The sequence below is a fragment of the Lathyrus oleraceus genome, chromosome 6, assembly GCF_024323335.1.
Source record: "Lathyrus oleraceus cultivar Zhongwan6 chromosome 6, CAAS_Psat_ZW6_1.0, whole genome shotgun sequence".
Lineage (NCBI taxonomy): Eukaryota > Viridiplantae > Streptophyta > Magnoliopsida > Fabales > Fabaceae > Lathyrus > Lathyrus oleraceus.
The window spans coordinates 171,392,499-171,533,262 of record NC_066584.1 but is presented as its reverse complement, the minus strand read 5'-3'; the positions used below and the strand labels follow the sequence as shown (position 1 = coordinate 171,533,262).

Here is a 140,764-nt window from a genome sequence, read left to right as displayed (position 1 = left end):
TTTTTTTGTCATGATCATTATTTTAAAACAACATATTATGATATGAATAATTATATTTAGAATTTTAGATTATAAAAATTCAAATATCAATACATTACAATTTAAGTCAATAAAATTAATCATAAAATACACATATTCTCTTGTTTTAGTGTTTTTAAACATAATTTAATTTTTCAAAATGGTCTAAATAAGTAATTCAATCTACCAATGATGTTGGTGTAATAAACCTAATCACCTTGAGAAGGCTACTATGTTAAACAAATACATTAGGTAGCTAAGTAATATGGAAATGAATATGTCATTTTGAATCAATGACATGCATTTGGAGTGTTTTAACCATCCTGTAATGTTCAAAGCAAACTTAGCTCTTTTTCCCTGTATCCATCTAATAGGTTTCACGTTTAAATAAAAGTAGTTCTACGTTATTTTCACTTTTTTTTTTGTTTCATAACTTTAACCCATCTTTGTCTTTATAAACTTTCATTTTCTTTATTTTTGTTCATGATCATTATTTTAAAACAACATATTATGATAGAATATATTATATTTTAGAATTATAAAAAATTCAAATATCAATACATTACAATTTAAGTCAATAAAATTAATCACAAAAATACACATATTCTCTTGTTTTAGTGTTTAAAACATAATTTCATTTTTAAAAGGTCTAAAAATAGTAATTCAATCTACCAATGATGATTTGGTGTAATAAACCTAGTCACCTTGAGAAGGCTACTATGTTAAACAAATACATTAGGTAGCTAAGTAATATGGAAATGAATATGTCATTTGAATCAATGACATGCATTTGGAGTGTTTTAAACCATCCTGTAATGTTCAAAGCAAACTTAGCTCTTTTCCGACGTATCCGTCTAATAGGTTTCACGTTTAAATAAAAAGTAGTTCTACGTTATTTTCACATTTTTTGTTTCATAATTTAACCCATCTATGTCTTTATAAACTTTCATTTTCTTTATTTTTTGTTCATGATCATTATTTTAAAACAACATATTATGATATGAATATATTATATTTTAGAATTTTAGATTTATAAAAAATTCAAATATCAATACATTACAATTTAAGTCAATAAAATTAATCATAAAAATACACATATTCTCTTGTTTTAGTGTTTAAAACATAAGTCATTTTTAAAAATGGTCTAAAATAAGTAATTCAATCTACAATGATGATTTGGTGTAATAAACCTAGTCACCTTGAGAAGGCTATATGTTAAACAAATACATTAGGTAGCTAAGTAATATGGAAATGAATATGTCATTTGAATCAATGACATGCATTGGGGTGTTTTAACCCATCCTGTAATGTTCAAAGCAAACTTAGCTCTTTTCCCATGTATCATCTATAGGTTTCACGTTTCAAATAAAAGTAGTTCTACGTTATTTTCACATTTTTTGTTTTATAACTTTAACCCATCTTTGTCTTTATAAACTTCATTTTCTTTTATTTTAGTCATGATCATATTTAAAAAAACAATTATGATATGAATATATTATATTTTAGAATTTTAGATTTATAAAAACTCAAATATCAATACATTACAATTTAAGTCAATAAAATTAATCTAAAAAAAATACACATATTCTCTTGTTTAGTGTTTAAAACATAAGTTCATTTTTAAAAATGGTCTAAAATAAGTAATTCAATCTACCAATGATGATTGGTGTAATAAACCTAGTCACCTTGAGAAGGCTACTATGTTAAACAAATACATTAGGTAGCTAAGTAATATGGAAATGAATATGTCATTTTGAATCAATGACATGCATTTGGAGTGTTTTAACCCATCCTGTAATGTTCAAAGCAAACTTAGCTCTTTTCCCATGTATCCATCTAATAGGTTTCACGTTTCAAATAAAAGTAGTTCTACGTTATTTCACTTTTTTTTGTTTTCAACTTTAACCCATCTTTGTCTTTATAAATTTCATTTTCTTTATTTTTTGTTCATGATCATTATTTTAAAACAAATATTATGATATGAATATATTATATTTTAGAATTTTAGATATAAAAATTCAAATATCAATACATTACAATATAGTCAATAAAATAATCATAAAAATACACATATTCTCTTGTTTTAGTGTTTAAAACATAAGTTCATTTTAAAAATGGTCTAAAATAAGTAATTCAATCTACCAATGATGATTTGGTGTAATAAACCTAGTCACCTTGAGAAGGCTACTATGTTAAACAAATACATTAGGTAGCTAAGTAATATGGAAATGAATATGTCATTTTGAATCAATGACATGCATTTGGAGTGTTTAACCCATCCTGTAATGTTCAAAGCAAACTTAGCTCTTTTCCCATGTATCCATCTAATAGGTTTCACGTTTCAAATAAAAGTAGTTCTACGTTATTTTCACTTTTTTTTTGTTTTCATAACTTTAACCCATCTTTGTTTATAAAATTTCATTTTCTTTATTTTTTTGTTCATGATCATTATTTTAAAACAACATTATGATATGAATATATTATTATTTAGAATTTTAGATTTATAAAATTCAAATATCATACATTACAATTTAAGTCAATAAAATTAATCATAAAAATACACATATTCTCTTGTTTTAGTGTTTAAAAATATATTTAATTTTTCAAAAATGGTCTAAAATAAGTATTCAATCTACCAATGATGATTTGGTGTAATAACCTAGTCACCTTGAGAAGGCTACTATGTTAAACAAATACATTAGGTAGCTAAGTAATATGGAAATGAATATGTCATTTTGAATCAATGACATGCATTGGAGTGTTTAAACCCATCCTGTAATGTTCAAAGCAAACTTAGCTCTTTTCCCATGTATCATCTAATAGGTTTCACGTTCAAATAAAAGTAGTTCTACGTTATTTTCACTTTTTTTTGTTTTCATAACTTTAACCCATCTTTGTTTATAAACTTTCATTTTCTTTATTTTTTAGTTCATGATCATTATTTAAAACACATATTATGATATGAATATATTATATTTTAGAATTATAAAAATTCAAATATCAATACATTACAATTTAAGTCAATAAATTAATCATAAAAATACACATATTCTCTTGTTTTAGTGTTTAAAACATAATTTCATTTTCAAAAAGGTCTAAAATAAGTAATTCAATCTACCAATGATGATTTGGTGTAATAAACCTAGTCACCTTGAGAAGGCTACTATGTTAAACAAATACATTAGGTAGCTAAGTAATATGGAAATGAATATGTCATTTTGAATCAATGACATGCATTTGGAGTGTTTTAACCCATCCTGTAATGTTCAAAGCAAACTTAGCTCTTTTCCCATGTATCCATCTAATAGGTTTCACGTTTAAATAAAAGTAGTTCTACGTTATTTTCACATTTTTTTTGTTTTCATAACTTTAACCCATCTTTGTCTTATAAACTTTCATTTTCTTTATTTTTTTGTTCATGATCATTATTTTAAAACAACTATTATGATATGAATATATTATATTTTAGAATTTTAGATTTATAAAAATTCAATATCAATACATTACAATTTAAGTCAATAAAATTAATCATAAAAATACACATATTCTCTTGTTTAGTGTTTAAAAATAAGTTCTTTTTAAAAATGGTCTAAAATAAGTAATTCAATCTACCAATGATGATTTGGTGTAATAAACCTAGTCACCTTGAGAAGGCTACTATGTTAAACAAATACATTAGGTAGCTAAGTAATATGGAAATGAATATGTCATTTTGAATCAATGACATGCATTTGGGTGTTTAACCCATCCTGTAATGTTCAAAGCAAACTTAGCTCTTTTCCCATGTATCCATCTAATAGGTTTCAGTTTCAAATAAAAGTAGTTCTACGTTATTTTCACATTTTTTTTGTTTTCATAACTTTAACCCATCTTTGTCTTTATAAACTTTCATTTTCTTTATTTTTTAGTTCATGATCATTATTTTAAAACAACATATTATGATATGAATATATTATATTTTAGAATTTTAGATTTATAAAAACTCAAATATCAATACATTACAATATAAGTCAATAAATTAATCATAAAAATACACATATTCTCTTGTTTTAGTGTTTAAAACATAAGTTCATTTTTAAAAATGGTCTAAAATAAGTAATTCAATCTACCAATGATGATTTGGTGTAATAAACCTAGTCACCTTGAGAAGGCTACTATGTTAAACAAATACATTAGGTAGCTAAGTAATATGGAAATGAATATGTCATTTTGAATCAATGACATGCATTTGGAGTGTTTTAACCCATCCTGTAATGTTCAAAGCAAACTTAGCTCTTTTCCCATGTATCCATCTAATAGGTTTCACGTTTCAAATAAAAGTAGTTCTACGTTATTTCACTTTTTTTTTTGTTTTCATAACTTTAACCCATCTTTGTCTTTATAAATTTCATTTTCTTTATTTTTTGTTCATGATCATTATTTTAAAACAACATATTATGATATGAATATATTATATTTTAGAATTTTAGATTTATAAAAATTCAAATATCAATACATTACAATTTAAGTCAATAAAATTATCATAAAAATACACATATCTCTTGTTTTAGTGTTTAAAACATATAGTTCATTTTTAAAAATGGTCTAAAATAAGTAATTCAATCTACCAATGATGATTTGGTGTAATAACCTAGTCACCTTGAGAAGGCTACTATGTTAAACAAATACATTAGGTAGCTAAGTAATATGGAAATGAATATGTCATTTTGAATCAATGACATGCATTTGGAGTGTTTTAACCCATCCTGTAATGTTCAAAGCAAACTTAGCTCTTTCCCATGTATCCATCTAATAGGTTTCACGTTTCAAATAAAAGTAGTTCTACGTTATTTCACTTTTTTTTTTGTTTTCATAACTTTAACCCATCTTTGTCTTTATAAACTTTCATTTTCTTTATTTTTAGTTCATGATCATTATTTTAAAACAACATATTATGATATGAATATATTATATTTTAGAATTATAAAAATTCAAATATCAATACATTACAATTAAGTCAATAAAATTAATCATAAAAATACACATATTCTCTTGTTTAATGTTTAAAACATATATTTATTTTTCAAAATGGTCTAAAATAAGTAATTCAATCTACCAATGATGATTTGGTGTAATAAACCTAGTCACCTTGAGAAGGCTACTATGTTAAACAAATACATTAGGTAGCTAAGTAATATGGAAATGAATATGTCATTTTGAATCAATGACATGCATTTGGAGTGTTTTAACCCATCCTGTAATGTTCAAAGCAAACTTAGCTCTTTTCCGATGTATCCACTAATAGGTTTCACGTTTAAATAAAAGTAGTCTACGTTATTTTCACATTTTTTTGTTTTCATAACTTTAACCCATCTTTGTCTTTATAAACTTTCATTTTCTTTATTTTTTGTTCATGATCATTATTTTAAAACAACATATTATGATATGAATATATTATATTTTAGAATTTTAGATTTATAAAATTCAAATATCAATACATTACAATTTAAGTCAATAAAATTAATCATAAAAATACACATATTCTCTTGTTTTAGTGTTTAAAACATAAGTTCATTTTTAAAAATGGTCTAAAATAAGTAATTCAATCTACCAATGATGATTTGGTGTAATAAACCTAGTCACCTTGAGAAGGCTACTATGTTAAACAAATACATTAGGTAGCTAAGTAATATGGAAATGAATATGTCATTTTGAATCAATGACATGCATTTGGAGTGTTTTAACCCATCCTGTAATGTTCAAAGCAAACTTAGCTCTTTTCCCATGTATCCATCTAATAGGTTTCACGTTTCAAATAAAAGTAGTTCTACGTTATTTTCACATTTTTTTGTTTTCATAACTTTAACCCATCTTTGTCTTTATAAACTTTCATTTTCTTTATTTTTTGTTCATGATCATTATTTTAAAACAACATATTATGATATGAATATATTATATTTTAGAATTTTAGATTTATAAAAACCAATATAATCAATACAACATAAGTCAATAAAATTAATCATAAAAATACACATATTCTCTTGTTTTAGTGTTTAAAACATAAGTTCATTTTTAAAAATGGTCTAAAATAAGTAATTCAATCTACCAATGATGATTTGGTGTAATAAACCTAGTCACCTTGAGAAGGCTACTATGTTAAACAAATACATTAGGTAGCTAAGTAATATGGAAATGAATATGTCATTTTGAATCAATGACATGCATTTGGAGTGTTTTAACCCATCCTGTAATGTTCAAAGCAAACTTAGCTCTTTTCCCATGTATCCATCTAATAGGTTTCACGTTTCAAATAAAAGTAGTTCTACGTTATTTTCACATTTTTTTTTTTCATAACTTTAACCCATCTTTGTCTTTATAAACTTTCATTTTCTTTATTTTTTAGTTCATGATCATTATTTTAAAACAACATATTATGATATGAATATATTATATTTTAGAATTTTAGATTTATAAAAACTCAAATATCAATACATTACAATATAAGTCAATAAAATTAATCATAAAAATACACATATTCTCTTGTTTTAGTGTTTAAAACATAAGTTCATTTTTAAAAATGGTCTAAAATAAGTAATTCAATCTACCAATGATGATTTGGTGTAATAAACCTAGTCACCTTGAGAAGGCTACTATGTTAAACAAATACATTAGGTAGCTAAGTAATATGGAAATGAATATGTCATTTTGAATCAATGACATGCATTTGGAGTGTTTTAACCCATCCTGTAATGTTCAAAGCAAACTTAGCTCTTTTCCCATGTATCCATCTAATAGATTTCACGTTTCAAATAAAAGTAGTTCTACGTTATTTTCACATTTTTTTTTTGTTTTCATAACTTTAACCCATCTTTTTCTTTATAAACTTTCATTTTCTTTATTTTTTTGTTCATGATCATTATTTTAAAACAACATATTATGATATGAATATATTATATTTAGAATTTTAGATTTATAAAAACTCAAATATCAATATTACAATTTAAGTCAATAAAATTAATCATAAAAATACACATATTCTCTTGTTTTAGTGTTTAAAACATATATTTAATTTTTAAAATGGTCTAAAATAAGTAATTCAATCTACCAATGATGATTTGGTGCAATAACCTAATCACCTTGAGAAGGCTACTATGTTAAACAAATACATTAGGTAGCTAAGTAATATGGAAATGAATATGTCATTTTGAATCAATGACATGCATTTGGAGTGTTTTAACCCATCCTGTAATGTTCAAAGCAAACTTAGCTCTTTTCCGATGTATCCATCTAATAGGTTTCACGTTTAAATAAAAGTAGTTCTACGTTATTTTCACATTTTTTTTTGTTTTCATAACTTTAACCCATCTTTGTCTTTATAAACTTTCATTTTCTTTATTTTTTAGTTCATGATCATTATTTTAAAACAACATATTATGATATGAATATATTATATTTTAGAATTATAAAAATTCAAATATCAATACATTACAATTAAGTCAATAAAATTAATCATAAAAATACACATATTCTCTTGTTTTAGTGTTTAAAACATATATTTAATTCTTCAAAATGGTCTAAAATAAGTCATTCAATCTACCAATGATGATTTGGTGTAATAAACCTAGTCACCTTGAGAAGGCTACTATGTTAAACAAATACATTAGGTAGCTAAGTAATATGGAAATGAATATGTCATTTTGAATCAATGACATGCATTTGGAGTGTTTTAACCCATCCTGTAATGTTCAAAGCAAACTTAGCTCTTTTCCCATGTATCCATCTAATAGGTTTCACGTTTCAAATAAAAGTAGTTCTACGTTATTTTCACATTTTTTTTTGTTTTCATAACTTTAACCCATCTTTGTCTTATAAACTTTCATTTTCTTTATTTTTTTGTTCATGATCATTATTTTAAAACAACATATTATGATATGAATATATTATATTTTAGAATTTTAGATTTATAAAAATTCAAATATCAATACATTACAATTTAAGTCAATAAAATTAATCATAAAAATACACATATTCTCTTGTTTTAGTGTTTAAAACATAAGTTCATTTTTAAAAATGGTCTAAAATAAGTAATTCAATCTACCAATGATGATTTGGTGTAATAAACCTAGTCACCTTGAGAAGGCTACTATGTTAAACAAATACATTAGGTAGCTAAGTAATATGGAAATGAATATGTCATTTGAATCAATGACATGCATTTGGAGTGTTTTAACCCATCCTGTAATGTTCAAAGCAAACTTAGCTCTTTTCCCATGTATCCATCTAATAGGTTTCACGTTTCAAATAAAAGTAGTTCTACGTTATTTTCACATTTTTTTTGTTTTCATAACTTTAACCCATCTTTGTCTTTATAAACTTTCATTTTCTTTATTTTTTAGTTCATGATCATTATTTTAAAACAACATATTATGATATGAATATATTATATTTTAGAATTTTAGATTTATAAAATTCAAATATCAATACATTACAATTTAAGTCAATAAAATTAATCATAAAAATACACATATTCTCTTGTTTTAGTGTTTAAAACATAAGTTCATTTTTAAAATGGTCTAAAATAAGTAATTCAATCTACCAATGATGATTTGGTGTAATAAACCTAGTCACCTTGAGAAGGCTACTATGTTAAACAAATACATTAGGTAGCTAAGTAATATGGAAATGAATATGTCATTTTGAATCAATGACATGCATTTGGAGTGTTTTAACCCATCCTGTAATGTTCAAAGCAAACTTAGCTCTTTTCCCATGTATCCATCTAATAGGTTTCACGTTTCAAATAAAAGTAGTTCTACGTTATTTTCACATTTTTTTTGTTTTCATAACTTTAACCCATCTTTGTCTTTATAAACTTTCATTTTCTTTATTTTTTTGTTCATGATCATTATTTTAAAACAACATTTGATATAAATATTTATATTTTAGAATTTTAGATTTATAAAAACTCAAATATCAATACATTACAATATAAGTCAATAAAATTAATCATAAAAATACACATATTCTCTTGTTTTAGTGTTTAAAACATATATTCATTTTTAAAAATGGTCTAAAATAAGTAATTCAATCTACCAATGATGATTTGGTGTAATAAACCTAGTCACCTTGAGAAGGCTACTATGTTAAACAAATACATTAGGTAGCTAAGTAATATGGAAATGAATATGTCATTTGAATCAATGACATGCATTTGGAGTGTTTTAACCCATCCTGTAATGTTCAAAGCAAACTTAGCTCTTTTCCCATGTATCCATCTAATAGGTTTCACGTTTCAAATAAAAGTAGTTCTACGTTATTTTCACATTTTTTTTTGTTTTCATAACTTTAACCCATCTTTGTCTTTATAAACTTTCATTTTCTTTATTTTTTAGTTCATGATCATTATTTTAAACAACATATTATGATATGAATATATTATATTTTAGAATTTTAGATTTATAAAAACTCAAATATCAATACATTACAATATAAGTCAATAAAATTAATCATAAAAATACACATATTCTCTTGTTTTAATGTTTAAAACATATATTTAATTTTTCAAAATGGTCTAAAATAAGTACTTCAATCTACCAATGATGATTTGGTGCAATAAACCTAATCACCTTGAGAAGGCTACTACGTTAAACAAATACATTAGGTAGCTAAGTAATATGGAAATGAATATGTCATTTTAAATCAATGACATGCATTTGGGGTGTTTTAACCCATCCTGTAATGTTCAAAGCAAACTTAGCTCTTTTCCCATGTATCCATCTAATAGGTTTCACGTTTCAAATAAAAGTACTTCTACGCTATTTTCACATTTTTTTTTGTTTTCATAACTTTAACCCATCTTTGTCTTTATAAACTTTCATTTTCTTTATTTTTTAGTTCATGATCATTATTTTAAAACAACATATTATGATATGAATATATTATATTTTAGAATTTTAGATTTATAAAAATTCAAATATCAATACATTACAATTTAAGTCAATAAAATTAATCATAAAAATAAACATATTCTTTTGTTTTAGTGTTTAAAACGTAAGTTCATTTTTAAAAACGGTCTAAAATAAGTAATTCAATCTACCAATGATGATTTGGTGTAATAAACTTAGTCACCTTGAGAAGGCTACTATGTTAAACAAATACATTAGGTAGCTAAGTAATATGGAAATGAATATGTCATTTTGAATCAATGACATGCATTTGGAGTGTTTTAACCCATTCTGTAATGTTCAAAGCAAACTTAGCTCTTTTCCGACGTATCCGTCTAATAGGTTTCACGTTTATAATAAAAGTAGTTCTACATTATTTTCACTTTTTTTTTTGTTTTCATAACTTTAACCCATCTTTGTCTTTATAAACTTTCATTTTCTTTATTTTTTGTTCATGATCATTATTTTAAAACAACATATTATGATATGAATATATTATATTTTAGAATTTTAGATTTATAAAAATTCAAATATCAATACATTACAATTTAAGTCAATAAAATTAATCATAAAAATAAACATATTCTTTTGTTTTAGTGTTTAAAACGTAAGTTCATTTTTAAAAACGGTCTAAAATAAGTAATTCAATCTACCAATGATGATTTGGTGTAATAAACCTAGTCACCTTGAGAAGGCTACTATGTTAAACAAATACATTAGGTAGCTAAGTAATATGGAAATGAATATGTCATTTTAAATCAATGACATGCATTTGGGGTGTTTTAACCCATCCTGTAATGTTCAAAGCAAACTTAGCTCTTTTCCCATGTATCACTCTAATAGGTTTCACGTTTCAAATAAAAGTAGTTCTACGTTATTTTCACATTTTTTTTGTTTTCATAACTTTAACCCATCTTTGTCTTTATAAACTTTCATTTTCTTTATTTTTTAGTTCATGATCATTATTTTAAAACAACATATTATGATATGAATATATTATATTTTAGAATTTTAGATTTATAAAAACTCAAATATCAATACATTACAATATAAGTCAATAAAATTAATCATAAAAATACACATATTCTCTTGTTTTAGTGTTTAAAACATAAGTTCATTTTTAAAAATGGTCTAAAATAAGTAATTCAATCTACCAATGATGATTTGGTGTAATAAACCTAGTCACCTTGAGAAGGCTACTATGTTAAACAAATACATTAGGTAGCTAAGTAATATGGAAATGAATATGTCATTTTGAATAAATGACATGCATTTGGAGTGTTTTAACCCATCCTGTAATGTTCAAAGCAAACTTAGCTCTTTTCCCATGTATCCATCTAATAGGTTTCACGTTTCAAATAAAAGTAGTTCTACGTTATTTTCACATTTTTTTTGTTTTCATAACTTTAACCCATCTTTGTCTTTATAAACTTTCATTTTCTTTATTTTTTAGTTCATGATCATTATTTTAAAACAACATATTATGATATGAATATATTATATTTTAGAATTTTAGATTTATAAAAACTCAAATATCAATACATTACAATATAAGTCAATAAAATTAATCATAAAAATACACATATTCTCTTGTTTTAGTGTTTAAAACATAAGTTCATTTTTAAAAATGGTCTAAAATAAGTAATTCAATCTACCAATGATGATTTGGTGTAATAAACCTAGTCACCTTGAGAAGGCTACTATGTTAAACAAATACATTAGGTAGCTAAGTAATATGGAAATGAATATGTCATTTTGAATAAATGACATGCATTTGGAGTGTTTTAACCCATCCTGTAATGTTCAAAGCAAACTTAGCTCTTTTCCCATGTATCCATCTAATAGGTTTCACGTTTCAAATAAAAGTAGTTCTACGTTATTTTCACTTTTTTTTGTTTTCATAACTTTAACCCATCTTTGTCTTTATAAACTTTCATTTTCTTTATTTTTTAGTTCATGATCATTATTTTAAAACAACATATTATGATATGAATATATTATATTTTAGAATTTTAGATTTATAAAAACTCAAATATCAATACATTACAATATAAGTCAATAAAATTAATCATAAAAATACACATATTCTCTTGTTTTAATGTTTAAAACATATATTTAATTTTTCAAAATGGTCTAAAATAAGTAATTCAATCTACCAATGATGATTTGGTGCAATAAACCTAATCACCTTGAGAAGGCTACTATGTTAAACAAATACATTAGGTAGCTAAGTAATATGGAAATGAATATGTCATTTTGAATCAATGACATGCATTTGGAGTGTTTTAACCCATCCTGTAATGTTCAAAGCAAACTTAGCTCTTTTCCGACGTATCCGTCTAATAGGTTTCACGTTTATAATAAAAGTAGTTCTACATTTATTTCACATTTTTTTTTGTTTTCATAACTTTAACCCATCTTTGTCTTTATAAACTTTCATTTTCTTTATTTTTTAGTTCATGATCATTATTTTAAAACAACATATTATGATATGAATATATTATATTTTAGAATTATAAAAATTCAAATATCAATACCTTACAATTTAAGTCAATAAAATTAATCACAAAAATACACATATTCTCTTGTTTTAATGTTTAAAACATATATTTAATTTTTCAAAAAGGTCTAAAATAAGTACTTCAATCTACCAATGATGATTTGGTGCAATAAACCTAGTCACCTTGAGAAGGCTACTATGTTAAACAAATACATTAGGTAGCTAAGTAATATGGAAATGAATATGTCATTTTGAATCAATGACATGCATTTGGAGTGTTTTAACCCATCCTGTAATGTTCAAAGCAAACTTAGCTCTTTTCCCATGTATCCATCTAATAGGTTTCACGTTTCAAATAAAAGTACTTCTACGCTATTTTCACATTTTTTTTTGTTTTCATAACTTTAACCCATCTTTGTCTTTATAAACTTTCATTTTCTTTATTTTTTAGTTCATGATCATTATTTTAAAACAACATATTATGATATGAATATATTATATTTTAGAATTTTAGATTTATAAAAACTCAAATATCAATACATTACAATTTAAGTCAATAAAATTAATCATAACAATACACATATTCTCTTGTTTTAGTGTTTAAAAAATAATTCATTTTTAAAAATGGTCTAAAATAAGTAATTCAATCTACCAATGATGATTTGGTGTAATAAACCTAGTCACCTTGAGAAGGCTACTATGTTAAACAAATACATTAGGTAGCTAAGTAATATGGAAATGAATATGTCATTTTAAATCAATGACATGCATTTGGAGTGTTTTAACCCATCCTGTAATGTTCAAAGCAAACTTATCTCTTTTCCATGTATCCATCTAATAGGTTTCACGTTTCAAATAAAAGTAGTTCTACGTTATTTTCACTTTTTATTTGTTTTCATAACTTTAACCCATCTTTGTCTTTATAAACTTTCATTTTCTTTATTTTTTAGTTCATGATCATTATTTTAAAACAAAATATTATATTATGAATATATTATATTTTAGAATTTTAGATTTATAAAAACTCAAATATCAATACATTACAATATAAGTCAATAAATTAATCATAAAAATACACATATTCTCTTGTTTTAGTGTTTAAAACATAAGTTCATTTTTAAAAATGGTCTAAAATAAGTAATTCAATCTACCAATGATGATTTGGTGTAATAAACCTAGTCACCTTGAGAAGGCTACTATGTTAAACAAATACATTAGGTAGCTAAGTAATATGGAAATGAATATGTCATTTTGAATAAATGACATGCATTTGGAGTGTTTTAACCCATCCTGTAATGTTCAAAGCAAACTTAGCTCTTTTCCCATGTATCCATCTAATAGGTTTCACGTTTCAAATAAAAGTAGTTCTACGTTATTTTCACATTTTTTTTGTTTTCATAACTTTAACCCATCTTTGTCTTTATAAACTTTCATTTTCTTTATTTTTTAGTTCATGATCATTATTTTAAAACAACATATTATGATATGAATATATTATATTTTAGAATTTTAGATTTATAAAAACTCAAATATCAATACATTACAATATAAGTCAATAAAATTAATCATAAAAATACACATATTCTCTTGTTTTAGTGTTTAAAACATAAGTTCATTTTTCAAAATGGTCTAAAATAAGTAATTCAATCTACCAATGATAATTTGGTGTAATAAACCTAGTCACCTTGAGAAGGCTACTATGTTAAACAAATACATTAGGTAGCTAAGTAATATGGAAATGAATATGTCATTTTGAATCAATGACATGCATTTGGAGTGTTTTAACCCATCCTGTAATGTTCAAAGCAAACTTAGCTCTTTTCCCATGTATCCATCTAATAGGTTTCACGTTTCAAATAAAAGTAGTTCTACGTTATTTTCACTTTTTTTTTGTTTTCATAACTTTAACCCATCTTTGTCTTTATAAAATTTCATTTTCTTTATTTTTTAGTTCATGATCATTATTTTAAAACAACATATTATGATATGAATATATTATATTTTAGAATTTTAGATTTATAAAAACTCAAATATCAATACATTACAATATAAGTCAATAAAATTAATCATAAAAATACACATATTCTCTTGTTTTAATGTTTAAAACATATATTTAATTTTTCAAAATGGTCTAAAATAAGTAATTCAATCTACCAATGATGATTTGGTGTAATAAACCTAGTCACCTTGAGAAGGCTACTATGTTAAACAAATACATTAGGTAGCTAAGTAATATGGAAATGAATATGTCATTTTGAATCAATGACATGCATTTGGAGTGTTTTAACCCATCCTGTAATGTTCAAAGCAAACTTAGCTCTTTTCCGACGTATCCGTCTAATAGGTTTCACGTTTATAATAAAAGTAGTTCTACAGTTATTTCACATTTTTTTTTGTTTTCATAACTTTAACCCATCTTTGTCTTTATAAACTTTCATTTTCTTTATTTTTTAGTTCATGATCATTATTTTAAAACAACATATTATGATATGAATATATTATATTTTAGAATTATAAAAATTCAAATATCAATACATTACAATTTAAGTCAATAAAATTAATCATAAAAATACACATATTCTCTTGCTTTAGTGTTTAAAACATATATTTAATTCTTCAAAATGGTCTAAAATAAGTCATTCAATCTACCAATGATGATTTGGTGTAATAAACCTAGTCACCTTGAGAAGGCTACTATGTTAAACAAATACATTAGGTAGCTAAGTAATATGGAAATGAATATGTCATTTTGAATCAATGACATGCATTTGGAGTGTTTTAACCCATCCTGTAATGTTCAAAGCAAACTTATCTCTTTTCCATGTATCCATCTAATAGGTTTCACGTTTCAAATAAAAGTAGTTCTACGTTATTTTCACTTTTTATTTGTTTTCATAACTTTAACCCATCTTTGTCTTTATAAACTTTCATTTTCTTTATTTTTTAGTTCATGATCATTATTTTAAAACAAATATTATGATATGAATATATTATATTTTAGAATTTTAGATTTATAAAAACTCAAATATCAATACATTACAATTAAGTCAATAAATATAATCATAAAAATACATATTCTCTTGTTTTAGTGTTTAAAACATAAGTTCATTTTTAAAAATGGTCTAAAATAAGTAATTCAATCTACCAATGATGATTTGGTGTAATAAACCTAGTCACCTTGAGAAGGCTACTATGTTAAACAAATACATTAGGTAGCTAAGTAATATGGAAATGAATATGTCATTTTGAATAAATGACATGCATTTGGAGTGTTTTAACCCATCCTGTAATGTTCAAAGCAAACTTAGCTCTTTTCCCATGTATCCATCTAATAGGTTTCACGTTTCAAATAAAAGTAGTTCTACGTTATTTTCACATTTTTTTGTTTTCATAACTTTAACCCATCTTTGTCTTTATAAACTTTCATTTTCTTTATTTTTTAGTTCATGATCATTATTTTAAAACAACATATTATGATATGAATATATTATATTTTAGAATTTTAGATTTATAAAAACTCAAATATCAATACATTACAATATAAGTCAATAAATTAATCATAAAAATACACATATTCTCTTGTTTTAGTGTTTAAAACATAAGTTCATTTTTCAAAATGGTCTAAAATAAGTAATTCAATCTACCAATGATGATTTGGTGTAATAAACCTAGTCACCTTGAGAAGGCTACTATGTTAAACAAATACATTAGGTAGCTAAGTAATATGGAAATGAATATGTCATTTTGAATAAATGACATGCATTTGGAGTGTTTTAACCCATCCTGTAATGTTCAAAGCAAACTTAGCTCTTTTCCCATGTATCCATCTAATAGGTTTCACGTTTCAAATAAAAGTAGTTCTACGTTATTTTCACTTTTTTTTGTTTTCATAACTTTAACCCATCTTTGTCTTTATAAATTTCATTTTCTTTATTTTTTAGTTCATGATCATTATTTTAAAACAACATATTATGATATGAATATATTATATTTTAGAATTTTAGATTTATAAAAACTCAAATATCAATACATTACAATATAAGTCAATAAAATTAATCATAAAAATACACATATTCTCTTGTTTTAATGTTTAAAACATATATTTAATTTTTCAAAATGGTCTAAAATAAGTAATTCAATCTACCAATGATGATTTGGTGCAATAAACCTAATCACCTTGAGAAGGCTACTATGTTAAACAAATACATTAGGTAGCTAAGTAATATGGAAATGAATATGTCATTTTGAATCAATGACATGCATTTGGAGTGTTTTAACCCATCCTGTAATGTTCAAAGCAAACTTAGCTCTTTTCCCATGTATCCATCTAATAGGTTTCACGTTTAAATAAAAGTAGTTCTACAGTTATTTCACATTTTTTTTTGTTTTCATAACTTTAACCCATCTTTGTCTTTATAAACTTTCATTTTCTTTATTTTTTAGTTCATGATCATTATTTTAAAACAACATATTATGATATGAATATATTATATTTTAGAATTATAAAAATTCAAATATCAATACCTTACAATTTAAGTCAATAAAATTAATCACAAAAATACACATATTCTCTTGTTTTAATGTTTAAAACATATATTTAATTTTTCAAAAAGGTCTAAAATAAGTACTTCAATCTACCAATGATGATTTGGTGCAATAAACCTAGTCACCTTGAGAAGGCTACTATGTTAAACAAATACATTAGGTAGCTAAGTAATATGGAAATGAATATGTCATTTTGAATCAATGACATGCATTTGGAGTGTTTTAACCCATCCTGTAATGTTCAAAGCAAACTTAGCTCTTTTCCCATGTATCCATCTAATAGGTTTCACGTTTCAAATAAAAGTACTTCTACGCTATTTTCACATTTTTTTTTGTTTTCATAACTTTAACCCGTCTTTGTCTTTATAAACTTTCATTTTCTTTATTTTTTAGTTCATGATCATTATTTTAAAACAACGTATTATGATATAAATATATTATATTTTAGAATTTTAGATTTATAAAAACTCAAATATCAATACATTACAATTTAAGTCAATAAAATTAATCATAAAATACACATATTCTCTTGTTTTAGTGTTTAAAAATAATTTAATTTTTCAAAATGGTCTAAAATAAGTAATTCAATCTACCAATGATAATTTGGTGTAATAAACCTAGTCACCTTGAGAAGGCTACTATGTTAAACAAATACATTAGGTAGCTAAGTAATATGGAAATGAATATGTCATTTTAAATCAATGACATGCATTTGGAGTGTTTTAACCCATCCTGTAATGTTCAAAGCAAACTTATCTCTTTTCCATGTATCCATCTAATAGGTTTCACGTTTCAAATAAAAGTAGTTCTACGTTATTTTCACTTTTTATTTGTTTTCATAACTTTAACCCATCTTTGTCTTTATAAACTTTCATTTTCTTTATTTTTTAGTTCATGATCATTATTTTAAAACAACATATTATGATATGAATATATTATATTTTAGAATTTTAGATTTATAAAAACTCAAATATCAATACATTACAATAAGTCAATAAAATTAATCATAAAAATACACATATTCTCTTGTTTTAGTGTTTAAAACATAAGTTCATTTTTAAAAATGGTCTAAAATAAGTAATTCAATCTACCAATGATGATTTGGTGTAATAAACCTAGTCACCTTGAGAAGGCTACTATGTTAAACAAATACATTAGGTAGCTAAGTAATATGGAAATGAATATGTCATTTTGAATAAATGACATGCATTTGGAGTGTTTTAACCCATCCTGTAATGTTCAAAGCAAACTTAGCTCTTTTCCCATGTATCCATCTAATAGGTTTCACGTTTCAAATAAAAGTAGTTCTACGTTATTTTCACATTTTTTTTGTTTTCATAACTTTAACCCATCTTTGTCTTTATAAACTTTCATTTTCTTTATTTTTTAGTTCATGATCATTATTTTAAAACAACATATTATGATATGAATATATTATATTTTAGAATTTTAGATTTATAAAAACTCAAATATCAATACATTACAATATAAGTCAATAAAATTAATCATAAAAATACACATATTCTCTTGTTTTAGTGTTTAAAACATAAGTTCATTTTTAAAATGGTCTAAAATAAGTAATTCAATCTACCAATGATGATTTGGTGTAATAAACCTAGTCACCTTGAGAAGGCTACTATGTTAAACAAATACATTAGGTAGCTAAGTAATATGGAAATGAATATGTCATTTTGAATAAATGACATGCATTTGGAGTGTTTTAACCCATCCTGTAATGTTCAAAGCAAACTTAGCTCTTTTCCCATGTATCCATCTAATAGGTTTCACGTTTCAAATAAAAGTAGTTCTACGTTATTTTCACTTTTTTTTTGTTTTCATAACTTTAACCCATCTTTGTCTTTATAAACTTTCATTTTCTTTATTTTTTAGTTCATGATCATTATTTTAAAACAACATATTATGATATGAATATATTATATTTTAGAATTTTAGATTTATAAAAACTCAAATATCAATACATTACAATATAAGTCAATAAAATTAATCATAAAAATACACATATTCTCTTGTTTTAGTGTTTAAAACATATATTTAATTTTTCAAAATGGTCTAAAATAAGTAATTCAATCTACCAATGATGATTTGGTGTAATAAACCTAGTCACCTTGAGAAGGCTACTATGTTAAACAAATACATTAGGTAGCTAAGTAATATGGAAATGAATATGTCATTTTGAATCAATGACATGCATTTGGAGTGTTTTAACCCATCCTGTAATGTTCAAAGCAAACTTAGCTCTTTTCCCATGTATCCATCTAATAGGTTTCACGTTTAAATAAAAGTAGTTCTACGTTTTTCACATTTTTTTTTGTTTTCATAACTTTAACCCATCTTTGTCTTTATAAACTTTCATTTTCTTTATTTTTTAGTTCATGATCATTATTTTAAAACAACATATTATGATATGAATATATTATATTTTAGAATTATAAAAATTCAAATATCAATACATTACAATTTAAGTCAATAAAATTAATCACAAAAATACACATATTCTCTTGTTTTAATGTTTAAAACATATATTAATTTTTCAAAAAGGTCTAAAATAAGTACTTCAATCTACCAATGATGATTTGGTGTAATAAACCTAGTCACCTTGAGAAGGCTACTATGTTAAACAAATACATTAGGTAGCTAAGTAATATGGAAATGAATATGTCATTTTGAATCAATGACATGCATTTGGAGTGTTTTAACCCATCCTGTAATGTTCAAAGCAAACTTAGCTCTTTTCCCATGTATCCATCTAATAGGTTTCACGTTTCAAATAAAAGTACTTCTACGCTATTTTCACATTTTTTTTTGTTTTCATAACTTTAACCCATCTTTGTCTTTATAAACTTTCATTTTCTTTATTTTTTAGTTCATGATCATTATTTTAAAACAACATATTATGATATAAATATATTATATTTTAGAATTTTAGATTTATAAAAACTCAAATATCAATACATTACAATTTAAGTCAATAAAATTAATCATAACAATACACATATTCTCTTGTTTTAGTGTTTAAAAAATATATTTAATTTTTCAAAATGGTCTAAAATAAGTAATTCAATCTACCAATGATAATTTGGTGTAATAAACCTAGTCACCTTGAGAAGGCTACTATGTTAAACAAATACATTAGGTAGCTAAGTAATATGGAAATGAATATGTCATTTTGAATCAATGACATGCATTTGGAGTGTTTTAACCCATCCTGTAATGTTCAAAGCAAACTTATCTCTTTTCCATGTATCCATCTAATAGGTTTCACGTTTCAAATAAAAGTAGTTCTACGTTATTTTCACTTTTTATTTGTTTTCATAACTTTAACCCATCTTTGTCTTTATAAACTTTCATTTTCTTTATTTTTTAGTTCATGATCATTATTTTAAAACAAAATATTATATTATGAATATATTATATTTTAGAATTTTAGATTTATAAAAACTCAAATATCAATACATTACAATATAAGTCAATAAATATAATCATAAAAATACACATATTCTCTTGTTTTAGTGTTTAAAACATAAGTTCATTTTTAAAAATGGTCTAAAATAAGTAATTCAATCTACCAATGATGATTTGGTGTAATAAACCTAGTCACCTTGAGAAGGCTACTATGTTAAACAAATACATTAGGTAGCTAAGTAATATGGAAATGAATATGTCATTTTGAATAAATGACATGCATTTGGAGTGTTTTAACCCATCCTGTAATGTTCAAAGCAAACTTAGCTCTTTTCCCATGTATCCATCTAATAGGTTTCACGTTTCAAATAAAAGTAGTTCTACGTTATTTTCACATTTTTTTTGTTTTCATAACTTTAACCCATCTTTGTCTTTATAAACTTTCATTTTCTTTATTTTTTAGTTCATGATCATTATTTTAAAACAACATATTATGATATGAATATATTATATTTTAGAATTTTAGATTTATAAAAACTCAAATATCAATACATTACAATATAAGTCAATAAAATTAATCATAAAAATACACATATTCTCTTGTTTTAGTGTTTAAAACATAAGTTCATTTTTCAAAATGGTCTAAAATAAGTAATTCAATCTACCAATGATGATTTGGTGTAATAAACCTAGTCACCTTGAGAAGGCTACTATGTTAAACAAATACATTAGGTAGCTAAGTAATATGGAAATGAATATGTCATTTTGAATCAATGACATGCATTTGGAGTGTTTTAACCCATCCTGTAATGTTCAAAGCAAACTTAGCTCTTTTCCCATGTATCCATCTAATAGGTTTCACGTTTCAAATAAAAGTAGTTCTACGTTATTTTCACATTTTTTTTTGTTTTCATAACTTTAACCCATCTTTGTCTTTATAAACTTTCATTTTCTTTATTTTTTAGTTCATGATCATTATTTTAAAACAACATATTATGATATGAATATATTATATTTTAGAATTATAAAAATTCAAATATCAATACCTTACAATTTAAGTCAATAAAATTAATCATAAAATACACATATTCTCTTGTTTTAATGTTTAAAACATATATTTAATTTTTCAAAATGGTCTAAAATAAGTAATTCAATCTACCAATGATGATTTGGTGCAATAAACCTAATCACCTTGAGAAGGCTACTATGTTAAACAAATACATTAGGTAGCTAAGTAATATGGAAATGAATATGTCATTTTGAATCAATGACATGCATTTGGAGTGTTTTAACCCATCCTGTAATGTTCAAAGCAAACTTAGCTCTTTTCCGACGTATCCGTCTAATAGGTTTCACGTTTATAATAAAAGTAGTTCTACGTTATTTTCACATTTTTTTTGTTTTCATAACTTTAACCCATCTTTGTCTTTATAAACTTTCATTTTCTTTATTTTTTGTTCATGATCATTATTTTAAAACAACATATTATGATATGAATATATTATATTTTAGAATTTTAGATTTATAAAAATTCAAATATCAATACATTACAATTTAAGTCAATAAAATTAATCATAAAAATACACATATTCTCTTGTTTTAGTGTTTAAAACATAAGTTCATTTTTAAAAATGGTCTAAAATAAGTAATTCAATCTACCAATGATGATTTGGTGTAATAAACCTAGTCACCTTGAGAAGGCTACTATGTTAAACAAATACATTAGGTAGCTAAGTAATATGGAAATGAATATGTCATTTTGAATCAATGACATGCATTTGGGGTGTTTTAACCCATCCTGTAATGTTCAAAGCAAACTTAGCTCTTTTCCCATGTATCATCTAATAGGTTTCACGTTTCAAATAAAAGTAGTTCTACGTTATTTTCACATTTTTTTGTTTTCATAACTTTAACCCATCTTTGTCTTTATAAACTTTCATTTTCTTTATTTTTTAGTTCATGATCATTATTTTAAAACAACATATTATGATATGAATATATTATATTTTAGAATTTTAGATTTATAAAAACTCAAATATCAATACATTACAATACAAGTCAATAAAATTAATCATAAAAATACACATATTCTCTTGTTTTAGTGTTTAAAACATAAGTTCATTTTTAAAATGGTCTAAAATAAGTAATTCAATCTACCAATGATGATTTGGTGTAATAAACCTAGTCACCTTGAGAAGGCTACTATGTTAAACAAATACATTAGGTAGCTAAGTAATATGGAAATGAATATGTCATTTTGAATCAATGACATGCATTTGGAGTGTTTTAACCCATCCTGTAATGTTCAAAGCAAACTTATCTCTTTTCCATGTATCCATCTAATAGGTTTCACGTTTCAAATAAAAGTAGTTCTACGTTATTTTCACTTTTTATTTGTTTTCATAACTTTAACCCATCTTTGTCTTTATAAACTTTCATTTTCTTTATTTTTTAGTTCATGATCATTATTTTAAAACAACATATTATATTATGAATATATTATATTTTAGAATTTTAGATTTATAAAAACTCAAATATCAATACATTACAATATAAGTCAATAAATTAATCATAAAAATACACATATTCTCTTGTTTTAGTGTTTAAAACATAAGTTCATTTTTAAAAATGGTCTAAAATAAGTAATTCAATCTACCAATGATGATTTGGTGTAATAAACCTAGTCACCTTGAGAAGGCTACTATGTTAAACAAATACATTAGGTAGCTAAGTAATATGGAAATGAATATGTCATTTTGAATCAATGACATGCATTTGGAGTGTTTTAACCCATCCTGTAATGTTCAAAGCAAACTTAGCTCTTTTCCCATGTATCCATCTAATAGGTTTCACGTTTCAAATAAAAGTAGTTCTACGTTATTTTCACATTTTTTTTGTTTTCATAACTTTAACCCATCTTTGTCTTTATAAACTTTCATTTTCTTTATTTTTTTGTTCATGATCATTATTTTAAAACAACATATTATGATATGAATATATTATATTTTAGAATTTTAGATTTATAAAAATTCAAATATCAATACATTACAATTTAAGTCAATAAAATTAATCATAAAAATACACATATTCTCTTGTTTTAGTGTTTAAAACATAAGTTCATTTTTAAAAATGGTCTAAAATAAGTAATTCAATCTACCAATGATGATTTGGTGTAATAAACCTAGTCACCTTGAGAAGGCTACTATGTTAAACAAATACATTAGGTAGCTAAGTAATATGGAAATGAATATGTCATTTTGAATCAATGACATGCATTTGGAGTGTTTTAACCCATCCTGTAATGTTCAAAGCAAACTTAGCTCTTTTCCCATGTATCCATCTAATAGGTTTCACGTTTCAAATAAAAGTAGTTCTACGTTATTTTCACATTTTTTTTGTTTTCATAACTTTAACCCATCTTTGTCTTTATAAACTTTCATTTTCTTTATTTTTTAGTTCATGATCATTATTTTAAAACAACATATTATGATATGAATATATTATATTTTAGAATTTTAGATTTATAAAAACTCAAATATCAATACATTACAATATAGTCAATAAAATTAATCATAAAAATACACATATTCTCTTGTTTTAGTGTTTAAAACATAAGTTCATTTTTAAAAATGGTCTAAAATAAGTAATTCAATCTACCAATGATGATTTGGTGTAATAAACCTAGTCACCTTGAGAAGGCTACTATGTTAAACAAATACATTAGGTAGCTAAGTAATATGGAAATGAATATGTCATTTTGAATCAATGACATGCATTTGGAGTGTTTTAACCCATCCTGTAATGTTCAAAGCAAACTTATCTCTTTTCCATGTATCCATCTAATAGGTTTCACGTTTCAAATAAAAGTAGTTCTACGTTATTTTCACTTTTTATTTGTTTTCATAACTTTAACCCATCTTTGTCTTTATAAACTTTCATTTTCTTTATTTTTTAGTTCATGATCATTATTTTAAAACAACATATTATATATGAATATATTATATTTTAGAATTTTAGATTTATAAAAACTCAAATATCAATACATTACAATATAAGTCAATAAATTAATCATAAAAATACACATATTCTCTTGTTTTAGTGTTTAAAACATAAGTTCATTTTTAAAAATGGTCTAAAATAAGTAATTCAATCTACCAATGATGATTTGGTGTAATAAACCTAGTCACCTTGAGAAGGCTACTATGTTAAACAAATACATTAGGTAGCTAAGTAATATGGAAATGAATATGTCATTTTGAATCAATGACATGCATTTGGAGTGTTTTAACCCATCCTGTAATGTTCAAAGCAAACTTAGCTCTTTTCCCATGTATCCATCTAATAGGTTTCACGTTTCAAATAAAAGTAGTTCTACGTTATTTTCACATTTTTTTTGTTTTCATAACTTTAACCCATCTTTGTCTTTATAAACTTTCATTTTCTTTATTTTTTAGTTCATGATCATTATTTTAAAACAACATATTATGATATGAATATATTATATTTTAGAATTTTAGATTTATAAAAACTCAAATATCAATACATTACAATTTAAGTCAATAAAATTAATCATAAAAATACACATATTCTCTTGTTTTAGTGTTTAAAACATAAGTTCATTTTTCAAAATGGTCTAAAATAAGTAATTCAATCTACCAATGATGATTTGGTGTAATAAACCTAGTCACCTTGAGAAGGCTACTATGTTAAACAAATACATTAGGTAGCTAAGTAATATGGAAATGAATATGTCATTTTGAATCAATGACATGCATTTGGAGTGTTTTAACCCATCCTGTAATGTTCAAAGCAAACTTAGCTCTTTTCCCATGTATCCATCTAATAGGTTTCACGTTTCAAATAAAAGTAGTTCTACGTTATTTTCACATTTTTTTTTGTTTTCATAACTTTAACCCATCTTTGTCTTTATAAACTTTCATTTTCTTTATTTTTTTGTTCATGATCATTATTTTAAAACAACATATTATGATATGAATATATTATATTTTAGAATTATAAAAATTCAAATATCAATACATTACAATTTAAGTCAATAAAATTAATCATAAAAATACACATATTCTCTTGCTTTAGTGTTTAAAACATATATTTAATTCTTCAAAATGGTCTAAAATAAGTCATTCAATCTACCAATGATGATTTGGTGTAATAAACCTAGTCACCTTGAGAAGGCTACTATGTTAAACAAATACATTAGGTAGCTAAGTAATATGGAAATGAATATGTCATTTTGAATCAATGACATGCATTTGGAGTGTTTTAACCCATCCTGTAATGTTCAAAGCAAACTTAGCTCTTTTCCCATGTATCATCTAATAGGTTTCACGTTTCAAATAAAAGTAGTTCTACGTTATTTTCACATTTTTTTTGTTTTCATAACTTTAACCCATCTTTGTCTTTATAAACTTTCATTTTCTTTATTTTTTAGTTCATGATCATTATTTTAAAACAACATATTATGATATGAATATATTATATTTTAGAATTTTAGATTTATAAAAACTCAAATATCAATACATTACAATATAAGTCAATAAAATTAATCATAAAAATACACATATTCTCTTGTTTTAGTGTTTAAAACATAAGTTCATTTTTAAAAATGGTCTAAAATAAGTAATTCAATCTACCAATGATGATTTGGTGTAATAAACCTAGTCACCTTGAGAAGGCTACTATGTTAAACAAATACATTAGGTAGCTAAGTAATATGGAAATGAATATGTCATTTTGAATCAATGACATGCATTTGGAGTGTTTTAACCCATCCTGTAATGTTCAAAGCAAACTTAGCTCTTTTCCCATGTATCCATCTAATAGGTTTCACGTTTCAAATAAAAGTAGTTCTACGTTATTTTCACATTTTTTTTGTTTTCATAACTTTAACCCATCTTTGTCTTTATAAACTTTCATTTTCTTTATTTTTTAGTTCATGATCATTATTTTAAAACAACATATTATATTATGAATATATTATATTTTAGAATTTTAGATTTATAAAAACTCAAATATCAATACATTACAATATAAGTCAATAAATATAATCATAAAAATACACATATTCTCTTGTTTTAGTGTTTAAAACATAAGTTCATTTTTAAAAATGGTCTAAAATAAGTAATTCAATCTACCAATGATGATTTGGTGTAATAAACCTAGTCACCTTGAGAAGGCTACTATGTTAAACAAATACATTAGGTAGCTAAGTAATATGGAAATGAATATGTCATTTTGAATCAATGACATGCATTTGGAGTGTTTTAACCCATCCTGTAATGTTCAAAGCAAACTTAGCTCTTTTCCCATGTATCCATCTAATAGGTTTCACGTTTCAAATAAAAGTAGTTCTACGTTATTTTCACATTTTTTTTGTTTTCATAACTTTAACCCATCTTTGTCTTTATAAACTTTCATTTTCTTTATTTTTTAGTTCATGATCATTATTTTAAAACAACATATTATGATATGAATATATTATATTTTAGAATTTTAGATTTATAAAAACTCAAATATCAATACATTACAATATAAGTCAATAAAATTAATCAAAAAATACACATATTCTCTTGTTTTAGTGTTTAAAACATAAGTTCATTTTTAAAAATGGTCTAAAATAAGTAATTCAATCTACCAATGATGATTTGGTGTAATAAACCTAGTCACCTTGAGAAGGCTACTATGTTAAACAAATACATTAGGTAGCTAAGTAATATGGAAATGAATATGTCATTTTGAATCAATGACATGCATTTGGAGTGTTTTAACCCATCCTGTAATGTTCAAAGCAAACTTAGCTCTTTTCCCATGTATCCATCTAATAGGTTTCACGTTTCAAATAAAAGTAGTTCTACGTTATTTTCACTTTTTTTTTGTTTTCATAACTTTAACCCATCTTTGTCTTTATAAACTTTCATTTTCTTTATTTTTTAGTTCATGATCATTATTTTAAAACAACATATTATGATATGAATATATTATATTTTAGAATTTTAGATTTATAAAAACTCAAATATCAATACATTACAATTTAAGTCAATAAAATTAATCATAAAAATACACATATTCTCTTGCTTTAGTGTTTAAAACATATATTTAATTCTTCAAAATGGTCTAAAATAAGTCATTCAATCTACCAATGATGATTTGGTGTAATAAACCTAGTCACCTTGAGAAGGCTACTATGTTAAACAAATACATTAGGTAGCTAAGTAATATGGAAATGAATATGTCATTTTGAATCAATGACATGCATTTGGAGTGTTTTAACCCATCCTGTAATGTTCAAAGCAAACTTAGCTCTTTTCCCATGTATCCATCTAATAGGTTTCACGTTTCAAATAAAAGTAGTTCTACGTTATTTTCACTTTTTTTTTGTTTTCATAACTTTAACCCATCTTTGTCTTTATAAACTTTCATTTTCTTTATTTTTTAGTTCATGATCATTATTTTAAAACAACATATTATGATATGAATATATTATATTTTAGAATTTTAGATTTATAAAAACTCAAATATCAATACATTACAATTTAAGTCAATAAAATTAATCATAAAAATACACATATTCTCTTGTTTTAGTGTTTAAAACATAAGTTCATTTTTAAAAATGGTCTAAAATAAGTAATTCAATCTACCAATGATGATTTGGTGTAATAAACCTAGTCACCTTGAGAAGGCTACTATGTTAAACAAATACATTAGGTAGCTAAGTAATATGGAAATGAATATGTCATTTTGAATCAATGACATGCATTTGGAGTGTTTTAACCCATCCTGTAATGTTCAAAGCAAACTTAGCTCTTTTCCCATGTATCCATCTAATAGGTTTCACGTTTCAAATAAAAGTAGTTCTACGTTATTTCACTTTTTTTTTTGTTTTCATAACTTTAACCCATCTTTGTCTTTATAAACTTTCATTTTCTTTATTTTTTAGTTCATGATCATTATTTTAAAACAACATATTATGATATGAATATATTATATTTTAGAATTTTAGATTTATAAAAACTCAAATATCAATACATTACAATTTAAGTCAATAAAATTAATCATAAAAATACACATATTCTCTTGTATTTAATTTTTCAAAATGGTCTAAAATAAGTAATTCAATCTACCAATGATAATTTGGTGTAATAAACCTAGTCACCTTGAGAAGGCTACTATGTTAAACAAATACATTAGGTAGCTAAGTAATATGGAAATGAATATGTCATTTTGAATCAATGACATGCATTTGGAGTGTTTTAACCCATCCTGTAATGTTCAAAGCAAACTTAGCTCTTTTCCCATGTATCCATCTAATAGGTTTCACGTTTCAAATAAAAGTAGTTCTACGTTATTTTCACTTTTTTTTTGTTTTCATAACTTTAACCCATCTTTGTCTTTATAAACTTTCATTTTCTTTATTTTTTAGTTCATGATCATTATTTTAAAACAACATATTATGATATGAATATATTATATTTTAGAATTTTAGATTTATAAAAACTCAAATATCAATACATTACAATATAAGTCAATAAATAATCATAAAAATACACATATTCTCTTGTTTTAGTGTTTAAAACATAAGTTCATTTTTAAAAATGGTCTAAAATAAGTAATTCAATCTACCAATGATGATTTGGTGTAATAAACCTAGTCACCTTGAGAAGGCTACTATGTTAAACAAATACATTAGGTAGCTAAGTAATATGGAAATGAATATGTCATTTTGAATAAATGACATGCATTTGGAGTGTTTTAACCCATCCTGTAATGTTCAAAGCAAACTTAGCTCTTTTCCCATGTATCCATCTAATAGGTTTCACGTTTCAAATAAAAGTAGTTCTACGTTATTTTCACTTTTTTTTTGTTTTCATAACTTTAACCCATCTTTGTCTTTATAAACTTTCATTTTCTTTATTTTTTAGTTCATGATCATTATTTTAAAACAACATATTATGATATGAATATATTATATTTTAGAATTTTAGATTTATAAAAACTCAAATATCAATACATTACAATTTAAGTCAATAAAATTAATCATAAAAATACACATATTCTCTTGTATTTAATTTTTCAAAATGGTCTAAAATAAGTAATTCAATCTACCAATGATGATTTGGTGTAATAAACCTAGTCACCTTGAGAAGGCTACTATGTTAAACAAATACATTAGGTAGCTAAGTAATATGGAAATGAATATGTCATTTTGAATCAATGACATGCATTTGGAGTGTTTTAACCCATCCTGTAATGTTCAAAGCAAACTTAGCTCTTTTCCCATGTATCCATCTAATAGGTTTCACGTTTCAAATAAAAGTAGTTCTACGTTATTTTCACATTTTTTTTTTGTTTTCATAACTTTAACCCATCTTTGTCTTTATAAACTTTCATTTTCTTTATTTTTTGTTCATGATCATTATTTTAAAACAACATATTATGATATGAATATATTATATTTTAGAATTATAAAAATTCAAATATCAATACTTACAATTTAAGTCAATAAAATTAATCACAAAATACACATATTCTCTTGTTTTAATGTTTAAAACATATTTTTAATTTTTCAAAATGGTCTAAAATAAGTACTTCAATCTACCAATGATGATTTGGTGCAATAAACCTAATCACCTTGAGAAGGCTACTATGTTAAACAAATACATTAGGTAGCTAAGTAATATGGAAATGAATATGTCATTTTGAATCAATGACATGCATTTGGAGTGTTTTAACCCATCCTGTAATGTTCAAAGCAAACTTAGCTCTTTTCCGATGTATCCATCTAATAGGTTTCACGTTTAATAAAAGTAGTTCTACGTTATTTCACATTTTTTTTGTTTTCATAACTTTAACCCATCTATGTCTTTATAAACTTTCATTTTCTTTATTTTTTTGTTCATGATCATTATTTTAAAACAACATATTATGATATGAATATATTATATTTTAGAATTTTAGATTATAAAAATTCAAATATCAATACATTACAATTTAAGTCAATAAAATTAATCATAAAAATACACATATTCTCTTGTTTTAGTGTTTAAAACGTAAGTTCATTTTTAAAAACGGTCTAAAATAAGTAATTCAATCTACCAATGATGATTTGGTGTAATAAACCTAGTCACCTTGAGAAGGCTACTATGTTAAACAAATACATTAGGTAGCTAAGTAATATGGAAATGAATATGTCATTTTAAATCAATGACATGCATTTGGGGTGTTTTAACCCATCCTGTAATGTTCAAAGCAAACTTAGCTCTTTTCCCATGTATCACTCTAATAGGTTTCACGTTTCAAATAAAAGTAGTTCTACGTTATTTTCACATTTTTTTTGTTTTCATAACTTTAACCCATCTTTGTCTTTATAAACTTTCATTTTCTTTATTTTTTAGTTCATGATCATTATTTTAAAACAACATATTATGATATGAATATATTATATTTTAGAATTTTAGATTTATAAAAACTCAAATATCAATACATTACAATATAAGTCAATAAAATTAATCATAAAAATACACATATTCTCTTGTTTTAGTGTTTAAAAAATAAGTTCATTTTTAAAAATGGTCTAAAATAAGTAATTCAATCTACCAATGATGATTTGGTGTAATAAACCTAGTCACCTTGAGAAGGCTACTATGTTAAACAAATACATTAGGTAGCTAAGTAATATGGAAATGAATATGTCATTTTGAATAAATGACATGCATTTGGAGTGTTTTAACCCATCCTGTAATGTTCAAAGCAAACTTAGCTCTTTTCCCATGTATCCATCTAATAGGTTTCACGTTTCAAATAAAAGTAGTTCTACGTTATTTTCACTTTTTTTTGTTTTCATAACTTTAACCCATCTTTGTCTTTATAAACTTTCATTTTCTTTATTTTTTAGTTCATGATCATTATTTTAAAACAACATATTATATATGAATATATTATATTTTAGAATTTTAGATTTATAAAAACTCAAATATCAATACATTACAATATAAGTTAATAAATATAATCATAAAAATACACATATTCTCTTGTTTTAGTGTTTAAAACATAAGTTCATTTTTAAAAATGGTCTAAAATAAGTAATTCAATCTACCAATGATGATTTGGTGTAATAAACCTAGTCACCTTGAGAAGGCTACTATGTTAAACAAATACATTAGGTAGCTAAGTAATATGGAAATGAATATGTCATTTTGAATAAATGACATGCATTTGGAGTGTTTTAACCCATCCTGTAATGTTCAAAGCAAACTTAGCTCTTTTCCCATGTATCCATCTAATAGGTTTCACGTTTCAAATAAAAGTAGTTCTACGTTATTTTCACTTTTTTTTTGTTTTCATAACTTTAACCCATCTTTGTCTTTATAAACTTTCATTTTCTTTATTTTTAGTTCATGATCATTATTTTAAAACAAAATATTATATATGAATATATTATATTTTAGAATTTTAGATTTATAAAAACTCAAATATCAATACATTACAATATAAGTCAATAAATATAATCATAAAATACACATATTCTCTTGTTTTAGTGTTTAAAACATAAGTTCATTTTTAAAAATGGTCTAAAAAAGTAATTCAATCTATTAATGATGATTTGGTGTCATAAACCTAGTCACCTTGAGAAGGCTACTATGTTAAACAAATACATTAGGTAGCTAAGTAATATGGAAATGAATATGTCATTTTGAATAATTGACATGCATTTGGAGTGTTTTAACCCATCCTGTAATGTTCAAAGCAAACTTAGCTCTTTTCCAATGTATCCATCTAATAGGTTTTACGTTTCAAATAAAAGTACTTCTACGTTATTTTTACTTTTTTTTTTCATAACTTTAACCCATCTTTGTCTTTATAAACTTTCATTTTCTTTATTTTTTAGTTCATGATCATTATTTTAAAACAACGTATTATGATATGAATATATTATATTTTAGAATTATAAAAATTCAAATATCAATACCTTACAATTTAAGTCAATAAAATTAATCACAAAAATACACATATTCTCTTGTTTTAATGTTTAAAACATATATTTAATTTTTCAAAATGGTCTAAAATAAGTACTTCAATCTACCAATGATGATTTGGTGCAATAAACCTAATCACCTTGAGAAGGCTACTATGTTAAACAAATACATTAGGTAGCTAAGTAATATGGAAATGAATATGTCATTTTGAATCAATGACATGCATTTGGAGTGTTTTAACCCATCCTGTAATGTTCAAAGCAAACTTAGCTCTTTTCCCATGTATCCATCTAATAGGTTTCACGTTTCAAATAAAAGTAGTTCTACGTTATTTTCACATTTTTTTTGTTTTCATAACTTTAACCCATCTTTGTCTTTATAAACTTTCATTTTCTTTATTTTTTTGTTCATGATCATTATTTTAAAACAACATATTATGATATGAATATATTATATTTTAGAATTTTAGATTTATAAAAACTCAAATATCAATACATTACAATTAAGTCAATAAAATTAATCATAAAAATACACATATTCTCTTGTTTTAGTGTTTAAAACATATATTTAATTTTTCAAAATGGTCTAAAATAAGTAATTCAATCTACCAATGATGATTTGGTGTAATAAACCTAGTCACCTTGAGAAGGCTACTATGTTAAACAAATACATTAGGTAGCTAAGTAATATGGAAATGAATATGTCATTTTGAATCAATGACATGCATTTGGAGTGTTTTAACCCATCCTGTAATGTTCAAAGCAAACTTAGCTCTTTTCCCATGTATCCATCTAATAGGTTTCACGTTTCAAATAAAAGTAGTTCTACGTTATTTTCACTTTTTTTTGTTTTCATAACTTTAACCCATCTTTGTCTTTATAAACTTTCATTTTCTTTATTTTTTAGTTCATGATCATTATTTTAAAACAAATATTATATTATGAATATATTATATTTTAGAATTTTAGATTTATAAAAACTCAAATATCAATACATTACAATATAAGTCAATAAATATAATCATAAAAATACACATATTCTCTTGTTTTAGTGTTTAAAACATAAGTTCATTTTTAAAAATGGTCTAAAATAAGTAATTCAATCTACCAATGATGATTTGGTGTAATAAACCTAGTCACCTTGAGAAGGCTACTATGTTAAACAAATACATTAGGTAGCTAAGTAATATGGAAATGAATATGTCATTTTGAATAAATGACATGCATTTGGAGTGTTTTAACCCATCCTGTAATGTTCAAAGCAAACTTAGCTCTTTTCCCATGTATCCATCTAATAGGTTTCACGTTTCAAATAAAAGTAGTTCTACGTTATTTTCACTTTTTTTTTGTTTTCATAACTTTAACCCATCTTTGTCTTTATAAACTTTCATTTTCTTTATTTTTTAGTTCATGATCATTATTTTAAAACAACATATTATATATAAATATATTATATTTTAGAATTTTAGATTTATAAAAACTCAAATATCAATACATTACAATATAAGTCAATAAATATAATCATAAAAATACACATATTCTCTTGTTTTAGTGTTTAAAACATAAGTTCATTTTTAAAAATGGTCTAAAATAAGTAATTCAATCTACCAATGATGATTTGGTGTAATAAACCTAGTCACCTTGAGAAGGCTACTATGTTAAACAAATACATTAGGTAGCTAAGTAATATGGAAATGAATATGTTATTTTGAATAAATGACATGCATTTGGAGTGTTTTAACCCATCCTGTAATGTTCAAAGCAAACTTAGCTCTTTTCCCATGTATCCATCTAATAGGTTTCACGTTTCAAATAAAAGTACTTCTACGTTATTTTCACATTTTTTTTTGTTTTCATAACTTTAACCCATCTTTTTCTTTATAAACTTTCATTTTCTTTATTTTTTTGTTCATGATCATTATTTTAAAACAACATATTATGATATGAATATATTATATTTTAGAATTTTAGATTTATAAAAATTCAAATATCAATACATTACAATATAAGTTAATAAATATAATCATAAAAATACACATATTCTCTTGTTTTAGTGTTTAAAACATAAGTTCATTTTTAAAATTATAAAAATTCAAATATCAATACCTTACAATTTAAGTCAATAAAATTAATCACAAAAATACACATATTCTCTTGTTTTAATGTTTAAAACATATATTTAATTTTTCAAAATGGTCTAAAATAAGTACTTCAATCTACCAATGATGATTTGGTGCAATAAACCTAATCACCTTGAGAAGGCTACTACGTTAAACAAATACATTAGGTAGCTAAGTAATATGGAAATGAATATGTCATTTTGAATCAATGACATGCATTTGGAGTGTTTTAACCCATCCTGTAATGTTCAAAGCAAACTTAGCTCTTTTCCGATGTATCCATCTAATAGGTTTCACGTTTAAATAAAAGTAGTTCTACGTTATTTCACATTTTTTTGTTTTCATAACTTTAACCCATCTATGTCTTTATAAACTTTCATTTTCTTTATTTTTTTGTTCATGATCATTATTTTAAAACAACATATTATGATATGAATATATTATATTTTAGAATTTTAGATTATAAAAATTCAAATATCAATACATTACAATTTAAGTCAATAAAATTAATCATAAAAATACACATATTCTCTTGTTTTAGTGTTTAAAACATAAGTTCATTTTTAAAAATGGTCTAAAATAAGTAATTCAATCTACCAATGATGATTTGGTGTAATAAACCTAGTCACCTTGAGAAGGCTACTATGTTAAACAAATACATTAGGTAGCTAAGTAATATGGAAATGAATATGTCATTTTGAATCAATGACATGCATTTGGGTGTTTTAACCCATCCTGTAATGTTCAAAGCAAACTTAGCTCTTTTCCCATGTATCCATCTAATAGGTTTCACGTTTCAAATAAAAGTAGTTCTACGTTATTTTCACATTTTTTTTGTTTTCATAACTTTAACCCATCTTTGTCTTTATAAACTTTCATTTTCTTTATTTTTTAGTTCATGATCATTATTTTAAAACAACATATTATGATATGAATATATTATATTTAGAATTTTAGATTTATAAAACTCAAATATCAATACATTACAATATAAGTCAATAAAATTAATCATAAAAATACACATATTCTCTTGTTTTAGTGTTTAAAACATAAGTTCATTTTTAAAATGGTCTAAAATAAGTAATTCAATCTACCAATGATGATTTGGTGTAATAAACCTAGTCACCTTGAGAAGGCTACTATGTTAAACAAATACATTAGGTAGCTAAGTAATATGGAAATGAATATGTTATTTTGAATAAATGACATGCATTTGGAGTGTTTTAACCCATCCTGTAATGTTCAAAGGAAACTTAGCTCTTTTCCCATGTATCCATCTAATAGGTTTCACGTTTCAAATAAAAGTAGTTCTACGTTATTTTCACATTTTTTTTTGTTTTCATAACTTTAACCCATCTTTGTCTTTATAAACTTTCATTTTCTTTATTTTTTTGTTCATGATCATTATTTTAAAACAACATATTATGATATGAATATATTATATTTTAGAATTTTAGATTATAAAAATTCAAATATCAATACATTACAATTTAAGTCAATAAAATTAATCATAAAAATACACATATTATCTTGTTTTAGTGTTTAAAACATAAGTTCATTTTAAAAATGGTCTAAAATAAGTAATTCAATCTACCAATGATGATTTGGTGTAATAAACCTAGTCACCTTGAGAAGGCTACTATGTTAAACAAATACATTAGGTAGCTAAGTAATATGGAAATGAATATGTCATTTTAAATCAATGACATGCATTTGGGGTGTTTCAACCCATCCTGTAATGTTCAAAGCAAACTTAGCTCTTTTCCCATGTATCACTCTAATAGGTTTCACGTTTCAAATAAAAGTAGTTCTACGTTATTTTCACATTTTTTTTGTTTTCATAACTTTAACCCATCTTTGTCTTTATAAACTTTCATTTTCTTTATTTTTTAGTTCATGATCATTATTTTAAAACAACATATTATGATATGAATATATTATATTTTAGAATTTTAGATTTATAAAAACTCAAATATCAATACATTACAATATAAGTCAATAAAATTAATCATAAAAATACACATATTCTCTTGTTTTAGTGTTTAAAACATAAGTTCATTTTTAAAAATGGTCTAAAATAAGTAATTCAATCTACCAATGATGATTTGGTGTAATAAACCTAGTCACCTTGAGAAGGCTACTATGTTAAACAAATACATTAGGTAGCTAAGTAATATGGAAATGAATATGTCATTTTGAATAAATGACATGCATTTGGAGTGTTTTAACCCATCCTGTAATGTTCAAAGCAAACTTAGCTCTTTTCCCATGTATCCATCTAATAGGATTCACGTTTCAAATAAAAGTAGTTCTACGTTATTTTCACTTTTTTTTTGTTTTCATAACTTTAACCCATCTTTGTCTTTATAAACTTTCATTTTCTTTATTTTTTAGTTCATGATCATTATTTTAAAACAACATATTATATTATAAATATATTATATTTTAGAATTTTAGATTTATAAAAACTCAAATATCAATACATTACAATATAAGTTAAAAAATATAATCATAAAAATACACATATTCTCTTGTTTTAGTGTTTAAAACATAAGGTCATTTTTAAAAATGGTCTAAAATAAGTAATTCAATCTATCAATGATGATTTGGTGTAATAAACCTAGTCACCTTGAGAAGGCTACTATGTTAAACAAATACATTAGGTAGCTACGTAATATGGAAATGAATATGTTATTTTGAATAAATGACATGCATTTGGAGTGTTTTAACACATCCTGTAATGTTCAAAGCAAACTTAGCTCTTTTCCCATGTATCCATCTAATAGGTTTCACGTTTCAAATAAAAGTACTTCTACGTTATTTTCACATTTTTTTTTGTTTTCATAACTTTAACCCATCTTTTTCTTTATAAACTTTCATTTTCTTTATTTTTTTGTTCATGATCATTATTTTAAAACAACGTATTATGATATGAATATATTATATTTTAGAATTATAAAAATTCAAATATCAATACATTACAATTTAAGTCAATAAAATTAATCACAAAAATACACATATTCTCTTGTTTTAGTGTTTAAAACATATATTTAATTTTTCAAAATGGTCTAAAATAAGTACTTCAATCTACCAATGATGATTTGGTGTAATAAACCTAGTCACCTTGAGAAGGCTACTATGTTAAACAAATACATTAGGTAGCTAAGTAATATGGAAATGAATATGTCATTTTGAATCAATGACATGCATTTGGAGTGTTTTAACCCATCCTGTAATGTTCAAAGCAAACTTAGCTCTTTTCCGATGTATCCATCTAATAGGTTTCACGTTTAAATAAAAGTAGTTCTACGTTATTTTCACATTTTTTTTTGTTTTCATAACTTTAACCCATCTTTGTCTTTATAAACTTTCATTTTCTTTATTTTTTTGTTCATGATCATTATTTTAAAACAACATATTATGATATGAATATATTATATTTTAGAATTTTAGATTTATAAAAATTCAAATATCAATACATTACAATTTAAGTCAATAAAATTAATCATAAAAATACACATATTCTCTTGTTTTAGTGTTTAAAACATAAGTTCATTTTTAAAAATGGTCTAAAATAAGTAATTCAATCTACCAATGATGATTTGGTGTAATAAACCTAGTCACCTTGAGAAGGCTACTATGTTAAACAAATACATTAGGTAGCTAAGTAATATGGAAATGAATATGTCATTTTGAATCAATGACATGCATTTGGGGTGTTTCAACCCATCCTGTAATGTTCAAAGCAAACTTAGCTCTTTTCCCATGTATCACTCTAATAGGTTTCACGTTTCAAATAAAAGTAGTTCTACGTTATTTTCACATTTTTTTTGTTTTCATAACTTTAACCCATCTTTGTCTTTATAAACTTTCATTTTCTTTATTTTTTAGTTCATGATCATTATTTTAAAACAACATATTATGATATGAATATATTATATTTTAGAATTTTAGATTTATAAAAACTCAAATATCAATACATTACAATATAAGTCAATAAAATTAATCATAAAAATACACATATTCTCTTGTTTTAGTGTTTAAAACATAAGTTCATTTTTAAAAATGGTCTAAAATAAGTAATTCAATCTATCAATGATGATTTGGTGTAATAAACCTAGTCACCTTGAGAAGGCTACTATGTTAAACAAATACATTAGGTAGCTAAGTAATATGGAAATGAATATGTCATTTTGAATAAATGACATGCATTTGGAGTGTTTTAACCCATCCTGTAATGTTCAAAGCAAACTTAGCTCTTTTCCCATGTATCCATCTAATAGGTTTCACGTTTCAAATAAAAGTAGTTCTACGTTATTTTCACTTTTTTTTTGTTTTCATAACTTTAACCCATCTTTGTCTTTATAAACTTTCATTTTCTTTATTTTTTAGTTCATGATCATTATTTTAAAACAACATATTATATTATAAATATATTATATTTTAGAATTTTAGATTTATAAAAACTCAAATATCAATACATTACAATATAAGTTAATAAATATAATCATAAAAATACACATAATCTCTTGTTTTAGTGTTTAAAACATAAGTTCATTTTTAAAAATGGTCTAAAATAAGTAATTCAATCTATCAATGATGATTTGGTGTAATAACCTAGTCACCTTGAGAAGGCTACTATGTTAAACAAATACATTAGGTAGCTAAGTAATATGGAAATGAATATGTCATTTTGAATAAATGACATGCATTTGGAGTGTTTTAACCCATCCTGTAATGTTCAAAGCAAACTTAGCTCTTTTCCCATGTATCCATCTAATAGGTTTCACGTTTCAAATAAAAGTACTTCTACGTTATTTTCACATTTTTTTTGTTTTCATAACTTTAACCCATCTTTTCTTTATAAACTTTCATTTTCTTTATTTTTTTGTTCATGATCATTATTTTAAAACAACGTATTATGATATGAATATATTACATTTTAGAATTATAAAAATTCAAATATCAATACATTACAATTTAAGTCAATAAAATTAATCACAAAAATACACATATTCTCTTGTTTTAATGTTTAAAACATATTTTAATTTTTCAAAATGGTCTAAAATAAGTACTTCAATCTACCAATGATGATTTGGTGCAATAAACCTAGTCACCTTGAGAAGGCTACTATGTTAAACAAATACATTAGGTAGCTAAGTAATATGGAAATGAATATGTCATTTTGAATCAATGACATGCATTTGGAGTGTTTTAACCCATCCTGTAATGTTCAAAGCAAACTTAGCTCTTTTTCCATGTATCCGTCTAATAGGTTTCACGTTTAAATAAAAGTAGTTCTACGTTATTTTCACATTTTTTTTGTTTTCATAACTTTAACCCATCTTTGTCTTTATAAACTTTCATTTTCTTTATTTTTTTGTTCATGATCATTATTTTAAAACAACATATTATGATATGAATATATTATATTTTAGAATTTTAGATTTATAAAAATTCAAATATCAATACATTACAATTTAAGTCAATAAAATTAATCATAAAAATACACATATTCTCTTGTTTTAGTGTTTAAAACGTATGTTCATTTTTAAAAATTGTCTAAAATAAGTAATTCAATCTACCTATGATGATTTGGTGTAATAAACCTAGTCACCTTGAGAAGGCTACTATGTTAAACAAATACATTAGGTAGCTAAGTAATATGGAAATGAATATGTCATTTTAAATCAATGACATGCATTTGGGGTGTTTCAACCCATCCTGTAATGTTCAAAGCAAACTTAGCTCTTTTCCCATGTATCACTCTAATAGGTTTCACGTTTCAAATAAAAGTAGTTCTACGTTATTTTCACATTTTTTTTTTTTCATAACTTTAACCCATCTTTGTCTTTATAAACTTTCATTTTCTTTATTTTTTAGTTCATGATCATTATTTTAAAACAACATATTATGATATGAATATATTATATTTTAGAATTTTAGATTTATAAAAACTCAAATATCAATACATTACAATATAAGTCAATAAAATTAATCATAAAAATACACATATTCTCTTGTTTTAGTGTTTAAAACATAAGTTCATTTTTAAAAATGGTCTAAAATAAGTAATTCAATCTACCAATGATGATTTGGTGTAATAAACCTAGTCACCTTGAGAAGGCTACTATGTTAAACAAATACATTAGGTAGCTAAGTAATATGAAAATGAATATGTCATTTTGAATAAATGACATGCATTTGGAGTGTTTTAACCCATCCTGTAATGTTCAAAGCAAACTTAGCTCTTTTCCCATGTATCCATCTAATAGTTTTCACGTTTCAAATAAAAGTAGTTCTACGTTATTTTCACTTTTTTTTTTTTGTTTTCATAACTTTAACCCATCTTTGTCTTTATAAACTTTCATTTTCTTTATTTTTTAGTTCATGATCATTATTTTAAAACAACATATTATATTATGAATATATTATATTTTAGAATTTTAGATTTATAAAAACTCAAATATCAATACATTACAATATAAGTTAATAAATATAATCATAAAAATACACATATTCTCTTGTTTTAGTGTTTAAATCATAAGTTCTTTTTTAAAAATGGTCTAAAATAAGTAATTCAATCTATCAATGATGATTTGGTGTAATAAACCTAGTCACCTTGAGAAGGCTTCCTTTTGATTCCAAATTCTTTAATTGGAAATGAATAAAATCTCCCCAAATAGGATTTGAACCTACGACCAATCGGTTAACAGCCGACCGCTCTACCACTTAGCTACTGGGGAACAACGGCAAATACTATGTTAAACAAATACATTAGGTAGCTAAGTAATATGGAAATGAATATGTCATTTTGAATAAATGACATGCATTTGGAGTGTTTTAACCCATCCTGTAATGTTCAAAGCAAACTTAGCTCTTTTCCCATGTATCCATCTAATAGGTTTCACGTTTCAAATAAAAGTAGTTCAACGTTATTTTCACTTTTTTTTTTGTTTTCATAACTTTAACCCATCTTTGTATTTATAAACTTTCATTTTCTTTATTTTTTAGTTCATGATCATTATTTTAAAACAACGTATTATGATATAAATATATTATATTTTAGAATTTTAGATTTATAAAAACTCAAATATCAATACATTACAATTTAAGTCAATAAAATTAATCATAAAAATACACATATTCTCTTGTTTTAGTGTTTAAAAAATATATTTAATTTTTCAAAATGGTATAAAATAAGTAATTCAATCTACCAATGATAATTTGGTGTAATAAACCTAGTCACCTTGAGAAGGCTACTATGTTAAACAAATACATTAGGTAGCTAAGTAATATGGAAATGAATATGTCATTTTGAATCAATGACATGCATTTGGAGTGTTTTAACCCATCCTTTAATGTTCAAAGCAAACTTAGCTCTTTTCCCATGTATCCATCTAATAGGTTTCACGTTTCAAATAAAAGTACTTCTACGTTATTTTCACTTTTTTTTTTGTTTTCATAACTTTAACCCATCTTTGTCTTTATAAACTTTCATTTTCTTTATTTTTTAGTTCATGATCATTATTTTAAAACAACGTATTATGATATAAATATATTATATTTTAGAATTTTAGATTTATAAAAACTCAAATATCAATACATTACAATTTAAGTCAATAAAATTAATCATAAAAATACACATATTCTCTTGTTTTAGTGTTTAAAACATAAGTTCATTTTTAAAAATGGTCTAAAATAAGTAATTCAATCTATTAATGATGATTTGGTGTAATAAACCTAGTCACCTTGAGAAGGCTACTATGTTAAACAAATACATTAGGTAGCTAAGTAATATGGAAATGAATATGTCATTTTGAATAAATGACATGTATTTGGAGTGTTTTAACCCATCCTGTAATGTTCAAAGCAAACTTAGCTCTTTTCCAATGTATCCATCTAATAGGTTTTACGTTTCAAATAAAAGTACTTCTACGTTATTTCACTTTTTTTTTTGTTTTCATAACTTTAACCCATCTTTGTCTTTATAAACATTCATTTTCTTTATTTTTTAGTTCATGATCATTATTTTAAAACAACGTATTATGATATAAATATATTATATTTTAGAATTTTAGATTTATAAAAACTCAAATATCAATACATTACAATTTAAGTCAATAAAATTAATCATAAAAATACACATATTCTCTTGTATTTAATTTTTCAAAATGGTCTAAAATAAGTAATTCAATCTACCAATGATAATTTGGTGTAATAAACCTAGTCACCTTGAGAAGGCTACTATGTTAAACAAATACATTAGGTAGCTAAGTAATATGGAAATGAATATGTCATTTTGAATCAATGACATGCATTTGGAGTGTTTTAACCCATCCTGTAATGTTCAAAGCAAACTTAGCTCTTTTCCCATGTATCCATATAATAGGTTTCACGTTTCAAATAAAAGTAGTTCTACGTTATTTTCACTTTTTTTTTGTTTTCATAACTTTAACCCATCTTTTTCTTTATAAACTTTCATTTTCTTTATTTTTTTTGTTCATAATCATTATTTTAAAACAACGTATTATGATATGAATATATTATATTTTAGAATTATAAAAATTCAAATATCAAGACCTTACAATTTAAGTCAATAAAATTTATCACAAAAATACACATATTCTCTTGTTTTAATGTTTAAAACATATATTTAATTTTTCAAAATGGTCTAAAATAAGTACTTCAATCTACCAATGATGATTTGGTGCACTAAACCTAATCACCTTGAGAAGGCTACTACGTTAAACAAATACATTAGGTAGCTAAGTAATATGGAAATGAATATGTCATTTTGAATCAATGACATGCATTTGAAGTGTTTTAACCCATCCTGTAATGTTCAAAGCAAACTTAGCTCTTTTCCGACGTATCCGTCTAATAGGTTTCACGTTTATAATAAAAGTAGTTCTACGTTATTTCACATTTTTTTTGTTTTCATAACTTTAACCCATCTATGTCTTTATAAACTTTCATTTTCTTTATTTTTTTGTTCATGATCATTATTTTAAAACAACATATTATGATATGAATATATTATATTTTAGAATTTTAGAATTTTAGATTATAAAAATTCAAATATCAATACATTACAATTTAAGTCAATAAAATTAATCATAAAAATACACATATTCTCTTGTTTTAGTGTTTAAAACGTAAGTTCATTTTTAAAAACGGTCTAAAATAAGAAATTCAATCTACCAATGATGATTTGGTGTAATAAACCTAGTCACCTTGAGAAGGCTACTATGTTAAACAAATACATTAGGTAGCTAAGTAATATGGAAATGAATATGTCATTTTAAATCAATGACATGCATTTGGGGTGTTTCAACCCATCCTGTAATTTTCAAAGCAAACTTAGCTCTTTTCCCATGTATCACTCTAATAGGTTTCACGTTTCAAATAAAAGTAGTTCTACGTTATTTTCACATTTTTTTTTGTTTTCATAACTTTAACCCATCTTTGTCTTTATAAACTTTCATTTTCTTTATTTTTTAGTTTATGATCATTATTTTAAAACAACATATTATGATATGAATATATTATATTTTAGAATTTTAGATTTATAAAAACTCAAATATCAATACATTACAATATAAGTCAATAAAATTAATCATAAAAATACACATATTCTCTTGTTTTAGTGTTTAAAAAATAAGTTCATTTTTAAAAATGGTCTAAAATAAGTAATTCAATCTACCAATGATGATTTGGTGTAATAAACTTAGTCACCTTGAGAAGGCTACTATGTTAAACAAATACATTAGGTAGCTAAGTAATATGGAAATGAATATGTCATTTTGAATAAATGACATGCATTTGGAGTGTTTTAACCCATTCTGTAATGTTCAAAGCAAACTTAGCACTTTTCCCATGTATCCATCTAATAGGTTTCACGTTTCAAATAAAAGTAGTTCTACGTTATTTTCACTTTTTTTTGTTTTCATAACTTTAACCCATCTTTGTCTTTATAAACTTTCATTTTCTAAATTTTTTAGTTCATGATCATTATTTTAAAACAACATATTATATTATGAATATATTATATTTTAGAATTTTAGATTTATAAAAACTCAAATATCAATACATTACAATATAAGTTAATAAATATAATCATAAAAATACACATATTCTCTTATTTTAGTGTTTAAAACATAAGTTCATTTTTAAAAATGGTCTAAAATAAGTAATTCAATCTATCAATGATGATTTGGTGTAATAAACCTAGTCACCTTGAGAAGGCTATTATGTTAAACAAATACATTAGGTAGCTAAGTAATATGGAAATGAATATGTCATTTTGAATAAATGACATGCATTTGGAGTGTTTTAACCCATCCTGTAATGTTCAAAGCAAACTTAGCTCTTTTCCCATGTATCCATCTAATAGGTTTCACGTTTCAAATAAAAGTAGTTCTACGTTATTTTCACTTTTTTATTTGTTTTCATAACTTTAACCCATCTTTGTCTTTATAAACTTTCATTTTCTTTATTTTTTAGTTCATGATCATTATTTTAAAACAAAATATTATATTATGAATATATTATATTTTAGAATTTTAGATTTATAAAAACTCAAATATCAATACATTACAATATAAGTTAATAAATATAATCATAAAAATACACATATTCTCTTGTTTTAGTGTTTAAAACATAAGTTCATTTTTAAAAATGGTCTAAAATAAGTAATTCAATCTATTAATGATGATTTGGTATAATAAACCTAGTCACCTTGAGAAGGCTACTATGTTAAACAAATACATTAGGTAGCTAAGTAATATGGAAATGAATATGTCATTTTGAATAATTGACATGCATTTGGAGTGTTTTAACCCATCCTGTAATGTTCAAAGCAAACTTAGCTCTTTTCCGATGTATCCATCTAATAGGTTTTACGTTTCAAATAAAAGTACTTCTACGTTATTTTCACTCTTTTTTTTCATAACTTTAACCCATCTTTGTCTTTATAAACTTTCATTTTCTTTATTTTTTAGTTCATGATCATTATTTTAAAACAACGTATTATGATATAAATATATTATATTTTAGAATTTTAGATTTATAAAAACTCAAATATCAATACATTACAATTTAAGTCAATAAAATTAATCATAAAAATACACATATTCTCTTGTATTTAATTTTTCAAAATGGTCTAAAATAAGTAATTCAATCTACCAATGATAATTTGGTGTAATAAACCTAGTCACCTTGAGAAGGCTACTATGTTAAACAAATACATTAGGTAGCTAAGTAATATGGAAATGAATATGTCATTTTGAATCAATGACATGCATTTGGAGTGTTTTAACCCATCCTGTAATGTTCAAAGCAAACTTAGCTCTTTTCCCATGTATCCATCTAATAGGTTTCACGTTTCAAATAAAAGTAGTTCTACGTTATTTTCACATTTTTTTTTTGTTTTCATAACTTTAACCCATCTTTTTCTTTATAAACTTTCATTTTCTTTATTTTTTTGTTCATGATCATTATTTTAAAACAACGTATTATGATATGAATATATTATATTTTAGAATTATAAAAATTCAAATATCAATACCTTACAATTTAATTCAATAAAATTAATCACAAAAATACACATATTCTCTTGTTTTAATGTTTAAAACATATATTTAATATTTCAAAATGGTCTAAAATAAGTACTTCAATCTACCAATGATGATTTGGTGCAATAAACCTAATCACCTTGAGAAGGCTACTATGTTAAACAAATACATTAGGTAGCTAAGTAATATGGAAATGAATATGTCATTTTAAATCAATGACATGCATTTGGAGTGTTTTAACCCATCCTGTAATGTTCAAATCAAACTTAGCTCTTTTCCCATGTATCCATCTAATAGGTTTCACGTTTCAAATAAAAGTAGTTCTACGTTATTTTCATATATTTTTTTTTTTTCATAACTTTAACCCATCTTTGTCTTTATAAGCTTTCATTTTCTTTATTTTTTTTGTTCATGATCATTATTTTAAAACAACATATTATGATATGAATATATTATATTTTAGAATTTTAGATTTATAAAAACTCAAATATCAATACATTACAATATAAGTCAATAAAATTAATCATAAAAATACACATATTCTCTTGTTTTAGTGTTTAAAAAATATATTTAATTTTTCAAAATGGTCTAAAATAAGTAATTCAATCTACCAATGATGATTTGGTGTAATAAACCTAGTCACCTTGAGAAGGCTACTATGTTAAACAAATACATTAGGTAGCTAAGTAATATGGAAATGAATATGTCATTTTGAATCAATGACATGCATTTGGAGTGTTTTAACCCATCATGTAATGTTCAAAGCAAACTTAACTCTTTTCCCATGTATCCATCTAATAGGTTTCACGTTTCAAATAAAAGTAGTACTATGTTATTTTCACATTTTTTTTTGTTTTCATAACTTTAACCCATCTTTGTCTTTATAAACTTTCATTTTCTTTATTTTTTAGTTCATGATCATTATTTTAATACAACATATTATGATATGAATATATTATATTTTAGAATTTTATATTTATAAAAACTCAAATATCAATACATTACAATTTAAGTCAATAAAATTAATCATAAAAATACACATATTCTCTTGTATTTAATTTTTCAAAATGGTCTAAAATAAGTAATTCAATCTACCAATGATAATTTGGTGTAATAAACCTAGTCACCTTGAGAAGGCTACTATGTTAAACAAATACATTAGGTAGCTAAGTAATATGGAAATGAATATGTCATTTTGAATCAATGACATGCATTTGGAGTGTTTTAACCCATCCTGTAATGTTCAAAGAAAACTTAGCTCTTTTCCCATGTATCCATCTAATAGGTTTCACGTTTCAAATAAAAGTAGTTCTACGTTATTTTCACATTTTTTTTTGTTTTCATAACTTTAACCCATCTTTTTCTTTATAAACTTTCATTTTCTTTATTTTTTTGTTCATGATCATTATTTTAAAACAACGTATTATGATATGAATATATTATATTTTAGAATTATAAAAATTCAAATATCAATACCTTACAATTTAATTCAATAAAATTAATCACAAAAATACACATATTCTCTTGTTTTAATGTTTAAAACATATATTTAATATTTCAAAATGGTCTAAAATAAGTACTTCAATCTACCAATGATGATTTGGTGCAATAAACCTAATCACCTTGAGAAGGCTACTATGTTAAACAAATACATTAGGTAGCTAAGTAATATGGAAATGAATATGTCATTTTAAATCAATGACATGCATTTGGAGTGTTTTAACCCATCCTGTAATGTTCAAATCAAACTTAGCTCTTTTCCCATGTATCCATCTAATAGGTTTCACGTTTCAAATAAAAGTAGTTTTACGTTATTTTCATATTTTTTTTTGTTTGCATAACTTTAACCCATCTTTGTCTTTATAAGCTTTCATTTTCTTTATTTTTTTTGTTCATGATCATTATTTTAAAACAACATATTATGATATGAATATATTATATTTTAGAATTTTAGATTTATAAAAACTCAAATATCAATACATTACAATATAAGTCAATAAAATTAATCATAAAAATACACATATTCTCTTGTTTTAGTGTTTAAAAAATATATTTAATTTTTCAAAATGGTCTAAAATAAGTAATTCAATCTACCAATGATGATTTGGTGTAATAAACCTAGTCACCTTGAGAAGGCTACTATGTTAAACAAATACATTAGGTAGCTAAGTAATATGGAAATGAATATGTCATTTTGAATCAATGACATGCATTTGGAGTGTTTTAACCCATCATGTAATGTTCAAAGCAAACTTAACTCTTTTCCCATGTATCCATCTAATAGGTTTCACGTTTCAAATAAAAGTAGTACTATGTTATTTTCACATTTTTTTTTGTTTTCATAACTTTAACCCATCTTTGTCTTTATAAACTTTCATTTTCTTTATTTTTTAGTTCATGATCATTATTTTAATACAACATATTATGATATGAATATATTATATTTTAGAATTTAATATTTATAAAAACTCAAATATCAATACATTACAATTTAAGTCAATAAAATTAATCATAAAAATACACATATTCTCTTGTTTTAGTGTTTAAAACATAAGTTCATTTTTAAAAATGGTCTAAAATAAGTAATTCAATCTACCAATGATGATTTGGTGTAATAAACCTAGTCACCTTGAGAAGGCTACTATGTTAAACAAATACATTAGGTAGCTAAGTAATATGGAAATGAGATATTTTTTTCTTTATTTTTTTGTTCATGATCATTATTTTAAAACAACATATTATGATATGAATATATTATATTTTAGAATTTTAGATTTATAAAAACTCAAATATCAATACATTACAATTTAAGTCAATAAAATTAATCATAAAAATACACATATTCTCTTGTTTTAGTGTTTAAAACATATATTTAATTTTTCAAAATGGTCAAAAATAAGTAATTCACTTTACCAATGATGATTTGGTGTAATAAACCTAGTCACCCTTAGAAGGCTACTATGTTAAACAAATAAATTAAGTAGCTAAGTAAAATGGATATGACTATGTCATTTTAAATCAATGACATGCATTTGGAGTGTTTCAACCCATCCTGTATTGTTCAAAGCAAATTTAGATCTTCACCCATGTATCCATCTAATAGATTTCACGTTTCAAATAAAAGTAGTTCTATGTTATTTTCACAGTTTTTTTTTTGTTTTCATAAATTTAACCCATCTCTGTCTTTATAAACTTTCATTTTCTTTATTTTTTTGTTCATGATCATTATTTCAAAAACAACATATTATGATATGAATATATTATATTTTAGAATTTTAGAATTATAAAAATTCAAATATCAATACCTTACAATTTAAGTTAATAAAACTAATCATAAAAATACACATATTCTCTTGTTTTAATGTTTAAAACATATTTTTAATTTTTCAAAATGGTCTAAAATAAGTAATTCAATCTACCAATGATGATTTGGTGCAATAAACCTAATCACCTTGAGAAGGCTACTATGTTAAACAAATACATTAGGTAGCTAAGTAATATGTAAATGAATATGTCATTTTGAATCAATGACATGCATTTGGAGTGTTTTAACCCATCCTGTAATGTTCAAAGCAAACTTAGCTCTTTTCCCATGTATCCATCTAATAGGTTTCACGTTTATAAGAAAAGTAGTTCTACATTATTTTCACATTTTTTTTTGTTTTCATAACTTTAACCCATCTTTGTCTTTATAAGCTTTCATTTTCTTTATTTTTTTGTTCATGATCATTATTTTAAAACAACATATTATGATATGAATATATTATATTTTAGAATTTTAGATTTATAAAAACTCAAATATCAATACATTACAATATAAGTCAATAAAATTAATCATAAAAATACACATATTCTCTTGTTTTAGTGTTTAAAAAATATATTTAATTTTTCTAAATGGTCTAAAATAAGTAATTCAATCTACCAATGATGATTTGGTGTAATAAACCTAGTCACCTTGAGTAGGCTACTATGTTAAACAAATACATTAGGTAGCTAAGTAATATGGAAATGAATATGTCATTTTGAATCAATGACATGCATTTGGAGTGTTTTAACCCATCCTGTAACGTTCAAAGCAAACTTAACTCTTTTCCCATGTATCCATCTAATAGGTTTCACGTTTCAAATAAAAGTAGTTCTATGTTATTTTCACATTTTTTTTTGTTTTCATAACTTTAACCCATCTTTGTCTTTATAAACTTTCATTTTCTTAATTTTTTAGTTCATGATCATTATTTTAATACAACATATTATGATATGAATATATTATATTTTAGAATGTTAGATTTATAAAAACTCAAATATCAATACATTACAATTTAAGTCAATAAAATTAATCATAAAAATACACATATTCTCTTGTTTTAGTGTTTAAAACATAAGTTCATTTTTAAAAATGGTCTAAAATAAGTAATTCGATCTACCAATGATGATTTGGTGTAATAAACCTAGTCACCTTGAGAAGGCTACTATGTTAAACAAATACATTAGGTAGCTAAGTAATATGGAAATGAATATGTCATTTTGAATCAATGACATGCATTTGGAGTGTTTTAACCCATCCTGTAATGTTCAAAGCAAACTTAGCTCTTTTCCCATGTATCCATCTAATAAGTTTCACGTATCAAATAAAAGTAGTTCTATGTTATTTTCACATTTTTTTTTTGTTTTCATAACTTTAACCCATCTTTGTCTTTATAAGCATTCATTTTCTTTATTTTTTTGTTCATGATCATTATTTTAAAACAACATATTATGATATGAATATATTATATATTAGAATTTTAGATTTATAAAAATTCAAATATCAATACATTACAATTTAAGTCAATAAAATTAATCATAAAAATACACAAATTCTCTTGTTTTAGTGTTCAAAACATATATTTATTTTTTCAAAATGGTCTAAAATAAGTAATTCAATCTACCAATGATGATTTGGTGTAATAAACCTAGTCACCTTGAGAAGGCTACTATGTTAAACAAATACATTAGGTAGCTAAGTAATATGGAAATGAATATGTCATTTTGAATCAATGACATGCATTTGGAGTGTTTTAACTCATCTTGTAATGTTCAAAGCAAACTTAGCTCTTTTCCCATGTATCCATCTAATAGGTTTCACGTTTCAAATAAAAGTAGTTCTACGTTATTTTCACATTTTTTTTTTGTTTTCATAACTTTAACCCATCTTTTTCTTTATAAACTTTCATTTTCTTTATTTTTTTTGTTCATGATCATTATTTTAAAACAACATATTATGATATGAATATATTATATTTTAGAATTATAAAAATTCAAATATCAATACCTTACAATTTAAGTTAATAAAACTAATCATAAAAATACACATATTCTCCTGTTTTAATGTTTAAAACATATTTTTAATTTTTCAAAATGGTCTAAAATAAGTAATTCAATCTACCAATGATGATTTGGTGCAATAAACCTAATCACCTTGAGAAGGCTACTATGTTAAACAAATACATTAGGTAGCTAAGTAATATGTAAATGAATATGTCATTTTGAATCAATGACATGCATTTGGAGTGTTTTAACCCATCCTGTAATGTTCAAAGCAAACTTAGCTCTTTTCCCATGTATCCATCTAATAGGTTTCACGTTTATAATAAAAGTAGTTCTACGTCATTTTCACATTTTTTTTTGTTTTCATAACTTTAACCCATCTTTGTCTTTATAAACTTTCATTTTCTTTATTTTTTTGTTCATGATCATTATTTTAAAACAACATATTATGATATGAATATGTTATATTTTAGAATTTTAGATTTATAAAAATTCAAATATCAATAAATTACAATTAAAGTCAATAAAATTAATCATAAAAATACATAAATTCTCTTGCTTTAGTGTTCAAAACATATATTTATTTTTTCAAAATGGTCTAAAATAAGTAATTCAATCTACCAATGATGATTTGGTGTAATAAACCTAGTAACCTTGAGAACAATCCTCATGTTTGAGGACAATCCTCATGTTTCGGTACCAATCCAGAAAATTTGTCCCAGACAATTTTTCCTTCTCAAGGTTTGATCGCAATATGTTGTTAGAGGTGTTTGTTGTCATGGTTATCTACATAAGGATTACTGAAAATATAAGTATCATTGACATATTTAATTAGGCCTTTAATTAAATATGCTCCTACTATTTTATTCAAAACAAATGACCCTCATCATTTGATTCGGAAAATCCCGTTGGAAGATTTTCTAGTGGGTCGAGATCCATATTTCACTTCGTTCTAAGTCCGCGTAGGCGGATTACACAAAACTAGGTTATTTAGGTAGGAACTCCTTCCAATTGTATCTCATACAACTCTCGAAAATTTCAGTTGGGTGAATAACTCCTTATTCCAATCCATCATATGGATCATTCCCAACTCTTGCTTCTAAACATGCATATATATAATCTTATTATAATTTGTTTAGTTAAGTTTGACCCATTGTTTTAACAGTTGGATATTACAATTATCCCATCGCACCTTACTAATATAGAACATGCACCTCACGTAGGCGAAACCTACATTATTCGATACTAGTCTTGATGAGTGTTAAAACTTGGAAAGCATAAACTTAATATTTAATTTGAGGGAATTGGAATTTTTCTGATCTCACCGGCTTATTTATCATATAAATCGCCTCTCACATGCATCAACATACATTCACATGCATCAACATACATACATACATAATGAAACAGTTATGGCCCCTAGCGCAATTGTTCTCCCAAGCCAATGAGAGAACCTAAGCTAACCTAACAACGATCTAAGCTTCTCCAAGCAAGATCTTCAAGGTTGTCCTCCTTTGGCACTGACTTCTTTGCTTTCTTCATATCATTACATTACAAAAAGAAACTCGTTTTACATACGAGGGAGTGAGATGAGAAAAGAAGTTACATTTTGGAGATAAAGAGAGAGGCACGACACGCAGGTCGTATTTTAAAACCCAAAGCAGAATAAAGGAAAACTAAGGCCATAACCGATCACCACAAGACAATAATAAACACTTTATTATTATTATTAATTCCTTTAATTAATTAAAATCAAATTAAATCTCGACGACCGATCACCACATTTTAATGCACAATTCATTTAAAATCAATATCGCTTTTCGCATCAACACTTGATACTTTTAAAGCACTGAGTTAGCCGAACAGGTGAATTTTGCCTTGCGTTAACCGGTTAACCATATGCGTTAACCGGTTAACACTGTTTGAAATCTGTTAGAAAATTCTTTTCTGCCTTGCGTTAACCGGTTAACCAAATGCGTTAACCGGTTAACACTGTTTGAAAATCTCTTGGAAAGCTGTTTTCCGCCTTGCGTTAACCGGTTAACCATATGCGTTAACCGGTTAACACTGTTTGAAAAATAAAAAAAATTATTTCGTATTGCGTTAACCGGTTAACATATGCGTTAACCGGTTAATACTGTTCCAAAAAGTGTTTTAGAAAGCACAACCCTTGTGCAGTCATAACCCCAATCGCATAACTCTCTGACCACACAACCCTTGTGCCGTCACTAACCCTGATGCACCAATTTCAGATCGTCAAACATATCTCAATTGTTGATTCAGTATGATTGATCAACACGTCATTGCTTCACCATACTAATGTCGGATCAAGAAGCAAATGACCATTGATCGCTCAAAGGAAAACAATCATTGAGTGTTTGAATGAACGAAACAAGAACAATATATCATATATAATGTATTTTGCATCAGGATTACATATATCACATATATGACATGATCGATCTCAATTTAATCTTTGATTCATTCTGTCTTTAATCATATTAATACAGAACAAAAAACAGTTATCAGATTCATGGTTTTGTAAGTGGCTATGATACCACTGAAGGAGAATTGCCAACCAAGGCGCAGCGTAATTTAAAAATTTCTCCATTTAGTGATCCTTACGAATGGGCATGATCAGTGATAGAATCGTTACCTCTTGTGGCGATTCAAACCTTTGGTGCAGATCTCTTGTAACGATCAAAACCTTGGATACAAATCCACGGGGCGATCACGAACGTTGAACGATGACAACGTCTCTACTCAGTCCACACGAACGGATTCCTTCAATCGCAGTGCTAGCTGTTATGAATGAAGGCTTTGAGTGAGAGAAAGAGAGATACGAAATTCCAACTCTTTAGTTGTGTTGTATTCCCATACAATGCTTCTGCACAAGAGTTCTATTTATAGAACCACTTGTGTGGGCTTCAAGCCAAAAAGCCCACTTAAGTGTATTTTGGCCCATATCTCATAATATGCGAAAATCACTTAAGTATTTGGTACCTTACCATATTTCGTATTCTACTTAAGTACACCGTACCTTACGATGTTCCTTATTTACTTTATCTCTCACCAATCCGTCCTTTGTGTGTGACCCTATAGGTTTTCATGGTGTTGGCAATTATATTAAATCACGCATTTAACATAATAAACAGTGAGCGGTATCTATCAACACATCACTGCTACCCAAGTCACGAAAATGTCATGTGATCTGACAAAACCTTTTGTGATAATAATTATGTGTATAATTACCTCTTTACCTTTATGTCTATATTAAACACAAGGTATAGATCGTGTCACCCTTGTCCAGTTCAATATTGGGCCCATAGACATTTATCCTGTTACGCAGAATGGGCAAATTCCATCTAGGACACTCATGTCCCTCAGCATGCTTTGTGGAGTACCCATCAACTGTCTTTATGGTTATCCAATTACGGACAACGTTGGATCAGCAATAAAGCACTCGACTCTACATCTAGGATCCATAGTGGTTTCAGGTCGAAGAGTGGTATACACTATTATCACCATGAGAATAACTTATGACACTTTGCATAACTTTCTATATAGTATTCTCATAGCGGGTCAATCCGGTATAGATATTACTCTTAATATTCATACCTATGTTTAAGACTTGATAACTCTTTATCCATGATCCATGAGATGTGATCATCAGTCTACAAACATAATAGTCTTAATGCTTTAATGTTATCCCACTTCACACTAAAGCTCGACTACGGATACTTTAAGAATAGTGTCCTTATGTTTAATGTGCTCTCATGATTAAGTCACACTTAATACATTAAACGGGCTATCTATTCCAGGGACTTTATTAATCAACCATTAATAAAGAAAAAGCCTTTTATTTTTAATAAATAATTCGATACAAGTACAAAAAAGTATTGGCCTTTAGGGCTTACACCAACATTTTATTCATCCACATCCATGATGTTTGCTTTTACTTTTTGCTTTTTTTGAAAATGGTAATCACAAAAAATATAAGTAAGCAATAATTTTGCCCATATCTGCATAATATTTGTTTGTACTTCATTTCTCTAAAATCAAAATATCAAATCATTATGCAGGTTGGTTCTCAAACCCATTGAATGTAATGATCTTACTCCCTCTCCAAACTTTGATTTCCCTGTGTTTGAAGTTGAGGAAGAGAATGATATGAAGATGAATCTGATGAGTTGACCTGTTTGCTTGAGCACAAGAAAAAATCCATTCATCCGTTTGAAGAGCATATTGAATTAGTCAACTTGGGTTCCGAGGACGATGTGAAGGAAGTCAAGATTGGGTCTCAACTATGTCCAGAGGTTAAGAAGGGGTTGGTTGATCTTCTTCGAGAATATTCTGATGTGTTCGCTTGGTCCTATCAATATATGCCTGGTTTGGATTCTGAGATTGTGGAGCATAGATTGCCTTTGAAGCCAGAATGCCCGCCGGTCAAGCAGAAATTGAGAAGAACTCATCCTGATATGGCATTGAAGATTAAGGAATAAGTGCAGAAGCAGATTGATGTTAGTTTCCTTGTTACCTCCGAGTATCCACAGTGGGTGGCCAATATTGTGCATGTTCCTAAGAAAGATGGAAAAGTCCGTATGTGCGTTGATTATAGAGATTTGAATAAGGTCAGTCCGAAAGATGATTTTCCTCTACAACACATTGATATGTTGGTAGACAATACAACTAAATTCAAAGTTTTTTTATTTATGGATGGATTTTCTGGTTATAATCAGATCAAAATAGCGCCCGAAGATATGGAGAAGACCACATTCATTACACCTTGGGGAACATTATGTTATCGAGTGATGCTTTTCGGTTTGTGGAAGTATAAACTCCGTTTGAATCCCAATAAATGTACTTTTGGTGTTCGCTCTGGTAAGTTGTTGGGCTTTATTGTCAGCGAGAAGGGTATTGAGGTTGATCCTGCCAAGGTCAAAGCAATACAAGAGATGCCTGCGCCCAAAACTCAGAAGCAAGTTAGAGGTTTTCTAGGCCGCTTGAACTATATCTCAAGATTTATATCACATATGATTGCCACATGTGTGCCTATATTCAAGCTCCTTCGGAAAGATCAGTCTTGTGACTGGACCGAGGATTTCTATAAAGCTTTTGACAATATCAAAGAATATCTACTTGAGCCTCCGTTTCTGTCTCCGCCTGTTGAAGGAAGACCGTTGATCATGTCTCCGACAGTGCTGGAAGAGAGTATGGGTTGTATTCTTGGTCAGCAAGATGAATATGGGAAGAAAGAATATGCCATTTACTACCTCAGTAAGAAGTTCATCGACTGTGAGACTCGATATTCTATGCTTGATAAGACATGTTGCATATTGGCTTGGGCTGCTAAGCGTTTGCGTCAGTATATGTTAAATCATATTACTTGGTTGATATCCAAAATGGATCCAATCAGGTACATTTTTGAGAAACCTGTTTTAACTGGGAGGATTTACCGTTGGCAGATGTTATTATCAGTGTATGATATTGAATACCGATCTCAGAAAGCTATCAAAGGTAGTGTATTGACTGACCATTTAGCTCACCAACCTATTGAAGATTATCAATCAGTACAATATGATTTTCCTGTCGAAGAGATTTTGTACTTGAAGATGAAAGATTGTGATGAACCATTGCTTGAAGAAGGGTCAAAACCTGGTTCCCGTTGGGGCATGGTATTTGATGGAGCTATTAATTCATATGGTAATGGCATTGGGGAAGTGATTATTACTCCTCAAGGCACTCATTTTCCGTTTACAGCTAGATTGACCTTCAAATGTACAAACAATTTGGCTAAGTATGAAGCTTGCATTATGGGGCTTGAAGAGGCCATTGATCTCAGAATTAAATATTTGGGCGTCTATGGAGATTCAGCTTTGGTTGTGAATCAGATCAAAGGTGAATGGGAGACGAACCAACCCGGCTTAATACCATATAGAGATTATGCGAGGAGGATATCAACTTGTTTTACAAAGGTTGAGTTTCATCATATCCCTCAAGATGAAAATCGGATGGCAGATGCTCTTACAACACTGGCTTCCATGATTGTAGGGAAGTTTTAGAATGAAGTTCCCAATTTAACTGTGATGCATCTTGATAGGATGGCTCATATGTTTGTTGTTGAAGAAGTCAAAGATGAAAAGCCATGGTATTTTGATATCAAATGTTTCCTCCAAAGTCAGATTTACACGTCTGGGGCATCTTTGAAAGATAAGAAGACTTTGAGAAGATTAGCCGACAACTTCTACCTGAATGGTGATATGCTTTATAAGAAGAATTTCGATGTGGTTCTGTTCAGATGCGTGGATAGACACGAAGCAGACATGTTGATGACTGAAGTCCATGAAGGATCCTTTGGTACACATTCCAATGGACATGTTATGGCGAAGAAAATGTTAAGAGCATGTTACTATTAGCTGGAAATGGAATCTGATTGTTGCAAGTTTGTGAAGAAATGTCATAAGTTTCAAATTTATGCGGATAGGATTCATGTTCCTCCGACACTATTGAATGTCATTTCCTCTCCATGGCCCTTCTCCATGTGGGGAATTGATATGATTGGCATGATTGAGCCCAAAGCTTCGAACGGATATTGTTTCATTTTGGTGGCTATTGATTACTTCACAAAGTGGGTTAAAGCGGCATCGTATACAAATATGACCAAGCAAGTTGTTATAAGGTTTATCAAGAATCAGATTATATGTTGTTATGGTGTGCCAAGTAGGATCATTACTGATAATGGATTGAACTTGAATAACAATATGGTGGAAGCTCTTTGTAAAGACTTCAAGATTTCACATCAAAATTCTTCTCCCTACATTCCCAAAATGAATGGGGTTGTTGAAGCTATGAACAAGAACATTAAAAAGGATTATTCATAAGATGGTTGTGACGTATAAAGATTGGCACGAAATGCTCCCATTTTATTTGCATGGATACCGTATATTCGTTCGTACTTCAACAGGGGCAATCCCTTTCTCTCTTGTTTATGGCATGGAATTTGTGCTCCCAGTAGAGGTTGAGATCCTATCATTACATATCTTAATGGAAGCCAAGTTGACAGAAGCTGACTGGTGTTAGAATAGGTTTGACCAGCTCAATTTGATTGAAGAGAAGAGATTGAATGCCATGTGTCATGGCCAATTATATCAACAAAGAATGTATAAAGCTTTTGATAAGAAGGTAAAGCCTCGTGTGTTTCGAGAAGGTGACCTCGTGATCAAGAAGATTTTATATTTTAAACCTGATGCTAGGGGCAAATGGATTCCTAATTACGAAAGCCCGTGTGTTGTTAAGAGAGCCTTTTCTGGAGTTGCATTGATTCTTACAACTATGGATGGTGAAGAGTTCACTCGTCCTGTGAATGTCGATGCAGTCAAGAAATACTTCGCCTAAAAAAAGAAAAGAACAACCCGCTAAGTTGAAATTCCAAAAGGGCGGCTTAGGAAAAAATGAGCCTCTCGGTGGATTGAAAACCCGAAAGGGCGATCCAGGAAAAAATTAGAGACATAAAACAGAAGATTTATCCTGGAAGATTGAGTACCCCGCCTTGGGGAAATCTAGGAAAAAATAGGGATTATGGCAAGTGATCAGTCACCATTCGAATTAAGTTTTCATTACTGATCCGACAAGAAACCGAGGCTTTTGAAACACTGTGCAAGCATTTTTTATACTTTTCGAGTTAGTTTTACTTCTGGTATTATATTTAAGCATTTTCAGTCATTATTATATTTTAAGTATATTTTCGTGATTTTATGCGTGGGATAGCCGTGTTTTTGTCCGACAGGTCCAGGTAGAAGAACCAGGGAACTCAGAACGAGACAATGTGAGATTCCGGCAAACATAGGAGCAGAAAACCCCGGTACAAGACGCCTAACACGGCCACCCGTGTCACCTAACACGGGCCGTGTCAGACAAGGGAGGACGTGTTGAAGAAAACAGTGGCCTGACACGGGTCGTGTCAGGTGTAACACCCCGATGAAATTAAGATAATTGTTTAAATTAAGTTAATATTTTATTTATTAATTTAATTAAATAATTAGAAAATTATTGGATTATTAATATTATTATTGGGATAATATTATTGGGTTTTATTATTGGAGTATATAAGTTGGAATAATAAAAAGTCCTAATTTTTGGGAAAAGGGTTTTTCACGTGAAAAAGGAAAAGAGAAGCGGCTGAAAGGGAAAGGGCAAAGAGGCAGAGCAAGAGAAAGGAAAAGCTTGAAGCTAACGGAATTGCCGGATTAACTCAGGTAAGGGGGGGTTTATCATCGTTTGATGGGTCTTATGGGATAGCATGTAATGGGTAGTGATGAACCTCTGAATTTGACTCTGATTGAAATGATATGTGATGAATTTGTGAAATATTGATGAACGAAATTGGATGATAATTGATGAAATTGTAGGAATTAGATGTAGTAAGGTTAGCGATTTGAGAAGTTGAATGTATCTGAGTTGTAATTGATAAAACGAACGAACGTGTATGAAAAATTGGACTGTGAGAGGTTGGATCTGAAGGATCTCGTAACAGAGAAAACCCATAGCAGATCTGGAAAACTGGATTCTGGTCATACGCGTATGGCACTAGGCAATACGCGTATGGGATGGCTTGAAGATGGGGGTTTTGGCGCTGGTACGCGCCATACGCGTGTGATATGCGTATCCCTGGAGTGGTACGCGTATGGTGTATGCTATACGCGTATGAGTGAAAGAGATGATGTTTTGAACGTGAAAGCGTCTCTGTTGGTACGCGTATGAGGATGTGGTACGCGTAGCATACGCGTATGGGCGTGGGCGATACGCGTATGGGATGGGCGAGGAAATGCGCCATACGCGTATGGGCATAGGCGATACGCGTATGGGCAGACTTGTGGTTTTTCTGAACAGTTGTTGTGCAGTTTTTAGTTGTTTAGGCTGAGTGCTGTAACTTAGCTGATGTATGACGTAGTGGGGATTATTTCCCGTTGTTTTGAGTAGTATAGGTATTAGTAGAGTGTGCTAATACTGTGTTTGATGATGAGGTATGATATGATATGCCTTGTGATGAAATGTGTTGATGATGCCGTGAATGTATCAGTTATGTATGCATTTGTGAATAGACTGATTTATGGCTTAGAGTGTGAGCATACGTCTATTCTTGAGTTGTTGTTGTTATTGCATTGCTAGGTGATTAGCATGCATATTGTGGCCCATTTGGGGTGGTAGCTAATTCCCATGGTGAGGAATTAGTGAGTAAATCATTTTGATTGTTGTTGATGTTTGCATGCTAGGTGATTAGCGTGCATAGCATGGCCCATTTGGGGTGGTAGCTAATTCCCATGGTGAGGAATTAGTGAGTGAGTCACTATGTCTCAATTGAGTGGGACTAGTGAGCTTGGTAGCCGTGCCTGGATTTGGACGGTGAGGTTGAACTATATGTTCACAAAATAGTCGGTACCGCATGCATGGAGTCTCATTGCATAATATATGTATGGCGTGTAATATGAATGGATGTATTCCAATATTCCACGTGTAATTGTGTTGGTATTGTTGTGTTGTTATTGAGTATGATGTTGAATTAATATGTTGTTCCTGAATGTGTGTTTTGATTAGGGTGATGAAGTGTGTTGAATCACTTAACATAACATGATATTTTATAATACTCATTATATTGATTGAGGAACTCACCCTTACAACTATTTTTCAGGTAACGAGAAATGAGTTGAGTAGAAGCTAATTATTGGAGTCTAGTGTATTCTCCGTAGTGGGTCGTGCTCTGATAGATGTAACATCGGGATGGGTTGTCTTAACTTGTTTTGAATGTTTTATTGTTGGTTGAGAACCATTTTCCATGTAATGTTTTACATGATTGATGGAATTATATCCGCTGTGTTTTATGCAATTGTTTAAGTTTGAAATTAATAAAAGAGCATGACCGTTATATTGTTGAAAAATGTGGAAGATTGTGTGACACCCTTAATGGGCATAATTACTCTGATGTTATATTTTGATATTTAATTAAATTATTGGGGTATTTTAGAAGGGTGTTACATTAGTGGTATCAGAGCATAGTCGGTCGAGTCGTGTCGTAATTATTCTGTTTCCCCTGTACGGTATAGGTGTTGTGTAACCTATCGGTACTCATTGTTTTAGTTTGTTTGGGTTTTCAGAATAGAGATGGCTGGAAGAGGTAGAGATGATGCTGCAATTGCTGAGGCTCTGGGTATGCTAGCTGGAGTACTTGGAGGGAATCCGAATGTTGTGGGAATGGGAGCTGCTCGTCAACTGAGTGAGTTCCAGAAGAACAATCCTCCAATGTTCAAGGGAGCATACGATCCAGATGGCGCTCAGAAGTGGTTGAAGGAGATAGAGAGAATCTTCCGAGTGACTGAGTGTGCCGATAACCAGAAGGTCAGGTTCGGTACGCATATGCTGTCAGAAGAAGCTGATGATTGGTGGGTTGCTACCCGCACTGAGTTGGAAACTGCTGGGAATGCTGAAATCACTTGGGCTGTGTTCAGAGAGAGATTCCTGAGGAAGTATTTTCCAGAGGATGTTAGAGGGAAGAAAGAGATAGAGTTCTTGGAATTGAAGCAGGGTAACAAGTCTGTTACAGAGTATGCCGCTAAGTTCACAGAGCTGTTAAAGTATTACACTCCTTATAGTGAGGCTGCTGGAGAATTTTCGAAGTGTGTGAAGTTTGAGAACGGGCTGCGTCCCGAGATCAAACAGGCTATTGGATATCAGCGGATCAGGGTGTTTTCTGACTTGGTTGACTGTTGCAGGATTTTTGAACAGGATTCCAAAGCCAGAGCAGAGAGCTATTAGCAAAGGGTTGATAGGAAAGGCAAGAATCAGAATGATCGTGGGAAACCGTATGCAGCTGGCAAGGGTTTCCAGAGGCAGAGTGGGATAAAGAGGCCTAGTGGGGGAGACTCTAGTGCTCCTGCTAAGTGTTACAGATGTGGTCAGGCTGGACATCGTATCCATGAGTGTACCAGTAATGAGAAGAAGTGTTTCAAGTGTGGAAAAGGTGGTCACTTGGCTGCAGACTGCCGGTTGAAGACTGTGACTTGTTTTAACTGTGGAGAGTTGGGTCATATCAGTCCACAGTGTCCTAAGCCGAAGAAAGAGAACCAGTCAGGAGGCAAGGTCTTTGCTTTATCGGGTTCTGAGACTTCTGCAGATGATCGTTTGATCCGAGGTACGTGTTATATTAATGGCTTTCCTCTTGTAGCTATTATTGACACAGGTGCTACTCATTCCTTTATATCCTTGGATTGTGCTGTGAAACTTAAGTTAGAGATATCTGAGATGCGTGGTAGTATGGTGATTGATACTCCTGCGAAGGGTTCAGTGACTACTACTTCAGTTTGTTTGAATTGCCCTTTGAGTATTTTTGGTAGAGACTTTGGGATGGACCTTGTGTGTCTTCCACTAGTACAGGTTGATGTTATTCTGGGTATGAACTGGTTGGTGTTTAACAGAGTCTATATCAACTGTTTTGATAAGACTGTGATTTTTCCTGAGATTGAGGAAGGAAAGAGTTTGTTTCTATCTGCAAGGCAGGTGAATGAGGAAGTAGCAGACGGGGCAGAGTTGTTTATGCTATTAGCGACTTTGGAGGCTAAAGATAAACTGGTGATTGGTGATCTAGCCGTGGTGTGTGATTTTCCTGATGTGTTTCCGGAAGAGGTGAATGAATTGCCACCAGAGCGTGAAGTTGAGTTCTCGATTGATTTGGTACCTGGTACTAGACCGATATCGATGGCTCCATATCGTATGTCTGCTGTTGAGTTAGCTGAATTGAAGAGTCAGCTGGAAGATCTGTTGGATAAGAAATTTATTCGTCCGAGTGTGTCACCGTGGGGTGCACCAGTGTTGTTGGTTAAGAAGAAAGAAGGTACTATGAGGTTGTGTGTGGACTACAGGCAACTGAATAAAGTAACGATCAAGAATCGGTATCCTTTGCCGAGGATTGATGATTTGATGGATCAATTGGTTGGTGCGAGTGTGTTCAGCAAGATAGATTTGAGATCTGGGTATCATCAGATACGTGTGAAAACTGAGGATATTCAGAAGACTGCTTTCAGAACAAGGTATGGACATTATGAGTATTCTGTGATGCCTTTTGGTGTGACTAATGCGCCTGGTGTATTTATGGAGTATATGAATAGGATTTTCCATCCGTATCTAGACCAGTTTGTTGTGGTGTTTATTGATGACATTTTGGTGTATTCGAAATCTGAAGAAGAGCATGCTGAGCATTTGAGAGTGGTTTTAGAAGTTCTCCGAGAAAAGAAGTTATTTGCTAAACTGTCTAAGTGTGAATTTTGGTTAGAAGAGGTTAGTTTTCTTGGTCATGTGATTTCAAGAGGTGGTGTTGCTGTTGATCCTTCTAAGATAGAGGCGGTATCTCAGTGGGAAGCTCCGAAGTCTGTTGCTGAGATTCGAAGTTTTCTTGGTTTGGCTGGTTATTATAGGAAGTTCATTGAGGGATTTTCTAAGTTGGCGTTACCGTTGACGATGTTGACTAGAAAGGGGCAAGCGTTTGTTTGGGATTCGAAATGTGAAGAAGGTTTCCAAGAGTTAAAGAGAAGGTTGACTACTGCTCCTATTCTGATATTACCGAGTCCGTCGGAATCATTTGAGGTTTACTGTGATGCTTCATTGTTGGGTTTGGGTGGTGTGTTGATGCAGAATAAGCAGGTTATAGCTTATGCTTCGAGACAACTGAGAGTTCATGAGAGGAACTATCCGACACATGATTTAGAGTTGGCAGCTGTGGTATTTGTTCTGAAACTATGGAGGCATTATTTGTACGGGTCGAGATTTGAGGTTTTCAGTGACCATAAAAGTTTAAAGTATTTGTTTGATCAGAAAGAGCTGAATATGAGACAGAGGAGATGGTTAGAATTTCTGAAGGATTATGATTTTGGTTTGAATTACCATCTGGGTAAAGCAAACGTAGTGGCTGATGCATTGAGTCGGAAATCATTGCATATGTCTATGTTAATGGTTAAAGAATTGGATTTAATTGAGCAGTTTAGAGATTTGAGTTTGGTGTGTGAGAGTACTCACAATAGTGTTAAATTGGGAATGTTGAAGTTAACGAGTAATATTTTGGATGAGATCAGAGAGGGTCAGAAATCCGATATGCTTTTGGTTGATAAGTTAACTTTAGTGAATCAAGGCCAAGGTGGTGAATTCAGAGTTGATGAGAATGGTGTTTTGAAATTTGGTAATCGGGTGTGTATTCCGGATGTTACCGAACTTAAGAAGAGTATTCTGGAGGAAGGACATCGTAGTGGCTTGAGCATTCACCCTGGAGCTACAAAGATGTATCATGATTTGAAAAAGCTATTTTGGTGGCCGGGAATGAAAAGAGAAATTGTGAGTTTTGTTTATTCTTGTTTGACTTGTCAGAAGTCAAAGATTGAGCATCAGAAGCCGTCTGGGTTAATGCAACCGTTGGCTATTCCAGAGTGGAAGTGGGATAGTATCAGTATGGATTTTGTTTCGGGTTTACCGAGGACAAGTAGGAATTTTGAAGCTATTTGGGTGATTGTGGATAGATTGACGAAGTCGGCTCATTTCATTCCGATCAGAATGGATTATCCGTTAGAGAGATTAGTCGAATTGTATATTGAGAAGATTGTAAGTTTGCATGGTATTCCGTCGAGTATCGTTTCGGACAGAGATCCTAGATTTACATCGAAGTTTTGGGAAGGTTTGCAGAAGGCTTTGGGAACTAAGCTGAGATTGAGTTCTGCATATCATCCGCAGACTGATGGTCAGACTGAGAGGACGATTCAGTCACTAGAGGATCTTTTGAGGGCTTGTGTTTTGGAAAAAGGAGGTGCTTGGGATTGTTATTTACCTTTGATTGAGTTTACCTACAACAATAGTTTTCATTCGAGCATTGGTATGGCACCGTTTGAAGCTTTGTATGGTAGGAGATGTCGGACACCGTTATGTTGGTATGAGTCCGGTGAGAGTGCTGTGGTTGGACCGGAGATTGTTCAACAGACTACAGAAAAGATTAAGATGATTCAGGAGAAGATGAGAATTGCTCAGAGTCGTCAGAAGAGTTATCATGATAAGAGGAGGAAGTCACTTGAGTTCCAAGAGGGAGATCATGTGTTTCTTCGTGTTACTCCGATAACTGGAGTTGGTCGAGCTTTGAAGTCGAAGAAGTTGACACCTCGATTTATTGGTCCCTATCAGATTTTAGAAAGGATAGGAGAGGTAGCCTATCGTATCGCTTTACCGCCGTCGCTTGCGAATTTGCATGAGGTTTTTCATGTGTCTCAGTTGAGGAGGTACATTCATGATCCGTCGCATGTAGTCCAAGTAGATGATGTACAGGTGAGAGATAACCTGACTGTTGAAACATCACCTATGAGGATCGAGGATCGAGAGTTGAAGCAGTTGCGGGGTAAAGAGATTGCCTTGGTGAAGGTAGCTTGGGGAGGACCAGCAGGTGGCAATGTGACTTGGGAACTTGAGAGTCAGATGAAGGAGTCTTATCCTGAGTTGTTCGCTTGAGGTATGTTTTCGAGGACGAAAACTCTTTTAGTGGGGGAGAGTTGTAACACCCCGATGAAATTAAGATAATTGTTTAAATTAAGTTAATATTTTATTTATTAATTTAATTAAATAATTAGAAAATTATTGGATTATTAATATTATTATTGGGATAATATTATTGGGTTTTATTATTGGAGTATATAAGTTGGAATAATAAAAAGTCCTAATTTTTGGGAAAAGGGTTTTTCACGTGAAAAAGGAAAAGAGAAGCGGCTGAAAGGGAAAGGGCAAAGAGGCAGAGCAAGAGAAAGGAAAAGCTTGAAGCTAACGGAATTGTCGGATTAACTCAGGTAAGGGGGGGTTTATCATCGTTTGATGGGTCTTATGGGATAGCATGTAATGGGTAGTGATGAACCTCTGAATTTGACTCTGATTGAAATGATATGTGATGAATTTGTGAAATATTGATGAACGAAATTGGATGATAATTGATGAAATTGTAGGAATTAGATGTAGTAAGGTTAGCGATTTGAGAAGTTGAATGTATCTGAGTTGTAATTGATAAAACGAACGAACGTGTATGAAAAATTGGACTGTGAGAGGTTGGATCTGAAGGATCTCGTAACAGAGAAAACCCATAGCAGATCTGGAAAACTGGATTCTGGTCATACGCGTATGGCACTAGGCAATACGCGTATGGGATGGCTTGAAGATGGGGGTTTTGGCGCTGGTACGCGCCATACGCGTGTGATATGCGTATCCCTGGAGTGGTACGCGTATGGTGTATGCTATACGCGTATGAGTGAAAGAGATGATGTTTTGAACGTGAAAGCGTCTCTGTTGGTACGCGTATGAGGATGTGGTACGCGTAGCATACGCGTATGGGCGTGGGCGATACGCGTATGGGATGGGCGAGGAAATGCGCCATACGCGTATGGGCATAGGCGATACGCGTATGGGCAGACTTGTGGTTTTTCTGAACAGTTGTTGTGCAGTTTTTAGTTGTTTAGGCTGAGTGCTGTAACTTAGCTGATGTATGACGTAGTGGGGATTATTTCCCGTTGTTTTGAGTAGTATAGGTATTAGTAGAGTGTGCTAATACTGTGTTTGATGATGAGGTATGATATGATATGCCTTGTGATGAAATGTGTTGATGATGCCGTGAATGTATCAGTTATGTATGCATTTGTGAATAGACTGATTTATGGCTTAGAGTGTGAGCATACGTCTATTCTTGAGTTGTTGTTGTTATTGCATTGCTAGGTGATTAGCATGCATATTGTGGCCCATTTGGGGTGGTAGCTAATTCCCATGGTGAGGAATTAGTGAGTAAATCATTTTGATTGTTGTTGATGTTTGCATGCTAGGTGATTAGCGTGCATAGCATGGCCCATTTGGGGTGGTAGCTAATTCCCATGGTGAGGAATTAGTGAGTGAGTCACTATGTCTCAATTGAGTGGGACTAGTGAGCTTGGTAGCCGTGCCTGGATTTGGACGGTGAGGTTGAACTATATGTTCACAAAATAGTCGGTACCGCATGCATGGAGTCTCATTGCATAATATATGTATGGCGTGTAATATGAATGGATGTATTCCAATATTCCACGTGTAATTGTGTTGGTATTGTTGTGTTGTTATTGAGTATGATGTTGAATTAATATGCTGTTCCTGAATGTGTGTTTTGATTAGGGTGATGAAGTGTGTTGAATCACTTAACATAACATGATATTTTATAATACTCATTATATTGATTGAGGAACTCACCCTTACAACTATTTTTCAGGTAACGAGAAATGAGTTGAGTAGAAGCTAATTATTGGAGTCTAGTGTATTCTCCGTAGTGGGTCGTGCTCTGATAGATGTAACATCGGGATGGGTTGTCTTAACTTGTTTTGAATGTTTTATTGTTGGTTGAGAACCATTTTCCATGTAATGTTTTACATGATTGATGGAATTATATCCGTTGTGTTTTATGCAATTGTTTAAGTTTGAAATTAATAAAAGAGCATGACCGTTATATTGTTGAAAAATGTGGAAGATTGTGTGACACCCTTAATGGGCATAATTACTCTGATGTTATATTTTGATATTTAATTAAATTATTGGGGTATTTTAGAAGGGTGTTACATCAGGCACCTCAACCAACCGTGTCACCCCATGCCAGGGACGTGTCATCCAGGACAGTAGGATGACACGGCCACCCGTGTCAGCCCAAGCCGAAAAATTCAGTTTTCTTGGGCTTTTGTTCGTCGGGCTTTTTCAGAAATATTTTTGGACCTGTCCAACTGCTGCTTAGAATTTTCACTATAAAAGAGGACCTTCTGGCTAAGGAAAAATCATCTGGGAATACAGCAAAATACAATTTTGTGAAGTAATCAAGTATTACAGAGCGCAAGGCATTCAGAGAGCTAAAGATTTTCATGAGCGGGAGCGATTGAAGATCAAAGTCATCCAATTACTTGTAATGTGTAATTTTTATCTTGCATTTGTTTTAAACAATATGAGTAGCTAAACCCCCAAATGCTAGGGGGTGTCCCTAATTTAGAATTGTAACGAACTTGAGTTTACATTTGCATTTATAATATTGTTTTTACGGTAACCTTTTGATGTGTTTATTGCTCTCTCTTTCGGACCAATCGAGATTGATTTGTGGTTATCAATTAGGTTGGACCGCCATTGATAAGGTTTTCATAAGGTTACTCTACAGTAGATATCACTTAGGACTAGGGATACCCTGTATGAACCAGACTATTCTTAATATTATAAAGTTTAACTTCACCTTAATTGGCTATGGACATAGTGTAGTACCCTGAAATTTGTCCTCCTTTCTGCTTTTCATCTAACCTGTAACCTAATACCCATCTAACCTCATTCATATTTCATTCATTTGCATCATTCATTCATGACTAACAACTGCTAACAGGTATCATGGATTCAAGGTTTGTGGGTGATAAAATCAGGGTTGGACTGAAGAAGTATGGTACTGCACATCGTATGGGTCGAAACCCTAATTCATGACTTTGCTATTTTGGGATCTTGTGCATGACTTGTTGTTTGGTCGATATTCATCTGGTTTGATTCATAGCATTGACCTAAGTCATTTGGTTCAGGAGATTGTAGTACATGTTCAATCGTCCATACAAAAGTACACATCTTTCGCTTGAGTTGACTTTTTGGTCAACTAATTGACCAAAGTTAATCATCTGACCAAGATCAATTCCCTAGCCCTAACTCATGCTCATATTCGTGCTCACCTGTAAGCTGTGTTAAACCATGCTCATTTGTCCATTCATATTTCATTTTGAATCGTTTTTTGAACCACATTGATCAATTGAAACCGTTCACAGCCATTATATTCACCATTGTGTCTTGACTTCCTACTCGAATTGAGTTTAAATTCAAATTTGATTTTAATTGCAATTTAATCCCGGAGGTTCAAATTGACTTTGTCCAAATTGACTTTTGGAGGCTCAAGTTGATCTTTGAAAATTAAATTGATTTTAAAAGTCGTTGCATCTTTTTTGTTAACAAATTGATTGCAAAGAACATTGATCTTTAGATTTCGGATTGATTTTGATTCCAAGTTGATTTTGAAATTTAAAGATGAATTAACTTTAGAAGTCATTAAACTTTTACTTTTGAATTTTGGAATTCCTTTTTTTATCGGTTAGAATTTCTTCCTTCTTTTTTTACTTTTGGGCCTTGGTTGTTCATTTAGGACTAGGCCCATTCTTTTTATTTTAGAAATCACCATTTACCAATTCTAGATCCATATCCAATAATTATCCATTTGAAACTAAGTAAAACCATATCCAAATATTTCTTCATTATCCATTTTTACTTAAGTGAAACCAAAGCCCAATTGCTAACATTAATAGCATCCAAAATGCATTAGCAGCACAGCATGGGAAACTCATAAGGCATAGCAGAAATAACTACAAGCAGCATAATCCAAAAGTTGCAAGCCCGACGACAATGGAAACGAAAACACCAAAATTATGCAAAAAAACAATAGCATAACATTTCAATTATAACTAACAACTAATCATGAATTCACCAAACTAACTAATGATTTCGAAAATGGATCCGCTTTTCTATTCTTTCTAACAATTCCATTTACCTGCAAAATGGTTTCACTCTGCTAATTCATAATAGGGTAAAAAAAAATTAACACTAACTCAAAAATAACTTCAAATTCATTCTGAAACCAATTTCATTTCGCATCTCAATCAATTCACACAATAGAATTCCAGTCTGCATTTACAGCTAGCAGTAGCACTTCACCTAAGTTCCAATTCAATGTAGCTTTAACAAATGCTTTGATTTTAATTACAAGTGAAATTCATAACAGAAGAGTTTACAACTAACCAACTTAACAACCAACTTAATAACTAACCTAACAGAAACTAATAACTAACTTCCAATTTGGTAACTAACTTTAGCATTTCCCTGAGAGTGTCGAAACCAAAAATCTGAGTCTTATATAAGGATGCTTCGGTTCAGAATGGTGCTTCTTGGTTTTCATTGATTTTCAGAAAAAAAAACTCACATTGAGAAGAAGTTTCTTCACTTCTCAGCACATGTCCTCAACCTTCTTCATCTCCCTTCTGCAATTCCAAATTCCAGCCACTGCAATAGAATTCCAAATCCTGCAATTGGAAGTTGGAGTTCGGCGATAAAAACTCCCGGATTTGGCAACCGAAATCTCTTGGTTCCATCCACAACAACCTCGCATCCACCACTTTGTTCATCGCCATCAACAAAACAACCGAAGAAGAAGAAAGAAATTTTCTGCAATAACTCACGTGAGGATCCGGTTTTCAACCTCTTCCAATCTCGGTTTCACCATCTGCTTCTTCCATGGCACCACCATCACAATCCAATTTGCAGCGACTCGGCAAGAAGAAAAAGAAAAGGCGAAGTAAGTTGCGAACTTGAGAAGAGGAGCAGAAAATCAAAGCCGGAAACAGAGAATTCTTACCTTCAACCCGGTGAGTTTTCTTTAAGTCGCGCTTAAGATCCCGTTGATTTAGCAGCGCTGTGAGCACGGTGGTGAATGGTAAATTCGACTTCCAAGCATGAATTTCTGAGGCGCGAAGGTAATTTATTGATGTTGCACACGACCTAAGACTCGCGAGGCAATCGAACGTGATCGAACCGTTGGAAGCCCAATCCCGGAAGAATAACAGAAAGCTTCGAAACGGAATCCATGCCTGATTTTGGAAGTGAGAGCGAAGCAGTTGTTTTGAGCAATTTCGTTGAAAAGCGGCGGCGAGCGAGAAGCCGGATTCTTGCGTTTGCATAAGCCGTTTTCCCCAATTTGATTCAACTTTTCTTTTACGTGATTTTCCGTTTTGATAAGTTAGGACTCGACACTTTTTATGCTTCAGTTGAGGTATTGTGGTGAGAGATTGAAGGAAAGAGCTAAGGGAGGTTCGATTTTGTGGTAATAGTTGGCCAATTTCGCCGCCTCCGGTATGGGGGAGTAGCGCGGCGGTGAGAGTTCTTCAAGATAGAAGCGTGAACTCGGAGGTGTTCTTCAAGATGATTCACGGTGGAGATGTTTGTACGTCCGGGGGCGATGTCGATTGTGGCGATGCCGATCGTGGCGATGCCGATCGTGCCGATGACGTTTCCGGATGCAAGGTAATTCGTCGTTCTCTTTCGATTTGAAAAGGAAGACTGAGGTATTGTGGCGTTTGGAGTGCCGGACCGGGTTCGTTGATTGTTTGTATCATTCAGCTTGGGCCTATAGGCCCAAAATCGCTCTCTACACCACCAGTTGGATCCTGCACCCCACTAGCTTGTTGCAGAAGATCATGGGCCTAAAGCCCATTGGTTGCTCCGCCACTGTTCATGTGCATCGTGGGCCTGCACCCCATTCTTCTCCAGAAGCCCATTTCCAGGTTTTTTTCTAAATTTTGCTAATTGTTCTAGTTAGAAAATAGGATTTGATTAGGTTTCTTAATTCTTTATTAAAATGGAAAATTTTAGGCTAATTAGGTTTCTTAATTCTTGATTAACATGGCAAATTTTAGGCTAATTAGGTTGTTAGTTTAATTAGGCTAGTAATTGACAATTAGGAGTTAAATCAAGATTTTAGAATTAATTAGGATTTAATTAGGTTGATTAGGTTGATTTTGATAATTAGGAGATTAAATCTTGATTTTCTAGAATATTAGGACAATATGATTTTAACTAGAATTTTAATTAGAAATAGTTGTATTTTTTATTAAATTTAAAATAGTGTAATTTTTAACATTAGGTTAAATCATTCTTGGGTTCTAATTAGGTTTTGATTTGGACCAATTTCATAAATGACAATTTTGCATTTAGAGGTAATTGTAGATCTTTTATCCATTTATGCCATGATCCCATTACGATTAGAATTTATCTTTAGGATTTAATCAACTTTAGGCCATGGTTAGAATTTGGACATATTTCACTATTGACCATTTTGCCCTTTATGGGCCTATTTTGATGTTTTGTGTTGAAAATTACATGTTCCCCTTAGGATTAGAATGCAATTAATTGTAGGGCCTAACATAGAATTTTATTTTTGATTTTAATCAATATTTTGACATGCTCCTTTAGGATTTCTAATCTAACTTAGAATATTCAATCAACTTCTAATGCATGATCCCTTATGTTAGTTTCTAATTATTACTAACTTCAATTAGATCCAAAAATAGTTCCCCACCAAAACTAAAACCAAAGCCCCGATTAAATTGATCAAAAGCAATTTTGATTAATTAAATCCTTTGGACTTTTATAATCCCACAGTCTAATTGAGTGACCACCTTGGTCACTTAGTATGACTTTTCTTTCACACTGTGGAGCTCAAGGCCTCAAGACAAGATCTTCAATCAAGGCATCCTTAGTTACACCAAGAAGCGGATTATTCAAGCACATCAAAGGTGGCGTATTCAAATTTCAAGCATTTCAAAGGTGGCGTCTTCAACACTTGTTAACTCAAAGTTAGAAGAGTGTGACACGAGCCTTAAGCAATAGAGAAGGAGTGGGACTGGAGTATTCCTACCCCCATTCTGATTATTTTTGGGTATGGGACGTATGACCCAGCGCTCATCGTATTCACCTCTATTCATAGACTTTAGCACAATTCTAATCATGCGATTAACAAGTCTACCTTCACAAAGCAAAATACAACAAAGCAAGGACAACATCAACAACTTATCAGTCATGAATCAAGTTGTACGATACGAGCCTTAAGTAATGGAGAAGGAGCGGGACTGGAGTATTCCTACCCCCATTCTGAGTATCTTTGGGTATGGGATGTATAACCCAACGCTCATCGTATTCACCTCCATTCATAGACTTTAGTGCAATTTGAATCTAACGATTGATAAGGTCTTCATCTTCTTCATTGCAAGAAACAACTACAAAGACTCTTCTCTCTCCACTTGAAAGTTAGTGTGATTCTCATCATCCAGTAACTATCAAGTCTCTCTTCATTCTATTCAAGTCTCTCATCATTCCACTCTAATCATTTCAATCTCAATCATTCATTCCTCTTGCCTCCTATCAATTTCTTTTCAGCCCTAGTGGGTTGAACTACGAAAGCTCTTATTTCCTCATTTCACAATGAGGATACGTAGGCAGGAGAACCCAGTTTCTTCACGAGCTACCTTATTTATAATTCATCCTTCATTTCAATCAATTCTACTTCTTTTGCCTTACCAATCAATTTCTTTTCAGTCCAGTGTTTACCAGTGATTTCTGATAAACAACTGCTAGTCTTCCAATTTTATATATTTTTGGTAACTCACAGGATCGACTAGATTGATCCTAGGACATGTGTCTTAAGAATTATTATTACGGTGATTTGGCTCATGGTTAAGTTTGTTTCTAATTTGTGGATGACGAAAAGTGTATAGACAACGATTCTAAGTGAAACTTATGATTTTATGAACAAAGTAAATGACGATAACTTTGCAGTAAAAGGTTTCTTAAAGATAACGAAAAGACTTGGGAAAGGTAAAGATAAATGACTTGAAGTAAATGATTTATGTTTTAAGAAAGTATTGGAAACGAAGACTTTGGCGAAATGTAAATGCAGAAGTAAAAGTGATGATAAACTACTGAAAAGTAAGGGCAATTCGACAGATAAAAAAGGCAGTAAAATACTTTAATTTAAACAATTGGTATGAAAAATATAACATGAACGAAACTTATGGTGTTCTTCATACATACATTTTCAGCGTAAAACTCTTTTCTCTCGCTCCGGTACTTCGAGTGTATTTTGTGAATTTCTGTATATTTGTTTGAACCACCTTTAAATCTAAGACTAAAACCCCTATTTATAGTAACTTGACCCTAACAGCCTTTACATATATGACTGCCACGTTCGTCGTTCCCAAGCGTTGCATATCTTAGATGTTTCCACGTGTTGGTCTGACGAAACGGCTTTGTTTAAATTTCAAATACTTCCCCTTGAAGCTTCGACTCTGTGAACACCTATGTCGAAGAGAGCTTTATGAAAACCCAAAAAATCTTCTAAGTTCCAGGCTTCGACAACAAATAATTGCTTACCCACAAAGAGAATTTAAACAGCTTTGCCACAGTCATCTTTTGCTTATTCTCAAAACTCAATATTTCCAAAGACCTTCAACTATCTATCGAAATCCCCAGCTAACAAACTGCCCCCAAGAAATGTCTATTTCGAATTACTGTAGAAATGAACATTTTTTTGCATTTACCAGATTTCGACCAGAGACCTTTCATAGTCCTAAAAGTCCATGTTTGTCAATTAATCATGATTAACTTTTTCAAAACGTCTCATCAGAACGTGTGCGCAGTTATATGTCATCATGAGTTTCAACTTCCAAGAAAATGAATAGTATTCCCTGTACCCTTTTCTCAGAAAAACTTCCACGTGGCCCACTATGCTAGTAAAGTGTAACCAGTCAGCCTCATAGGTTCAGCATTATAAAAGCTCATTTGTTATTTTCTCTCTCTTTTCACGAAAATCTCCATTTTTTCCTCTAAGTTCATATTCTTCAACCTTTCTGAAAAACATTTCTTCTTCCCTAAACCTAATCCTTCAAAATCTCCAAAGTCCATTACAATGTCTTCTGATAAACAACAAAAGCAATCAAAGAACATCAAAGGTGTTGGACCTTCAAAGAGTTCTACTTCCCAGAATATTCCAACCAGCACAACCATCACTGTTGGGGACCGAGAGTACATCACTGCTCCAAAACTTTTGAAAGAACAGAAAGCAATTTTTGCTTCTCAGGTAATGGTTCCTTCCCTTCTTTCTGGAAATGCTTTAGGGTTTCTAGGCCCATTAGTATCTGAAGAACATTTAGAGAAGTGTGCTCAATTATTTCCTTGTCACCATACTAATAAACCCATAGCCAACAAAACCCTTTCTTCTAAAGACAATAAGGATCTAAACCAGAGAGAGGCTTTTCAATTGGACTTTATCACTGATAGTTTCAGACCCTTTCGGTCTTGTCCAACTCTAGACAAATCCTATCTCGCTTGGTTAACAAAAGTTGAGAAGAAGAAAGCCTTACTTTGGAAAGAATTGAGTATTTTTTACCTAATCCAGATGTCGAAACTGGGATTCAGTTACTGTCAACCTTTATTACTATCTAGCCTATATTTCTGGGATAATACCTATAACACCTTTCATCTTCCTTGTGGAATGATGACTCCCACACTTTTCGACGTAGCTGCCATTGCTGGACTTCCTCCGACAGGAGAGACCTTCGACCCCTACCAAGACTGTGAAAACTTGATTGACTTCAACGTTAAGAACGCTTCTTTTAGCACTTACATTAATCTATATCACGCTGATGGGGAAGAAGTTTCTGATATAGAACATATAGCATTCTTAGGTCTATGGTTGTCCAAATTCTTCTTTTGCTGCAAATCTCTACAAGTTGCTAAGAGATTTTTAACGCTCGCTAACCAATTGCACGCTGGTCGAAGAGTGTGTTTGAGTGAACTCTTATTGGCTAGTTTATACGAAAGTCTAGGATCAGCTAGTGCTAAGCTAAAGGAATACGAAGCTGACACCAATCTATTACTATCTGGGCCTTATTAGCTTCTTCAATTATGTCTTAATGCCACTTTCGAATCCGTTTTGCCAACACGAGGAAACGTCGAAGAAGATGCCCCAGAGATAATGAATCGAAGCATTGAGGGCACCAGACTCCTTCGACTGACTCCAGTTGATGATGTTGATAACTTACAAACTTCCCTCACCAAATACACTTTGATGTTCTCGAAGCGTCATCATTTCCTTCCTTCGATGGCTCCTTTTGCCAGTCGAACGCATGGTCCTTCCTGGTTTACGGCCTCGCTCAAAGACGATGTGAAAAATGCCAACACAGAGATCGAAGACACATGGCGTGCCTTTCTCCTTCCAAGGTTACTTGTTTCTAGGATTCTGCCAGTAAAGAGTCATGTGTGTCTGTTGGCCTATCAGCCTAATTTTGTCTCTCGATAATTTGGGTTGTGTCAACATATCCCTTTCTCTTTATTCAAACGAAAGGGCGAGATCTGCTGTGCAGGGACTGAATGGAGCACTCGAGACATTGCCGTCCACAAAGAATTCCATGCCAATTTTGCCGAATTCCAATTAATAGCCTTCCAACCGTCGTTCTATTCCACCAATGGTTTCGCCACTTGGTGGACCGATTTCTATTCCAAGAATATGTTTTCGACTGCTGAAATCAAAGAACGTCTAACGAAGGCTTTTTCATCTTTGCAGGAAAATGTCCCCAAGGGTAAGCTTACTCATTCTGCGGAAATCCAAGCATTCCAAAAGTACTTTGAAACTGTCTATAACCCAACGAACATTGTTGACACTGTTTGTTATGCAGCCCCAATTTTAAAAGAAAAATTTGAAAAGCAGATTGCCAAAAGAAAATCTCTCAAAACTGTAAAACCCGAATTGAAATATGACTTGGCCTTCGAGTGCGAACCACCCAAATTTCCAAAGTTACCCAGTGCAGATTTTGCTTTGTCATTTTTCCCCCTTGTCGCAACCTGAAAAAGAATGCGAAAAAAAAACAACCGGCGAAAAAAAGAAATGACAGAAGAGTCGCCACCGTGCGTTATTTATCCCAAAGAAGGGAAAGGAAACGCTCGAAGTAAACCTGAAAAGAGGAAAGGAAAAGACAAGGTCTCGCAACCAAATCTTGGGTTCGGGAGCCGATTATGCGAAGGGAAGGTATTAGCACCCCTACGCATCCGTAGTACTCTACGAGATCCACTTTTGTTGTTCTTGTCTAAAGGGTGTAGGTTTATCTAATGTACTATTTACTAAAAGGGGGGTCAAAAGAAAATGACTCGCACGGATGTCGCATCCACTGCATACGTATCTCATCTGAACATGAGAATCAGAGTCTTCGTAGCTCGGCTACCTAGGGGTTAAAGAGGAGTGTGCTCACTAAGACATCGCGTCTTATGCCTACGTATCTCATCTGGAATGAGAATCAGAGCAAGCCGTAGTTCGGCTAACTACGGGGTAAGGGTTGTGTTTTGGGGTGCTCATGCAAAAAGGAAGTCCTGGACGAAGGAACAGTGCTACCTTAATTGACATGCAAACGGGAGACTGTACGAAGCCTAGCAATCTTATGGGAAAACGATCACACCACACAAAACATGTATCTTAAAGTAAACGCGCCAACAGGGGGGCTCAAACATACATGGGTAGGGCTTTAGTCCAGAGGGGTCATATCAACCTCGACAAACAAGCCATGGAAAGGTAATCAAATGGGCTTTTAACCACTGACATTGAACGTCAGGGTGAGCAGATCAAAAGGGTAATGAGGATAAGACCTCACAGCTCTTAACCCTGGACAGGGTGAGCTCATGACAAAAAGTGGGAATTCAGAAAGGTGGAACCCTCTCCACTGACTGACAGGACAAAAGATCTTGGGCTTTTGTTCTGAAGCATCGACACGTAGTGCGGGCATAAAGAACGAGACACTGAATAACGGGGGATTGATTACTAATCCCTTTTATCCGTCAATTGCCTCTGCATGGAGGTCTTTGGGCACAAAAGTAAACAAACAAAAGAAAACATTGCCTCATATTGAGGTCTTCCAGCTAAGAAAGCGGTAAAATGCGGGAAAGATGTAAAAGTACCACACGGATAAAGATCCGAAGTAATAGCAACTAACGACACAAGAAACCCAGAGATCTCTCAAGCTAGCACCACCAAAGAAAGCAAGTCAGCACAGGTAATCTGAATAAACCTCCAGGTGGTATCCCACAAATAAAGTGGAATGCCAAGCAAGTTATCCTTTCAGGAGTCATGTGAGCCCTCACAAAAAACTCAACAAATAGGTTAGAGTGACAAGATGGGGCGCAATCAAGAGTTTCCCCAAATCAAAAAGTAACCACATGAATCATGCCATTAAAATTCACAAAAAGAGCTCACAAAAAGCAACCAAGTGTAGGAGGCCTAAACCTCTTGTTAAACACATGCATCAAAAGGGTATCAAAATTCAAAGTCAGGGGCAAGGATCCACACATCAAGACATGACATACATACTAAAACATGTGCCCACATGCAAAACCTAACGATAATACCTCATACATTCAAAGCATTCAAATTGAAAGCATAGAGTAATGGAAATAGGGCAAACCTGATTGGAGAGATCGAATGAAATTGAATTGCCCGGTTGGGTTTGTAGAGCAATCTGAGGGTTTATATGAGATGGAATTGGCTCTTTGCAGATGAGTTCCTTTCAGTCTCTGGAGGTTGCTCTGAACTCTGTTAGCTCTTCTCTCACTATCTTTTTCCCAGGGTTTTTGGGAGATGGAAGTCTAGAATTTATAACCTGATTTTTGTGACTTTGTGGGCTCAAAAGAGAGAGGTCCAAGTCCAAGATTTTTCTGTTATATTTTATTTATTTATTTATTTATTTACTTATTTATTTATTTATTTATTTATTTTTATTTTTATTTTCGAAACGTGTGGGTTTCGCCTAGCGAGCATGACAGTTCATGAACAAACTTTTGCTCCTTCAAGATTAACGTTTTGACTGATGAATAGACCCCATTTGAACATGTTGGAAGTATCTCAAGCCATTCCCTTGTGTTGACTGATCACCCAGATAGGACCCACAAAGTGTCTTGGATGATATTCAAGTTTCTTGGATCTAATTCCGATTGACATGATGAAATGCAATATGAAATGTTAAATGACCTAAAAATGAATGCATGCATGAGGGGGGCAAATTTTGAGGTATTACATCTGTCCCTATTCAATCAACTGGAGACCCGAAAAGAAGATAGCAGCGGCTTTCGCACTTTCGAGGTATCAAGGGATTGAATACAATAAGAGCCCGAAAATTTGCACTGAAGTGAAGTGAAGTAACAATGCCTGTCAGAATCGGCAAAGAGGTGGTCTTGAAAGAAGAATCTGTCTGGTACGGTGAGAGTCAGTCTGAATACCGAAAAAGAATGTTAACCTGGATACCAAAATAAATGGTAACACAGAAATAACCATGGCCTGAATTCCGCTCATCAGTCTGAATACTGGAAATGACTTTGATCTGAACATCGGAAGATATGAGATTATTAATATCGGTCTGAACACCGAGAGGCTGGCCTGAATGCCACAAGTTGCGTCGACCTGAATGTCGGAAACTTCTTCGATCTGAACATCGAAAAACTGGCCTGAATGCCACTTCGATCTGAATATCGGAAAATTGGCCTGAATGCCACTTCGATCTGAATATCGGAAAATTGGCCTGAATGCCACAAGTTGCATTGACCTGAACGTCGAAAACTTCTTTGATCTAAACATCGGAAGACCGGTCTGAACGCCACTTCGGTCTGAATACCGGAAACTTGCCTGAATTCCACTTCGGTCTGAATACCGGAAACTGGCCTGAATGCCACTTCGGTCTGAATACCGGAAACTGGCCCGAATGCCACAAGTTGTATCGACCTGAATATCGGAAACTTCTTCGATCTGAACATCGGAAAACTGGCCTGAACGCCACTTCGGTCTGAATACCGAAAACTGGCCTGAATGCCACAAGTTGCATCGACCTGAATGTCGGAAACTTCTTCGATCTGAACATCAGAAAATTGGCCTGAATGCCACTTCGGTCTGAATACCGGAAAAACTTCATGCCTATCAGCATCGGCAGAAATAGGGAAAGATAATAGAGGCGGCGCATGGGCCAATGACACTTGTTGGGGATAATAAAGGTAAGTCATGAACAATCTTCAGTCTAAGTACTGGAAACAACTTATGGCTTATCACTTGGGATACCGAGAATGTTTTATGCTTACATGCGTATGTTTGAATTTTTCAATGGCGTAATGCTCCATGAAAATGGAAATGCTACGCAATTTGGGAAGATGCGATGCAATATGATTCTACATGCAGGGATGCAAAATGCTTGGTAGAATGTCAAGCCGAGGCAAGGGAATCTGCTGGGGAAATGATCACCATCTTCTGGACCCTGGCAAGGCTGTTGGAGATGCACAGCGCAAAGAACTCTGTGGGGAAATGACCCGCTACACGGTGTTCTAGTAATGACGAAATACCGAGACTTTGACTGAGGAAAGAATGGCATTGAGAACTTGCTGTTGAGGAAAGCGACATTGGTTTTGGCAACCGTAATCTGCGAGAGAGACGACTTAGCAGGGGAAGCAAACACCGATACGGTACCGAGATTCTGCTTCAAGGAAAGAGACCATGGATCTGGCGTCGAGATCATTGATCTGGCATCGAACCCTGAGGAGCAGCCGCTTCTGCTGGGAAGATACAGTCTGGCACTGTCAACTCCGCTGGGGATATATAGTCTGGCACTGTCAACTCTACTGGGGAGTGTATATTCTGAAACAAACGCTTGGGGGAGGTACAATAGTGAGAGCCTGCTGGGGATCGAAGAATCCAATGCTCTGATCAGCTCTGCAGGGATAAGATACCAACTTCGACTGTTGGGGGAAAACATTCGCGATCATCGGCTGGGAACCTTAAGGAAATGCCCCGAGGGTACCTGTTCTGAATAGACGATCTAAAACACTTGACATTTACAGCAATTTTAAATGTTTATTAAGCATGTACCTGTAAAGCTCTTATGTTTCATGATGCAATGTTTATCAAAAATTCGGACGTCATTTTTGCAAACAAAACAGTAAAATGAAAAATGGACACAGTGATGTACTGAATAACATGATTTTATTGATTGACTGGCCTCTGAATAGGCATTTACATTAGGAAGCAATCCCTGGAAAGAGGTAATCGCACAAAAGATAAAAACAGAAATTAATCTAATGGCAATGTGAAATGGATTTCTATTGGGTTCCAATTCTGCTATGACTCGCTCGTCTTCAAGATCCTCCGGATGATCAGCTTTCCGAAAAAGGTGATTGGACTGTTTCCTATCCTTCGGAAGTTTCCGGTTATCAACACGAGATGATATTCAGAACTACTCTGAACGCAGTCATTCACTTAATCCCTAACTTTTGCTTGGATCGCCCTTTTCGGGTTTTCAATCCACCGGGATACCCATTTTTGCCTAATGTAGCACCTCAAATTTGCACCTCCCATTTGTACATTCATTTCATTTTTTAGGTCATTAACATTGCATTGTCATTGCATCTCATGTTATATCTCATCAGTCAAGACTGGTCAGGAGATTCAAATGTGCAAGAGAGCAAGAGCATTTTTCATGAGATAAAAGCCCTAGGGTGGTTCCAATGAGTTTACATGACCCAAGGATCACTTTGAAGCAACTTGGCCAAGTGGTGAAGGCTCAGAACTCATCAGTGCATGTGCAAGTCATCTGAGGCCCATAAAAGTCAACTGCAAGTCAACTGTAAAGTCAACTGTGGATTTGGAGGTGGGAAGTGATTAGAGATGCTTCATTCATGTTCAAACAAGTCTTATTTGACATTTCAAAAACTCACATTGAAGAATTTGAAGTCAGGTCAAGAATTTCCCAAAATAGCAAGTGACCTATAATTTGAAATTTCCAAAAATGGAAAGGTTTTGGACCAACTTCAACTCAATTTTACATCATCAAGAAAGCTTCAAATGAAATTTTGTCCAACATGAAAGTTGAAGATCTTTCTCTCCCATTTCCAAAAAGTCCAATATCATGGATTTGTGATGTGTGGTTAAGGAGATATGATCCAATCATGGTAAAGTGTGCTTAAAAATTCAAATGGGCATTAACTTTTGAACCAAGGCTCCAATTTTGGTGGTTCTTTTTGCATTTTGTTCATCATGACATGCACTTTCCAAAATATCCATTACATGGCATGAATTTCACTTGCATGATCATGTACTCACTCATGAAGTTTTGTGAAGGAAATTTCGTAAAATCAATTTGGATGATTTTATGCATGAAATACCAATCCTAAAGCTTGCATGGGCCTTGTTTAAGTGGTTTTGGATCAGAGTTGAGCACTGTTCACGTGGCTACCTCATGCATGGGGGTGAAAATCTAATTTTGTACATACACCTCATAAGTTGCTAATCTCAATTGCATTTGGCTTAAACAGGTTTTCAGCATGATTAGCATGGCATATATAAGGTTAAACATAACTGCTTTCATCATTAACAACAGTTTTCAGATCTAGATTCAAAAATCATCCAAATTTTTCTCTCAAAAATATTTTGCAATTCTTCACACAAAAGACATTTCTATTGATGGATTCATGATGAGGAAGCATTTCTGAGCAAGTTTGAACGTGGAATTGGAGCAAATCGTGCCATACTTGGACCATACTCGAAGCTTGAAGGATCAATGGAATTTTCAAAATCTACTGGATTCACGTGCATTTGAGCTTCAATTTCTCCATTAATCATCTCATTAAGCATCATAGGGGAGCTTTGGACCATTACAAGCCTTGGATAGCACGATTTCAGCTTGCTGCTCTTCAAGAGGTCATGATTTGAGCCTTTTAATTTTGAAATTCATTATGATATTCATGTAGATCTTCGATTGGTGATGATTTTGGTATAAAATTTGAGTGAAATGGTGCATTATACATGAAGTTATGCATGATTAAAGTTTTGATGTCATTTCTTATTTTCTTCGATTTGATCTTGCTGTGATGAATTATGTGTAAATGTTTGTTGATCTTTGATATGCATGAGATGATGAATCGATTGATGTAATTAGTTTGGATTTCTGGTATTTTTTTCTGGAAAAGTGTATGAACATCATGTACTGTTCATCTTCTTCGTGAGGAAGAAGATGATGTTCATCTTTTAGCAACGGTTTCCAGCTTTGGCCACGCTTTCTGGTTCACTTGCCACGCTGTGCTAGGGCTTAAGCCTGATTGGTCCATGTGTTTGCATGCTCAGCATTTTCATTGGCTCATATTGCTTTGACTCATACACGCAAGCGCTGACTGGCCACCTCATTAAATGAAACGGTGCGTTTCATGCACCAGGAGCGCGCTAATTCAAATCCTCATCGGGTTCGATACTGGCTGGGCGTACTTTTTCAAATGCTTCATGTTTTTTACATATTCCCTCCATTTTCATGCCTTGGTTCATGTTTTGATTTCAATTTTTTCCCAAACTTCAAAAAATCATATAAAATAGAAAATTAATCCAATTTCATCCCAATTTTTTGCAAAATGCTCCTTATTCTGTCTAGTTTTTTATGATCATTAATTGGAAAATTGTGCACGGCTGGATTTTATTTGGTGCTAGGTTATGTGACCATGTATCCATTTTTGACCTTGCCTTGCTTATCTTATTGTGAAATGCTTGTTTCTTATCCAATGAACTTGAAAGTTTGCATACTAATTCTAGACATATCGAGGGACATTTTGGCTTTGGTTTGATATTTTTCTCATGTGCCATTTTTGTTTTGTGCTTGTGCTAACTTGGTGTGACAATTTGTGTCACACATTTGGTTGTTTAACTTGCACAATGTGATTGCCATGCCAAATGATCTCCAATGCTTCTGATTTTTTGTGTGATGGATGTTGTGGATGTCTTGATTGCTCATGAATTTTTCCAGATTTATTTGAATCATTTCTGTTTTGATTGAGAATTTTCATTCATGTTGATCATTTGGATGCCTTGAATTGGTCTTTGACTTATCTTGCACATGAAATGGACTTGCTTATTGATTATGATTTGGTTCTTTTTAGGACTTATTCTTGAGTGATTAAACATGCTTTGTGTTGAGTTTGAAGTTCTGTTTTGACTTTTGATCCTCTTTTGACCCTAGGCTTTGACCTAGTGGTTTGTTACTTACCATTTGAGTTGTGATTTCAGGTTCAAGTGTGCATCTCCATGATTGATGTTGCTCCTTCATTTGAGCTTGATTATTGGTTGTTGTTGGCTAACATCTACTTGTTTTGTAGGCTTTGATGACATTTCATTTGTGTTTGCTTATGGCTTACTCCTTGTTGTCTGATGATGATTGGGTTGTCTGTTTGAATATTGACTGTTGATTGTTTGTCTGGATTTTGTACTGATTGGTTTAGATGTTTCCACAGGTACCTAAGTTGCTTTAAGTTCTTTTGAACTTTGCTTGGCTAGCTTGTGGTTTGCATACCACTGAGGTATAATCTCTTGACTTCATGTAGTCTGGAAGACCTACTGTTATTGGTAGGCACCTGTCTGAAGCCCTCCTTAAGAGGCAATGTTTGTGGATGTTTAATTTTGTGCCAAGCAGGTAAAGACCTCTTAAGAGGCAATTGGCAGATAAAAGGGATGTGCAATCCATCCCCTGCTATTCAGTTGTGTCATTCACTTTGCTCACACACCATGTGTTGATGCATCTTGAGTAAGAACCCAAGATCTTGTTGTGTCAGTCATCTGTGGAGAAGAGTTCCTACATTCTGAACTCCCACACTTTCTATTTGAGCCAAGCTCTCCCAGGCCAGGGATAAGAGCTGTGAGGTCTTACCCTCACTTCCCATTTCATCTGCTTCACCCTAACTCTCAATGTTAGGGTTAAGAGCTAAAAACACCCCATTCCAGTTGGCTTGTTTTTACAGCCTAGCCTTGTATGAGCCCAATTGTTTGCATATAGTGTGTGTGCTTGCTTTATTGTGCTTGTATGTGTTTGACCGTGCTGTTTAAGTTAGTTTGCTTCCTGTGCAAGTTAGGATAGAGACCTCAACATAGGGATCGTATGCATGACAACTTCTAGGCTCGAGTCGTAGTCTCCCTAGTAGCTTGTTATCTCCCTTGTCTCTGGTTAGGATAGAAGTTCTTTCCCTGTTAAGGGGAACTACGTCGCCCTGATCCTCATACCAGATGAGGTACGTAGGCAGGAGATGAGCTGATCTCTCCGGGAGCCCTTTGTCTTTTTCACCCCTTTGTGTGTGTTGGAGTTTGACATAAGTCCAGCGATTGGCAGTTGGTTTCCTGTATCTTGTTTGTGTGGAGTCTGACATAAGTCCAGCGATTGGCAGTTGGTTTCCTGTGTGTGTTTGTCGGTTCGGAGTCTGATGTAAGTCCAGCGATTGGCATTCGGTTTCCAGGTTTGCCTGTTTGTGTGGAGTCTGACATAAGTCCAGCGATTGGCAGTCGGTGTCCTGTTTGTGTTTTGTTTAGCGTGCGTTAGCCGAGCTACGAGTGTTCTGATTCTTCTCTGATTAGAGAAGATACGTATGCATAGGATGCGACATCCTAGCGAGCACGTTTCCCCTGTCCCGAACTACGTCGACTCTGATGTCTGTGCTTGACAGGCTACGTAGGCCCAGGATGCGACATCCTGCCGAGTCCGTTTCTTCCGTCTTTCTGTGTTTCCTTCCAGCCTTGTGCAGTTTGTGAGTAGTTTCTAGCAACCTTTCTTCTATTCTTTCTGAGCGTGGATCCCGTCGAGTACGACGGATGCGTAGGGGTGATAATACCTTCCCTTCGCATAACCGACTCCCGATCCCATCGATCTCCGGTCGCGAGACCATGTCCTTTCCAGGTTTACTTCGAGCGTTTCCTTTCCCTCCTTTGGGATAAATAACGCACGGTGGCGGCTCTGTTGTTTCTTTTTCCCACCGGTTTTTCGCGTAATGCGACAGCTGGCGACTCTGCTGGGGACTGAAGAGAAGTTGACCTCCTGCTGGTCCATCTTCCCTAAGCGAGTCACTCCTAGCGCTCTGTAGGATAGGGTTTGGTTGCTTTTATTGCTTTATTTATTGCATTTATGATTATTATGTTGTATATATGTGCATTATGTGTTTGCATGCATCATATTTTCATCTGTGCTGGCTGCGTGTTTGTCTCTCTGTGGGGTGGGAGTTACAAGAGGTAAAAGGCCTAATACCCAGGCCATGAGCGAACTTTAAGACACCTAGGATTAGAGTGATTCATGGGAAGCGGGTGGTATTGCGCCACTTAGCGGAACATGATATCACAAGCAGTTCAGACTCTGATGGGGTATTATCGTTACATACATCTGGTATGTACATGATGATATTCTATGAAAGAGTTGCTTTTCCTGCATTTCTCTCGACTTTACCCTGGCCTAGATGACACCCGTGAGTGGGGAGGGAATTGAATCATTACAGGTACCGTTGGTGACTTGTTGGTGACTATTGATCAGTTGGTGACTATTGATCTGTTGGTGACTTTTGGTTCCTGTTGGTGACTTGGTTCCGAGATATATGGGTCTCAGATGACTTTGGGTCTCAGATGACTTTGTGGTTCCGAATACAAGCCGAAGCTTCGAACCTGTGCTCCGTAACACACAGCCAACCAGTCGTGTTTGCATCATTTGCATCATAGCATATTTACTTTCAAAAAATAATGCAATAAAAAAAAGAAAAGAAAAGAAAAGAAAAAAAGCTAATCTCCTCATGCATATCATTTCTCAGGTTCATTCGGGAGTCTATTCACTGTGAGAGATGGCATCCGTTCCAGAGTTGAAGAGGAAGACGTGCACCTACAGTTTTCACCGTGAGCCATTGACATCTTTGATAGAGCTGAGCAATCTTGTGACCGGCGGTAATCAGAAGGTGTTTGTTGATCAATATGGGGATTTGTTGACACTGTTGAAGATGGTGGTAGATCCAGTACCATTGCAGACTCTCCTACAGTTTTATGATCCAGAGCTCCGTTGCTTCACTTTCCAGGATTATCAGTTAGCACCCACTCTTGAGGAGTACTCCATTCTGATGAATGTCCCGATCAAGTACCAAGTGCCTTTCTTGGATGTTCCAAAGGAGGAGGATTTCAGGGTTGTTGCCAGATCTCTTTATTTGAGTATCAAAGAAGTGAGTGACAATTGGAAGTCAAATGGTGATGTGGTGGGGTTGCCTTTGAAGTACTTAGTGAGGATGGCTAAAGAAGAAGCAAAGAAGGGAAATTGGGAAGCTTTTCATGCTCAGTTGGCTATTATGATTTATGGGATTGTGTTGTTCCCGAGTATGCCTAATTTTGTGGACTTTGCTGCTATCACTATCTTCATCAGAGGAAATCTGGTTCCTACCTTGTTAGCTGACACTTACTATGCTATACACAGCAAGCATGGTAAGGGTGGGGCTATCAGATGATGTCTCCCTTTACTACTCAGATGGTTCTTGTCTCTTCTGCCAACCTGTGGACCTTTTGTGGATACTCAGAGCACTCATAAGTGGACTCAGAGGATTATGTCTCTTACATCCTATGACATCAGGTGGCAATCTTACCGGATGGATGTGCGTAATGTTATCATGAGTTGTGGAGAGTTTCGTAACGTGCCACTCGTAGGGACTAAGGGTTGCATCAATTATAACCCGGTTTTTTCTCTTCGCCAGTTGGGGTTTGTGATGAATGGAAGACCACTAGATGCTGAGATAGCTGAAAGTGTGTATTTTGAGAAGCGGAGTGACCCGGCTAGATTGGAGCAAGTAGGAAGGGCTTGGAAGACTATTGGTGTCAAGGATGGAGCTGTGTTAGGGAAGAAGTTTGCCATTGCTATGCCTGATTACATTGATTGGGTCAAGAAGAGAGTGGAGACTTTGTTGTTACCCTATGATAGGATGGAGTCATTGCAAGAGCAACCGCCTTTGATCCTTGCTAAGAGTGTGCCTGCTGAGCACTACAAACAAGCCTTGATGGAGAATCGTCGGTTGAAGGAGAAGGAACAAGATACCCAGATGGAGCTTTACAAAGCCAAAGCTGATAGGTTGAACTTGGCTCACAAGCTCAAAGGAGTGCAAGGTGAAGATGCTAGCAGATTGAGAAGCAAGAAGAGGTCTTATGAGGAGATAGAAGCAATGTTGGATGGAGAACACCGTGAGCGTCTAAGGTTGCAAAGAGCGGAAGCCAACTACCAGAAGAAGATAAGAGACCTGGAAAAACAGCTTAGAGACAAAGACATCCAATTGAAGAAGGAGGTAGACTTGAGACATGCATCAGAGAACCAGCTTGGAGGAGAAGTTGTAGAGCTCAGAAGACAACTGAAGGAGAAGATCACCCCTCTGCCTGATTGTTCAGAGTGCGACCGTTTGATTGATCAATGCCAGTATCTGAAGACTCTCATTCCTGGAGGACATCTTTCTTAGCTTGTATCTGTTGTTTATTTTGAGAATCACCTCCAGGCTTGTTGGATGGGATTCCTTGTACTCTTATCATTTGGATTTTTGCTTGAATATTGTTGTATGATCCTTGTACTCACATCTATAGAGGAGGTTGTTGATGTTTCACCTTATGCTCATTATCTCATTGTTGCAGGTTGCCATCTTTTGAAAGATGAATTAGGCTCTTGAATGCCTGAGAAATGAACATATCATGTGCATCATACGCATCATAAGCATCATACACATATCATGTTGCATTACAGGTGTTCTTGATCGAGACTTCTCATTCTGGTTCCTGTTTCAGGCAGGATTGCTGATCAACGACCACACCGCTACTCTACGAGGTTGAATCAACAGAGGAATATGGATCAAGTGCAAGCTGAGTTAGCAGAGATGAGGGCTAACATGGCCCAGTTCATGCATATGATGCAAGGGGTTGCGCAAGGTCAGGAAGAACTTCGAGCCCTAGTCCAGAGACAAGAAGCTACAATTCCACTGGTCAACCATGCTTTGCCAGAGGGAGGCCCAGTCAATGACAACGTTACTGCTGCTGTTCCCATCAACAACTATGTCGTGGGTGATGAGTTGAGGGGTATCAGAATCAACGGTCAACCTATTGCTCCAGAGACAGTTAATGCCAGGGTGACTCGTGCTCCAGTCCGTAATCCTGCTCCGTTGGTTGATAGGCAGGAGGACATGTTTACTCTCCTCAGTGAGGATGATGAAGTTGTGGGAAGAACTGACGAAAGGGATAGGAGGGTTGATGCCCTAGCTGAGAAGATTAGAGCCATGGAGTGTCAGAACTCTTTGGGGTTTGATGTTACAAATATGGGTTTGGTGGAAGGACTGAGGATTCCCTATAAGTTCAAGGCGCCATCTTTTGATAAATATAATGGCACTTCTTGTCCTCGCACCCATGTGCAGGCCTATTTCAGAAAGATCTCTGCCTACACAGATGATGAGAAGATGTGGATGTACTTCTTCCAGGATAGCTTGTCTAGAGCTTCCTTGGACTGGTACATGGAGCTGAAAAGAGAATCTATCAGAAGTTGGAGAGATCTGGGGGAAGCCTTCTTGAGGCAATACAAGCACAACATGGATATGGCTCCGAGCCGAACTCAGTTACAGAGCTTATGTCATAAATCTGGAGAGAGTTTCAAAGAGTACGCCCAGAGATGGCGAGAATTAGCTGCAAGGGTGCAACCTCCGATGCTGGAGAAGGAGTTGACCGATATGTTTATTGGGACTTTGCAAGGAGTATTTATGGACCAGATGGGGAGTTACCCATTCGGTAGTTTCTCTGATGTGGTGATTTGTGGAGAAAGGACAGAGAGTCTCATTAAAGCTGGAAAGATTCATGATGCTGGTTCTTCATCTTCGAAGAAGCCATTTTCTGGGGCACCCAGAAGAAGAGAGGGAGAGACCAATGCTGTGCAACACAGAAGAAATATGAATAGCGGACATTACCGTCAGGTTGCTGCTGTAACCATCCCAGCACCTCAACCATGACAACAGCAACAACAGAGAGGACCACCACCACAACAACAACAACGCCAGTTTCAGCCGAGACAGAGAATGCAGGATCGTCGCTTCGATCCGTTACATATGACATATGCTGAGTTGCTGCCAGAATTGCTCAGGTTGGGATTTGTTGAGTTACGCACTATGGGTCCGGTGACGAAGATACCACCTGGGTATGATGCCAACGTCCGTTGTGACTTCCATTCTGGTGCACTGGGGCACCATATTGAGAACTGTCGGGCTTTTCATCATAAGGTCCAGGACTTAATTGACGCCAAAACAATCAATTTTTCTCCTGTGCCTAATGTTGTGAATAACCCTATGCCTCAGCATGGTGCGCATAGGGTGAATAATGTGGAAGGTGAAGAGGCCTTGGATTTGGTAGTTGATGTGGCAGAGGTTCAGACCTCGTTGCTGGTTGTGAAAGAGCGTCTGCTAGATGGGGGAGTATTCCCGGGCTGTGATCAGGGCTGTTCAGATTGTGCAAAATCAGAGAATGGTTGTATGCAGTTGAAGAATGGTATCCAGAGACTGATTGATGAGGGTTGTTTGCAGTTTGCTAAGGCTGTGAAAGATAATGGGGTGGTGTCAACTGTCACTATTTATTTCAAACCGTCCGAGGGACGTGGCCAGAGAACTGTTAATGCACCAGTAACCGTTGGTACTCCTGTTACCATTTCTGCTCCAGTAACTGTCAGTGCTCCCACTACTATTGTTGTGTCTGGTAGAAGGGCTGTTGAGAACAGTAGGGCCGTGCCGTGGAAGTATGATAATGCCTACCGCAGCAACCGAAGGTCAGAAAGTCAGATCCGGCCAGTTGATCAAGCTCCTGTGACCATTAGTGTGCCGGTCAAAGCTCCTGTGACTGTGGGTCCAGTTGTGGACAATGTAGGGGGATCAGGAGGTTTTACAAGGAGTGGTCGTCTGTTTGCACCACAGCCTTTGAGAGACAACAATGCTGAGGCTCTTGCCAAAGCGAAGGGTAAGCAAGCTGTGGTTGAAGAAGAACCTGTACAGAAGGAAGCGCCTGAGGGGTCGTTTGAAAAAGATGTGGAGGAGTTTATGAAGATTATTAAGAAGAGTGACTACAAGATTGTAGATCAGCTGAATCAAACTCCGTCCAAAATCTCTATTCTGTCCCTGTTGTTGTGCTCTGAGGCACATCGTAACACCTTGCTGAAGATGTTGAATCTGGCTTACGTGCCTCAGGAGATCTCTGTCAATCAGTTGGAGGGTGTTATTGCTAATGTGAGAACAAGGCACAGTTTGGGGTTCACAGACCTGGATTTGACGCCGGAAGGTCGCAACCATAACAAAGCCCTGCATATCACCATGGAGTGCAAAGGCGCCGTGTTGTCACATGTGTTGGTAGATACTGGCTCGTCTTTGAATGTGCTGCCCAAGAAGACTTTGAGCAAGATAGATGTTGAAGGGGTTGTCCTCACTCCAAGCGATCTTATTGTTCGTGCTTTTGATGGATCCAAACGGTCTGTTTTTGGTGAAGTCACATTGCCGGTAAAGATTGGCCCGGAGGTGTTCAGTATTGTCTTCTATGTGATGGATATTCAACCAGCATATAGTTGTCTTTTGGGGCGTCCCTGGATACATGGGGCTGGAGCAGTGTCGTCAACTCTCCATCAGAAGCTGAAGTACGTATGGAATGGGCAGATTGTGACTGTGTGCGGCGAGGAGGACATTCTGGTGAGTCATTTATCCTCTTTCAAGTATGTGGAAGTGGATGGCGAGACCCATGAAACTCTATGCCAGGCGTTTGAGACCGTTGCTCTTGAGAGGGTGGCTTTTGCTGAGCAGAAGAAGCCAAGTGCCTCGATTGCATCATACAAGCAGGCTATGGAGGTTGTCAGCTCAGGCAATGCAGAAGGCTGGGGCTAGATGGTGGACCTGCCCGTCAAAGAAGACAAATTCGGTATTGGCTATCAACCTCTGCAGGCAGAGCAGGGTGAGCAGAAAGGGCCGAGTTCCTTTACCAGCGCTGGGCTGATGAATCATGGCGACGTCTTTGCAGCCAGTAGTGAAGACGAGGACAGTGATTGTGATCTGAACAACTGGGTTCGACCGTGTGCACCAGGGGAGTCGATCAACAATTGGACAGCTGAAGAAGTGGTCCAAGTTACTCTTCAAACAGAGTAATTTTCTTTTGTTTTTCATTTTGCACAAAACCCTACGTTCTGCCCAAGGCGTAGTGGTTCATTGTAGGGCCTCATCATGTTTTTCAATGATATCATTAATAAAGGACGTTTTGCAAACAATTTTGTGAGCCCTGTCTTTCTGATTTTGTTTTTCATTTTTCAAAACAATAAAAATGGCAATGTTTTTGTTTTTGTGACTTTTTTGAACTTTTTTTTTTCTAAAATAAAGCATTAAACATGCAGAATCGATCTTGCGGACTCCACTATAAACAATTCTGCTATGGCTCAGTATGATTTCAATGATCCCATCTACCAAGCTGAAGAGGAGAGTGAGGAAGATTGTGAACTCCCCAAGGAACTGGTCAGATTATTGAAGCAGGAGGAAAGGGTCATCCAACCTCATCAGGGAGAGTTGGAGATTATTAACCTGGGTACTGAGGACGCCAGAAGAGAGATCAAGATCGGGGCTACTTTGAAGGAAGATGTCAAGAGAAGGTTGATTGAAATGTTGAGAGAATATGTGGAGATATTCGCCTGGTCGTATCAAGATATGCCTGGGTTGGATACAGATATTGTGGTGCATAGGCTACCTCTCAGAGAAGATTGTCCTTCAGTCAAGCAGAAGCTGCGCAGAACTAGTCCTGATATGGCTGTCAAGATCAAGGAAGAGGTTTAGAAGCAGTTGGATGCGGGTTTTCTGTCAGTTACTACTTATCCCTCGTGGGTGGCCAACATCGTTCCCGTGCCAAAGAAGGATGGCAAAGTCAGGATGTGTGTCGATTACCGAGACTTAAACAGAGCTAGTCTGAAAGATGACTTCCCATTACCTCACATTGATGTATTGGTCGATAACACTGCTCAATCCTCGGTTTTCTCTTTCATGGATGGTTTTTATGGCTATAATCAGATCAAGATGGCGCCAGAGGACATGGAAAAGACGACATTCATTACACCTTGGGGCACGTTCTGCTATAAGGTGATGCCATTTGGGCTGAAGAATGCCGGTGCTACCTATCAGAGGGCTATGACGACTCTCTTTCATGGCATGATGCACAAAGAGATTGAAGTGTACGTGGATGATATGATTGCGAAGTCGCAGACAGAAGAGGAGCACCTGGTAAACTTGCAGAAGTTGTTTGAAAGGCTGAGAAAGTTCAAACTGAGGCTGAATCCGAACAAGTGTATGTTTGGTGTGAGATCCGTTAAGCTGTTGGGTTTCATTGTCAGTGAGAAAGGGATTGAGGTTGATCCAGCGAAAGTCAAAGCTATTCAAGAGATGCCTAAACCAAAAACTGAAAAGCAGGTTCGTGGGTTTTTAGGGAGATTGAACTACATTGCACGGTTTGTATCTCACCTAACTGCCACGTGTGAACCGATATTCAAATTGCTAAGAAAGAATCAAGCAATCAGGTGGAATGATGATTGTCAAAAAGGTTTTGATAAGATAAAAGAATATTTTCAGAAACCTCCAATCCTTATACCTCCAGTTCCTGGGAGGCCTCTGATAATGTACCTGTCAGTGACTGAGAACTCGATGGGGTGTGTATTGGGACAGCATGACGAGTCTGGTCGAAAAGAGCATGCCATATACTACCTTAGCAAAAAGTTTACCGACTATGAAATCAAATATTTGCATCTCGAGAAAACTTGTTGTGCTTTGGCCTGGGCTGCTCGCCGATTGAGGCAGTATATGTTGAACCATACTACCTTGTTGATTTCTAAGATGGATCCAGTGAAGTACATCTTTGAGAAGCCGGCTCTCACCGGGCGTGTTGCTCGTTGGCAGATGATTCTAACCGAATATGATATCCAGTACACGTCGCAGAAGGCCATCAAAGGTAGTATTCTGTCAGACTACCTTGCCGAGCAACCGATCGATGATTATCAGCCGATGATGTTTGAATTCCCTGATGAAGACATCATGTATCTGAAGATGAAAGATTGTGAAGAGCCTCTTGTCGAGGAAGGACCGGATCCTGATGACAAGTGGACACTGATGTTTGATGGGGTTGTGAATATGAATGGCAACGGTGTTGGGGCAGTGCTTATTAATCCTAAAGGTGCACATATACCTTTTTCTGCCAGACTGACTTTTGATGTAACCAACAACGAGGCTGAGTATGAGGCTTGTATCATGGGGATAGAAGAAACGATCGATTTAAGAATCAAAACTCTGGACATTTATGGAGATTCCGCTCTAGTGATTAACCAGGTCAATGGAGATTGGAATACTCACCAGCCGCATTTGATTCCTTGTCGAGACTATACCAGAAGGATCCTGACTTTCTTCAAAAAGGTGAAGTTGTATCATGTTCCCCGCGATGAAAATCAGATGGCTGACGCCTTGGCTACTTTGTCTTCTATGATCAAAGTTCATTGGTGGAATCATGTACCACATGTTGCGGTGAATCAACTCGAGAGGCCTGCGTATGTGTTTGCAGCCGAGTCTGTTGTTGATGAGAAGCCGTGGTACCATGATATCAAGAACTTCCTCAAGAGTCAGGAGTATCCTGAAGGAGCGTCAAAGAATGACAAGAAAACCCTGAGAAGGCTAGCTGGAAGCTTTTATTTGAATCAGGATGACGTGTTGTATAAGAGAAACTTTGACATGGTGCTGCTCAGATGCGTGGATAGACACGAAGCAGACATGTTGATGCAAGAAGTGCATGAAGGATCTTTCGGTACCCATGCTGGTGGTCATGCAATGTCCAAGAAATTGTTGAGAGCCGGTTATTATTGGATGACTATGGAATCCGATTGTTTCAAATATGCTCGGAAGTGCCATAAATGTCAGATCTATGCTGATAAGGTGCATGTACCACCAAGCCCTCTGAATGTTATGAATTCGCCTTGGCCATTCGCGATGTGGGGCATTGATATGATTGGAAAGATTGAGCCAACTGCTTCTAATGGACATCGCTTCATCCTGGTTGCGATTGATTACTTCACCAAATGGGTGGAAGCAGCTTCCTATGCCAATGTGACCAAGCAAGTGGTTGCCCGATTCATCAAGAAGGAAATTATATGTCGTTATGGGGTTCCTGAGAGAATCATTACTGATAATGGTTCGAATCTCAATAACAAGATGATGAAGGGGCTTTGTAAAGATTTCAAGATTGAACATCACAATTCTTCTCCTTACAGACCAAAGATGAATGGTGCTGTAGAGGCGGCAAACAAGAATATTAAGAAGATTGTGCAGAAGATGGTCGTGACGTACAAGGATTGGCATGAGATGTTGCCTTTCGCTTTGCATGGGTACCGTACTTCAGTACGTACGTCGACCGGGGAAACCCCTTACTCCCTTGTGTATGGTATGGAGGCAGTCCTACCTGTTGAAATGGAGATTCCTTCTCTGAGGGTCTTGTTGGATGTCAAGCTTGACGAAGCTGAGTGGATTCGAACAAGGTTTAACGAGTTGAGCCTTATCGAAGAGAGGCGGTTAGCAGTTGTGTGCCATGGGCAGTTGTATCAGAGAAGGATGAAGAAGGCCTTTGATCAGAAAGTGCATCCTCGAAGCTATCAGACTGGTGATTTAGTTTTGAAGAGGATCCTTCCTCCCGTACAGATAACAGGGGCAAATGGACTCCTAATTATGAAGGTCCATATGTTGTTAAAAAGGTTTTCTCTGGTGGAGCCTTGATGCTGACAACTATGGATGGTGAAGATTTCCCTTCCCCTGTTAACTCAGATGTAGTCAAAAAATACTTCGCATAAAATGACCCGCTGGACAAAAAGAATAAAAGAGTCCAGGCAAAAAAGGGCATCCCGGCGAACCAAAAAAAAAAGAAAAGGTTCGAGCAAAAGTTAGGGATAAAGAATGAAAAATATGTACACCCGGTAAGTCGAAAACCCGCAAGGGCGGCTTAGGCAAAAATAGGTATCCCGGTGGATTGAAAACCTGAAAGGGCGATCCAGCCAAAAGAGGGATAAAGCGAAGACTACAGTCTGAGTTATCTGTACTTCATCGCGCTTCAGTGTCTACCATCTCGAAGGATGTGATCGGTCCAGTCATTCTTCTCAGAAAGCAAGGAATTTGGGGAGAAAATTGATGATCTGTGAGTCATAACAGAATTGGGAAATAGTGGATGCCGTATTCACATTGCCATTAGGATAGTTTATTTTCCTTTTGTGCGCAATTACCTCTTTCTAGGAATTGCTTCCTGATGTATTTGCCTTTTCAGGCCCATTTTCAATCAATAAAAGTCGTTATTCAGATAAATGGCTCTCTTGTTTTTATCTTTACTGTTTTGTTTGCAAAAACGTCCGAATTTTTTATAAACATTGCATATAAAAACATGAAGGCTAGACAATAACGTGTAGAAAGATAAAACATTTGAAAATCATTTTGAATGTTGAGTACACTTGAGTGTATCTTGTCCATGCAATTCCCTGGGGCACGTTTATCTTGTTGTTTTGCAGGTTATTACCTTTGATTCCTGGCTGAAGCAGATAAGCCACGGATTGTTCAGGGATGTTGTCAGCACTGTCCAGTAGTGTGAAAGGATGTTGTATCCCCAGCAGATGAAGCAAGTTCAGGACTTGTCTCTCCAGCATAGTCGAGATCAGGGATTCCTCAGCAGGATTGAGGATGTTTCCCTAGCAGGCGTGGAAGTGGCCGTTTCCCCAAGCAAGTCTGAAAGTTATTATAACTGTTCTTCCCCGACAGAGACGTCTGTGGATAGTGTGTCCCTCATCAGCAGGTACAAAGGCTATTGTTTCCCCAGCTAGTGTGAAGATTGTTAATCCCCACTGAGTCTGAAGGTTGTCGTATCCCCAGCGGAGGTGCCGGTGAGTGGTTTATTCCTCAGCGGTCGGGTATGAAGTATTGTAATGCCTAGCAGGGTCGTGAGTGCCTTTCCCCATCAGGGTTGTGAATGTTTTCCCCTAGCAGATCTCCCCAACAGAGGTTTGTGTTGATGGTTTTCCCCAGCAAGTTCCCCAAATGGATCAGGTTCGGTGAAAATTATCCCCAGTAGAGTTTATCCTATCTGTGGATTGACCGTTATCCTCAGAAGAGGTGAGCATTGGTTGTTTCCCTAGCGGAGTCCCCGAGTGGATTGGATTCGGTGAAGGTTGTCCCCGGTGGGATCCTTTCTCCAGCAGCAATGCTATTCCCCAGCACGGTTGAGAGGTTGGTGAGTTCCCCATACAGAGTCTCCCCAGTTGAGTTGGTTTCTCTGGCGTCCCCAGAGTATCAGATCAGCAAGGCACACCCAGCAGTGAGGCTCCCCACAGAGTTGGAGATCTATTCATATTGGTGTGCTCAGCAGAGCAATCCGTTTACTCCCCAGCAGGAGTTTTCATCATTTGCATCTTGCATGTAGTAACCATTGCATCCTCAAAGCGCGTAACATTCCCATTCAATATGGAGCATTACGCCATAAAAATTCAAACATATGCATTCATATGTTAAACCTAATCAGACCATATCCCCGGCAGAGGCGGACCATTGTTCAACATCTGTACGACACATTTGCTACAGTTGCTCTTGATAGATAGCATTCAAGAATGGTACCCCAGAGGTTTATTTCCTCACCCGCAGGTGAGAGGAAAGCTTGATTCTCCCCAATGAGATCCCCAGCAAGTGTTTAGCCTTGCCTTGACATATGTAGATGTCATCCCTGTGATACCGGTAAGTGTCATGTCAGCACCCGTGTGTGTTCTTTCTTTGGTGTCGGTAAACACCATTATTTCGGTGTCGGTAAACATCGAGTCTCACCCCAGTCATCGGTAAATGTCTGATCGTCCTTTTTTTGGTGTCGGTAAACACCATTGTTTCGGTGTCGGTCAACATCGAGTCTCACCCCAGTCATCGGTAAATGTCTGATCGTCCTTTGTTTTGGTGTCGGTAAACACCATTGTTTCGGTGTCGATAAACATCGAGTCTCACTCCAGTCATCGATAAATGTCTGATCGTCCTTTTTTTGGTGTCGGTAAACACCATTGTTTCGGTGTCAGTAAACATCGAGTCTCACCCCAGTCATCGGTAAATGTCTGGTCGTCTTTTTTTTGGTGTAGGTAAACATCATCTTTCGATGTCGGTAAACATCGAGTCTTTCTCCCAGTCATCGGTAAATGTATGGTCTTGCTTCACTTCTGTACGCATCATCTTTCAATGTCGGTAAACATTGTCTCCTTCCCCAGTTCATCCGTTGATGTCTGGTCACTTCTACGTTGGTGTCGATAAACGTCGAGCTTCTCCCGTTCGTCCGTTGACATTTGGTCGAGTCTTTCCCAGTTCATCAGTAAATGTCTGGTCACCTCTCCGTTGGTGTCGATAAACGTCGAGCTTCTCCCGTTCGTCCGTTGACGTCTGGTCGAGTCTTTCCCAGTTCATCGGTAAATGTCTGGTCACCTCTCCGTTGGTGTCGATAAATGTTGAGTTTTTCCCATTCGTCTATTGACGTCTGGTCGAGTCTTTCCCAGTTCATCGATAAATGTCTGGTCACCTCTCCGTTGGTGTCGATAAACGTTGAGTTTTTCCTATTTGTCCGTTGATGTCTAGTTGTATCCTTTCCTAGTTCATCCGTTGATGTCTGGTCACCTCTCTGTTGGTGTCGATAAACGTTGAGTTTTTCCTATTCGTCCGTTGACGTCTAGTTGTATCCTTTCCCAGTTCATCCGTTGATGTCTGGTCACCTCTCCGTTGGTATTGGTAAACGTTGAGTTTTTCCCATTCGTCCGTTGACGTCTGGATGTATCCTTTTCCATTCATCTTTCGATGTCTGGACGTGGTTCCTTCCTTTGATAAAAAATAAAAATCCCCAGTGGAGTCGTTGGTAGACGTCTTGTCTGGTCCAGTGGTAAATATCAGATCCCAGTGGAAGTTGCCATTGGTGAACTTTCTGTTCTTGGATCCCCGCAGAGTGCAAATTTCTACGGTTCTTTGGTATTCAATCCCTGTTTACCTCGAAGGTCTGATAGTCGTTGCTCTCATTCGTTCAGGTTCCCAGTTGATTGAATAAGGGCAGCTGTAGCACCTCAAATTTGCACCTCCCATTTGTACATTCATTTCATTTTTTAGGTCATTAACATTGCATTGTCATTGCATCTCATGTTATATCTCATCAGTCAAGACTAGTCAGGAGATTCAAATGTGCAAGAGAGCAAGAGCATTTTTCATGAGATCAAAGCCCTAGGGTGGTTCCAATGAGCTTACATGACCCAAGGATCACTTTGAAGCAACTTGGCCAAGTGGTGAAGGCTCAGAACTCATCAGTGCATGTGCAAGTCATCTGAGGCCCATAAAAGTCAACTACAAGTCAACTGCAAAGTCAACTGTGGATTTGGAGGTGGGAAGTGATTAGAGATGCTTCATTAATGTTTAAACAAGTCTCATTTGACATTTTAAACACTCACATTGAAGAATTTGAAGTCAGGTCAAGAATTTCCCAAAATAGCAAGTGACCTATAATTTGAAATTTCCAAAAATGGAAAGGTTTTAGACCAACTTCAACTCAATTTTACATCATCAAGAAAGCTTCAAATGAAATTTTGTCCAACATGAAAGTTGAAGATCCTTCTCTCCCATTTCCAAAAGGTCTAAGATCATGGGTTTATGATGTTTGGTTAAGGAGATATGATCCAATCATGGCAAAGTGTGCTTAAAAATTCAAATGGGCATAACTTTTAAACCAAGGCTCCAATTTTGGTGGTTCTTTTTGCATTTTGTTCATCATGACATGCACTTTCCAAAATATCCATTACATGGCATGAATTTCACTTGCATGATCATGTGCTCACTCATGAAGTTTTGTGAAGGAAATTTCATAAAATCAATTTGGATGATTTTATGCATGAAATACCAATCCTAAAGCTTACATGGGCCTTGTTTAAGTGGTTTTGGATCAGAGTTGAGCACTGTTCACGTGGCTACCTCATGCATGGGGGTGAAAATCTAATTTTGTACATACACCTCATAAGTTGCTAATCTCAATTGCATTTGGCTTAAACAGGTTCTCAGCATGATTAGCATGGCATATATAAGGTTAAACATAACTGCTTTCATCATTAACAACAGTTTTCAGATCTAGATTCAAAAATCATCCAAATTTTTCTCTCAAAAATATTTTGCAATTCTTCACACAAAAGACATTTCTATTGATGGATTCATGATGAGGAAGCATTTCCGAGCAAGTTTGAACGTGGAATTGGAGCAAATCGTGCCATACTTGGACCATACTCGAAGCTTGAAGGATCAATGGAATTTTCAAAATCTACTGGATTCACGTGCATTTGAGCTTCAATTTCTCCATTAATCATCTCATTAAGCATCATAGGGGAGCTTTGGACCATTACAAGCCGTGGATAGCACAATTTCAGCTTGCTGCTCTTCAAGAGGTCATGATTCGAGCCTTTTAATTTTGAAATTCATTATGATATTCATGTAGATCTTCGATTGGTGATGATTTTGGTATAAAATTTGAGTGAAATGGTGCATTATACATGAAGTTATGCATGATTAAAGTTTTGATGTCATTTCTTATTTTCTTCGATTTGATCTTGCTGTGATGAATTATGTGTAAATGTTTGTTGATCTTTGATGTGCATGAGATGATGAATCGATTGATGTAATTAGTTTGGATTTCTGGTATTTTTTCTGGAAAAGTGTATGAACATCATGTACTGTTCATCTTCTTTGTGAGGAAGAAGATGATGTTCATCTTTTAGCAACGGTTTCCAGCTTTGGCCACGCTTTCTGGTTCACTTGCCACGTTGTGCTAGGGCTTAAGCCTGATTGGTCCATGTGTTTGCATGCTCAGCATTTTCATTGGCTCATATTGCTTTGACTCATACACGCAAGCGCTGACTGGCCACCTCATTAAATGAAACGGTGCGTTTCATGCACCAGGCGCGCGCTAATTCAAATCCTCACCGGGTTCGATACTGGCTGGGCGTACTTTTTCAAATGCTTCATGTTTTTTACATATTCCCTCCATTTTCATGCCTTGGTTCATGTTTTGATTTCAATTTTTTCCCAAACTTCAAAAAATCATATAAAATAGAAAATTAATCCAATTTCATCCCAATTTTTTGCAAAATGCTCCTTATTCTGTCTAGTTTTTTATGATCATTAATTGGAAAATTGTGCACGGCTGGATTTTATTTGGTGCTAGGTTATGTGAGCATGTATCCATTTTTGACCTTGCCTTGCTTATCTTATTGTGAAATGCTTGTTTCTTATCCAATGAACTTGAAACTTTGCATGCTAATTCTAGACATATTGAGGGACATTTTGGCTTTGGTTTGATATTTTTCTCATGTGTCATTTCTGTTTTGTGCTTGTGCTAACTTGGTGTGACAATTTGTGTCACACATTTGGTTGTTTAACTTGCACAATGTGATTGCCATGCCAAATGATCTCCAATGCTTCTGATTTTTTGTGTGATGGATTTTGTTGATGTCTTGATTGCTCATGAATTTTTCCAGAATTATTTGAATCATTTCTGTTTTGATTGAGAATTTTCATTCATGTTGATCATTTGGATGCCTTGAATTGGTCTTTGACTTATCTTGCACATGAAATGGACTTGCTTATTGATTATGATTTGGTCCTTTTTAGGACTTATTCTTGAGTGATTAAACATGCTTTGTGTTGAGTTTGAAGTTCTGTTTTGACTTTTTGATCCTCTTTTGACCCTAGGCTTTGACCTAGTGGTTTGTTACTTACCATTTGAGTTGTGATTTCAGGTTCAAGTGTGCATCTCCATGATTGATGTTGCTCCTTCATTTGAGCTTGATTATTGGTTGTTGTTGGCTAACATCTACTTGTTTTGTAGGCTTTGATGACATTTCATTTGTGTTTGCTTATGGCTTACTCCTTGTTGTCTGATGATGATTGGGTTGTCTGTTTGAATATTGACTGTTGATTGTTTGTCTGGATTTTGTACTGATTGGTTTAGATGTTTCCACAGGTACCTAAGTTGCTTTAAGTTCTTTTGAACTTTGCTTGGATAGCTTGTGGTTTGCATACCACTGAGGTATAATCTCTTGACTTCATGTAGTCTGGAAGACCTACTGTTATTGGTAGGCACCTGTCTGAAGCCCTCCTTAAGAGGCAATGTTTGTGGATGTTTAATTTTGTGCCAAGCAGGTAAAGACCTCTTAAGAGGCAATTGGAAGATAAAAGGGATGTGCAATCCATCCCCTGCTATTCAGTTATGTCATTCACTTTGCTCACACACCATGTGTTGATGCATCTTGAGTAAGAACCCAAGATCTTGTTGTGTCAGTCATCTGTGGAGAAGAGTTCCTACATTCTGAACTCCCACACTTTCTATTTGAGCCAAGCTCTCCCAGGCCAAGGATAAGAGCTGTGAGGTCTTACCCTCACTTCCCATTTCATCTGCTTCACCCTAACTCTCAATGTTAGGGTTAAGAGCTAAAAACACCCCATTCTAGTTGGCTTGTTTTTACAGCCTAGCCTTGTATGAGCCCAATTGTTTGCATATAATGTGTGTGCTTGCTTTATTGTGCTTGTATGTGTTTGACCGTGTTGTTTAAGTTAGCTTGCTTCCTGTGCAAGTTAGGATAGAGACCTCAACATAGGGATCGTATGCATGACAACTTCTAGGCTCGAGTCGTAGTCTCCCTAGTAGCTTGTTATCTCCCTTGTCTCTGGTTAGGATAGAGGTTCTTTCCCTGTTAAGGGGAACTACGTCGCCCTGATCCTCATACCAGATGAGGTACGTAGGCAAAAGATGAGCTGATCTCTCCAGGCGCCCTTTGTCTTTTTCACCCCTTTGTGTGTGTTGGAGTCTGACATAAGTCCAGCGATTGGCAGTTGGTTTCCTGTGTCTTGTTTGTGTGGAGTCTGACATAAGTACAGCGATTGGCAGTTGGTTTCCTGTGTGTGTTTGTCGGTTCGGAGTCTGATGTAAGTCCAGCGATTGGCATTCGGTTTCCAGGTTTTCCTGTTTGTGTGGAGTCTGACATAAGTCCAGCGATTGGCAGTCGGTTTCCTGTTTGTGTTTTGTTTGGCGTGCGTTAGCCGAGCTACGGGTGCTCTGATTCTTCTCTAATTAGAGAAGATACGTATGCATAGGATGCGACATCCTAGCGAGCACGTTTCCCCTGTCCCGAACTACGTCGACTCTGATGTCTGTGCTTGACAGGCTACGTAGGCCCAGGATGCGACATCCTGCCGAGTCCGTTTCTTCCGTCTTTCTGTGTTTCCTTCCAGCCTTGTGCAGTTTGTGAGCAGTTTCTAGCAACCTTTCTTCTATTCTTTCTGAGCGTGGATCCCGTCGAGTACGACGGATGCGTAGGGGTGCTAATACCTTCCCTTCGCATAACCGACTCCCGATCCCATCGATCTCCGGTCGCGAGACCATGTCCTTTCCAGGTTTACTTCGAGCGTTTCCTTTCTGTCCTTTGGGATAAAAAACGCACGGTGGCGGCTCTGTTGTTTCTTTTTCCTGCCGGTTTTTCGCGTAATGCGACACCTAAGTTGCCTTTTCAGTTTTTCAACTTACCGGGTGTACGATCTTTTCATTTTTAATCCCTAATTTTTGCCCGAACCTTTTCATTTTCTTGGTTCGTCAGGATGCCCATTTTTTGCCTGGACTATTCTTTTTACTGTCCAGCGGGTCTATATTATGCGAAGTATTTTTTAACTGCGTCTGAGTTCACAGGGGAAGTGAAGTTTTCACCATCCATCGTTGCAAGCATTAAGGCCCCACCATCAAAAACCTTGGTGACAATATACGGTCCATCATAGTTAGGAGTCCACTTGCCCCTGTGATCTGTCTGAGGAGGAAGGATCCTTTTCAACACTAAATCTCCGACTTGGAAACATCGAGGATGCACTTTCTGATCAAAGGCTCTCTTCATCTGACTCTGATACAACTGCCCATGACAAATGGCTGCCATTCGCTTCTCTTCGATAAGACTCAACTCATTGAACCTTGTCCGAACCCATTCAGCTTCGTCTAACTTGACATCCAACAAGACTCTTAGAGAAGGAATCTCCACTTCAACAGGTAGGACTGCTTCCATACCATACACAAGGGAGTAAGGGGTTGCCCCGGTCGATGTACGTACTGAAGTACGGTACCCATGCAAGGCGAAGGGTAGCATCTCATGCCAATCTCTGTACGTAACGACCATCTTCTGCACAATCTTCTTTATGTTCTTATTTGCCGCCTCGACAACACCGTTCATCTTAGGGCGGTAAGGGGGAGAATTGTGATGCTGAATGTTGAAGTTCTGAACCAACTCCTTGATCATTTTGTTGTTGAGATTAGAACCATTATCAGTAATGATTCTTTCGGGAATCCCATAGCGACAAATGATTTCTTTCTTGATGAAACGGGAAACCACATGTCTGGTGACATTCGCGAACGATGCTGCTTCGACCCACTTGGTGAAATAGTCGATGGCAACAAGGATGAAGCGATGCCCATTGGAGGCGGTCGGCTCAACCTTTCGAATCATATCGATGCCCCACATAGCAAAAGGCCACGGCGAAGACATCACATTCAAAGGATTTGGCGGCACATGTACCTTATCAGCATAAATCTGGCATTTATGACACTTCCGAGCATATTTGAAACAATCAGATTCCATGGTCATCCAGTAATATCCCGCTCTCAACAATTTCTTAGCCATCGCATGTCCGCCGGCATGAGTACCGAAGGAGCCTTCATGAACTTCATGCATTAACATGTCTGCTTCGTGTCTATCCACGTATCTAAGCAGAACCATGTCGAAGTTCCTCTTATACAGCACATCGTCTTTGTTCAAGAAGAAACTGCCTGCCAATCTTCTCAAAGTCTTTCTATCATTGTTGGATGCCCCTACAGGGTACTCTTGATTTTTCAGAAAGCGCTTGATGTCGTGATACCAGGGCTTGTCGTCAACTACCAGTTCAGCAACAAACACATACGCGGCCCTGTCGAGGCGCATCACATCGATCCTGGGAGCGTGGTTCCACCGAATCACGTTGATCATGGAGGATAGAGTAGCAAGAGCATCTGCCATCTGGTTTTCGTCACGAGGTATATGATACAACTTTACTGTCGTGAAGAAAGTCAACAGTCTTCTCGTGTAATCTCTGTAAGGGACCAGATTGGGCTGGAGGGTGTTCCAATCACCATTCACTTGATTGATCACTAGAGCTGAATCTCCGAAGATGTCCAAAGTCTTGATTCTCAAGTCAATGGCTTTCTCAATACCCAAGATACAGGCTTCATACTCAGCTTCATTATTTGTGCACTCAAAAGTCAGATGAGCGGTGAAAGGCATGTGGGCATCTTTTGGAGTAGTGATGACAGCACCAATTCCACTTCCTCTGGCATTGACAGCCCCATCAAACAACAAAGTCCACTTTTCGTCTGGATCAGGTCCCTCCTCGCAGTCTTTCATCTTGAGGAACATGATGTCTTCATCTGGAAAATCAAACTTCATCGACTCGTAATCTTCAACCGGCTGTTGAGCAAGATAGTCTGACAGAATACTCCCCTTGATGGCTTTCTGGGATGTATACTGGATATCGTACTCTGTCAGTACCATTTTCCAACGAGCAACCCTTCTGGTGAGAGTTGGCTTCTCAAATATATACTTGACTGGATCCATCTTGAAGATCAGTAAGGTTGTGTGAGACAGCATGTATTGTCTCAAACGCTTAGCAGCCCATGCAAGTGCACAACATGTCTTTTCAAGCATCGAGTATCTCGACTCGCAATATATGAATTTCTTACTCAGGTAGTAGATGGCATGCTCTTTCCTACCTGTCTCGTCGTGTTGACCGAGAACACAACCCATGGAATTGTCTAGTACTGTCAAATACATAATCAACGGTCTCCCTGGGACCGGAGGCATAAGGATAGGAGGATTCTGTAAATACTCTTTTATCTTCTCGAAAGCCCTTTGGCAATCATCATTCCACCTGATGGCCTGATCTTTTCTCAACAATTTGAAAATTGGCTCACACGTGGCTGTTAGGTGAGAGATGAACCTTGCAATGTAGTTCATGTAGAAGAATTGCCGAAGGCGCAGCGGAATTTAAAAATTTCTCCATTTAGTGATCCTTACGAATGGGCATGATCAGTGATAGAATCGTTACCTCTTGTGGCGATTCAAACCTTTGGTGCAGATCTCTGATAATGATCAACACCTTTGATACAGATCCACGGGGCGATCACGAACGTTGAATGATGACAACGTCTCTACTCAGTCCACACGAACGGATTCCTTCAATCGCAGTGCTAGCTGTTATGAATGAAGGCTTTGAGTGAGAGAAAGAGGGAAACAAAATTCCAAGTCTCTACTTGAATTTCTGTCTGAGTGGATTGGAGTGGAGTGACAATGCTTCTACCCAAGGGGTTCTATTTATAGAACCACTTGTGTGGGCTTCAAGCTAAAAAGCCCACTTAAGTGTATTTTGCCCATATCTCATAATATGCCAAAATCACTTAAGTATTTGGTACCTTACCATATTTCGTTTCCACTTAAGTGCACCGTACCTTACGGTGTTCCTTAGTTACTCTATTTCTCATCAATCCGTCCTTTGTGTGTGACCCTATAGGTTTTCGCGGCGTTGGCAATTATATTAAATCACGCATTTAACATAATAAATAGTGAGCGGTATCTAGCAACACATCACTGCTACCCAAGTCACGAAAATGTCGTGTGATCTGACAAAACCTCCTGTGATAATAATTATGTGTATAATTACCCCTTTGCCCTTATGTCTATATTGAACACAAGGTATAGACCGTGTCATCCTTGTCCAGTTCAATATTGGGCCCATAGACATTTATCCTGTTACGCAGGATGGGCAAATTCCATCTAGGACACTCATGTCCCTCAGCATGCTTTGTGGAGTACCCATCAACTGTCTTTATGGTTATCCAGTTACGAACAATGTTGGATCAGCAACAAAGCACTCGACTCTACATCTAGGATCCATAGTGGTTTCAGGTCGAAGAGTGGTATACACTATTATCACCATGAGAATAACTTATGACACTTTGCATAACTTTCTATATAGTATTCTCATAGTGGGTCAATCCGGTATAAATATTACTCTTAATATTCATACCTATGTTTAAGACTTGATAACTCCTTATCCATGATCCATGAGATGTGATCATCAGTCTACAAACATAATAGTCTTAATGCTTTAATGTTATCCCACTTCACACTAAAGCTCGACTACGGATACTTTAAGAATAGTGTCCTTATGTTTAATGTGTTCTCATGATTAAGTCACACTTAATACATTAAATGGACTATCTATTCCAGGGACTTTATTAATCAACCATAATAAAGAAAATGCCTTTAAATAATTCGATACAAGTACCAAAAGCATTGGCCTCTAGGGCTTACACCAACAGTTCAACCTTCCTAAGAAACCACAAACTTGTTTCTCTGTTCTTGGCTCAGGCATTTCCTGTATCGCTTTCACTTTGGCCGGAACCACCTCAATCCCTTTTTCACTAACAATAAAACTCAGTAGTTTTCCAGATCTCACCCCAAAAGTACACTTGTTCGGATTAAGCCTCAGCTTGAATTTTCTCAAACGCTCAAACAATTTCTGCAAATTCACCAAATGTTCTTCTTCCGTCTGAGATTTGGCAATCATATCATCAACATAAACCTCGATTTCATGATGAATCATATCATGGAAAAGAGTCACCATCGCTCGTTTATATGTTGCTCCGGCATTTTTCAGACCAAACGGCATCACCTTGTAGCAGAAGGTGCCCCATGGGGTTATGAATGTTGTCTTCTCCATGTCTTCTGGTGCCATCTTAATTTGATTATAGCCAGAAAAGCCATCCATGAAGGAGAATACCGATAACTGAGTTGTGTTATCCACCAAAACGTCGATGTGAGGTAATGGGAAATCATCTTTAGGACTAGCTCTGTTCAGATCCCGGTAGTCAACACACATCCGTACCTTTCCATCCTTCTTAGGTACTGGAACGATATTTGCAACCCATGGCGGATAATTTGTGACTGCTAGAAACCCTGCATCCAATTGTTTTTGCACTTCTTCCTTTATCTTGACAGCCATCTCTGGTCTTGTTCTTCTGAGCTTCTGCTTGACCGGAGGATAACCTTCTTTGAGAGGCAAACGGTGTACCACAATATCTGTGTCAAGCCCGGGCATGTCCTGATAAGACCAGGCGAAGATGTCAACATACTCTTGCAGCAATTCAATCAGCCCCTTCTTCATATTATCTTCCAAAGCAGCCCCTATCTTGATTTCTCTCTTGGCGTCCTCGGTGCCGAGATTAATCACTTCAACAGACTCTTGATGCGGTTGAATGACCCTTTCCTCCTGTTTTAATAACCTGGTAAGTTTTTCAGGGAGTTCACAGTCTTCATCACCCTCTTCTTCAGCTTGAAAGATTGGATTTTCAAAGTCGAAGCGAGCCATAGCAGAACCGTTATCAATAGGATCCAGTGACGTGCATCTGCGTGAGTGATGGTATGTGCTTGTGAGTGTGAACAAGAAGTGAAAACTAAACAAAACATTGCCAAATACATTTTTTGATTTTGAAAACTATAAAAAATAGAAAGACAGTGAGCAAAACATTTGAATGCAAAAAGACGTCCTTTATTTATGATAAAAAATGCAGGTATCCACATAGATGAGCCCTACAATGAGTCATTACGCCATGGGCAGAACGTAAGACTTGGATATGCATGAATAAACACAGAAAATTACTCCTCCAGAAAAGTGACTTGGACAATCTCCTCAGAAGACCAATTGTTGATGACTTCACCCGGGATCCTCGGACGCACCCGGTTATCGATGTCGCAATCACTATCCCCATCTTCATCGTTGACCGCAGAGACCTGGCCATATGATTTGGCTTCTCCTTCAACCATGTTAACATTTGCTCCACCATGCTGCGGCATGGGATTGTTGACAACGTTAGGAACCGACGCAAAGTTAATGGCCTTTGAATCAATAAGGTCCTGAACTACGTGCTTAAAAGCTTTGCAGTTCTCAATAGTGTGGCCAGGTGCCCCAGAGTGGAAGCTACACCTAGCGTTGGCGTCGTAACCCATCGGAAGTCTACCAACGGGAGGAGCCAGAGTGCGTAACTGCATAAGTTGTAGTTGTTGAAGACTAGAAAGCAACTGAGCGTACGATATTGGAAGAGTGTCGAAATGTCGGTCCATCGTCCTTGGCCTCTGTTGATAAGCGGGTCTGTTACCCGATTGTTGTGGTGGTAGTGGTGCTGCAGCTGAAATGGTCACGGCCGCAACGTACGGTTGTTGATGATAGCTATGAAAGTTATTCCTCCGGTTAGCCCTGTTCTGATAAGAAGATATGGCACTTGCATCCCCTTCTCTCCTCTTCTGTCCCTGAATGAACGGCTTATTCACCCCTGATGAAGATCCATCTCCGCTCTGGGTCTTGTATGTCTTCAGGTAATTCTCCACCCTCTCTCCGGTAGAGACTACATCAGCAAAGTTGGAGGCATTGCAACCCACCAGGCGCTCCAAGTAAGGTCCTGGAAGAGTGTTCATGAACATGTTAGTCATTTCCTTCTCCAACATAGGAGGTTGAACACGAGAAGCTGTCTCTCTCCAGCGTTGAGCGTATTCCCTGAAGCACTCATTGTTTTTAAGAGACAGGTTCTGAAGTTGAGTTCTGTCAGGAGCCATGTCTGCATTATACTGATATTGTTTCACGAAAGCCTCGGCCAAATCCCTCCAGCAGCGGATGTGGGCTCTGTCCAGCCTCATATACCATTCCAGGGATGCCCCAGCTAGGCTATCTTGGAAAAAGTACATAAGTAGCTTTTCATCATCGGAGTATGCAACCATCTTTCGAAAGTAGGCTTGCACATGGGTCTTCGGGAAAGAGTTGCCACTGTATTTGTAAAATATCGGGACCTTGAATTTCGGTGGCACCCTCACGCCTGGGACCAATCCCGAGTCAACAACGTCTACTCCCAGAGGATTCTGTCCTTCTACTGCCTTCAGCCTCTCTTCCAGTCTCCGAAACACAGGGTCCATACCATGACTCATACCAAAGTCTTCCTGAAGCAAGGGGAACTGATCCTCCTGGTCATCATGGACGGGTTGCTGATCGGAGATGACATGTAGGATCGGGGTAGGCCCCGGTCCACTGGGTTTGTTAACCTCTCCAACTGGAGGGTCAGTCAACGTCTCTGGTTGAATAGTGGCGGGATTCCTCTGCATCATCTGCCTGAGCTCTTGCTGTCCCTGAGCCACCCCCTGAACCACATCCATGAATTGGTTCATGCGGATCTTCATCTCGGCGAACTCTGCTTGTAGGCTTTCCATTGCTCTCTGGTGGTTTCTGCGGGTACCGTACCGGTGAATGCCTGAGTCAGTTATCCTGCTAGTGGAACACCAAACAACTGAGAACATTGCGGCAGTACCTGTTATGTAAGACATGCTAATGAATATGCAAATGCAATGACATGTTTATCAGTTCCAAAGGTATTCTACCCCCTTGATTCCAGTCTCTCATCAGATAAAATATCCCTTTTAAAAAGTACCAGAAAAACCCCGACTAGAATCAAGAAGAAGATATAAACCCCACAGAAATGGATAAACATGTGTTAAATGATATGAATGCAAATGATGTGATGCAATGCAGTGACATGCAAATCAAGGTTGCTGTATCTGCTTGAATATCTGTTGGGTTGCACTGTCTGAAGAGAAACCCACTGAAGAATGTACTACGAGATCAAAACTCTGCTCCAGAAAACCGGGTTGGTTATATATCACGAGGCACAGGATCAGAACTTCAGCATGAATTCTGAACCGGGAACCATAGAACACAGTCACCGACTTAGAACCCATACTTCAGAACCAACGGTCACCAACAAGAACCAAACAAAAGTCACCAACAGGACACAGTCACCAACAAAACGAGTCACCATCAGTACCTGTAAATGATCATTCCCGCCCCACTCACGGGTGTAATCTAGGCCAGGGTAAGGTCAAGAGAAACGCAGGATAAACAATCCTTTCAAGAATATCATCATATGCATACCAGGTGTATGCAACGATAATACCCCATCAGAATCTGAATTGCTCGCGATACCATGTTCCGCTAAGTGGCACCATACCACCCGCTTCCCATGAATCACTATATTCCTAGGTGTCCTAAAGTTCACTCATAGCCTGTGTATTGGGCCTTTTACCTCTTGTGACTCCCACCCAACACTGAAACAGATGCACAACCAGCACAGTATGCATGAGACAGTAAAGCGCACATAGGATGCAATGCAAGCAGATAAGTATGCAAAACAATAAATAAATAACACACAATAGACAATAAACAAACAAACGCTAGGAAAGGCCCACTAGGGAAAAGAATTGTCCCCAACAGGGTCGCCAACTGTCGCAACCTGAAAAAGAATGCGAAAAAAAAACAACCGACGAAAAAAAGAAATGATAGAAGAGTCGCCACCGTGCGTTATTTATCCCAAAGGAGGGAAAGGAAACGCTCGAAGTAAACCTGAAAAGAGGAAAGGAAAAGACAAGGTCTCACAACCAAATCTTGGGTTCGGAAGCCGATTATGCGAAGGGAAGGTATTAGCACCCCTACGCATCCGTAGTACTCTACAGGATCCACTTTTGTTGTTCTTGTCTAAAGGGTGTAGGTTTATCTAATGTACTATTTACTAAAAGGGGGGGTCAAAAGAAAATGACTCGCACGAATGTCGCATCCACTGCATACGTATCTCATCTGAACATGAGAATCAGAGTCTTCGTAGCTCGGCTACCTAGGGGTTAAAGAGGAGTGTGCTCGCTAAGACATCGCGTCTTATGCCTACGTATCTCATCTGGAATGAGAATCAGAGCAAGCCGTAGTTCGGCTAACTACGGGGTAAGGGTTGTGTTTTGGGGTGCTCATGCAAAAAGGAAGTCCTAGACGAAGGAACAGTGCTACCTTAATTGACATGCAAACGGGAGACTGTACGAAGCCTAGCAATCTAATAGGGAAACGATCACACCATACAAAACATGTATCTTAAAGTAAACGCGCCAACAGGGGGCTCAAACATACATGGGTAGGGCTTTAGTCCAGAGGGGTCATATCAACCTCGACAAACAAGCCATGGAAAGGTAATCAAATGGGCTTTTAACCACTGACATTGAACGTCAGGGTGAGCAGATCAAAAGGGTAATGAGGATAAGACCTCACAGCTCTTAACCCTGGACAGGGTGAGCTCATGACAAAAAGTGGGGATTCAGAAAGGTGGAACCCTCTCCACTGACTGACCGGACAAAAGATCTTGGGCTTTTGTTCTGAAGCATCGACACGTAGTGCGAGCATAAAGAACGAGACACTGAATAACAGGGGATTAATTACTAATCCCTTTTATCCGTCAATTGCCTCTGCATGGAGGTCTTTGGGCACAAAAGTAAACAAACAAAAGAAAACATTGCCTCCTATTGAGGTCTTCCAGCTAAGAAAGCGGTAAAATGCGGGAAAGATGTAAAAGTACCACACAGATAAAGATCCGAAGTAATAGCAACTAACGACACAAGAAACCCAGAGATCTCTCAAGCTGGCACCACCAAAGAAAGCAAGTCAGCACAGGTAATCGGAATAAACCTCCAGGTGGTATCCCACAAATAAAGTGGAATGCCAAGCAAGTTATCCTTTCAGGAGTCATGTGAGCCCTCACAAAAAAACTCAACAAACAGGTTAGAGTGACAAGATGGGGCGCAATTAAGAGTTGCCCCAAATCAAAATGTAACCACATGAATCATGCCATTAAAATTCACAAAAAGAGCTCACAAAAAGCAACCAAGTGTAGGAGGCCTAAACCTCTTGTTAAACACATGCATCAAAAGGGTATCAAAATTCAAAGTCAGGGGCAAGGATCCACACATCAAGACATGACATACATACTAAAACATGTGCCCACATGCAAAACCTAACGATAATACCTCATACATTCAGAGCATTCAAATTGAAAGCATAGAGTAATGGAAATAGGGCAAACCTGATTGGAGAGATCGAATGAAATTGAATTGCCCGGTTGGGTTTGCAGAGCAATCTGAGGGTTTATATGAGATGGAATTGGCTCTTTGCAGATGAGTTCCTTTCAGTCTCTGGAGGTTGCTCTGAACTCTGTTAGCTCTTCTCTCACTATCTTTTTCCTAGGGTTTTTGGGAGATGGAAGTCTAGAATTTATAACCTGATTTTTGTGACTTTGTGGGCTCAAAAGAGAGAGGTCCAAGTCCAAGATTTTTCTGTTATATTTTATTTATTTATTTATTTATTTATTTTCGAAACGCGTGGGCTTCGCCTAGCGAGCATGACAGTTCATGAGCAAACTTTTGCTCCTTCAAGATTAACGTTTTGACTGATGAATAGACCCCATTTGAACATGTTGGAAGTATCTCAAGCCATTCCCTTGTGTTGACTGATCACCCAGATAGGACCCACAAAGTGTCTTGGATGATATTCAAGTTTCTTGGATCTAATTCCGATTGACATGATGAAATGCAATATGAAATGTTAAATGACCTAAAAATGAATGCATGCATGAGGGGGGCAAATTTTGAGGTATTACACCCCTTACCCTTACTGGTTCACGTGTGGGAACATTTTTAACATACTAAAAAATAACCAACAAAAGCCTGCAAAAAGAGTAGTTGCTACCAAACATACCTTAGACAGTTTCAAAGGCTTCCTTCACTTCGATTTATCTGCAGTGAGAATTACTTCTCTGACATGTGAAGGTGTGGAATGTTTGGATTTCTTGGTTTTACAACTCCTTTTCATTTTTTGCCAGTCTTTTAAACATTTGCACGTTTCGACTAACTCACATCCTTCTTTAGCTGTCGAAAGAAAGGTGGTGAAGAAAGAAAAACTTGTGGCGAAGGCTAGTTCGACTACTGCTTCTAGGCCAACTACCTCTTCAAGCCAGGGAGTGCCTTCTGGCGCCGCTCCAGAAAAAATGAAGAAGAGTTCAAAGGTATTACATCAAATAACTTCTGTCTCTTTCGAATTTCTTTCTAATTATTTATAATTTTCTTTCTTCAGGGTAGTGGCAAACCTCTCTTGACACCCAAGAAAAGGAAAACCCCTCCTGCCAATGTCATTCTTGTCGAAGATGATCAAGAGGATACTCCTCCTACTCCACTCAAGAAAAAATAGAAGAAGAATAAGGCAACAGTTGCCCCTTTCCAACCGAATCAACAACAAGGTGTCAAAACCACCACTCTCCCTCCTCTTCCAAAGAAAACTCCATCCCAGCCTTTTGGTGCTGCAGCGTTGGAGCATATTGGAAGCAATGCCTCCGATCCATAGGTTCAACAGGTATACTTCGACCTTCAGCGTTCTATCGTTCGAAAAATTCATATTTTCAATCTAACATTTTATTTTCAGGACAAAGCCACCACTCCCCTCATTTCTACTGCCAATCAAAGCGATCCTTCGAGCGGCATGAATCCATCTCCTCCTCCGACAGTCAGCGGTGCTATCCAAAACAAAGGCTCTTCGACTAGAGCTCACAATCTTGAAGAAGACAATGCTTAGAATGAAGAAGAAACCTCTTCTCCTGGTGAAGATGGTAAAAGAGATTCGAAGCACGTTGACAAGAAGGACTCAACAGGGAAAGAAAACTCTGAGAATACTCCTAGTGATTCTCCTGCCAGAGTTGCGTTCCCTTCAAATGATGCTGATGAGGACGATCAAGATTCAGATGAAATTGAGGGGTATTTTCGAGAGGATGAAGACATAAATATGGGAGAAGATGATACTGAGGGAAATTAAACTGGAACTAGTAATGCCAACGTCGATACGGTCCCAAATCCCACTAAAATTCGACCATCCATCACCCAGACTTTTCCCATACCACTCACTGAGGAGGAGAAAAGATCTTTAAAACAAAATGATCCCCTCAAGTATGTGAGGTTAATGATGGCTCAAAGAGAGTCTTCTTCAAAGCAAAGTATTTTTGGAGCTTCGACCCAATCTGGTGCTAGTGCAAACGAAGCATCACATGACGAACTCCTTCAGCAGGTGAAGAAGGCAGTTTTTGATGTAAATCTCTTTGACGAGCTAAGGAATAATGTGGGGCGAGCTTTAGCATAAAGAAACTGATAAGCAAGATTAACATCACTGCTTGCCCCACTGATGTAGGTGAAGCCCTTACTGATATTCAAAACCTCATTGACCAAGTGTGTGCTGAATATCATAGGGAGGTGGATGCCAAAGTTAAGCTCCTATCGACTGAGAAAGCTCAAGCCATTGAGTTTGACAATGCCCTTCGAACTTCACAAGCTTCTGAGGAGTTAGCCGCTTCCAGAAAATCAGCCCAAGCAGAGTTCGACACTTACACTGCTTCGATTCGTCTCTGGGAATCTCATATTGCAGAATTGCAGCAAAATATTTCTGATGCTAAGGCGAAGCAGACTGCTATCCGAGGCTTGGATAGTACTGAAGCTGATGATTTGGCGAAGCAAAGCGTGGACCACGTCGAAAAAGCTTCGGCTATGAACGAAGATATTGCACGCCTCAGAGGAGTTCAAGCGGCTGTTCAGTATAAGATTGGCTTGGCGAAGAAGAAATATGATCGGATGAAGGCCACTATTCCTTTTTGATTTCCTCCTGTATTTGCTTTATTCGACTCTTGTTTACTTGTAACTTGATTAAGACAAAAAACATTTTGGCACATATTTTGAGTTTAAATATCTTCACCATTTTGGCCATGACAGTTTTTTACTTACTGTTATGATTCTAACTTCGTGCATAAATGGTTTATACTTCTTTAAGTATTTTCCATTTACTTTTAGGATTCTTCGATCCTCTTCTAGTTCTTCTATTTCGTATGCATTGTTTGAAAAGGCTTTTAGAATTCGAAAAGGTCCTTCCCAATGTTGAGACCATTTCCCTAATGCCTTATTCTTTCGATCCATAGGCAATATGACCTTCCACACTAAATCATTCATGGTAAAGGTTTTACCTTTGACCCTCTTATTGTATGCCCTTGCTACCCTCTCCCCCTGTCTTCTTAATACTTCTAACGCATGTAACCTGTCTTCGTCCAAATCCACCAGCTCATTTATCATCATTTCCCAGTATAAATCAGATGGAATTTCTCCTTGTCTTTGGATTCTTACTGATTGCAAGTAGACTTCGATAGGTAGTACTGCATCATGTCCAAATGTAAGCTGGAAAGGTGTAGTGTTAGTGGCTTCTTTAGGGGAGGTTTGACAAGCCCAGAGTGCTTGGTCTAAAGTTTTGTGCCAATTTTTTGGCTTTTTTCCTACATGCTTTTTTATTAGCCCAATTATTACTTTATTGGCTACTTCAACTTGCCCATTGGCTTGAGCATAATAGGGTGTGGATGTTAACAATTTGAACCCCATTTCCTTTGCAAATTCTTGCATCTTTCGACCAGTAAAAACTGATCCTTGATCTGTTGTTATACTTTCTGGGATTCCAAATCTGTATAAATTTTTCCTTTGAATGAATTCGATAACGGTTTCTTGATCCACATTTACTAAAGGTACTGCTTCGACCCATTTAGTGAAATAGTCAATTCCTACAAGTATGTATCTTTGACCTTTGGATGAATTGGGTCTAATTTCCCCAATTAGATCTAATGCCCAACCTCTGAAGGGCCAAGGCTTAATAATTGTATGAAGTTCACTTACAGGAGCATGTTGAGTTCCTGCATGTATTTGACATTCTTGGCAACCCTTAGCAAACTCTATACAATCTTTTAACATGGTGGGCCAATACATTCCATATCTGAAAAGCAACCATTTCATCTTATGGCCTGCCTGATGTGCTCCACAAGCTCCACTATGTACACTAGATAACGCCAAGTAAGCTTCGCTTTCTCCTAAGCATTTCAACAGGATCCCTTCAGGGGTTTTCTTGAATAATTCATTCCCTATCAATACGTAAGATAAAGCCCTGTACTTGGTTTTTCTTTCTGTGTCTGTCGACGGGTCCTTGAGATAATTAATAATTGGATTCCTCCAATTTGTATCTATCAAGGTATCAATGGCCAATATTTCAAACTCCTTTTTGTTAGCATATCCTAACTGGGTGCTTTCCAAATCTGTCGGAGATAATCTGGCAGCCATTGCCTTTCCTCTTACTTCGACAAGTTCTTCTAGCTTTTCTTTTGAAATTTTATACCCTGAGGCTATTTGTGCTAAGTCATTAGCCTCTTGGTTTTTTATTCTAGGGACATGTTTTATGTCGACGTATTCGAATTTTTTGAGTAACCTATTTGCAATGACGAAGTACATGATCAAATTTTCTTTTATACATTTGTACTCCTTCGTCAGTTGCTTGATTACTAATTCTGAATCTCCTTTAATTTCGACCCTAGTTGGCCCCAATTCCAACAAAGCCTCAAGTCCTGCAATAAGAGCTTCATATTCTGCTTCGTTGTTGGAACAAAGGGGACCTTCAATTCTATATTTGAGTTTTGTTGGAATTCTGTCAGGAGAAATCAACATTATCCCAACCCCACTTCCATTCTTATGAGTGGAACCGTCGAAGAATAATTTCCAAGGTTTCAACTCAACTTTAAATTGAGGATTTTCGACCAATGCATGGTCTACAATAAAATCTGATACTATTTGTCCCTTCATTGCCTTTAAAGGCATAAAGGTTAGAGAGTATTCAGTGAGCGCTAAAGCCCATTTGCTAATTCGACTGTGCATTATTGGCTTAGATAACATATACTTGATGACATCAAAATGCGAAGAGACGTATAAATCAATAGGTTTTATATAATACTTGAGTTTAGTACAAGAGAAATTCAAACAAAGACACAACTTTTCTATTGAAGTGTATCTAGTTTCTGCATCATTTAAAACCCTACTAAGGTAATAAATGGCTCTTTCGACGCCAGCTTCATTCTCTTGCGCCAACATGCTACCTATGATAGTGTCGGAAGCTGATATATACAGTCTCATAGGCTTCTTTCCACATGGTGGTACCAAGATAGGAGGATTCGTCAGATAATGTTTGATCTTGTCGAATGCCTTTTGGTGTTCGTCATTCCATTCGAACTTCCCTTGTTTCAAGCGCAGAAGGGGAGAGAAGGCTTGAGTTCGACCACTTAAATTCGAGATGAATCTTCTTAGGAAGTTTATCTTTCCTAATAATGATTGCAATTCTTTTTTGGTTGATGGTGCTTTGGTCTCCATGATAGCCTTCGTCTTGTTCTGATTGATCTCTATCCCCTTTTTATGGACCACAAAGCCCAGAAAATCTCCAGCCTGCACAAAGAATGCACACTTAAGAGGATTCATTTTTAAGCCATGTTTTCTCATTCTTTCAAATGATTGGCTGAGATGGGATAAATGATCTTCATCTGAGGTAGATTTTATCACAATGTCATCTATGTATACTTGCATGAATGTCTCTATATAATCATGAAATATAGAATTCATTGCTTGCTGGTATGTTGCCCCAACATTTTTTAGGCCAAAAGGCATGACTATCCACTCATAAGTGCCTATTGCCCCTGGACATCGAAAAGCTGTTTTAGAAACATCTTCTTCTGCAATGAAAATCTGGTTATAGCCAGAATATCCATCAAGCATGCTGAGATACTCATAGCATGCGGCTGAGTCAACCAACATTTCTGCCACATGCATTGGGTACTCATCCTTAGGGGTTGCTGCATTTAGATCACAAAAGTCTATACATACTCGCAAAGAGCCACTTTTCTTGATAACGGGGACAATATTAGCAATCCAATCGACGTACCTTGTGGTCTTGATGAAATTGCAACGAAGAAGTCTTTCGACCTCTTTTTTGATCTTCGTGAGGATTTCTGGTGCGAATCTTCTTGGAGTCTGCTTGAAGGGCTTCTTGCCATCCTTTATAGGCAGCTTTAATTCGACCAGGTCCCTCTTCAAACCAAGCATCTCGTCGTAATCCCAAGCGAAGCAATCTTTGTTCTTTCTTAGTAATTCAATAACTCTCACTTTCAACTTGGGGTCCAGTTTAGCGATGATGTAGGTAATTATTTTTGCACTTCCATCTCCGAGATCAATCTCTTCGAGAGGATCTTGCACTAACATCTTTGCACTTGACGTTACTGGATCCTTTTCAAATCCTAGAGGCTCTTCGTCGTAGATGGCGTCCAATCTCTGTTCTGCTTGTTCCACAGATACTTGTTCGTCAGGGGGTTTTGGTTTAAAGAACTCCCCTGGTCCTGCATTACAGATTTCACTATATGTGGCTTTGTTAGCCATGTTCGTTATCTCGGCTTCGAGAGCCGCTTGTCTTTTGTTCTCAACCATGTAGGCCGAAATCTTTTTGAAGAAAGAAAACTCAGTCATAGTACAGGTCTTCATCCCAGCCTGTTGGTCGTATTTCCGATAATTCTCCTATTTCTGGGTCTCCCATAATCTCCCTATCCCACTGAAAGCCATTTGGGTGGAGAGTCAAGAAGTACAAGGCATTTTTATTTGGGGCGTAGCCTTCTTCCGCTGGGTAACATGGTCCTATGTGCGCCAAATTCCTGTCGGAGTTTCTCTTGTCCACATGGTTTACTTCTGCCCTGAAGTAACTTTGGTCAGCTTCGACATTCTCTACCACGCCATCTTCTCTCCAGATAGATATTCTTTGATGCATGGTCGAAGGGACCGCTCCTATTTCGTGTATCCATTCTCTCCCCAGTAGTAAGTTGTAATTTACTTTTGCAGGTATTACCATAAACATCGTTGGTCTTGTGATTGACCCCATAGTTAGGCCCACTTGTATGACGCCCAACGTCTGTCCTATCTTACCTTCATAATTTGACAGTACCATGTTGTCAGGTTTGATGTCAGTTTCGAACATCCCAATCTTCTTCAACATGAATTGGGGCATCAAATTGACTGCCGCTCCCCCGTCCACCAAGACTTTATTCACTCCCACCTGTCCAACTTTGGCCCTAATGTATAGGGGCTTGAGGTGACTCTGCATCCCCTGGTGCGGCCTTTCAAACATAACATTTTGTTCTTCGACAGCACCATTGTTCAGAACATAATAACACACTAGTTGATGCTTCGCCATCTCCGCAACATCCGCTTCCTCATTATCTTCGACCTCTGTTTCCTGGTTATACTCGTGCGGCAAGACTGAGACTATGTTGCAATTCATATTCACAGAAGACACTCCGTCAGACTCGAAATCGTCTGTGAGCATTTCCTCTTCTTTTACTTGTTCCTTCTGAACCTTCTGAGTTATGTTTTCATCCGGAAATAACTTTCTTCCTACGGGTGGCTTGGCCGAATCCATGATATTTGGGGGATTCTTGACGCTGCTGGATTCTCCAGTTTCTTTTAGATTCATTTCTCTTTCTGCTTTCCTCATCCTTTGGTGTCTTCTCCATTGGGATCTTGACATAGGGTTCTTTCCTTTGTAATTTTCTAGCCTGATGGCCTCTCTTTTGGACGCCTGAAATTGTTTTCTGTATGCCCACGAGGTTCTTCCTCCATCTTCAAAACTCCTCCACTTTCCTTTCTTTGGTCCCGCCTGAGTCCACTTGTCCTCAGGGACTTCTGCTGGCAATTTAAACATGACTCTCTTCGCCCTTGGGTGGGGGCTATCTGGCCTCCTAGGTGCTCCCCTCTTGTCGAAGCTATACATGTTTGGATTTCCTCCATGTTTGTCCCAACCTTGGTCATATGGGATTCTTTCGAATGCTTCGGCTAATTCTCTATTGTACACTGTCCCACACCTGGGACACATCAAACATTCCGTTTCATATTTGTAGCAGCGCACAATGAAACCCAGAAGGCTTTCTCCTGGTGTGGGATACACCTTCTGTAATTGGCTTTCTTTCCTCCAGTTTCTCTCGGTCTTTGTCCGTTGCCATCTCTCGTAATCCTCAGCCACCCTTCGAGATATCCTGATGCTGCATCTTGGGTACAATAACATGTCAGCATTCTTTTTGTGACATCTCTAGAGATACTCATGTAGGCTTTCGTTGGATTTGGGATATCCAAACTTCATCCCTTCTTGCTCCATCTTCAAACATTCTTCCACTTCCTCCATTTCTAGGGGAGTTTGCTTCAGATCTACCATGTTGACGCCTAGACTGGCGCCATCAGTGATTGAAATTGCTTCGAACTTCTCTCTTAGGCCCTCAGTGGCCTCGGTTGTTGTTCCTTTGAGACCTTCAGTGGCCCTTGGTTCGACGTTAGCAACCTGTTTACCTTTGACAGAGGTTCCAAAGGAAACGTCGTTACTTAGGCCATCAGTAGCCTGCTTTCCATTCAGCGTGTAGCCTCCAGTTCTTGTTGCTTTTATAGCCTCCACTTCCCTTACATCAACCATGTTGATTTCGACAGGCTCAACATAGTTGGTCTCAGCAATGTTAAGGGGATCAGTATCAACTTTCATCTGGCTTTTTCCTTTATCGGCGAACTTGAGGCGGCCATCTCTGATTGCGTTCTAAATAAGATCCCTGAAAAGAAAGCATTGTGAAGTTTTATGGCCCAAAAAACTGTGATATTTACAGAAACCTCGTTTCTTTCTTTGTTCTAACGGGGGAATCTTGGTATTAGGAGGCACTATCATTTGGCCATCTTTTACTAGTAGATCGAAGATCTCGTCACATTTGGTAACATCAAATGTGTAAGTCTTTTTGGGAAATCTCTCGTTCTTTTCAGTTTCGATAGGATTTCTGCCATTCGACGGTGTAAGTAATTTGCAGGCGTAGGGTGGTGCTTCTTTTAATTCTGCCAAATCTATTTTGAATTCCTCAAGACCATAGGGGTCTTCAACAATTTCAGACTCTTCGTCTTCGAATTCGACATAAGCAACCCTCTCTTTCTTATAAATCTTATTCGCTCTGGCCTTTTCAGATTTTAAGCGTTCGAGCTGTCGAACCCTATCTGCTAATTGGGTCATGTCTCTTAGATGCTGGGTATCTAACTTTTTCTTGATGGAATAGTCCAGACTTCCAGCGGCCATTTCGACCAACTCGTGTTCATGCACTATTGTAAAACATCTAGACTTCAACAAACGGAACTTATTCAGATAATCATCTATAGGTTCAGTGAATTTTCTCTTGATGCTGGTTAATTCCTTAAGGCTTATCTTAGTTTGGCCCATGTAGAATTGTTCACGAAACAATCTTTCTAACTGGGGCCAAGCATCTATGGAATTTGGTGGCAAAGTCGTAAACCACGTGAAGGCGTTCTTTGTTAAAGAACTAGGGAAATATTTCATCCTCAAGTTCTCACTGTTCGCCAAATCCCCTACCTCAGTCATGTATCTGGCTATATGCTCTATAGTGGATTCACTAGTATCCCCTGAGAATTTGGTGAGCTTATGGAATTTACAACCCCTTGGTAATTCTATTTGCAGGACATATTCTGATAGAGGAGAAGAATAATTTGTCTGTCGAAGTCCTGTGTTTAGACCATTATGGGCCATGATTCTCTCTATCATACTGGTTAGGTCATTTTCCATCATGTTTTCCCGCATGACCCTATGAATTACTTCGTCTGCGTCCTGGTCTCTATTAACCATTATCACTCTCCTAGGTTGTTCTTCAGGGACTTCCTGTCGAATTAGTTGTTGTTCTAATCTTGCCCCCGTGACTCATTCGTCAGGGGCTTGCCTTTATGGTCGAACCTGATCTATCGCTGGTTCTTCTCCCTGGATTATAACCTGGTTTGGCCTGCGTCGAACAGCAGGTTGTGGGGCGCCTAGAAAATCTGCTATGCGTCCCATCTGTGCTGACAATTGTTGGTATGTTTGGGCATTGTCAATATTGGTCCTATTCACATTCTGTATTAAAGGAGAGAAAATGGTATTCATTTCTCTGGCCAGAATTCCCACCATATCATGGTTACTGGCATCCATTTGTTGTCTAAAGGCTGCCTGATTATTCGTTGTAAGGGTAGGTAGTAGGGTGGGGATTCCCTGTGATTAGTTATTTCGACCTACATGGTTCATGCCAGATCCAGAATTTTGAATTTGCGAAATAACCGTATTATGTGGTTGAGTATATATGAAAGAATTGTTTTGAAGCCTTGCCATGGCAGTAGATGGCATTCCATAAGGGTAATCTCTCACAGGTTTAAAGTTTTCGAATCCTGGTGGCCTAGGGGTTGAAACTGCAAGCATATCTGCCGCGCCTGATATGATAGGCATTACTGTCGAATTATGCAAGGCCATGGATCCAGTCGTTGGTATGGCCTGTGCATTAGGGATTTCAGTGGATACATTAATCGAATTTGCTCCGATTGTCCCCGTTCCCTGGGGGGAGAATTGTTCCCCTTGACTGGTTGTATTAACCATCTTTTTTGCGTTTTTTCTGTTGGTTATAGGTTGTGAATTGTTGGCTATCCTGCCACTTCTAAGGATCATACAACACTAATTTTTAAACCAAAAGAATGACAACAATTTTGCGAATTGTAAAACAACTATTGTAATCAACAATTCTTTTGACACTGTCCCACCGGGTGTGCCAATTTGTTTACCAGTGATTTCTGATAAACAACCGCTAGTCTTCCAAATTTATATATTTTTGGTAACTCACAGGATCGACTAGATTGATCCTAGGACATGTGTCTTAAGAATTATTATTACGGTGATTTGACTCATGGTTAAGTTTGTTTCTAATTTGTGGATGACGAAAAGTGTATAGACAATGATTCTAAGTGAAACTTATGATTTTATGAACAAAGTAAATGACGATAACTTTGCAGTAAAAGATTTCTTGAAGATAACAAAAAGACTTAGGAAAGGTAAAGATAAATGACTCGAAGTAAATGATTTACGTTTTAAGAAAGTATTGGAAACGAAGACTTTGGCGAAATGTAAATGCAGAAGTAAAAGTGATGATAAACTACTGAAAAGTAAGGGCAATTCGACAGATAAAAAAGGCAGTAAAATACTTTAATTTAAACAATTGGTATGAAAAATATAACATGAACGAAACTTATGGTGTTCTTCATACATACATTTTCAGCGTAAAACTCTTTTCTATCGCTCCGGTACTTCGAGTGTATTTTGTGAATTTCCGTATATTTGTTTGAACCACCTTTGAATCTAAGACTAAAACCCCTATTTATAGTAACTTGACCCTAACGGCCTTTACATATATGACTGCCACGTTCGTCGTTCCCAAGTGTTGCATATCTTAGATGTTTCCACGTGTTGGTCTGACGAAACGACTTTGTTTAAATTTCAAATACTTCCGCTTGAAGCTTCGACTCTGTGAACACCTATGTCGAAGAGAGCTTTATGAAAACCCAAAAAATCTTCTAAGTTCCAGGCTTCGACAGCAAATAATTGCTTACTCACAAAGAGAATTTAAACAGCTTTTCCACAGTCATCTTTTGCTTATTCTCAAAACTTAATATTTCCAAAGACCTTCAACTATCTGTCGAAATCCCCAGCTAACAAATTGCCCCCAAGAAATGTCTATTTCGAATTACTGTAGAAATGGACATTTTTTGCATTTACCAGATTTCGACCAGAGACCTCTCATAGTCCTAAAAGTCCATGTTTGTCAGTTAATCATGATTAACTTTTTCAAAACGTCTCATCAGAACGTGTGCGCAGTTATATATCATCATGAGCTTCAACTTCCAAGAAAATGAATAGTATTCCCTGTACCCTTTTCTGAGAAAAACTTCCACGTGGCCCACTATGCTAGTAAAGCGTAACCAGTCAGCCTCACAGGTTCAGCATTATAGAAGCTCATTTGTTATTTTCTCTCTCTTTTCACGAAAATCTCCATTTTTTCCTCTAAGTTCATATTCTTCAACCTTTCTGAAAAACGTTTCTTCTTCCCTAAACCCTAATCCTTCAAAATCTCCAAAGTCCATTACAATGTCTTCTGATAAATAACAAAAGCAATCAATGAACATCAAAGGTGTTGGACCTTCAAAGAGTTCTACTTCCCAGAACATTCAGCACAACCATCACTGTTGGGGACCGAGAATACATCACTGCTCCAAAACTTTTGAAAGAACAGAAAGCAATTTTTGCTTCTCAGGTAATGGTTCCTTCCCTTCTTTCTGGAAATGCTTTAGGGTTTCTAGGCCCATTAGTATTTGAAGAACATTTAGAGAAGTATGCTCAATTTTATTTATCAATCTAGTTTCTCTATCCCCTGGATCACTCTCCATTCATGCAATCTAAACCATCTTTTCGAGATCAATCATACTTCTCCTTGGACTCCTTGTCCATCCTTTTAGGACGTCCTGAGGACAGTCCGTCTCTTTAATCGAGAGTTGTTTGGCGCTTATCCCAAACACTAACCTCATCCTTTGTTTGGCGCTTATCCCAAACACTAACCTCCTTTGTTTGGCGCTTATCCCAAACACTAACCTCATCCTTTGTTTGGCGCTTATCCCAATCACTAACCTCCTTTGTTTGGCGCTTATCCCAAACACTTTCTTCCTTGTTTGGCTCTCAACCCAAACGCTAACTTCACCTTTGTTTGGTGCTTATCCCAAACACTAGCTTCATCCTTGGTTTGGCTCTCAACCCAAACACTTTCATCCTTGTTTGGCTCTCAACCCAAACACTAATTCCATCCTTGTTTGGCTCCCATCCCAAACGCTAACTTCATCCTTTGCTCTTCGATTAAGAGTTTATCCTTCTCTTGGATCCAAGCTACTATCCTGATTTGATCTCGAATCGCCAATTCCCCAGCAAGTGGTACACTACTCCTTGCAGCCAGTACTACCAATCTCTCTCCCTTTATTCTCGTATTTCCAAACTACGAATGCTCTGACTTTCTCATTTCACAATGAGAATACGTAGGCACGAGGATGCGAATCCTTGGCGAGCATACTTCTAATTATTTCTCCTTCGCATTAGAGCATCATTCATATCTCTCACAATTCACTATCTACCTTCGATCATAAATCATTCATCCAGTGACATATATGTCTCTTTGACATCGAAATACACCTTCTTTGGTATTCCATACCCATCCTTTTAGGACATTTGATACAGTCCGCATTTCATACCTAGAGTTGTTTGGCGCTAATCCCAAACATTTAATTCCTTCTTTTTTAGCTAAAACCTTACAGTGGCGGTCCGCTAGTCCACGTATTGGTTAACGTTGTTTCCCTCTATGGTAGAAATCTCACTTCTCTTATGGATTCCAATACACTTTCACCTTTCGATTTCAAACAATACTTATCCAGTCACTTGTTACCAAATACTCTATTATGTGTCTTCGGTCACTTCACTCCATTCATTTCCATGACACATTCATAATCTACCTTCTTTCACTCCATGTGATATACCTATTCTTTGAGTCAAATACACTACTTTTGTGCTCCATCTTGTACCTCCTTGCGAACCAAGAGTTGTTTGGCGCTTATCCCAAACACCTAATTCCTCTCTTTTCGGTTGTTCCAGACAGTGCTATAAGTGCTCTACGCCCTCACTTGTCGGTTCAAATAACCTGTTTACTTTTGGGTTCACATTTTCACCCCTTTTTGGAGTTCAAATCATATTATCCTTTGGTTCAAACCATACTTCTATCACACTCTTTCCACCTCCTGCCTCTAGTTCCTTGAACTATGAAGCTCTGAATTCCTCATTGCACTATGAGGATACTGATCGCGACTTTATGAGTCTATTGGGGTATTAACTGCAAGTGCACAGTTCTATCGCGTAGTTTTAAAAGATATCGATCCCACAGGGACTTATGAATCGATATACCGTTTTTCTAAGGTTACTTCGTAAAGCTAAGGCGGATGATACTTTGATGATTAGGGGGAAAAGTAAAACTAAAATAAGATCTAGATTAAATATCAAATATAGCGGATATCGGTATGTAGTTCGTCGTAATTAGGGAATCAAATCTTCGTTGGTTTCGTAGTTTTAAAATAAATCTTTTCAGTAGACACTATTAATTTAAAAGCCTTTTCTCAAACTCTCGCTCTATTGAATAGACTATGACTTTATATTAACGTGCGCTGTCACTAATTAGTTAAGTCCAAAATCACTTTTTGAAAACAATTGAATCTATAGAAACTCTTTTTAAGAAAACACTAACCATTTAAACACCCTTGTCTCAAACTCTCGCTCTGTTGACTTAGATTATATAATTAAACTTAAATGCTTAAGTCTCGTCCTCACATTTAACATTTAAAAATACTTTTTGAAAATGATTAGAATTTAATTAACTCTAAAAATTGCTTTCGCCCTGATTTAAAATTAATGTCCAATTTACACTGTCCAGTTAAAAGCTCAAACTTTCGTTCTATTGGTTTTAACTTCTTTATGTTTTTTACTCTCGTACAAAAACTTTGGTGTTAATTCTGTAAATTGAGACCATAAAAAGAGTGATTGTATTTTTAAATAAATTTAAACCAACTTAGTTTTGATTCCTTCATTCCGTTTACTTTACATACTGATATCTAAGTTTATTTAGCCAGACATGCTAAACAAGCCTAAACAATAATTATGCTTAAATAAAACCATATCAGGAAAATAATATAGATAAACAGCAGTGCATGGCATATATAAATTAAAACAATAAATTAAAGAACCTGTAAAATTAATAGGAATCTTGAACACTCCACCACAGACCGGTTGGATTTGTTCTTGCAATCTTCAATCGGACAGGAAAATAAAAGCAAAGGAATAAAATACTATGATCTAACGTAAGGTTAGATCCAGTAAAAGATACACGATAGTTTCCGGTGTAGAAACTATTGTGTGAAAAATTAATTAAGTGCTCTGAAAATTGACTGGAAAAGAAAAGAAATAAAAATTGCTAGGAAAGTAAAGTGCTGAAAGAATTAAAAAGGCAGTAAAATAAATGTAGTGCCGAAAACTGGAAAATTGAGAGAGAGAGAGAGAGAGAGGTAGCTGCAGGGTTGGATCCTTGGCTCTATTTATATTACTCCAATTTGTAACCGTTTCCCACAAATTCCTTCAGTAAGTAACCTTCACGCTTCAACGAGTCAAACGGAAGAATAGGCTCAACGTGCCTCTGTTGCGCGTCAAAAGCCAAAAATATAGGAGTGGAGTGTGACGTTCGTCACACCATGTGTTACGCTCGTAACACAAGGTAGCAGGGCGTGACGCTCGTCACACCATGCGTGGCGCTCGTCACAGCTTCAGCGCTTAGGCAATTTTAGGTTGGGCTTTAGTGGAATTGTTTCTCATACTTTTTGCACCTCCTTTTCTTTGTTTTTCACGTATGCTTCAAATAATGTTGCCTGAAATAAATAGAAGGGAAAATACCAAGTAATATCGAATAATATGAAATAAATTGAAACAAATAATAATATAATTTAATTAAATCGAGTCCAAAAATGTGATATTATTTCATGTTATCAAACTCCCCCATACTTAAACTTTTGCTTGTCCTCAAGCAAGATACAATGTATAAATCGATTTAAAAATATAGCCAGATGAAATTTCAAAACACACATCAATTCGTACTAGGTTGCAAATAAATCTTGTTTAGAAGTAACCTGAGTTTAATCTTGACATCAACAACTACCGTCACAACATCAGATAACCTTACCTTATGCAAACAAGTTCGAGTCATGCTATTATAGCTAGCCTAGTTCTTTTACTCTTATTTCACCCGTTTTCATTCTAGCGAAATCACATTAAGCCCTTTATCGTTTCGCGCACATAGTGGAGTAACCGGTTAGTGATTCTGATCCCCTTTTAGCTAGAAGCTCTGGTACATAAGTTGGATAACTTCGTTATTTAGTCCATTGCAAATTGTGGGGGATCGGACCGTAGTCCGCCCTACCAAGTTCAGCACCAGATACCTGCTGAACCAACTCATAATGGATCTTTCATATTATGCTTTTTGCATGATCTGCAACCTTTAGATTAAATGATCTGGTAAGGATCACCTAACTTAATTAGTGCATTTCCTTATATATATATATTTTTTGTTATTTTGGGAATCATTCACTTATATTCATCGGCTCTCCACGTAGTTTGCTATTAAGATGGTGCTGACTTCTCGTATAAACTACTCGGGGTTACTATAAAACTAAAAGTTCAAGGAATTGGTATAATAGGTACTTATCCTGATCTAACATGTTGATGTTCTTAGAGCGTTGTTATGGTAATAATTTTGTCTTGATTTCACTCAAGTTTTTGTAAAGTAAGCAACCTTTATACTTATTGAGTGTGTTAAATTTTTGTTATGGCTCACGAAAATTGAGGGGAATAGATACTACGAAATTTTCACACTAGGGACTTGACTTAAAATAAATTATTATATATATATATATATATATATATATATATATATATATATATATATATATATATATATATATATATATATATATATAGATATGAAAGGGAAATAACAATGAAGGGAAAGATAACATACTTAAAAGAAAGAGAAATAATAATAACTGCAACAAAGTTTTCCCTCCCCCATACTTAAATGAAACATTGTCCCTAATGTTTTAAAGAAAACAAAAGAAATAGGGAAAGAAAAAGGGAAACCCAAAGTCAATGCTGCCTTCCGCCTCTTGTTCTTGGACCCGGTGATCTTTGACGTACGTCCAGGTCGTCAAACCTGTTGAGCAAGTCAGTGAACCGCTGGTCGGTTATTGCATTCCTCGCTTCCTGTTGTTGTTGCATCTGGCGCATCATTTGCATTACTTCGAGATTCTGCGCCTGCATAGCATCAATAGCATCCATGATGTCATCAATAGTTGCTGGCCTTCTTCTTCGACGACGTCGGGAGGATGGACCAGTTGTATTATCGGAAGGGTTGAGCGGGGTTGATTGTTGCTCAGGACCTTGATCACCTTGCTCCATTTCCTCAAACTCGTCCTGGGGCGGGTTTGCTTGTGTAGGCTCGGTAAGTTCGGGAGCATTTAGATCATAGATGAAGCGGTTGGGATTTGTGACATCTGTATGGGCAATGTTGGGCAGAACAATGCTTGGGACTTCTTGGTTATTCACCATAAGATAATACCTTCCGCCTACCCTATTTTTGATTAAGCGGTTGGAGCGACAATAGCTTATATCCATAAATAGGGGTGGCAGAGATTGCAAATTTTGAAGGCGGTCCCCTAGATTCAAACCAAGGGCTATGGTGGTGATTAGTCCACCAATCACAAAAGGTTGGCGGCCTCGAGCACATAGGGAGCGGATATGGTGAAATAAGAAGGAGGCAGTGTTTACCTTTGTATCCATTTCAAAGACGCAGTGGAGGAAGAATAATTTCTTCGCGTTGACTTTGCTGTTGTTGGGTCGACCAAAAATGGTGTTTTGCAGGATGCGGATAAAGTACCGGATGGTTGGGTTATGTATATGTGAAGCAAATAGTACATCCCAGTTGTTGGTTTCCACACCGGATATTTTTCTAAAGAGATCGAAGGCGTTTATGTGCCACTGGGAGTTCGGAGGGATTCTTGGGTGGACTTGGCCTTCTACAGGGAAGTGTAGCATGGCACTCAATTGGGTCTGGGATAGTGAGTACTCGGTGTTGAACATGCGGAAAGTTGCGGTACCGGTTAAGTACTCGTCTTCACCGGTTGGGGTGGTGTAGGAATAAGAACTTAAAAATTCTAAGGTGAGTGATGGATAGGTAGGTTGATTGTGTGTGCAAAGAAAGGTTAAATCAGCAAGGCGAAGCATCCATTGCACACCTTGAAGTAATCCTAATTCTTGTAAACAATTTAAATCAGGATACCTGGTAGAGACGACACCTCGTTGTTGAAATCGTTCGAATTGCTCTCGTTGATAATTATCATCTTCGGATCGGAAGATGATATTTCCGAATTGTTGGTTTTCCGCCATATTGATAAGTGGGTTGAAAGAAGGAGGAAGGATGAAAATGGATTTGTATGGAGAAATGTATGGTAGGATGTGGTTTAGGGAGAAATGTATGGTAGGTATTTATAGGAAAAGTTTTGGAAGTTGGAAGAGGAGTGGGCGAGAGAAAAAAGAAATGTGGATGAATGTGAGTAAATGAGTGAATGAATGGGGAAAATAAAAAGTTGAGAGGTGTAACGGTCGTGTCCCCAACGGTTACTAACGTTCACCTCTTCTGAAGCTGTCACACTCGTGAAGGGAGGTGTTACGGGCGTCACAGGCATGTGTGTGACGACCGTGATGGCTTATGTGACGCTCGTCACACAGTCATCTTGTAACGGTCACTTACATAGTGATTCATAATTGTTTTTATTATTTTATTTTATTTTGTTATTTTGTTTTGCTTATGTTTATTTTATTTTACTATTGCTATATTTTAGAAATACCATGTATTCTACTACTCATCATAGTGCATAAATATATTTTTCTCTAATAGGCTATGTAAGTAGCATACAGTAAATAGCACTATTGATAATTATAGATATTGCATAAAATAAAATAAAATAAACCAATAATGCAATAGCTTCATAAAATAATCATAATGTAACATTGGAAGGAAAAAGCAAACATGCGAAAAAAACAAATACTAAGATTAAAAGTAATGTGAAACAAAACTATAAATAACCTAAACTAAAACTAATTAACTAAAAACTTCTAGCCACTTGCAGGATCTCTGGCCGGAGGAACAAAGGAATTCACACGGTGTAGCAACTCATGAAATTGGTTTGTCATACTACTCATGTATCCCAGAAATTCATGTCCCATATTAGTTAACTCTTTTCTGATGGCTTCTTGTTCTGACATCAAGGCTTGAATGGCGGTGTTATAATCAACTCCGGGCATATGATGTCTAAGATCAAGTATAGCCGACTCTGCGGTCGGGATAGGATGAGGTGGAGAGGTAACATCATGGTATCCAGTAGGTGTCTGTGGGTCAGACTCAGCATAAGGAATTGGGTTGTCACAAATCTCATAGTCTTGGATGGATTCGGTAGATCTAACAGGGGAGGGTGTTCCGTTCAGGTTATAGAGCCAGTTATTTCGGTTATGAACGCTAGTCATCGGACTAGGCAAGGTGAATAGGCAAAGAACTTGGTTGTTAATTATAAGCTCAAACTCTTCAGGCCCGAGATTTCCTATAAACATAGTGTTGAAGAGGAAAGGTATACTCATAGGCGCAATGCCACAAAAAGGGCTCAAGTCGAGCACGGGTTGGCGCAATCTAATAGCATTAGCAATCATGGTTATCAAACCTCCTATTTGAATTGGTGCTCGGTCATCCTGAATAAGACGGTCAAAATTTGCCAACATATAAGTGGCACCATTCACTGGACGGTTCTGGGAAGCACAAAATATTATGAAGAGCTCATCACGTGATATTATGGTATTGTTTGATTTCTTCCCAAAGAGAGTGTGTGCTAGGATTTTGTGGAAATAGCGAAATGCTGGGTTATGAATGTTTCCAGAAAGAAACTCATGTTCCTCAGGGTCGTCATTTCCCGTCAAACTTCCCCAAAAATGTTCAAGTTCTCTATATTCAAAAAGGTCTTCTTGGCTCATGGTGAATGTATCAAAAGAGGTAGGGAACCCTAAAAGGTTAGTAAAGTCTTGAATGTTAAATTGATACTCCATATTGAACATCCTGAACTGGATGAAACCTCTGCTTATTCCTTTTCCATGGCTGGGTAGATAGATCAGGGAGCTAAGGAATTCTAGAGTTAGCCTCCGGTAAGTGACAAATCGTCTTCGAATAGGTGTGGTTTCCCACCCTATTTGACTTAGCAGATAAAGGACACTCTCTCTCAGTCCAAGGGCAGTCATTGCCCAATCATCAGCATAGAGATTAGGTAGCATCTCTCTCTCTGCTAGTTCTTCAAACTTTTGTTTCTGAGCTTTCCCTCTGAATCTGATACCCATACGATCAATTTGTCCCATCAGGTTAGTGTTAACTAAAGAAAAGAAAAACAAGAATTTAGTCAGGATTTGGCCAGATGCCGAAAGAAGAGAAGAAGAAAAGTTTTATAAAATAAAATTAATGAAGAATGAATACTAAATAAAATCAAAAAGAATAATCAAAGAAAAGATAGTATAAAAAAATAGAAAAAAAGAAGATTGTGGGTTGTCTCCCACGAAGCGCTTTGTTTAATGTCGCAAGCTCGACATAAAACTATCAAATATTAGTTTATAGATTTTGGAGACAATACGTCTAAGTGCAGGACTTGCGAGTCTTCATCGTTTTCATCATAGTGATAATGTTTCAGACGTTGCCCGTTTACGATAAATGCTTCCGTGGATTTTCCTTTAATTTCCACAGCTCCGCTAGGGAAAACATTAGTAACTTGGAAAGGGCCTGACCATCTAGAGCGTAGTTTTCCTAGGAATAACTTAAGTCTAGAGTTGAACAAAAGGACTACATCGCCTTATTTGAAAGTTTTCCTTGATATGCGCTTATCATGCCATTTTTTCGTTCTTTCCTTATAGATCCTGGCATTTTCGTATGCGTCCAGTCTAAGTTCTTCTAATTCGTTTATATCAAGGATTCGCTTTTCACCGGCGGTCTTATAGTTTAAATTTAAATTTTTAATAGCCCAATAGGCCTTATGTTCCAACTCTACCGGGAGGTGGCAAGATTTACCATAAATAAGCTTAAATGGGGTTGTTCCTATGGGAGTTTTGTAAGCGGTTCGATATGCCCATAAAGCTTCGGGTAATTTAGATGACCAGTCTTTCCTTGAGGTGGCGACTGTTTTTTCTAATATCTGTTTGATTTCTCTGTTAGACACTTCCACTTGTCCACTGGTTTGAGGATGGTAAGGTGTCGCTACTCGATGTCTTACACCATACTTAAATAGTAGTTTTTCGAGTATCTTAGATATGAAATGTGATCCACCATCACTGACGACTATTCTTGGGACACCAAATCTTGGGAAAATTATATTCTTAAAGAGTTTAGTTACCACTCATGTGTCGTTTGTTGGAGAAGCTATAGCTTCAATCCATTTTGATACGTAGTCAATCGCCACGAGTATGTACTTGTTACCGAAAGAAGGTGAAAAAGGTCCCATGAAATCTATTCCCCACACGTCGAAAATCTCTACTTCCAAAATGCCCTTTTGTGGCATCTCGTCACGTCTAGATATGTTTCCTGTGCGTTGACATCTATCACATTTCTTGACAGCAGCATGCACATCCCTCCATATGTTTGTCCAATAAAGACTGGCTTGTAGGATTTTAGAGCAGGTCTTGGATGTACTTGCGTGTCCACCATAAGGAGCGGAATGACAATGTCGGATTATATTTTCTATCTCTTCTTCAGGTATACACCGACGAAAAATACCATCGGGGCCTCTTTTGAAAAGTAAAGGGTCGTCCCAGTAATAATGTTTCAAGTCATGGAAGAATCGTTTCTTTTGCTGGTAGGATAAATTAAGTGGAACTATTCCGGCGGCTAAATAATTGACAAAGTCGGCGTACCATGGTGTAACGCATACAGCCAAGGCGGCCTCTACCTGTTCATCAGCTCTATTTTCTTCCAAATTAGCTATAAGTTTATCGTACGAGAAGTCATCATTGATCGATGTTCTTTCCGGTTCCAGATTTTCAAGTCTAGAAAGGTGATCTGCCACTATGTTTTCAGTTCCTTTTTTATCTTTGATTTCCAAATCAAATTCTTGTAATAACAAGATCCACCTTAGGAGTCTAGGTTTAGCGTCCTTTTTTGTTAAGAGGTACTTAATGGCAGCGTGGTCAGTGTAAACGATTATTTTGGCTCCGACCAAGTAAGAACGAAATTTATCTAGTGCAAACACTACTGCTAAAAGTTCTTTCTCGGTCGTGGCGTAATTCATCTGCGCTTCATCTAGAGTTCTACTCGCATAATATATGACGTGAAGTTTTTTATCCTTTCGTTGTCCTAAAACAGCGCCTACGGCGTAGTCACTTGCGTCACACATTATTTCGAATGGTTCATTCCAATCCGGAGTCTGCATTATGGGCGCGGAGATCAATGTCTGTTTAAGTGTTTGAAACGCTTCTAAGCATTTACCGTCGAATACGAATTCAACATCTTTCATTAATAGTCCGGTTAAAGGTTTAGTTATTTTAGAGAAATCTTTAATAAATCGTCGGTAAAAACCGGCATGTCCTAGAAAGCTTCGTACTTCTCTCACAGTTTTCGGAGGTTGAAGGTTTTCGATTACTTCTATTTTGGCTTTGTCTACTTCGATTCCTCTATTTGATATGATGTGTCCTAAAACAATTCCTTCTTGTACCATAAAGTGACATTTTTCCCAATTAAGTACTAGGTTTACTTTTACACACCGTTCTAGAACTCTTTCTAGGTTTTCAAGACATTCTTAGAAACTTTGCCCGCATACGGAAAAGTCATCCATAAAGACTTCCATGATGTTTTCGAGAAAATCGGAGAATATTGCCATCATGCACCTTTGGAAAGTTGCAGGAGCATTGCACAAGCCAAACGGCATTCGTCGATAAGCGAAGGTACCAAAAGGACATGTGAACGTTGTTTTTTCTTGGTCATCAGGATGAATTGGTATTTGAAAGAAGCCTGAGTAACCGTCTAGATAGCAGAAATGAGAATGCTTGGCTAATCGTTCTAACATCTGGTCTATGAATGGTAAAGGAAAATGATCTTTTCGGGTTGCTTTGTTTAGCTTTCTATAATCAATACACATTCTCCATCCCGATTCAATTCGTTTGGTTATAGTTTCTCCTTTTTCATTTTCGATCACTGTTATACCTCCTTTCTTTGGTACTACGTGTACAGGACTAACCCATTTGCTATCGGATATAGGATATATAATACCTGCCTCTAATAATTTCGTTACTTCCTTCTTCACTACCTCACTCAGGATCGGGTTTAGTCTCCTCTGATGTTCCCTAGAAGTTTTACAGTCTTCTTCTAGCATGATGCGGTGTATACAAATAGAAGGACTTATCCCTTTGAGATCGGTGATGTTGTATCCTAGTGCGGTTGGATACTTTCTTAAGATATGTAAGAGTTTTTCGGTTTCAAGTCTTCCTAGGTCTGCATTTACTATTACGGGTCGTTCAAGTTCTAAGTCTAGGAATTCATATCTCAGATTTTTGGGAAGTGTTTTCAGGTCGAGGTTTGGTTTCTTAAGGCATTGCGTAGGATCTAATGTCATTGCTAAACATTGACTCGGTCTGTCTTCTATACGATAGTCGGGTAAATCGTCATTGTCATACCCCAAAATTTGCCCGTTAATCTTTCAACACATTTTTCAAGACATTGATCTTAAAGGAACAAAGGCCCAACACACAGGTGGCCCAATCCAGAAAAGGACTTAAACTGGCGTGCTCGCTAGGCGAGCAAATCCTTCGCCTAGCGAACCCTTCGCTGCACCACTCGCCTAGCGAATCTTGCGAATACCAGAAATTTTGGGCTTCATTCTGAGCCCATTAGGTCACAAAAAATCATTATAAATACTACAACTTCAGTCAGAAAAAAGGGGAATCAGTCAGATCAAGGAGACAGAAGGATACGAACAGAAACAACCGAGCAAACCCTGGAGGCTAACCAAGAGAATTCAGAGCAACCCTAAAGGAAACCCTGAAGGAAACTCATCTGCATAAAGGTTACCTCCGCCCAACTCAATCAGGCGCCAACCCTAAGAGTGACTTGCCAATTCAAGGTTGCAATTCAATTGCAAACAGGTTTGCATTACTATTACCGCTTTATGCTCTCAATTTTCATGTGATATTATAATTAAATTCATAAGTATATTTGAGGTTTTGCGTGTGAATTTAAGTATGCATAGAGATCCTGAATGTTTAACCATGTAATTGCTTGTAGTGAATGCCATAGGGTTTGGAGCTTGCTGAAATCGTACTGCTCTAAGATTCATCCGCAGCCGTTCGCTAGCACATCGCTAAGCGAACATGTAGCGAGCGTTCGCCAGGCCCTCGCTAGGCGAGGTAGCAGCGAACGTGACAGTCGCTGATTTTTCTGTTCTGATTTTTGCTAATCTGACATGTTTTATGGCAACCATGCATGGTTTACCTGACATTATTACTGTTGTGATTCCTTTTGCTTTGGTGCAATTCTCGATTGCACCCTGATTTGGTATTCTGACCTGTTTGTTGAATTTTGTAAGGGTTCCCATATTCCCGGAAAAGGTAGCTGGCTAGGTATTCCACTTTATTTATGGGATACCCTTGTGGAGATTCATCCTAATTACTTAATTGATTTTAATGTGGAGATTCATCCTAATTACCTAATTGATTATAAAATATTGCCTTTGAATATGTGATCTTGGACCTCTCTTTGTTGCCTTACGGTATTACGGTATTATGGTCATGTCCCGCGAATGTGGGGATACATTTAGCAAAGACCTTTCGGTTAAATCATCATGTCCCTATAAAATAAATCATCGTCCCTCGGATGTTGCCTACGAATATATGATTTTATCCCTCGATGACCCGTCGTTGTAGCCTATGGTTAAATGATGATTGTCCCTTCGAATGCTAAAGTATCCTTACAAATGTTGCCTTCAATGACCAATCGATGACCCTACGATGTCCCTTTTACATCCAAAGGATAAAAATACTTACTTCTCAATAGTAAGGACAGTTTTACCCTCATAAGGATAGGAAATGCCCATAAAGACCTTGGGTAGGTATAACTCTTAAATGCTGAATCACAACTCAAAATACTTTTCATACCTCACACTTTGCAAAACATCTACTAGAAAATCACCACTTGGTATACATTCATACTAGAATCATTGCCAAGTTATATTTTTCTAAACAACTTTCAAAATTAAATGAGATAAATACTTTGTATACATTCGGACAAGAATCATTACAAAGCTAAACTCTCTTTTCAAAACATTTTCTAAGCAGTTCACAAACACTTTTTCAGACAAGAAGAACATAAGTGATCCAGCAATTAAGAGCCCATGGATAACCATGGATCCAAAGGGTGCTAACACCTTCCCTTTGTATAATGTACCTCCCGAACCCAAAATCTAATTAAGGTCTTTCCTGTTCTTTTCCACCTTTCCTTATTGGATAAAAGAAAAGTCGGTGGCGACTCTTGCTATCCGCGACATTTGCTTTCCAAAGCAAAAGCACCCAAAGTCAGTTCACCGTATGACAGTCATTTTCTAATTCTGTTTCTTTTATGCATTCATCGATGATATCCATGAAGTAGCATGTGTCTTCTATTGCAGGTGCTTTCAAAAATTTGGAAAGAATAAACTCAATTTTCTCTTCTCCTACTTCGAAAGTGAGTCGTCCTCGTTTTACATCTATGATAGCACCGACGGTTGCTAAGAATGGTCTTCCCAGTATAATTGGTGTGACTTCATCTTCTCTTATGTCCATAATTATAAAATCGGTGGGAATGTAGAATTGACCTATGCGCACGGGAACGTTTTCGAGAATTCCTACGGGATATCTAACGGAACGATCTGCTAATTGCACAGACATTTTAGTTGGTCTTAATTCTCCCATTTCAAGTCTTTTGCATATGGACAAGGGCATAACACTGATACCGGCTCCTAAATCGCATAAGGCTTTGTCTATGACAAATTTTCCTATATGACAAGGTATATAGAAACTACCAGGGTCTTTAAGTTTAGGAGGCATATTCTGGATTATTGCGCTACACTCAGCAGTGAGTGTAACAGTTTCGCTCTCTTCAAGTTTCCTTTTATTAGATAGAATTTCTTTTAAGAATTTAGCGTAGGAAGGCATCTGTGTAATTGCTTCTGTAAAAGGAATGGTGACGTTTAATTGTTTCAGTAGGTCAACAAATTTTTTAAATTGGCCCGCGTCTTTGGTTTTAACTAGCCTCTGAGGATAAGGAATAGGTGGTTTGTAAGGTGGCGGAGGTACATAAGGTTCTTTGTTTTCTATGGTTTCCTTATTACACTCTTCCGTTTCCTTAGGTTTACTTTCTTCCTCAGTTGACTTTTTAGAGTTTTGGTTTTCAATCCTTGGATCAGGTGGTCCTTCTACCTCTGTTCCACTTCTTAATATAATTGCATGAGCGTGGCTTTTCGGGTTAGGTTGGGGCTGTCCAGGAAATGTACCAGTTGGGGCAGCAGTAGGCGCTTGTTGTTGAGCTACTTGTGAGATTTGTGTTTCCAGCATTTTGTTATGGGTAGCCAGGGCATCTACTTTACTTACTAGATGTTTAATTTGTTCGCTAGTGCGTACATTCTGGTTTAAGAAATCTTTATTGGTTTGCTGTTGAGAAGCTATGAAGTTCTCCATCATGATTTCCAAATTGGATTTCCTAGGAACGTTATTGTTAGGTGTAGATGGGGCTGGTTTTTGATATCCAGGAGGTATAGCTGGGGCTTGACTGGGAGCTTGTCCTGGTGCGTATAAAGCATTATTAGTCTTATATGAGAAATTAGGATGGTTCTTCCAGTTTGAGTTATAGGTATGCGAGTAGGGATTTCCTTGAGCATAGTTCACTTGATCTGCTTGGATTCCTGTTAGGAGTTGACAATCTGTAGGGGTGTGGCCTTGGATTCCACAGGCTTCGCAATTTTGAGTTACGGCAACCACGGTGGCTGGAGGTGATACGTTTAGATTTTCAATTTTCTGGGCAAGAGCATCCACTTTTTCATTAACATGATCAAGGCTACTTATCTCGTACATGCCACTTTTCGTTTGAGGTTTTTCTACCATTGTTCTGTCGCTTCCCCACTGATAATGGTTTTGGGCCATGCTTTCAATAAGTTGATAAGCATCGGCGTAAGGTTTATCCATAAGCGCATCACCTGCGGCGGCGTCTATGGTTAGTCTTGTGTTGTACAAGAGACCATTATAGAAGGTATGAATTACTAACCAGTCCTCTAAACCATGGTGTGAACAAAGTCTCATCATGTCTTTGTATCTTTCCCAAGCTTCGAAAAGAGACTCGTTATCTTTCTGTTTAAATCCATTTATTTGGGCTCTCAACATAGCTGTTTTGCTTGGAGGAAAATATCGGGCAAGAAAGACTTTCTTCAACTCATTCCATGTGGTGACTGAGTTGGAAGGAAGAGACTGAAGCCATCTTCTAGCTTTATCTCTTAACGAGAAAGGAAAGAGACGAAGTCGAATTGCCTCTGAAGTGACACCATTAGCTTTAACAGTATCGGCGTATTGGACAAATACGGATAAATGAAGGTTTGGATCCTCGGTAGGATTTCCAGAGAATTGATTTTGTTGCATTGCTTGTAACAGCGAAGGCTTAAGTTCGAAGTTGTTTGCTTCAATTGCGGGTGGAGCAATACTCGAATGCGGCTCATCTTGCGATGGAGCTGCGTAATCTCGAAGGGCACGAGCTGGTTCTGCCATCTCGGGTATCGGCGAAGGAAGAAGATTTTTGAGATCAGGAATTTCGATTGGAGGGAGATTGTTTGCAGCACAATACTCCCGAATTCTTCGTAAGACACGGAGATATCGTTCAACGTCGTTGATTCGTAAGTAATACGGTTCGCCATGTGAGCGAGTGTGTGGCATACAAATCAACGAAAGACAAAAAGAAAAATAAAAATTGCCTTAGTCTCTACAGCGTAACAGAAGAGTTACGATATCGACTAAATAAAAATCCCCGGCAACGGCGCCAAAAACTTGATCGCGACTTTATGAGTCTATTGGGGTATTAACTGCAAGTGCACAGTTCTATCGCGTAGTTTTAAAAGATATCGATCCCACAGGGACTTATGAACCGATATACCGTTTTTCTAAGGTTACTTCGTAAAGCTAAGGCGGATGATACTTTGATGATTATGGGGAAAAGTAAAACTAAAATAAGATCTAGATTAAATATCAAATATAGCGGATATCGGTATGTAGTTCGTCGTAATTAGGGAATCAAATCTTCGTTGGTTTCGTAGTTTTAAAATAAATCTTTTCAGTAGACACTATTAATTTAA

General features: G+C 34.6%; 2 protein-coding genes, 1 long non-coding RNA gene and 2 other non-coding genes across 5 annotated transcripts; 2 read left to right on the top strand and 3 right to left on the bottom strand.

Moving 5' to 3' along the window:
* Window positions 1-41,192: 41,192 nt before the first annotated feature.
* TRNAN-GUU (transfer RNA asparagine (anticodon GUU)) lies at window positions 41,193-41,264 on the bottom strand. The gene has a single exon. It is a non-coding gene; the product is annotated as a tRNA-Asn (tRNA).
* A 28,833-nt stretch (window positions 41,265-70,097) lies between these two features.
* On the bottom strand, window positions 70,098-71,042 carry LOC127092299 (uncharacterized). Its single transcript, XR_007792154.1, has 2 exons — window positions 70,894-71,042; window positions 70,098-70,805 (listed from the first exon to the last, which is right to left on the bottom strand). It is a non-coding gene; the product is annotated as an uncharacterized LOC127092299 (long non-coding RNA).
* Window positions 71,043-71,645: 603 nt separating this feature from the next.
* LOC127092298 (uncharacterized) lies at window positions 71,646-88,517 on the top strand. Its single transcript, XM_051031139.1, has 2 exons — window positions 71,646-84,446; window positions 86,706-88,517. Exon 1 carries the CDS (start codon window positions 74,998-75,000, stop codon window positions 75,982-75,984), a length of 987 nt encoding a protein of 328 aa, XP_050887096.1. The 5' UTR covers window positions 71,646-74,997; the 3' UTR covers window positions 75,985-84,446; window positions 86,706-88,517.
* A 27,206-nt stretch (window positions 88,518-115,723) lies between these two features.
* Window positions 115,724-119,305, bottom strand: LOC127094596 (uncharacterized). Its single transcript, XM_051033413.1, has 4 exons — window positions 118,406-119,305; window positions 117,960-118,273; window positions 116,687-117,269; window positions 115,724-116,302 (listed from the first exon to the last, which is right to left on the bottom strand). The coding sequence occupies exons 1-4, from the start codon at window positions 119,303-119,305 to the stop codon at window positions 115,724-115,726; spliced, it is 2,376 nt and encodes a 791-aa protein (XP_050889370.1).
* Window positions 119,306-139,698: 20,393 nt separating this feature from the next.
* LOC127099291 (small nucleolar RNA R71) lies at window positions 139,699-139,805 on the top strand. The gene has a single exon (XR_007793813.1). It is a non-coding gene; the product is annotated as a small nucleolar RNA R71 (small nucleolar RNA).
* Window positions 139,806-140,764: the final 959 nt, after the last annotated feature.

Coding starts and splice junctions, on each gene's coding strand:
- LOC127092298 (XM_051031139.1), top strand. CDS start 74,998: ATGTCTTCTGATAAACAACAAAAGCAATCAAAGAACATCAAAGGTGTT.
- LOC127094596 (XM_051033413.1), bottom strand. CDS start 119,305: ATGGTTGAGAACAAAAGACAAGCGGCTCTCGAAGCCGAGATAACGAAC. Junction 118,274..118,405: donor ATATAGAGACATTCATGCAA/GTATACATAGAT, acceptor TTCTTTGTGCAG/GCTGGAGATTTTCTGGGCTT. Junction 117,270..117,959: donor GGAAAGAAGCCTATGAGACT/GTATATATCAGC, acceptor CATTGCAAATAG/GTTACTCAAAAAATTCGAAT.